Source organism: Haliotis asinina, chromosome 14 (assembly GCF_037392515.1).
Source record: "Haliotis asinina isolate JCU_RB_2024 chromosome 14, JCU_Hal_asi_v2, whole genome shotgun sequence".
Lineage (NCBI taxonomy): Eukaryota > Metazoa > Mollusca > Gastropoda > Lepetellida > Haliotidae > Haliotis > Haliotis asinina.
Genome location: NC_090293.1, coordinates 27882170 through 28026348, shown reverse-complemented (window position 1 = coordinate 28026348; position 144179 = coordinate 27882170). Strand labels below are relative to the sequence as shown.

The 144179-nt window shown below is 40.1% G+C and overlaps 2 protein-coding genes across 8 annotated transcripts; one reads left to right on the top strand and one right to left on the bottom strand.

The window, feature by feature from the left end:
- Window positions 1-57517: 57517 nt before the first annotated feature.
- LOC137261558 (uncharacterized) lies at window positions 57518-73807 on the bottom strand. 5 transcript variants are annotated; one of them, XM_067799324.1, is made up of 11 exons: window positions 73685-73807; window positions 71697-71877; window positions 67777-69392; window positions 67260-67390; window positions 65604-65817; window positions 64316-64371; window positions 63522-63564; window positions 62464-62513; window positions 61138-61221; window positions 59957-60181; window positions 57518-59230 (listed from the first exon to the last, which is right to left on the bottom strand). In XM_067799324.1, the coding sequence occupies exons 2-11, from the start codon at window positions 71873-71875 to the stop codon at window positions 59180-59182; spliced, it is 2649 nt and encodes an 882-aa protein (XP_067655425.1). In that variant the 5' UTR covers window positions 71876-71877; window positions 73685-73807; the 3' UTR covers window positions 57518-59179. The 5 variants fall into 5 exon arrangements, with proteins under 5 accessions (XP_067655425.1, XP_067655423.1, XP_067655422.1 ...); XM_067799322.1 differs by having other exon boundaries at window positions 63522-63579; window positions 73685-73759; XM_067799321.1 differs by having other exon boundaries at window positions 63522-63579; window positions 71697-71880; window positions 73685-73758.
- Window positions 73808-76472: 2665 nt separating this feature from the next.
- LOC137261136 (lamin-B2-like) lies at window positions 76473-143564 on the top strand. 3 transcript variants are annotated; one of them, XM_067798832.1, is made up of 17 exons: window positions 76473-76536; window positions 110899-111645; window positions 113744-113833; window positions 115486-115677; window positions 116270-116549; window positions 117012-117137; window positions 118387-118607; window positions 120282-120730; window positions 123169-123355; window positions 129257-129332; window positions 130660-130890; window positions 131365-131443; window positions 132605-132716; window positions 133919-134091; window positions 134565-134674; window positions 138382-138492; window positions 140246-143564. In XM_067798832.1, the coding sequence occupies exons 2-16, from the start codon at window positions 111410-111412 to the stop codon at window positions 138490-138492; spliced, it is 2673 nt and encodes an 890-aa protein (XP_067654933.1). In that variant the 5' UTR covers window positions 76473-76536; window positions 110899-111409; the 3' UTR covers window positions 140246-143564. The 3 variants fall into 3 exon arrangements, with proteins under 3 accessions (XP_067654933.1, XP_067654932.1, XP_067654931.1); XM_067798831.1 differs by lacking the exon at window positions 138382-138492; XM_067798830.1 differs by lacking the exons at window positions 76473-76536; window positions 138382-138492 and adding an exon at window positions 104549-105363 and having other exon boundaries at window positions 140246-140445.
- The last annotated feature ends 615 nt before the right edge of the window (window positions 143565-144179 follow it).

Here is a 144179-nt window from a genome sequence, read left to right as displayed (position 1 = left end):
AATATGAAGGTGAGTAAGGAGAACGTTTTGCAATAATCCAGTAATATGAAGGTGAGTAAGGAGAACGTTTTGCAATAATCCAGTAATATGAAGGTGTGCAAGGAGAACGTTTAGCAATAATCCAGTAATATGAAGGTGAGTAAGGAGAACGTTTAGCAATAATCCAGTAATATGACGGTGAGTAAGGAGAACGTTTTGCAATAATCCAGTTATATGAAGGTGAGTAAGGAGAACGTTTAGCAACAATCCAGTAATATGACGGTGAGTAAGGAGAACGTTTAACAATAATCCAGTAATATGAAGGTGAGTAAGGAGAAAGTTTAGCAGTACTCCAGTAATACCATGGTGAGCTAGTAGAACTTTCAGCAATAATCTAATAATAGCATGGTGTATATAGGTTTTAGAAGTAACCGGGTAATTCCCTCATACGACAACGTTCTCAAAGCACCTAATGCTGCCTCTGAGCCGGCGGTCACTAGTTTGATTAATGCCCCGTGCTCACAAACCATTCATCTTTAGGTGCACCAAATTTTTCGATCGGCAATGTAACTTGTCACTATAAACCTGTCAACGCCAACTACCTGCGTTTTCTGTCCTTAAAATAGAAACAGTAGACGAGGTAAAACTGAACTCTTTGCTATTTGAGGAATAAAGAGGCTGAGAATTAATAATTAATAAGTCATCGCTATGTGACCAACGTCCACATACAAGCACTGTCCCAAATGACCTTTATGCAATGCAATAGATTAGGTGTTCATACCCTCTGAAATAGATCAATCAGTGTCATCGAAGCACAAGGGCGTCGACTAATTTGCCTCAGACACGATTTTTACCGACATCTGCTGCCTAAAACAAAAATCATTTAAACATTTTCATCATACAACAGCCAAGAAAGAAAGTATTCTATGAACTAACGAACACAGTTGTTAAAGCGTCCGGTCGTCATGCCGAATGCCCAGGTTCGATCGACCCGTGAAGGTCCGGGGTAGAAAAGCCTTCCGTAAACCCATGCTTGCCGTAAATGGTGACTATGTTTGTCGTAAGAGGCGGCTAACGGGATCGGGCGGGCATGCTCGCTGACTTGGTTGATACATTACATCGGTTCTCAATTGCGCAGATCGATGCTCATGTTGTTGATCATTGGACTGTCTGCTCCAGACTCGATTATTAACAGACCGCCAACATATAGCTGGAATATGGTTGAGTCATCAGTTTGGATTCTCCACATGGGCACAATGAGAACATTAATAAAAGCTGCGTAAAGCCACAATCACTCACTCGCCTTAAAGTATAACTACATGTACCACCTTAACGACCTTACGAACGATTCGGGCTGATGGGAAACTGAAAGTTCGACACCAGCCGCCTCTCATGCACGCACGTGTTATATAGTTTTATCTTATAGACAGTATTCCCACAAACCAGGGCGAGGAACGAATAAATGCAATCAGTAAACAGTTGTATAGGGCTTTCCAGTATCGCTCTATCTCGTGGAAAACGTTCGTTTGCATTAAAACAAACGCTCAGGCGGCGTTCATCGACATAATTCATTTAACAGTATTCTTCTGACCTCCTATCGCGTTTATAATCCCAACCTGCCATAAACCTGCAGTATTTTATTGCCGAGCAAATAGCCTTCTCGCGAAGCATTCACGGACAGACAAACTGCAGATTGAACAGTTCTCAGACATGTTTTACCGTTATGTGTTTTTAATCGGAAGATTATCCCAACATTTGCAAATGATCATTGTGAGATTTATTTCAAGTATAGCGAGCTCGTTTCCCCTAGAGTTTTAACTGACGCCGGGATAACGATAGAAAAGCGCATTCCACCTGTGAGATTTACTGAGTCGAAGAGATGAGCGAAAGATTGCCAGGGATTGCGAGCCGGGTGTTCGTTATGGCTGGGGGGATTTGAAGTTTTTAACTCTGAAGTTTGGCAAAAGTAACAATTAAAATGGATTTACGTCCGGTTACGCACTTGTGCGCAGATGCCGGACTGGTATACCGTCCCAAAGGAACAACACACGACAGCAATTGCCATATTCTGTGAGAGTGAGTGAGTGAGTGAGTATGCTTTAACGCTGTGTTTAGCAATATTCCAGCAACATAATGGTGGGCGACAACAGAAATGGGCTTCACTTATTCAGTATCAATGTGGGGAATCGAACCAGCGTGACGAACGAACGCATTAACCATTAGGCTACCCTACCCACCACCGCCCGTTTCTGTGGAGATGAAGCAAGGAACAATAAACTATTTATATAGACCGTTGCCATATTTGTTCCCCCTCCTAATGGATCGCCTAAGTGTTTATTATAATATATAGAAACCACTACAGTATTCCTGCTTCAACAGCCGTTCTCACGAGACAATTTGTTCATAATTCATTATGACAGAAACTAGAAACACAACATAGAAGTCACCCCCAGTTTGCTTTCCAAATACCTTGCTGAATCTGGTCCCCATATCACCAGGCAATTATTTATAACTAGAAACTTACATCGACCATATCTCCCCTTTCACTAGGTCCCACACCGCCCCAGCCTCACCTTCACTTCACTTCAACCCTCACCATCCCCTCCCAAACTCTACCCTTTCACTTCAACCCTCACCATCCCACCCCAACCTCTACCCTTTCACTTCAACCCTCACCATCCCACCCCAACCTCTACCCTTTCACTTCAACCCTCACCATCCCCTCCCAAACTCTACCCTTTCACTTCAACCCTCACCATCCCCTCCCAAACTCTACCCTTTCACTTCAACCCTCACCATCCCACCCCAACCTCTACCCTTTCACTTCAACCCTCACCATCCCCTCCCAAACTCTATCCTTTCACTTCAACCCTCACCATCTCACCCCAACCTCTACCCTTTCACTTCAACCCTCACTATCCCATCCCCGCTTCTACCCTTTCACTTCAACCTCACATCGTCAGATCTTCACCTCTGCCCCTCATTTCAACCCTCACCATCCCACCCCAACCTCTACGCTTTCACTTCACCCCACATCATCCCACCCCAAACTCTACCCTTTCACTTCAACCCCACCCATCAAACCCCTACCTCTGCGCTTTCACTTCACCCCACACCATTCCATCCCAAACTCTACCTTTTCACTTCAACCCCGCACCATCCTACCCCCACCTCTACCTTTTCACTTCAACCCCACACCATCCCATCCGAACCTCTAACCCCTCACTTCAACCCCACACCGTCCCACAGACACCTCTACCTCCTCATTTCATCCCACACGTCAACCCTGACTTGAACCCCACACCATCTCACCCTCATTTCAACCCCTCACCGTCTCATCCTCACTTCAATCCCACACAATCTCACCTTCACTTCATCCCACAAGTCATACTCTCACTTCTTCCCACACGTCATACCCTCACTTCATCAAACACGTCATACCCCCACTTCTTCCCACACGTCATACCCTTACTTCATCCCACACGTCATACCCTCACTACTTCCCACACGTCATACCCTCACTTCTTCTCACACGTCATACCCATACTTCATCCCACACGTCATACCCTCCCTTCATCCCACCCCGTCTCACATCCACAACGCCCCCCACCTACCCCATCCCTCACATCACCCCACCCATGCACACCCATCAACCCCACAAATTCCCATCTCCCCTGAATTAGGGAGATGAAGGCGATAATACAAGTACATATGTACCTGCACTAAGACAGTTTAAATCTCTTTAGTGATAGTCATCAAAAAGGCTTTAGAACTTCAATGTCATTATATAGTGGAAATCGCGTCGTTATTGGTATCGTCACGGTCTATAAACCGATTGAATCGCGCACATTAATCAGTGATAACGAGGTATACATATCCCATCGGTGATGATATATATACTCCCTCTAAGGCGTTAAATTACAATCGTGAACTTTGAATCTCTCTTTTACTAACACATGAGGCAATCGGATATGGTTCCGATACTCAGATAAAACTATACACATAAATCACGTAGAGTTCTCCTTGAAGACAATGTATTAGTGATATAACAGTTCCATGTAAGACTTGGCCGATTTGAGTGCCAAGTGCCAAGCAACGTGTAAGAGGCGACTAAAGGGATCGTGTGGTCAGGCTTGCTGACTTGGTTTACACATGACACGTGTCATTTTAGTTTGAGATTCGAACCATAAACCAGCGGAACGTGCAACTCTCCTGTGCTATTTAGGCAATTATTATTACATAGGATAAAGAAGACCCACTCTCTCGCGCACGTACGCACGCACGCACGCACGCACCCACCCACTCCCTTACAGAAAGCCACGTATAATGATACAGTTTCCGACTTGTTTTAGTCTATGCATACATAACCTGTTCTGCAGACTAACCGTTTGTCTCTGAACGTATATGACTTTGATAGTAACAAACAAACAGTAACAAATTTAAATACATTTTTATTGAAAAGGAATCCCAGAGAATCGGAATCCAAGTCAGACGTGACATCCCGAAACTGGAGAGCTCTAGACTTGCGTTAGCATTGCAGAGGGGGATAGACAGGAGTGAAATTTATAACAAAATGGTTCAGGGTCTGTACGTGAGACAGACTATTTCATCTGCTGGCCAAAACATCTTTTGTCATACTGACTAGATAGCTGATAAAGGTGATCTGTGGTTCGAATAACATGAAAACACAAGTCTGGCATTGTGTACATCACTGTAGTTTTTGAAATCTACAAAATGCCTTGTATCGTTATAAGCGAACAAAATTGGAATTGAATCCCTGTCCTTTGCGTAAAATAATCCAACAAATTCCACGCAACAATATTTATTTTGTGTAACTTGCATAGAAATTAAATGAACAAAATACAGACAATAAAAACGCCCCAAAAGACGTTTCCTACCCTCCTAAAAACACAAAAAACCTAACCGACATTTAGTGATGAAAGGGGGTGATTTATGAGGGTGTCGATCTCCAAGAGAAACATGCCCCTGTTGATCATCCCCCCTCCCCCCAACTCCATCCTCCACCCTTAAATATCTAGGACTCCTCCCCTGGATTTCTTTCCCACGATCACATTATCTCGTAAAAAAACAACTGGTTTATCGTTAAGGATGCGCAGTCGTCTGGGTGCATTAAGCATAGATTATGTCTGTAGACAGAAGGCCAGTCTAATGTGGAAAGACACTGCTGTCAGTAACAATCATGGTTCGTTCAAAAGAAAGTAGTGCTATCCCATCACTCTCCTCCCCGTTTCTGTGAAAACATTTAATCCCGTAGCCCACTATCTTCCTGAACGGCCAACATCCTCCCTCTCTCGACGAGAACAAAGCTCACAGGAGCCAGTTATGGATATGACGGAGTCAGGTGCTTGCCATGCTCCACTGACACCAAGTTCCACCCGATCCAGGCGACAAGGTGTTATCATAATCTCCATAAAGAAGTACGCCCTACCGACCTTGACCCCAGTGTGCTAACGAAACGTATCATGAAACTATGGAAGAAAGGGTATTACCAAAAGAATCATGCTCGCGTCTTGTCTTATTGAGAGAGACTTATTATGAGTAAAAGCTGGCATCCTTTGATTTTCTGACCGTAGAACTAGTGTCAATACGAATTATCCTAATTAAACGATCAAAAGATACACAGTGCTCGTGAATTTTGCCGTAATATCTTTTGACATTTTCTTCTCGTAAATGTAACGTAAACATAACACCATAATGGTTGGATATTTTCAAACAACAGAGTAGAACTCGAAGCACACTGACCCACTTGAAAAAACTGAATTTTCCCTCTTTTCCACGTGTCATATATCAATTTAATCAGCGTCTTTATATTTTATATATTAGCATCTTTAGGTCAAGCACTACGGTATCTGCGCAGTTGTAAATCAAGGAGGGTTGATAAAGTATGTTCCATGAACCTTGAGAAAATGCCATTTGACCTAATGTACTGAACGAAAACTATAACATAACATTTCGAGTTCAATACATTAAGTCTATTTACGATTATGTATGGCGTTCTATGTTTATTACCTTTTTTATAACAGACTGTTTTCACCTAACTTTAAATGTCAAAAATGAAACTTCCGTACTTGCAGTTAATTGGTCTAAGTATTACTCCGCACAAGGGACATATCACAATTGTGAGATGCAGTCTTCCGCTTTCCGTCATCAATCGCATGCCAGGTTCTGAGCATGAAACAAGCGAAACAGAATAATATTTTATGCAGAACAGACCGTTATGATAACAACGACCTGGTGACTGTCTAAATTTAGTTGTTCACAGAACACTGGAAAAAGTGTATCAGACAGCAATCGTGGAATACGGCAATCAGACTGCAGAGGGATGGAACTGCTTCCTTTTGTCCTGAAAGTTTCAAAATGACCATTGCAAATCTCGTGAAAACGGGTGAAGATGAACTGTGCAACAGTTACTTTCTCAGAAGAGGATGCGTCCGTCCCTGCTCGCTCCACTCATTGTACACACTCATATATATATACACACTCATATATATACACACTCATATATATACACACTCATATATATACACACTCATATACACACTCACGCACACATACGCAGAGATTGATGGTTATTATTTAAACGAATAACTTGCTGCAACTGACAATATTCAGAAACATTTAATACAGACCCTGTTCAGCAAAGTAAAATTAGCCCCGTGTGAAATTATATTTGTCCCGTGATTGCCGTACGTTTATGAAAGGCATAGGAGGTACCATCGTTTAAGCGCTGTTATTGAGTGAGTGAGTGAGTTTAGTTTTACGACGCGCTCAGCAATATTCCAGCTATGTAGCGGCGGTCTGTAAATGATTGAGTCTGTACAAGACAATCCAGTGATCAACAGCAAGAGCGTCGGTCTGCGTAATTGGGAACCGATGACATGTGTCAACCAAGTCAGCGAGTCTGACCACCCGAAACCCGTTTGTCGCCTCTTACATGCATAGTCGCCTTTTATGGCAAGCATGGGTTGCTGAAGGCCTATTCTACCCCGGGACCTTCACGGGTCTGCACAGTTGTTGTTTTATGGGAGGAGGTGAGTTGGTGAGTTTGGTTTTATGTTACTCTTTCAAGCACCATTACTAAGGGAACACCAGATATGGACTCCATACATTGTACCCGTGTGGGGAATCGAACACGTGTCTTCGGCGTGATGAGCAAACGCTTTAATCACTGGGCTACCCCACCACATTTATGGAAGTGGACTCGGGATTTGAACTCACGCAACACTGCTGACATATTTCGGCAAATATTAGCCACGGACTTTCGATCATGGCATTTCCTGTCTCCACAAACACTAATCTAGAGTGTAACATCTAGTCTTTGTACAGAAAAGCGGTTTTCGAATTTACCTAATAAACTATAACAGCAAAAAGGAGACAAGAAATGTTGTTCATTTTCGCAGTAGCCATATATTACATACTTGGATGAACTTTCTTTTTTAGATCGGGGCGGTGGTCCACTGGTGGTGAAAGTGTTCGCTGGCCACTCCGGAGACCGGTGTCTGGTGTCCCCAGCGGTGATACCGCTTGAATATTGTTAAAAGCGGAGTCACACTAATTTCATTCATTCACTCACTCACTTTTCTCACTAACATAAGCTATTACCGGGGTCTGTAAGACAGCCATGCTGACCAAACTCACTTTGAGCAAGACAATGATGTTCTGAGATGGGGAATGGAGTAATCTAGTGGCCATTGTTCGTTCGTCGATCCGACGACCCACGGTCGACTCTCGACAACACATGAAGTCCATTTTGTCTGGAATATTGGTAAAAGCGGCATAAAACCATACTCAGTCACTTTTCTGAGAAGTCCCTTTCTGACTGTTCCACTACAGTGACCCAGTTAGTAAACAGTATTCATTTACAGTTAGTATTGGATAAGAAGTCATAGACACCACAGTCGCATCAGAAGAATGGCGATGCCGTAGAGAAGCATCACCGGTGTAGCTTCAGCATTGTAGTCACATTGTACCTCTCTCGCAACAACGGTATCTTAACACAAGTGGTGAGACAGAGGAAAGGGTTTGTATTCTCCAGATGTATGTCCACTTTAGTCCAGACAGTCCATTGAATGAGATTAGAGCACTCACGACGTCGTGTCAAGTTGACGCATAATCTACAACGTCGACATGTCTGACCATTGGTAAGCGAAGTCTCCTAACTGACCAGTATGATGTTATAAACCAATCGTCTATCCCAACCGCGGGGCGGTGGATAGCCTAGTAGTCAAAGAGTCCGCTCGTCACCTGAAGACTCCGGTTCGATTCCCCACATTGGTACAATGTGAGAAGTCCATTTCTGGCGTCCCCCGCCTTGATACGGCAGGAATATTGCTAAAAGCGGCGTAAAACCATACTCACTCACTCACTCATAACCACAGAGGCGTAGCTATATACGAGCATCAGAAATGCATGCAGGCTAGAGCTGGTTGGATAACAGTTTAATATCGCCAGCCATAGCTAGCCTGACGCACGACCGCGTTATTCCCCACATATTACAAGCATTGGTTGCTGTTGACCAGTTCTCATCAGGAGATTCAATAATGGGTAATAGTAATGACCTTGAGTACATATTGTACATAGTCCCAATGAATACTGCACGCCTTCCTTTGTAAAACAAACTGTAAAAGTAACAGCAACAGCGACTTTGCTGTTTGCACTGCCTCTCACGTAGGTAAGCTTCCGTAATAGAGACTCCTTCTAATATGTCGGCAACTATCGCATATCTTTGGGAGAAGAATATGAAATGACCGTAGACTTTCATACAATTACGACATTGTAGTTTTACTGACGTTAATGGCGGTGACAGAGGAGTGATTCCCACAAAAACTTGGACTTTTGAGTAGTCGTAAAAGTACGCAGAGGTTATAGAATACTATTTCGTTTCTCAGAATATTAGCTTTATTAGTGAACTCACCTCTTTAACGAGGAAGTCTGTAAGTGTTATATACTTTCAATGTTATAACACCCAGTGTTATGTTTTAGATATTAGATCCTAATATCATTAGATTTGTATCATTCAAGCTTAGATCGGCATGGTCTATGATTTACTCTGACTCAAGACCGTGGGGGACGGTGGGGTAGCCTGGTGGTTAAAGCGTCCGCTTGTCACGCTGAAGACCCGGGTTCGATTCTCCACAAGGGTACGATGTGTGAGGCCCGTTTCCGGTGTCTCCTACCGTGATATTGCTGATATATTGCTGAAAGCTGTGTAAAACTATACTCACTCAAACCCTTGCAGGACAGATCGGTTACTATTGGGATGAATCCATATTGAAGCTTAATTGTGATGATCACTTTACGAAACACAATCTTTTATCAGTGGTGACCTTGTGTTATTGCACGTGAACATCCGGGATAGAATGGATTTTCTTCAACCCATGCTTGCCACAAAAGGCGATTCTGCTTGTAAGAGGCGACAAACGGGATCGGGTGGTCAGGTTCGCTGATTTGGTTGACACATGTCGTCGGTTCCCAATTGCGCAGATAAATGCTCATGCTGTTGATCACTGGATTGTCTGGTCCAGACTCGATTATTTACAGACTACCTCCATATACTTGGAATATTGCTGAGTGGGGCGTAAAACTAAGCTCACTATATTTCACATTATTCCTCATTAAAGTACAAATTCTAGTACAAATGGAACCATTTTTGCGGAGGCCGCAGTGGCCGAGTGGGTTAGATCTCACTTAAAGTGTGGGTTCGAATCCTGGATGGACTCAACCCACACAAAGTATTAAAATCTGTACTTTGCTGAGAAAGTGTAATCCCAAATATAACGTGTTACATTTGACCAATTTCTGAATGTCATCGGGATGGAAAGGTAGCCCAGTGGTTAAAGCCTTCGCTCGTCACGCTGAAGACCCACATGGGTACGATGTGTGAAGCCCATTTCCGGTGTCCCCCGCCGTGGTACTACTGGAATATTGCTTAAATATACTCAGTCACTCAATCTAAACGCCATGGCGCATTCACATATATAAGCTGTTCCTTATTGCCCTCAAAGGTCATTGGGGAGGGATCGATCGGTGCGCAGTTTACAGCGGAATCATACAACACCATATTACCGTCCGAGGCATAATGAACGCAGCGGAATAAGCCGAGTGGTGCAGAATGTTAAGAAACTGTCTGGGTGCGTGTTTCCGACGAATCAGTCGCGAAAGACTGATTTCCTTGTTCCATTCTTACACGAAGGAAGTTGTATACTTAGAGCATAAAACACACCAAATCATTGTTCGTATATACAACATATTACTGATATTTATATCAATACCGCTTCTAATCGCGGTTAAGTCAGTATATTTTGGTATGGCTGAGACTGGAAATCCAAATTTAGATAAAACTAATGCATATTCATGCTGCAGTACTTACTGTTGGAATTCTGGGTAAAATAATGGATCCGCTGTTGGCATATCCTGTTGGAGGGAAACGCTGCTCATGACGCCAATCTTGTCGTTTTCTTGCCATGGTTCGGTTATATGCACTCCTGGGACGGCGGGGAGGCCCGGTGGTTAAAGCGTTCGCTCGTCACACCGACGACCCGGGTTCGATTCATCACACGGGTACAAGTTGCGAAGCCCATTACTTGTGTCCCCAGCCTTGATATTGCTGGAATATTGCTAAAAGAGAAGTAAAACCATACTCACTAAGGACGTCTGTATCTCGAAAGTGTTTCTGTGACTTTATCCAACAAGGTTGGACAAATCTTCCCTGACTTTAGGGTAGTTTGGGGACCTTTGCATATTATTACAAAATTAACACTTCAAATGCTTTTACCCGCTTCAAAACCATCTTTGCGAATGGAAACAACAGCAGACTCGCCATAACCTTTCTATGGAATGCGGAACCCCCAGGAAACTTTGGAAACGGCTAAAGTGTGATTCTGGTTAAGAACAACAAAATATCGTAAATCCCGTGGGTTTCAACTCCAGCCATGTTTTACACCAGTATGCGCTAAATTCGTTAAACGAATTGTGTTCAGCTATGTGGGTTGTTTCTAAAGAAGAAAAAAGAATGAAACAAAAAACATCCAGGTAACACAATTAAATGAACTTCCTCTGTGCAGTTCCTGTCAAAATGACAGCACGGTCAAATGAACTGCACGGTCATATTCCTTCTGCTCCTAGGAAGGACAAGGGATCAACTAAAATCGATTACGTAGAGGGGTGTGATTGAAAAAACCCACTTCGTCAGTATTACAAACATTGTTTGTTGAAACCCTCGATCACAAATATGGCGTTAAGGTTCAGAACTGGTGCTGAATCAGGGCTGGGGCTGTAACCAATGCTCAACAGATCCTGACACGACTACGAACCGTAACTCTGCACAGTGACTGTGGCTTATTGATAAGAAGGTATCCGACATATGACAGCATCGACACTGTAGATGAAATTCTTTAAAAACATTTAGAAGTTGGTGTAGTAACGCAGCGTTTTTCACAACGTTTCTGGACTAGTTCGTCATCCTTTATCCAGCTGGTGACGGCGCGAGAACTAGCCTAGATACCTTTGTGAAAAACAAACCAAGACCCTGTTATCCTTTAGAATTGTCTTGTATGATATTGCAGATATGTCTACTTAAGTGAACGACCTGTCTGCAAAACCACGACAACGACGCTTTATTCTTAACCGTCCATGATTTCAAAATTTGCCGCTCGGGAACAAAGTTATATAACATAGTTCGCCGCTGGACTCAACTTTGGCACAAACGACAAGAAACAACAAACCCGATTTGTAGTCAATATAGTATTACGCGGGGTGATGTAGCAATATTTCACAGTTGGTCAATATCTTGGCGACCTAGTGTTTGTAGTTTGACCTGTAACTGCGATGGAAAGGTCACACTGAAATATGTCATGACTAATATCAGCATGAGTGATATGTTTAAAGGACATCTTGCACAATTTAATACGTCACCTAAAGCTTCAAACACAACAACGACCTTCAAACTGTAACAAATTACAATATACATGCAGCCAGTGTTGGCAACTGATTACTGTTAATTTCGAACAGAACTCAAAATAGTTGTGTTTTGTTACTAGGCATTGTGTATCAGATTTCTGCCTGGTGATATTAACGTCGTAATTGATAAATACATTCCCCCTTTCTTCCCCTCGTCTTGTTCTCTAAATGTCAGTAAAGGCCACTCAACGGATCCTGACCGGTCGGTCGATCAAACGAGCAAGTTGTTGGCAAACGGTCCAGCTTCGCCATTGTCCCGTCCCGACTTTTGCGGTTACATATTGCAGCCTGAAACATTAATGTACCGGCGCGGGAACAGCCAATAATTCCGCGCTCAGCTGGGTCACGTGGGCGCGGGGGTGGCGTGACGTCATGTCACGTGACAGATCCGACCTTGTTGAATGGCAACTGCGGAATACAAACGCCCCCGCATTTTGCGCCAATCAAACGGGAGCAAAGCCCCGTGAGAGTGTTTTGGCCGATGGGAAAGTTGACAGAGCGGCGTATCGAACTGTGAACGTGATCGATCAGGCGATGCGATTGACAACACACCTGGGGAGATGAAAGGCACGCTGTTGATAGTCTCCAACCTGTCTGGGTTAACACAAGCCCTACCTCCGTCCCGACCGACGTGCTAAAACACACACCTCATTACACCATCACAACGTCAAGTGACTCTCCCTGTATGCTGCCATTGTGGAAGGTATGGTCATCACGCAATATTGAACAGCCCGCTAAACGGATTATTCTGTATGAGAGTTCCATATACGCAGCAACGCTAGTGCCGACTGATCAGATGACTGGTGCTATCTTCCAAATAACTAACCGTCATTTGGTCCTCTTTTTGCCACATTTGGCAGCTCCAAATTATTAACATCCATTCAAATGATATTGGATTTTTCGCCAAGGACTGAATATTGATTGTGACATAAATTCATTTTAAACAATCTATGTTAGCAAGTCTCACACACTGGTTATCGGAGATAAAAGCGGTTACCATTCTTTTCTTGGTGACTGGTTCATAGACTCCAATGCTGTATCACCAATCTCCCTCACAGAGAAAATTAAGCACTGCAAGGGAAACCCGCATACACCTTAGATCTAAAACATTTACCTTTCATTACAGGCATAACATTTCTTTGTTTATAATATATATACTACCCATCAAAGGTTTAGACTCACTTAAATCACTCACTACATGTCATGTGTATATACATGGTTGAATTCCTCCACTAACTTGGGGGAACCTACTGCAAACCCTAAGCAGATGAATTGCACAAAGATCAGTCATCGAATTGCTGAAGAACATGTACAAATATCGTGCTTGTGAACAGCTGCGTTTTAATGTAAGGTTTTGTTAAGAATTCTCCAATTTTCTCTTATTGAACTCAAGACGTTTTCAACGTTAGGCATTTGCTTTACAATACATCAGTTCGTGTGTAAACAGTATTTTTAAAAATTTGAACTCTTTTGCAAAATCTAGTTTAGAACAGCTGACTGAAGTCAGTGGCTACATTTACACTAGTGAATCTAAACTTTTGATAGGTGGTATACGTTGAGAGTATATATCACTCTGACGCAGTTTGTTAAAGACGTCAGCCCCTACGTCAGTGGAATGCAATGAAGGTGTCCGCCGGTGCTATGAACCAGCTGAGTTGAGTCTTCATCTCACCGACATTGTTCCAGTTCGAGATCAAGTCTGAATGTATGCTCATTTTAAATCGTCTAATTCCGAACTCTGGAAGTTACATCTTTGGGACGGCTACATTTAGACAGAGCTGACAAAGGTCATGGCCATATGGTCAAGCAGCATCGATCCAGCTTTGTGGTCATCTGGTTCGGACGCTTGTTACAGCGTATGAGCTTAATGGAGATGAAAAGCCCAAGCGATGCTATTTACTTATAAGCCTTTGCGAGTGTTTCAACCAATCAGGGCCTTTGATGTATTGCATGATGATATTTGGATCATCGAACAAGCAACTCAGCCGGTCTCCGGACCTGTCGAAGTTCACTGTGCAGAGTTGCGTCCCTTACATACGCCAATGTGACAATATCCGCTGACGTTCAAATGAGGAACCGTTCATAATTCATGGCATGGCTTGGGGTAAAGGGGGTGGGGGTGAGGGGTGGGGGTGATGATGATGATGACGATGATGATGATGATGATGATGATGATGATGATGATTATGATTTTAAGGGGGTCACCCATCTATTTCTAGGGAATTTTGTACACGTGTACTAGGTGTGGTGGTGTCTTTGATTTTGATGTGGAGGTAGGTGTTGCGGGTGTCACTTAGTTCATACATACAATTTAGGGGATAATCATCATCATCATCATCATCATCATCATCTCCAAAACTCGCATACATTTAGGGTTCGACTGAAATAATATTCAAGGCGGTGTTAAACCAAACTACTTTTAGTTAATTGTGTTTTTTCTTATTTTCCTTTTTAGAGGGGAGTATTTCTCAAGTGTGGACCCTCATTCAGATATTTGTATCTGTGAAACGTCTTTTGCATGAAACTCGAAGTACACTCCCATCGAATTTAGACCGACCAGTCAAAAGTAATGTTTCGGAGCCCGGCATATCATAATTCGAACTCCATAATAGCATTTGGCTAACACGAGTAGGAAGTTTTAATTTGTATTAACGAAATCCTACACAGAACACAGTAAATCTTTGATGGCACTCCCTTTTGTACGTAGATGTTTTGATAAACAACGACTGTCTGTGTAATATACCTAGTGCCATCTAACGGCGAGGTCGTGTTACCTTACATTCAGAGAAAATCGTATAACTTCCTTGTCGAGATAAAGAAACCAGATATCATGACCTGAAGGATTGGTTCATCCTTACCGGGAGTTTCAAAGCCCAGAAGACTGATGTTCTCATTAAGAGATTCACATGAGGCGACGTTCCACGCCAACAGGTATCGCATCTAAGTAAAGGTATTATTTTAAGGGGATTAAATGAAAGTTTCATATTTCTAGAACTAGACCTACGCAGTTCACAAACATATTTTGTATAAGCAAATGAGATAGCCAGTGTCTTAAATTACAAATGTTTCATTAACGGTTTAAGTAGAAAGTCTAATGGAAATGAAATACTTAATTGTTTATCAGAAAATATTAAGTGTCCTTCATAAACAATCCCAGCTCTGTGTGTAACGGAATCCCGTTAGTCGCCTTTAGCGACAAACATGAGTTGCCAAAGACCAATTCTAACCCGGATCTTCCTGGGTATATACATGTTTATCTTACCTTACACATTAATGTCCTTTCTGATAGGATGAACCAGTGGAGTCTGCTTACAAGCGAGGAACATTTCCTATGTTACATGCTGGAAATACCGAACTGTGGGAAATCGTTTGGTACTTCGTGTTAGTAGTGTTTGGGCTGTTGCCTAACTCCGTCAATCCGCTTACAATCCAAACAGTTCCAAATTAACACTAGGGTGTTCGATAATATAAATACGTTGTTCACCGGTCCCTCGGAGTCCATGGGTTGATGTACCCTCTAAACTAACGAAGAAAAGAAAGTAGACAGGTTGTGTTTCTTATAAGACTTTATAAGATGAAAATAACAAAACGTTTTGCTGAAATGAAAAATGTATACACAATGCACATACTTGATCAGCAAAATTACATTGTAACAATAAACAGCGATGGAGTTGCTCATTTGTGACGTCATTCTAACTTTACGTCACAATATGATTTGAATGACGTCACCACTGTTGATGACACAACTAAACAATTGTTTACGTGTCAATACGCCGTGAATAGTCTTTCAGTTTCCGGTAATCTAATACCATTTAATCATGTTTTTCAACCAATCAGATTACAGAATACAGTAACTTTTGGTTTACATTGTAACAATAAACAGCGATGTAGTTACGACCACTTAAAGTCAAGGCCACAAGGTTACAAATTCAAGGCCATTCAACACAATTCTGGGTCGATCACATGTCAGGCCTGTCATACTGAAACGGTTAAACAGCCGTATTATGGTTTGTCTTATACAACTCAATGCCCTTGCCAAATTATGGTTTGTCTTGTGCAAGTCAATGCCTTTCCAATATGGTTGTTAGACGCATCCATTTGTGACATTCCTGTGGCCCAGTCTCGTTGCGTCGACGTCAATCATGGCACATTCTAGTGCGATTTACTTTCTCTTCAGATTTGTCAGGTGAACGGTCAGTCTTCACGACAAACAGGTCTGATACCCACGAAAATGGTTCCTTTATAGGACAATAGTCACAATTTTGCGCAAAAACAGTACACGTGTATTTTGGTTGCATTTTGGCAAATGAAACATGGTGACTGCGTTCTATACAATTAGTGTTCCTCAATAATTTTACAAGTAAGAACGCAAATTTGTGATTGCAGCAACACGTGCATTTGTCTACTTTCTTTGCTGGTCAGTTTATCTTTGTTTCTGAACATCAACCCATGTTTCCCCGGTGACCAATTAAGAACAACTTCAAATGAGACATTTCATGGAGAAAACTATTGCAATGTCTCTGTCGAAACTTGATGAGTGCAACTTTGTATGACTCATTCCAGCACGGCGTGATTAACAACTTAACAATTTTGCAGGTGCACGTTCGTTGGGTCGCGCAGTGTGACATTCACACGTGTTCGGGGTTTATCTGATTGACTGTTTAGCAGTCACTTACACACAAGACTCGTGTGCTTAACAAAAAGGCACCTACACAAGAATACGGATGACCGTCAACTCATGCAAGCGCCGTGGATATGCTGGATGACTATAAGGACAATAGGGCCTGGCACTTCGTGAGACGTTAGTACTTCCGGTGACAAACTACATTTCATCCCTTTTCGAATGGTCTCATGGTTGTAAGCTGGTAGTGAAGAACCGATACACCGTGCAGGAATAACACATTTCTGATGTAACATCTCCAAATTAGCCAGCTATTACGACTGCTATGATCTGTGACAGCCAAACTTGGTTGTAAACTTGGTCCGGTTTAGTCAAGTCATATTTGGCGGTCGCGCAATTTTGAAATCTGCTACTGGAAGTAAACTGGGCCCAGTCTCGCATATCGCAACTTTTTGGCTCGCAAAAGGAGTCGGGAACCAGGTTAGAACCGGTAATAGGGCCTCGGGAGATTTACTGGTCCTGTACTCATGACTTGCATGGTTGTGCTCCATTATACAGCAGGGTAATGGTCATGTGGTTGAAGTCTTTTCAAGTCTGCATAACATTGCTCTTCTACCATGGATGGCTTTTTCTCCAGGCTTCTTTAACATAGAACATGCCCGGGATGAGATGGTCAAACACCAACAACGGAACCGGAACCTGCATGTTACACCATGGTGCGTTTATCTTAGGTTGACACTATGCACCTTATCATCATCTTATGTCTACATCGCCTGTATATACGTAAATGGGGATCACAACGTTTACTGAAAAAATCAATTGACTTGTTACAACATTCCTCATAGTACTAGGAATCAGACTCGTCAATATATTCCGTGTTGTTATTATTGTTATTTATTATGACAACAAAATGATCTGACAAATGTCCAAATAGTATGTTGTTATTCTAAATAACAAAACATTTACATCGTTTGGTGTGAAGTTACATTATCCGGAAAATACCTGCACAGTTAGCATTTCAGTACAATCACTTGCAGTTTTTTGGGCTTGCGCTACATTAAGCATACACGCCAAGATAGCACTACCCATACAAAATGTATGCCATTCTAATAGGGGCTATTACATTTTGCGAGCGTACCACTAGTCGATGCCAATGCAAATGAGAAAAAATAATATATATTCATACAGACGAAACATTTGCAAAGAAATAGAATAATTTCTCACATTGTCCCTTATTTTCTCTTCATCATCTGTTTCCTTCTTGGCTTCATCATTTGCATTTTATCAATCTTGTAAATCCAATTTCCCTCCTTTTTCGAATGGAAAATATTATTTCTTTGAAAAATGTCATCTTTGTGTGAAGTGGTCAACAACTTCAGCTCCAAAACGCGGAAACTTTTTACATCAGTGTTTTAGAAACGTCTGAAAAAATATTTACAAAACCGTCACCAAGAAAACATGCAACGCAAAATGTATGTGGAAAAAAGCGGAGAAGCATGTGTTATCTATTATTATAAAAAGCAAACGCTGTGTTTTATTCTGTCATTTGTTTTTGTCCGGAATAGAAATCATCATGCTACAACTGAGTTCTACCAATCGAAACATCGTCATAGGCCGCCAAGAAGCTGGGGAGTCGCAGTCTGCAGTTAACAAACATTTCAACGTTCCTCACAGCACCATATCTCGACTTCGGGATCATTTCCTGCAGATCAACGCCACCCAAGATCGCTACATCCGGGTTGATCACTTGCGCCATCGTCTTGCCACATCTGTGGAGATCGCACAACGCATTCCTGGTTTGAGAAGGGTTCCTGCCAATACTCTCAGGAATCGATGGGGATTCCACAAAGAAGGCCAATTGTCGCCCATGTTTTGAGAGACTTTCACTAGCGCAATCGCTTGAAGTGGCGTCATAGAATGTACTAACCTGGACGCGAGTCTGGTTCAGTATTGCTTCTTCAATGACGAGATTTCTTCTTCAATGGCGAGATGGAAGACAGCTTGTGTGTCATGAAAGAAATGAACGATTTGCCCCAAATTGCATTCGACAGGTCCGAAGATTCGGTGAAGGAGTGTCATAGGAAGGAGGTGTGTGGGGTGAGATATCCAGCACACAAAGAACTGATTTAGTGGTGGTCCAGAGCGAAGTCCATGCACGTCACATGCTTCCGATTATGGTCCGAGAGAGGGAGTTATTCCAGCATGACTTCACATGCTGTAAGGGACACAGTCCGCTACCTTGCCGATTTTAACGTTAATGTCTTGCCTTTCCGATCAGCAGATCTAAACCCGATTGACCATCCATGGGATGAACTCGACGTGTACTTCAACGTCAAAACACGCCTTAGACACTTCCACAACTGGCCATCGCATTGCAGGAAGAATGGAGAAGGCGTCATCGTTAAAAGAATTCTGCGTCAGCGACTTCGTCGACTTAACCAGTCTTTGTTGAGACGGTGCCCGACAGGGATTGCTGCCAATGATGGCAATACAAAGTACCGCCATTGTCGCCATCTTGTGGACTCAATTTAATTCAACCGAAACACAAGAAGAAAGGCTGCAGTTGTGTTGGTGAACTCTTTGTCTATAGACATGGAAAATTTTCACCTTTCACCACTGAAACTGCATGAAATAATTGCTCTCAAACTAACACAATGAAGGGTGTATTAAACGAGAATTTACATAAGCTGTTTTAAATAAAATGGACGTTATTTTGTACTTCATGGTATTCACGACGTTCTTACCGTTAAAAGTCTTGTTTGTAGTTAGTATAGACAAGGAGGAATTAGCCTACGTGTAACGAATTCACCCTGTAAAACTATCTTAAAATCATCGCCAAAAACATTAATGTACAGGTTAGTGTATGTCTGAACATCGATACGTAAAATAGTGGTTAGAATTATCAAGATTTTTTGTCAGTCCATTTTTTTCCACGCATCCAGAACCACGGAGGCTTTTTCTTGCAAAAGCTGAAAACAAACATTAGATATCTGAATCGAAATTCGACAACAGTTTTTTGCTTATTCCATATACTTCGTCAGCATGCAAGAACGCTTATATATCATTTTCGGAAATGAAGGATGAAAAGTTCCCAGTCTTTAATGTGGGCGGTGGGGTTGCCTAGTGATTGAAGCGTTCGCTCGCCATGCCGAACATCTGGGTTCGATTCCCCTCTTGGGCACAATGTGTGAAGCCCATTGCTGGTGTCCATGCTGGGCTATTGCTGGAATATTGTTAACAGCGACGTGAAAGTAAACTCACTCACTCACTCTTTTACAGGAGGAAAGTCAGTGATGCTTGAATATAATGCAGGACACATTTGTGTTTGTCAGATAAATACTATTTGGTGTGTCACGTGATCCTGTTCTACATTTTTTTAATGCGTTAGGGTGATTTATGTACATGAAAAAGGGTATGTTTTCACTCCCTGCAATCTTACTCACCGAACCCATGTTCTTGGACCCGAGTACGAGGCGACCAAGAGGATCGTGTGATCAGACTCGCAGACTTGGTTGACACATGTCCTCGGTTCCCAAATGCGAAGGTCGATGCTCATGCTGTTGATGATCACTCGACTGTCTGGTTGAGACTTGATTAATTACATACCGCGTCCGTATAGCTGAAATGAGTGCGGCGTACAAATAAATTCACTCACTATTTGGAAGCGACGATGCCATACAAATAATCCAAATTATACATTGAATTGGGTTTCAAAGAAGAGCAATAACTAGTTACAGTCTTCACTACAACGCTATTGCCGTATAGCAGAAGATCAAATGGGTACACTATGTGAAGCCCATTTCTGGTGTCCCTCTCCGTATTATTGCTGGAAGCGACGTAAAACCCTTCTCACTCGCACATCAGTGGGGAAAGTGTTCAATCAGTACGGCGAAGACCCGTGTCCAATTTCCAACTCTCAATCATCCCCCAAATAACCATCTAAAAACAAACAAGCAAATAAATAATAAAAGCTGCACAAACACAACACCCAAAAACGTGTAAGTACTTTGTTTATTCTTAAATAGCGCAGTCAGCAATATTTAAGTGTTTTTAAAGCTGTTTGTAAATATCTGCCAACAGCATGAAACATTATGATTAGTCTGGAACATCTTCTACAGAGGGCAGAAATAGCAACACGGTATTGAAAATCATACACATGGATCATTGACAGAGAGGGATAAAGTCTCTGCAAGAACGGATTGAGGTGACTAGAAGTCTCTAATGACATCAAGGCTCTACTGACAAGTGTGTTGAAACCTCTGTCTTGTTAATCCACTCATCTATTACTGCGATCCCGGTAAACTGCGCTAACTAAATATGCTCGATCGTTTCGTGTGTGGATTACAAACATCTGTCCGAGGCAGACATGATCCTACCATATTGCGCTAATTCCACCACGGAACCAACCTCCTTGGCAGCCATTGTGCGGCCGTGTTAACAGTAATAAGGAATTATCTGGCTGTAATGACGGATACAAATCATATTGAGGCACTGATGAAAGTTATTAATATCTTAATTTGCTCGATTTGGCAACCCACGGGTTTGAAATGTGAAGGGTTCAGTGGAATATCATACATGTGTACGTGTAGTCCAGAAGCTAATGCGAGGTTTGTGTCCGAAATACATCAACAATGCTTATGCCAGGCTTTTCCTGCCTGTACAATTCCTATCCCACGAGCTGCACGGCTCAAAGGTACAGTATTTACGAAGATGATGCATGCTAGAAAATGAACATATTCGAGTTAGTGAGCAAGTGTAGTTTTACGCCACTTTTAGCAATTTTCTAGCAATATCAAGGCGGGGGACACCAGAAATGAACTTCACACATTTTACCCCTAGGCCCTGCAGGGAATCGAACCCGGGTCTTCTCCGTGGCGAGCGGACACTTTAGCCACTAGGCTACCTCACCGCCATTGAAAAAGATTGAACATAGGTTCATATGACAAAAGTTTGAAAAGCAATGAATGCATCAACTGGATTGGGTGAGTTTCGTTTTGCGTCGCACACAGCAAAATTACAGCTACATCTGCAAATAATCCAGTCTGGACATGACAATCCAGTGATCAAAAGCATGGAGATACGATGATATATGTCAACCAAGTCAGAGAGTCTGACCACCCGATCCCGTTAGTCGCCTTTCACAAGCATCTGTTACGGAAGATTAATTTTAATCCGGATCAACCCGAGTTGTATCGTTTGGAGGCCAAATTTGAACTCATTACACAATTCATTAATTAAAAGTGAATACAAATGACTATGAAAATATATGAAAATATATGAAAACTATGTGTTAATATGGTCTCTGTTTCCGTGGATTTCCTAAGCTGTGCAACAATCGTAAATGCGCTTGCCTGAAATTTAATTCAGTACCAGCTGTAAATCGGCGAAAGGTAAAGGATTACTGTGTTTACAAAAAGTAGGCTTCTAGGCTAAAATGAACCTTAACTGCAAAGGCATGTCAAGAGAGTATTTTATGAAAATACAGCAATGTCAATAGTTGTGATCAGTACTGGTAATATTAATTTAACAAAAGAACGTGTACATTAATTCCCTTGAAGTCTTGAATTACACTTAACTAATAATTCATGGAAACGTGAACAGTTGTTATTTACCATTGTTTCCCTGCCAATGGAAATGTTCACATTTATTCTCAAATACTTAGAAAGAAAAATTCCAGCACAAAATACATTCATAGATATATATTTTGCTTTAAATACATGCGTTTTATATAATTTTATGCTTTATCAACATTAGATATTTATGTTTGTTGATACATTATGTTGGCAAACCTATTTATTTATTTATCTATTTGTTTGTTTGTTTATTTATTTATTTATTTATCTGTCTGTCTATTTTATTCTTTAGCGAAAAGGACAGAATCTTGAATCATAAAGGATAGTTTTATATCAGCCGATCTCAGAACTAAGCCTAAAATTCGACATCTAAATTTTGTCGAACAGTTTCTTAAATATGGGGCAATATCTAAACTGAGATAAATTTCAACATTTAGAAGAGACCTGAAAAGTATATAATTAGAACACTTGGTTGCATTATCTAGGGATGAGCACAAGCGTTGTGAAAGATTATCCGCCAATCTTTGCTGAAAAACGGAAATGAAACCATCAATGTCTCCAGTATCTTAGAAAATCCAAACAAAGCCGAACCAAATTCTAAATAAAGCATTCTTGAGATGTGTATATCTTGCGGTTGGACTCATCCAGAGACTTTAACATTAAATTCCAGAATTTAGTAACTGCTGGGTATAAACCTTTCCTTGCTTGGAAATGTCTGTCAATCCGGTCATAGCATTTTGGAATATGTTGCCTGTACATATGTGAGTGCATGGTGATCGTTTGTTTCAAAGGTGGACCTTCCAAGGAACGGCGGTTATTACCGGGAAACATACGCAAATCCGATCATTCGAGCTGTGTTTGCTTTTTCCGGTTGTCTGAAATACTACGTTTGGTGCGGTGGCAGCACACAAACCCGGTCATTGGAAGTTGCGACACCTGAGCGGGTTATATTAAGGGTAATCCCACACTTCAAGAAACATATACACCATGGTGGGCACACGATCCATGATTATAACTTAGTTTTTCGTTCTTTTGTTCTTTAACTATTGCCTGGGGACCCAATTACCCAGATATAAAATTAAATTGACATTTGGATGATTGCCTTTGCAGAAGATGCCTTTGAAGATGGGGTTACTTTTTCCCATGTGTATGTATTATAGTAACTTGTAAGGCTGATAACGGATCATTTGATCAAGGTTGCACTCTAATCAGGGGCGATGGGGTAGTCTCGTGGTTAAAGCGTTCGCTCGTCATGCTGAAGACCCAGGTTCGATTCTCCACATTGGTGTAATATCTGAAGCCCATTTCTGGTGTGCCCTGCTGTGATTTTGCTGGAATATTGATAGGAGCAGAGAGAAACCAAACTCACGCACTGCACTGTAATGGCACACGGGTGCTAAAAGCTCTCTTCTAGGCCATATTCCCATCCTTGATTTACTTTTACCATTTATGTCATTTGTGTAAGAGAAAATGTCACACTGGGTTTTGAACAAGTTCGGTAATCGCTGAACAGGTTTGGGACCGTCCTATTTCTATAGCCGGTTACTGAAAGCAAATGTCAGCAAGACATGCTGTTAATACTTTGGCCTGATGACTCTGGCACATATTTATACCGCACTGATTATAATCAAAGAAGCACTTGAAAAACAAATCTTCGAGTAGATGGGACAAAAGGTGGGATCTCCAATATTGAGAAGACAAAGATATACCTGGCGCTAGAAAATGCGAAGGAAGGAGTTATTTGTGATTAACTTTGAAAGTTTGTCGGTCATTTTAAAGTGTATCAAATCGATGTGGGGATGGGTATAGTAAAGATGGTCTTCAGTGCTTACCCCTTTCTTAGTGAGTATGAGTTTACGCCTCGGTGAACTCCAGAAATGTGGGGAATCGAACCCGGGTCCTCGTCGTGACGAGCGAACACTTTAAATATAGGGCTACCCATCCTCCTCTTACCATTTTGAAAAAAGTGACAAAATTCATTCCATAATCGTAAGAATCTCGACCAAAATCTGCTGATTCCGACCATGTCGTGACTTTGTGTTTATGGATCACTCTAGAAAATTCATGAGACCGGGTGTTCGCGAAAACACGACGTTATCCTGATCCAGGTGTGCATACATCACAAATACATGCAATGGCAAGTCAACTGTTAACCTGAACAACACCACGGGAATATAGGGACACGTCAAAACGGGAAATTTTTATGGGACATGATTGTCAAATTTGGGAACGTCATCCACAAGGATACCGAGGACATACTCACACGTCAACATTGCACCCTGAAGATAACATGACTATTCAGCTTTGCTCGCATATTCACTACATCAAAAACACATACTATGGCATATCAATTGCTAACCTGAAAAACCAACAACATAAAACATTGGGAACAAGTCAAAAAGTGAAATTTCCACCGACATCATCGATGCAGGAGCTTATATTTGGGGTGGTGATCCAAGTGCTCAGTTCATTAAACACTCGAAGAGCTGAGGCTTCATCAAGAAATTTTCGATCAAGATGACGTGGTTCTGGCGTACCAAGAAGCACCATTTGGACACACCAACGTCACGCCTATCTCGCCTGATAACAATCCGGGGATACCTATCTCGCCTGATAACAAACCGTGGATACCTATCTCGCTTGATAACAAACCGTGGATATCTATCTCGCTTGATAACAAACCGTGGATACCTATCTCGCTTAATAACAAACCGGGGATACCTATCTCGCTTGATAACAAACCGGAGATACCTATCTCGCTTGATAACAAGCCGTGGATACCTATCTCGCTTGATAACAAACCGTGGATATCTATCTCACTTGATAAGAAACCGTGGATATCTATCTCGGATGATAACAAACCGGGCATACCTATCTCGCCTGATAACAAACCGGGGATAACTATCTCGCTTGATAACAAACCGTGGATACCTATCTCGCCTGATAACAAACCGTGGATACCTGTCTCGCTTGATAACAAACCGGGGATAGCTGTCTCGCCTGATAGCAAACCGGGGATACCGAGGACACACCCAGAACTGAACAGGGTTACATTGCATCCTGAACATAACATAACGGGAAAAAACATACTTTGTAAGTTTTGTTCTCATATTCACAAAGTGTGGTTCTTGAAATTACTGCTAACACACCGAGGGACGTAATAATAGCATCAAAACATGTTCCACTTCATTTTACAGCTTAAGCAATCCTTCCGTATAATTCAAACATATTGACATTGTTGGGGTGTTTCAGACGGATGAAGATGACTCACTCACTAAATTGAAAATGTCGGTCACGTTGAATTCAAGATGGCCGCCAAAACGCCCGATTAAAACTGTGTGACGAGTGGACTTCATAGTGTGTTAAATGAGAACAAAAGTCAAGCAATAACCATAGAAGTATTCGCAAAACGGCGTTTGTGCCGCCCACGTTGAAAGAGTTTGAAAGACAGATAAACTTACTGAAAATAGAATTCAACCGGCAAACAGACTTTCGTCTACGCAGATTAATAATAACGGAGGCCTTGAGGGAAATAGCAGCATCTACTCGTTTGTTTCATATTGTTAACAATCATATCAGCATATATAATGACATGGTATAATCCTATTGAATTTCCGTCATTTTATTTTGAACGATCATTTCAACTATAGGTCATGTCACAACCATTCAGTACAGACGGACTAAATCATGTTGGGCACTGCTTAAATTTTCAACATTTATTATTCCAGGGGTTCAATTAAGATAAATTAGTGAAAATTATATGTATAAAAATGCTAACTGGAAGTTCATTAAATCGTTACATCTTCTAAGATCAACGGATACTCAAATGGTTAAAGCTTCCGCTCGTCTAGCCGAAGACCCGGGTTTGATTAGTCACATGGGTGTAATGTTTGAAACCGATTTCTGGTGTCTCACGCCGTCATACATTTTAACGGTATCAGATTTTAGTTCTGGTTCTTGCACTTCTTCCGCGATAACCACCGAATCGTTGTTGTCAGACAAACACACACGCACACGCACACGCACACGCACACGCACACGCACACGCACACGCACGAGCGCCCCTGCAACAGGATGCAGGCTTGGCGTTGCGCCAGATAAATGTCAAAAGTATTGAGTTTGTTGTATCGGATATAAACGTTTGTGTATAGCACTGACGTTATTGTCCCAGATTATACCTAACAGCAAAAAGCAGACTCGCTCAGTGTTCACATTATCGATCTGATTACACTGAGAATGTCTTGCACAATCAGTGCTCCCAGCAAACGCAGACGCAAAAAAAAAGAAAGAAAAAACTCTACAAATGCTCTTATTCCCAGAGATAAACGCATGAAAAGTTTATAGTTATAGTTGATATTCATGGAAGAAATTAAACTGCTATAAATACGAAAGACAACATATTTCTAAGACATCCCCGTCTGACAGAAGCTGTTTAACATCACGATAGCATCTGCTTACAGGAGTAAGAGTTTGAAGTCACATAGACATATTATGGGTTTTAAATGTGGAATGATATCGGCTTACATTAGAACTTTATGAGTGAGTGAGGGTTTTTTGACACCTTATTTAGCTATATCCCAACAATATCACGACGGCGGACACCTGAAATGGGGTTCACACATTGTGCCCATGTTGAGAATCGAACCCTGGGTCTTCGGTGTGACGAGCCAACGCTTTAACCACTGGGCTACCCCACCGTCCCCTGTACTTTATGAGGAGTCTGGGGGTTATAAGTTGTTCGGGAAGGTGATGTTTTCTGAGGTAAGGAGCTCGAGGCTGATGGTTACATAAACTCACGAGCAAAAGAAAGTACACAGGTGTAATTGGTGCGGCAATCGCAAATATGCATTCTAACTAGTAAAATTATTGAAGAACATTGATTGTATAGAACGCAACCGTCATGTTTCCTTTGTCTAAATACAACCAGAAACATTTGAACGTGTATTGCACGAAGTTTTGCAAAATTGTGATTATTGTTCCATGCACGAGCAATTTTTGTACAGAGGGTAGAAAAACTGATTGTGATGAAGACAAAACCTCACAAGAAAATTCCAATATCGACGTCGGCGCCACGAGAATGGAGCACAGGAATGTCACAAATGGGTACTTCCAACAGCCATATTGCAAGGACACTGGGTTGCACAAGACAAACCATAATTCAGCTGTTTAACCGTGTCAGTATGACAGGTCAGACATGTGATCGACCCAGAAGTGGACGTCAGTAAGTCACAACACCCCATGAGGGTCGCTATCCGAGGATTATTCACCTACACAATCGGGTACCACGGTGACGTCATCAGCATCCACATCATTGGGTCGTCGCGCGAGCCGATTCACAGTGACCAGACGACGTCGTGCTCTTGGTGTATGAGCCAAGCGACCGCTATGTGGAATGGCCTTGACCTTCCTGCATCGTACGTACCGTCTGTATGTACGTCACCACTACGTCACTTCAACACTTCTTCTACATTTTCCATTTCATCAAAATGTTTTGTTATTTGCATCTTACTGGAAGAAACACAGCCTGTGTACTTTCTCTTGCTCGTCAGTTAAGGTGTATAATGAAGGTGACTGTCGTACAGGTGGATGTTCTCCTTATACCGGTATATACGGTTTGGCTGGCTGGTTTGTTGTTTAACGTTTTAGGTGGTGGTCTGTAAATAATGATCTGGACCAAACAATCCAGTGCTTAACATCAGAAGCATTGTCCTGTGCATTTGAGATTGTGTCTACCACGCCAGTGAGTCTGTCAATCCGATCCCGTTATTCGCCTCTTACGACAAATATGGGTTGCTGAAGACCACTTAAAACCCGAATCCGGTCAGTGTGTACAGAGTAGTGGCTGTATTGTGAGTGAGTGAGTTTAGTTTTTCGGCGCGTTTAGTAATATTCCGGCAGTATCACAGCGGGGGACACCAGAAATGACCTTCACACATTGTACCCATGTGGGAAATCGAACCCGGGCCTTCAGTGTGACAAGCGAACGCATTAACCACAAGGCTAAACCACCGAACCAGTGGTTGGATAGACTACACAATAATGTACAGGGGTAATAGCGCTGTAAATCAACATGACGGGATCCTCAGCTGTAGATTCAAACTACCAAATTATCGATATTGTGGACTGACGATATTGTGAAATGACGATGCAGACAGCAGCAGAGGGATCAGATATGAAATGAACAAGGTGATCAACAAAAGGTAATCATGGGACTTCAAATCGATGACAATGAGACCTGGGCCCAGTTTAAGACAAATCCAATCCCAAAAGGTCACTGCATTTCTTCAGCAAATCACCGTTCATAAAAGCTAGAACAACCCTAGTTTGCAGGAGAGCGAGCCGGGACCGATTTAAATAAATGACACTATCATTTGTCTGATGCACCCTTAGTAAATGCCTAATGTTGATCACATCAGATGGGCGAAATCTCAAATTACAGCACCAGTGTGATCCAAGTTTGCCCACCGGGGCCATAGCTGTAACAGTATTGCCACATTTGAATTGAGAAAACTACATAGGTGGCGCTGATGGGGGAGGTAACTCCTCCCAAAGAGACTTGTCTGATGGACTGAAGACATATGGTCATTTCGACAAATCCATTGCTCTTCGCGGGTGATCATCCTTGTTGGAAGGTCAGGGTAACTTCGAGAGACGTCTCGCTACCGTTTAGCATGAGCTCATAAAGAATAATAATTTTTGTCGGGACAAAAATGGTTTGTCTTCTGAATTTGAAACCAACTAAATTCGTTTAAACCAATACATATTCAGGAAACAAATTTTAAATATTTCCTCAGATTCCAGACATTTGTGACCTCAGAGAAATCATACCATATACCAAGGATAATTATTTAACCCCCTAAATTAATTATCTTCCTGGCAGTATTTTTTATGTTATAATTTACGAGCAAGATTTTAAACTTTAAGCGTTCTGTTTTCATGTAAATGTACTCTAGATTTAAACTGAATTGTTTTGTGGCATAAGCGTATTTAGAATTCGAGTGCTAATGACGACATAAAATTTTGAGCCAAGGGCCAATTAAATAAACTGAATTTACGGAATAGCGGTGTGGAAATTACGCTTTCAATTAAAGTGTCCTATTTCTTGTATCCAAGAATTCCTATCAATTAACTTCAAGTGTTTTTTAATGCCTCACATAGAATAAACATATTTCAGTGCCAAAGTATAACCCATGAATTTAAAATATTTCATATTCAAAATGTGAAACGGAAATATTTAAAATGTTGATCGATTTACAACAGTCCACTTCGAAATAATAAATGATCTCCTTCGTAAAGATAAATGTCAAGAGTAAAATTGTAAACCACTTTGGCATTAACTGTATGTACAGCTTTGTTATATACAGTACATACAGAAGGTGTCACAGGCGGGTGTGGACTGCATGTGCAAGGGTGCGCTAACCCCCATTTTCTGAAATTATGTTTCATGACCAACGAAAATGAAGTGTGCACCCCTATTTTCTCAATAGTGGCCACACACGCACACGCACGCACGCAAGCACGCACGCACACACACACACACACACACACACACACACACACACCTTTTTGAAAAAGCTGTATCCGCCCCTGTATATTATAATAAACACGCTGATAAATTCCTGAGGGATATAAGGAACGGTTTTACGGTCCAAGTCACTTGCTCTGTCTTTCAGTCGAAGTGCATATGACGAACGACGGTTAACTATTTAAATTTTGCGGTCCCGTTGAGTTCTTTATAAACGTAGTTTACTAGTTTTATGTGGGCCCCAAAAGTCAGTAGTCTTTCACCTACAAGCTGGAGCGGTGGGGTGGCCTAGTGGTCAAAACGTTCGCTCGTCGTGCCGTGGACCCGGGTTCAATTCCCAACATCAGTACAATGTGTGAAGTACATTTCTGGTCTTCCCGCCGTGATGTTGCGGGAAATCATTGCTGGACGTGGCGTAAAACGTAACTCAAACTCGTGTACAAGGTGAGTCATCAAGGACCCATTAAAACCATAATTCTTTGAAAAAATATATGAAATACATGTTGGATAAAATCTGTCCATAATAAGAACTCTGAAAGCACAGTCTAAGCAAACATAGGCTCAGTTTTATTCGTCACCCTCCTACGACTTACAAAATTCCCAAGTCACTGATACTGATCGCTCAAGAAACAAAAATCCGCGTAGAACACAGATATTTGACCTGCAGTATATACGCGATAGGCTTTCTGATGACATGGTCATCATTAGCTAATATTTCTGCTAGATGACATCCTTGAATATTGACGAGAACGCCATTTTCAACGACCGTTTACTGACTGTTGTCGGTAGCTCCATGTGCAGCACCTGGAAGCGATCGTTCGGAAAACAGCATTCGGAATCGTTCGGGTACAAACCAGTTCGACGTAAAATTCAAGAGGTATGTGCGAATGTCTGCTTTCCGGATCTTTCGTAACTACTGTCTCTTTCCGTGACCTACAAGAAGCACGTACCCCTCTCGAGCGCCATTATTGCCAAGAATCGTGGCAAATCAATCAAATCGTGCAAGCATGAAAATGGCGGAACCGTTGAAAATTTGAAATTGGGTTCGCTAAGCCATGACAAGCATAATTCAAGCATAACTTTGAGTTAAAGGATGAACAACTTTCAACACTGAAACATATTTGCTAAGGGAATGATCGTATCGCTGTTTTGGCCACGAGATGTACAATATGTTTAGACTCATATTTGGAAATTTAGAATTATCTTTCCATGATAACAGTACTGTTTTCATCTCCGTTGCCGTTTGCACTTAGACAGGGCCCAGTCGTAAACATGGCCACGAGAAGGGTACGAGACGCCATACACGAGTAGTTACGAATGTTTCGCGATTTGGTAAGTTGTGTTCTGATTGGTCAGTCTCAAAGGTTACCTCTACTAAGGTTTGTTAGACTCAGCCGAGGAGTGCGACGAATAATACTAATCTAGGTTTACTTAGACTTGCTGAAAGGAGAAACCCTGTTACGATTCTGGCTATACCAGTGTTGTTTGAACGTTCGCAGTCCCTTATGTCGTTACTGACATCCTCCCTTTTCAGCACGCTAATATCCCACTGGTTCCATATCCACTACTGCTCAGATATAAGAGGGTATCACGTGACGTTTGGCAATTATCAGCATGCAGTGCTTCAAGGGAATGGCTTCCGTATGAGATGGTGGAAAATCGGGCCTTGTACCTACAAAGCCTATTCTATGTGCATTAGTACAGCTACATGTTATAGATGTGTGAGTGAGTGGGTGTAGTTTTACGCCGTACTCAGCAATATTCCAGTGATATGGCGGCGGTTATAGTTGAGTATAGACACACATACTCGCTCTGTTGATAGCAAAAAAAAATACTACTGCAGATGATGATCCGTGTGCGCATGATTCACGTTCTCAACTCCCTATGCAGAATAGAGTCCAAGCTGTTTGTGGTGCGGTGGAGACGTGATACCCATCTTAAAGCAATATTGTAGAAATTCCGTATCGGGGGACACCAGAAATGGACACTGTACCCATGTGGAGAATCGAACCCATGTATCCAGCTTGACGAGCCAAATAGTTAATCAGTGAGCTACCCAACCGCCCCTCAAAGCCCCCAGCCGGAAAAGGAAATAACAAACTGTCGTTTAACGTCTTTTGGCATGAGGTCCTCCGAAATGAAGGAACCGGCATTTTCCCTTCGGTAGGCACTTTATCCACAAGACCCAGTGCAGTGGATTCGAGTCTGAAGCGAGTGAGTGAGTGAGTGAGTGAGTGAGTGAGTGAGTATGGTTTTACGTCGCTTTCAGCATTATTCCAGCAATAGGGCCAGTAAGTAGATCACGTCACTTTCCGAAACCTTACCACCTCCGGTGACAAACAACGTTGCATATCTTTTCGAAAGGTCTTATGTTTGGCAGTTGACAGTAGAGAACCGATAATCCTTGCAAGTATAACACACTTCCTATTTAACCATCCCCAAATCGGCCAACTATTTCGACTATCAATATGTACAGGTGTGAAAAGCCAAGCATGGTTACACACTTGATCCGGTCTAGTAAAGCCATACTTGGCGACCGTGAACTTTGGAATCCAAACTGGTTCTTTTCACCGGAAATCTGGTGCCGGAAGTAACCCTTGCCCCGTCCGGGCGCAAAGGGAGCTTAGTACCGGAAGTACCACCTCACGAGACTTAAAGGCCCCATATCATCTAGGGGCGAGACCAGAAATGGGCTTCACACTTTGTGGGGAATCGAAAGGCGAAGTAAAAGCATACTCACTCCTACTTTTAGAGGTAGATGTTAAGGGCGAGTGTGTGAGTTAAATGTTTCCAACAACATCACGACGAGTGATTGAGAATAAGAGGAACGTAGACTGATATAGTTGAGAAGGGGGTGGAATAGGGTTGTTGTTGTATGCAATATATCCTAAGTGGTCTGTAGGACAGTCATACCTACGTAGGTTCGGGCTCAGCAATGGCGAGGAACCAACGCTAGTAAGCGAGTGCTTCAGCCACTTGGGTACTCCACCACACAGAAGACCCTATACTATGTACATCAGTGCTGTTCATCTAGAAACATCAATAACAACAATAGATCCTTAGGAGGAAAACAAATCAAATCCTGTTTAAAATATCATGAGATGTTGATGTTAAAAATATCAGATGAAGCTTTGTATATGAGAGACAATGCCATGAATGAACAGAAAAAATGAGTTATTTTCGTCAATACAAGGTGGATCTTCTCGGGAATAAAATATGATTTTCTTTCTAGGAAAAACGGTTGGGTCAAAACAGAAATAATAAAGTGTTGGGAATGAAAGTTGCTATTTGCATATTAAGAGAAGTCATTTAGGATAAGGAAGAATTCAGTCAGATGTATTTGAGACAAAAACAGTTTAAACAAGTCAACTTCAAAGAAATACATGTGTTTCTTTTGTAAGCAAGAGGTTTATTATCGAGGGGATGTGAACTTGTCAGAATATAAGGTTAGCGTCAGGAATAGGGACGGATATAAATAAGGTCAAAAGATCTTGTCATAAGTTTAGTGGGTCAAACGTGTTTGATGAAAAGGATGAAGAAGAAGAAGAGAGTTAAGGATGATATTCTGCTTCCAGTCTCTCTTTATTCACAACCTGGTACTTGTAACGCGCGTGTAATGTGATACTTTTATGGTTACTACAGGAAACTAGCCACCAGGTCAGGAGCCCATCAAAGCAATCAAAAATAATATGTCGACGTCTCTGTGTCATTACTTTAACATCAATGTGTTTACAGGCATAAACCTCTGACACCTTTGCAATTAAACAAGGTATAGTAGTGATTCAAACAGAGGCGGCGGCGGTGGTGGTGGTGGTGGTGGCGATGATGATCAGAAAGATTTTAAGTGTTGGCGTATCTAGCATTAGCGCTGCTCAAAGAAGACTGTTCTTATATCAACCTCTGATGGGGTTTTCTTTTGGCAGTAAAACAAGGTCTAGTAGTTCTTTATTTTGAAAATGAAAACCTTGGTTCAGTTCCCCACATGCATATAATAAGCGAAGCGCAGTACTGATGTCCCACACCATGATATTGCTGAAATGTTGCTGAAAGCAGTGTGCGGCCATATTTACTCTCTCTCTCTCTCTCTCTCTCTCTCTCTCTCTCTCTCTCTCTCTCTCTCTCTCTCTCTCTCTCTCTCTCTCTCTCTCTCTCTCTCTCTCTCTCTCTCTCTCTCTCTCTCTCTCTCTCTCTCTCTCTCTCTCTCTCTCTCTCTCTCTCTCTCTCTCTCGAGTCTGACGGGCGGTGTGGTAGCCTAATGGTTAAGACGTTCACGCATCACGCCGAAAAGCCGGGTTGGATTCCCCACATCGGTACAATGTGTGAAGTCCATTTCTGGTGTCCACCGCCATGATATTGCTGGAATATTGCTAAGAGCGGCGTAAAGACCATACTCACTCAATCAGAATTTTCAACGTCAAATGCACACCGGTGGAAAACGTTCACGACAACGATTAATGAATATTGATTAAATGAGTGTATTGATTAGTTGAGGTACTAAAATGTATACATATCAGAAATGTCACTTTATGCAAAATGGAGCAATGGCAGAACGATGTCTGAAATGATACACTCATTCATAATGACAGACTTCCTGTGACAGCATAAATATTTCATGTAGACCCATTTGATGATAACTGTCATGACACGTGTCTGTGACTAAAGGGCGTTTTTGATTGGACTTCTCGAATTCTGTTCCGTTGTGGATAGGAAAAGCCGCATCCCTTTCCTTTTAACATCCGTCGATACCCTCAAGTCAATAAATAATATCCCCCTTGAGAGAAAGAACGCCGGAGATGACATGTCCCCCTTCAACTGTGACGGCGACACGACACGAACTACGTTGTTCCTCATTTGGATGATAGCCAGCTATTGACAAACGATATCCAGAGCATGACTATGAAGTAATGTATCTCAATCAAACGCACCCGAGCATATTTCACTTGTAGTTTAATTTCAAAGCTCTGGTTGTGTTCATGGGGCGAACATCAAGCGTACCCCGGCTGTGTGAACACATTTCAGCAACTCCATTCTGCTATACTGGTCGGGTGTGAGTCCATTGAAGTGAACAGGTCGAGAATATGATTTATTGAAATTTATCTCAATGTAATTGAGAGCTGTGTAATTCTTGTTTGAATTTAAATGTAACGGTTATGCATAATTAACGCTTGTTAAATGTCAAGAGGTTGAATTTCCGATATGTTTTCAATGAATGATGTGAATACCGTAAAGTTAGTTGAAATATTGATAACGTACTTCCGAGGGTTGGATAAATAGCCTTCAGACAGGCTAGAGATATTTGACAAGCAGACAGACTGAGTGAGTGACTGGCTGATAGAGTCGGACACAGAACAGACGGAAAGACGCAAATCCAACTGATGTAGGGTGGTAGGGGGGTAGTCTAGTGGTTAAAGCATGCCGAAGACTCGGGTTCGATTCCCAACATGGGTGCAATGTGTGAAGCCCATCTCTGGTGTCTCCCGCCATTATGTTACTGGGATATTGCTAAAACCAGCGTAAACCTACACTCACTTACTCACTCCAACATAAAATCATCACTGATCCCGATCATTATGTCGTTTTTGGTCAAATGGCCATATGGGCCAGAAAAAAAATCCCATCATGGTCACCAAGAGAGGTTTTGTGTAAGTGTTGAAAACCTATCATTGAAAAAATACTGGCGATGCTTAATAAATTCTTTTGTGCACACACCAAGTCCACCTCGGTGCTTGTGACTGGACATCCCTTAACTATACAACATGGGGGTAGTATCAGTCTAAGTAAGTTTATCCTCAGTACTTTTCGTTAGACTCCACTACTGAGACACAGCGGTGGAGTGTAACGAAATACACTGAGACTTTACTTAGACTGGAGGTGGTATATAAATGACATTGTTCTCGTTACGTCCCAAAGAGCCACACAGCATAGTATGATCACGCTGCCGTAGTACATGTTGTATGGAACATAATGTCGTAACTGATGCCTGCCCCCCTGGCAGATCTGTTTTCTATCACAGTCCTGTGCCTTCATTGCCAAGAGCCTAGTTCGTCTACAAAATGGATTAATTAATGGCATACATGACTTATGAACGAAAGTGATCACTTTATTTAGATATTTATCGAACTGGTAGGGCATTGAACAATTCTACCCATCGGGCAGCACTTTGTAATACGGTTTGCTAACTAACTCATTTCATTTAAATACACCTCACCATAGGCCGTGAGTACTGGGCAACAGTCTGCATGCACTGAAACGTAATGACCAAAAGCCAGTTTTAGCTGCGCAAAGGTGAATCTGCTCTCGAATATAGATCTCGTTAAAGACGAGTGGTCATCGTTAGGGATAGAAGCATGTCTCGGGCACTTGAGAACGCTCCTAGTCCACCCACACGTACTTCGCCCTAATAGGGCAGATCCCTTCATATCAGATTAATGTAAGTGTTGCCAATCTCAGCCGTCAAGTAGACTCTTAATAACAGCAAAAGAACTAAACGGTCAGGTGTGCGTTTCTGTCTTGAAAACATTTAGCAGGGCGATATCCTTTCTGTCCTCTTTGGTGGAAATATATTTATACGCAGCAGTCTTGACAAGGTAAACCCCTTTGTAAAACTGATGATATGAGGTTAATGTTCGACCATCTTCAAATAGCTTGTAAAAAATAGAAGGAACATGTCCGATGGAATGTTTCAGTTGGTGCAAGGTGAAATGCCTCCGAATTATTCAGGGGAAGGGGGCATGGGGATGCTTTGAAGTACGTTTACCTGGAAGTTGTAAGGGAAAAGGGAAACATAGGCTTATAGGTGGGTACGAGTGAAGAAGGGAATAAATGAGACTGGTGATGGGTGTGGGACTGGTGAAAGGGATGGTGTGAGAGAGGTCAAAGGAATGGGATGGGAGCGGTGAAGATGATGGGATGGGTGTGATGAAGGTGATGGGATGGGTGTGGTGAAGGTGATGGGGTGGGAATGATGAAATGGATGCCGTGGGAATGATGAAAGGGGTGGGGTGGGAGTGGTGAGAGTGATGGGATGGGAGTGGGGAAGGTGACGGGATTGGTGTGGTAAAGGTAATGGGATGGGAATGATGAAAGGGATGGGGTGGGTGTGGTGAAGGTGATTGGGTGGGAGTGATAAAAATGATGGGGTGGGAGTGGTGAAGGTGATGGGGTGGGAATGGTCAAAGGTATGAGGTGGGAGTGGTCAAGGGGGTGAGGCGGAACTGATGAAGGCGATGGGCTGGATGTGGTGAAGGTGATGGGGTGGGAGTGGTCAAAGGTATGAGGTGGGAGTGGTCAATGGGATGAGGCGGAACTGATGAAGGCGATGGGCTGGATGTGGTGAAGGTGATGGGGTGGGAGTGGTCAAGGGAATGAGGTGGGAGTGGTCAAGGGGATGAGGCGAAACTGATGAATGGGCTAGGGTGGGTGTAGTGAAGGTGATGGGGTGGGAGTGGTCAGCGGGATGAGGTGGAACTGATGAATGGGCTGGTCTGGGTGTAGTGAAGGTGATGGGGTGGGAGTGATCAACGGGATGAGGACTTGGACTGTCAGGAAGACGGGGTGGGAGGAAGGGATCTAGTGGTGTGGGAATGTTGAGTGATTGGTGGAAAGGCGTTGTTCCAAGCGGTGCAGAGTTGAAGTGGTGACATGGGAGAGGGGAGGGTTTGCAAGGGAGAGGTAAGGGCCTTGGAGGAGGAGGGGGGAATAGAAATGGAAAAGTTGGTAAGGTGACCTTAACCCTGACATCACGACCCCTTTGTCACCTCAGTGACCCCGGGGTAAGTGGGAGAGATGTTGTTGATGATGTTGATGACAAAGCAACTTGCGTCTCGGGCAGCCCACGTCTTTAGTCGTTCCAGTTAATGATAGCCGTACATACGTGCAGTTTGGCGACCTCGTGCACGTCTTCCCCTCCACCGCGCTCGACTGTCCACCGTCTTCTTATTACCTCTAATATAAAATCCTACCTTGAGACAGACATGGGGAAATTACAAGGGGCGACGATGGGCTCAGCATTAGCAACACGGAGGGCCTTATCAGCGCTCATGGTCAACAGGTCGTCAGTGACTCTCGTTATCAACATGTGAGATATAAGGCAGTTTTTCAACCAGTCAGCTACAAGACGCTATTTTACCATTTACCTCCTATTTTTCATTTCAGTAATTCAATTTCAAAATCACAAATTCTATTTCGAAAAACGTGTATTTATAAATCGTATAAGCTTATTTACAAATGAATAAGGCTGGTTATGAGTCAGTGTTTTCCTTCATATCACGCCAAAGTACTGAGCTATAGGCTATCTCACAATACATTTGTCACATACATTTTAAAGTTTGAAAGTTGATTAAAACATCTTCTCAAGATTTAGTGTCATTTCAAGAAATAAACATGATTTTGTTTTCTTTTATTTAGTTCGTAGTGTAATGCCATTAAGCAGTATTCCAACTATATAGCGGAGGTCTGTAAACAATGAGCCTGAACCAGACAATCCAGTGATCAACAGCATGAGCATCGATCTACTAGTTCGTACTTGGGACATGATGAAATGTATCAACCAAGTCAGCGAGCTTACTTGACAATACGATAAGCACCAGTCGCTGAAGATCAATTCCAACCCGGATCTTCTCGGTTCTATCTAAACAAGACGCTTATAATATAAGCTCCCCACGACCTTAATCCACTTGGTTGAAATGGCAGTTTTGTGAAAAGTGAAGTAAACGATGTCACAATTTCGATGAACTGACATTTGAAATACGCAATTATTTCAAGAAATCACAAAATATACAGTGGATATTACAAATTCTGATACAAGATCATGAGATCGAATTTGTAGCCCCCGACTCTTTTTCAGTTAAATCAAATGTGGAATTTCTGAAACTGATATATATCTATCATAGTGTCAGTTTTGTGATAACTGATACAGCACCTAGCTTCACGCCGCACGGACGTGTTCTAACTGTTTACGGCGTGTAGTGGGCATTATTATCCCAAATAACCCAAACTGCCTTTGAGATGCTAAAACTGAGTTGAGCAGAGTGGAGTTTTGCGTCGCACAGGCGTATTTAAGCCAGATGGCAACGAATACAAGTTTGCGTTCATACACATTTTAAGTTTAAAGTTTTTTTTCTAAAAGAACACATTTAGTCTTTATATTATTATTTACAAAAAGAAATTGTCAGAGCACCAATTCAAAAACAAGCGATCCGCCATTCACATAACATTAAAAATCAGATCAGTCTTTCTTAATGCGATGAGATGCCCGCTCAAACACATGTTTCAGTCTATTGCTTCATCACGTGAGTCCCCTTACTGTTGAAAAGTCCGTCAAGTAGAACAGGTGCTGGTTACCCGGTTATAGTCTTATGACTTATCCCACCAGGTACCCATCTTACTGTTGGGTGAATAGCGGCAAAGTCACTTACTTAAGGTGAGACCACGTGTGATGAGTGAGTGAGTGAGTGTATCGCAGCTTTGGCCATTTGTTCCAATATTTGTTTCAGATGAATATAGTATAAAGTCCAAAGAGACTCAGGTCATAGTTCCTTGCCACTTTAATGGACGCCACCTGCAAAATAACGTTGTCATAAGGATTCGCTTTACAATCAGCGGATCAAGGCACGACAAAGGACACAACTCGACTGGGGCATCCAGTTTCCCGCTGGCAGGGATGTCTGAACTTACGTGTTAAACGTAGGGTAGAGCAGGGATGTCTGAACTTACGTGTTAAACGTAGGGTAGATTTACATGAGCAAATGTTACGTGGATGTATATGTTTGCTTTGGTGTCCCTCCTGCCCCCTCCCTACTTACGCCCCCACACAGGTTCACACCCCATGGGATATGCCTGTGATTGCAATTAATTTCATTTTCGACCTATGAACAGAGGCGTCGAGAATGAGACACCATTGTGTCAGAGTTAGTGGATAATCACAAACCGTACAGACAACACATTGAGATATTCATTTGCCGCTATCTTCGACCCCGCCATTGTCCTATCTCGACTGGTAGTGTTATCAAAATGCGCGGCCGCTTGATACAATTATAGGTCCCAGGCTCAATCTGATTTCGGACACTTCGCTGACCGCTTGAGATGGACACTGGCTCCAGACAATGTCCAGCTTCCTTGACCATATGACTCTGTCACAAATACTGATCGCGACAGCATGATTAGATATGAGTGATAACATTAATCTGTAATAACATACAATCCCCGTGTGTCCAGTGTGTGAAATAGTTTCCAAATTTTGTTACCCTGTCGGGCTGGCTATGCCTGAAAGTTACTAGCCCGCAGAATAGTTCGCAAGCCCGAAATTTGAATCCCGAAATTTGAAAGCAGACATGGTTTTCATCATTAAGCTGCTCCTATGGTGAACATTTTATCAGGCCATGACCTTTGCATGATTTAATAGTGTTTCCTAACTTATCAAGACGGAGAGAGAGATATGCTCACAGAATGACTCCATGAAAACCCACTGGCCAGTGACTGTGTAGATTTGCTAACCCGAATGAATTTTTACTGGCCACGGGCTAGCGGACTAGTAACTATTTCGCACATTACGTGTGCTATCTGTACATTTTGTTGGATAACTCTATGTGCTATTCTTCTATCAGTCAGCAGCAGTAAGCAGTAAGAGTCATTTATATTATCGAACTACCCTGTCGCGTAGTCATGTGTTAAACTAACACTGTACAAAACAGCGTACGTCCTGTTTCAGAAAAAGCATACTCACTATGTTTTGATTAATGTATTGCAAGAATAGTCCAAACGGGAATTAACTTTGCCTATTGTTTTGTCTCATTCTTCTTGGGACGGCGGGGTAGCCTAGTGGGTAAAGCGTCCGCTCGTCACCTGAAGACTCGGGTTCGATTCCACACATGAGTGCAATGTGTGAATCCCTTTCTGGTGTACCTGCCGTGATATTGCTAAAAGCGGCGTAAAACCATACTCACTCTCTGACTCTTAATTCCTTTACTCTGTGAGCCGTGTTACTTCTCAACATACGTACGTTAGCTGTACATTTCGTATATCGCAACACGGTGAGAACAATTTAAAAACGCATGTTGGCTTCTTAGAAGTCAGGGGGCTTTTTGCGATTACTTTTCAATTTTCTTTCGCCTGTCTACTCCGGAGATGAGCATGGGGGTGAAAAAGAATCCATTCTGAAAAATGATAAGGATCGCCCTACCGGGATAGGGGCAGCTTTATATCATTTATTTGTTTGTCACAACCATGATTGTCTCAATCAGTTAGAAACAATACATGTAATTGAATTCCGTACCTGACAAACCTCACAATCTCTAGTCGTGATATTGGATATATGAGACTCACGTTTTTATTATCCACGTCACGATCTCAGGACAAAACTGATAAATCCACGACAAACTGTGTTCACAGGAAAACATGGAGATTTTGGCAGCTTAAACTCACATTAATAGTTCTGGAATACGTCGTTTTCAGTGACTTTTCAGAAAAGGCAATTTGCAATCACGCGTTCCACCCTGGACCCCGACGGCTCTTAGATACTGGCATCTCAAACTTTTATCTCTCTTAGAGTTGGAAGCTCTGGCATTCTCTTTACTCAAGCGAACCACATGATTTTAAATTTTCCTTTCATTGGACTCACGGCCAGTTGTAACTCATCAAGCTGAAAAACGCGGTTTGCATGTACAGTACCGTATTTCATTTAATAAGCGCCGGTAACCAATAAGCACCCGGTTTCTAATAAGCACCGAGTGTGCCACATGTTTACAATGGAGTTTTCATATAAAATACCATTGGAGAATCTATATTTTTCCATTGGAACTTATTGCGTCGTGTATCCATTTTGCGCTGGTCCCTGTGAGTTTGCTGAATTAAGAAGCGCCCGCATACTCATTAGAGGTGATACGGTATAATATTTGTGAGTGAGTGAGTGAGTGAGTGAGTGAGTGAGTTTGGCTTGTCTCTCCTTTCAGTACGGCGTGGAAACATGACGTGAGATAAAAAAAACTTGATGTCAGTCGTAGGAATGTGTCCCACTCAAGGGCACTGCTGTGTGGTGCCTACAGACCAATAACCGTAATCAGTTAGAAAGCTAGGGTTCGAACTAAGACCAAAACATGCGGGCGGTCTAAAGCGACACGACTCTGCACAAGCAACTGCACCACCTTATCGACTGGGCCACACGGGTACCTTACACACATTATGAAATCAAAGAAACAAGTAAGAGAGCACATGAAACTACAAGTGTTCCTTTTTTCCAGAATTTCACCCACAGTGCAATACCTACCTTGTGAAGAAACCTGGAAAAGCATAAAGGAACACTTATACTTTCACGTGTTCCCTTATTTGTTTCTATGAGTATATTTCGTCCACACGGAACAGAATAATCCTTTTGTATTCTTTCAGGACGAATTTCAATTGACACCCTCAAAGTTATATTTGTTTTAAATCTCACATTGTAGGAGACTTCAGGCAAAAGTAATAACATGCAGGTCGTATTTAGAAGAGAAGCAATAAGATGCCTAAACTGTATTCATTACACAATGTCTATCTGTATTAAGTGAATGAGTTTAGGTTTTCGCCGCTGTCAGCAATAATCCAGGATCATCACGGAATATCTTAGCCAGTTATTGATTCTCAGGGGTAATATTTTACTAAAAGCGAGAAAAAGGCAAATCTTCTCCCCGAATCTAAGTTTCTGGTTCTATAAAACAACGCAAGAGAGTGCCAAATCTAAAATGACTCAGCTGGTTAGTGAGTTTAGTTTTACGCCGCTTTTAGCAACATTCCAGCAATGTCGCGGCAGGGAACACCAGAAATTGACCCTACACATTGTACCCATGTGGGGTATCGAACCCTGAACTCCGCCTCTTGACAAAACCAGACATTCACATCAACAAATATATCCAGAGTTTATTTGTTTCATAACGTCGCCATGCTCGAATACTACACTAGGTATGGGACCACACCTAACACTGTACTAGAATCTGTACTTCACTGAGAAAGAGTATTCCCCCAATACAACCGCATGTTACACATTGACCACCCCAGTGATTTACCTTTTATTGTAATGACAGGAACGATGACACCCAATCCTCAATGTCGCCGAATCTGACCAGCCGATACGCAAAGTCGCCACGGTATGTTATTTACACTAACGCTTAGTCTCTGGATATATAATTTTGACTGTAACCCAAAAAAAATCTTTAAATTGAAAAGGAGCCCCAGGGAGACAAAGATTCAGGTCCTGAACAAAGGTAAATCTATACTCGCTTCACTTAGAGCTTGAGCATTGCAGGGAGGGCTAGGCAGTAGAGAAAATAATGTGGTTCAGGGACAGTGTGATAGACCACCCGGTATACATTGCTGGGATGATTTCTACGCCTGATATCATGTGCGAAATACACATTATGTTAAAGCGCATGTTAAATCTCCAAATCATTATCTTTACTAAGCCTGACACTGGATCAGCGTTCGAAATAATCGTCGGCCCGTAGGCACAGCGCCCTTTGTTATTGTATCGGGCCTGCAGTCTCAAATATTTGCTGGCCCCTGCGGCCTTCAGTATATTACCGGTCATGTTTCACAACTGGAATATTTCCCTCGTTTTCCCCTTTACTAACGTTCGGGAATCACTCAGGATCTGTCATGTTTCACAACTGGAATCTTTCCCTCGTTCATCCTTTACTAACGTTTGGGAATCACTCAGGATCTGTCATGTTTCACAACTGGAATCTTTCCCTCGTTTTCCCTTTACTAACGTTCGGGAATTACTCAGGATCTGTCATGTTTCACAACTGGAATCTTTCCCTCGTTCATCCTTTACTAACGTTCGGGAATCACTCAGGATCTGTCATGTTTCACAACTGGAATCTTTCCCTCGTTTTCCCTTTACTAACGTTCGGGAATTACTCAGGATCTGTCATGTTTCACAACTGGAATCTTTCCCTCGTTTTCCCCTTTATTAACGTTCGGAAATTACTCAGGATCTGTCATGTTTCACAACTGGAATCTTTCCCTCGTTTTCCCTTTACTAACGTTCGGGAATTACTCAGGATCTGTCATGTTTCACAACTGGAATCTTTCCCTCGTTTTTCCCTTTATTAACGCTCGGGAATCATCCACGATCTGTCATGTTACCATATCTTTCAGTTTCACATTCTGGTCTTTCAGCGCTTAACACGTATGCATGTCAACACCACTCCCTAACAAATAAAAAAAGTCTCTGCGTCATAGGGTTCGCTAAATGATTTTGTAGAAACTGAGTGAAACTGTGTATAGTGTAGTCTATTTTGTTTTTATTGGGTTGACTTCAACAAAATGCGCCTACAGATTTCTTTCAGGGTCTGCAGATTTCAAAGCCTGCAGGCGGCAGAAGGTACTGATGGCCAACTGGTAAATTAAAGTATTGCAAACAATGCACTGGATCTTGGATCTTGTGACAATGATAGACTTTGGTTTGGTAAGCTGAGTGAGGACATTTTCACACCATGGTTGACAATCTATCACTGTGCTGCAACCATCTCAGATGCCGCGTCCCACCCACCCGTTTCTCCCCACACGTGTAACCCTTCCCTTGTAACATGTAACGCAGCCCTGCACGCAAAGATACATACAAACTTCAGTATTGGAACAAAGTAATGGCTAAACAGCACAAAAATACATGTACAAGCACCTGGTAATGACAAAACAAACAGACACACTTTCTTCATGACAAAAGTCCTATGTCAATAAACAGGCAAGCTGTAAGTAGTGCGTGTACATCCTTTTCAAGCACGAGCGACAAAAACGAAGTGGTTGGTCCACTCTTGACCTCATGATGATGTACATTCAGGAAAGCAGTATGTATGAAATACAGGTCAGATACTATCTTCAACACGATATACAATACATGGCATATACATTAAACATTTATCAACTCAAACAGACAAATTAATCATCTCGTGGGTCTGTCACGTCATAATATTCTTTGAAGACTGACTAAACATAGACAATATTATTTGAATTAAAATACAAATTCGTAAGCTATTGATGGTCCATGTAACATCGAATGCAACCATCTATTTCTGGTGGAAGAAATGTAGCGAGAGATTTAAAGGTATGTTCATGAGTGGGAGGAGGCGATCGATTCAGAGTGTTCCCAGACATACATCAAAACTCGGGATCGATTTCACACATTTTTCCATTAACTGTACACAACTGATTATGGTAAAAAATATTGAATCAAATGTCTTATATCTGTCAATTATCTGTCAACACCAAACGTGTGACGACAACTTTAAAGGAGTGGTTTTTCTGAATAAAACAGTGTCATAAAAAAGGCGTCGTGTCGTGTTCACCCAGAGGAGATAACACTAAATTATTAGGCCGACGTGATTCAAAGTGTATTTTTTAAAGTTTTTTTTACACTTTACATGGGAAAAGTAATAAAGTAAAAACATTTGACACTCAAATTGCATGCATACAATGTCGTGACAATTAATTGCATAGAAAAAGGTAGACAAAACTTGAGTGTTGGTATGATTTCAACTAATTATTTTCCGTGATTCTTTTCTCACTTATCAAATCACTCACCATATTTGGTCAATAAACTTTAGAAAAGTTACCGTAGGCGTGGTCTCATTATTACAATTGACATATAGCCGTAAGCTAATATTGCAAGGTACACTTAAGCTTCAAGTGTAAATTCTTCAAATAAAGGAAGGGGTTATAAATTTAAATGTTACAAGTAATAGAGTGAGTGAATTCAATTTTATACCGTTTTTTGCAATATTCCAGCAATATCACAGTGGGAAACATTAGAAATGTTTACGCGTTTTACCCATGTGGGGAATCGAACCGGACTCATGGGCGTGACGACCGAACACTTTACCCACAAGGATGCCCCACCTCTCCAATTTAAGTCTTAGAGCACAGATTTGGAGTTTAGAAGACAAATACACCATATATACGAAAGTTGTCTGTTCGAATTACCAGCAAAACACATGTTATAGCTTGCATGTGTCGTATCTATTAGTGCCATACATCAGCCTTTGGTGACATTAATGATTTCGATACTTTCTTGGAAGGTGGACCATTAATTCTCACAATCTTTGATGTTGGTGTGTCCACTAAGTTGGGGCATACATGCACGGTACTTTGATGGCCCACTGTTCATTAACTTGCGTATGGATGTCCTTGTTATCGGCCACCATTCTGTCTGACACCGCTTCAGGTACTGTACTGTTTGATCTCCGGTGTACTCCCGCCTCTATAGACGCTCTACTGAGGGTTGGTATGTTTGTTGTGTAACACTGGTCAGTATGCATGGCGGCGATCCGTAAATAATCAAGCCTGGACTATACAGCCCCGTGATGAAATGCATTTGCCTTGTCGTTTGAGTGAGTGAGTGAGTTTAGTTTTACACAGCTTATAGCAATATTCCAGCAATATTACGGGGGGCACCTGCAGAGGGCGTCACACATTGTACCCATGTGGAGAATCGAACCCGGGTCTTCAGTATGACAATCGAACAAATCAACCACTAGGCTGACCCATCGCCCTTGTCGTTGGGGGTGATCGGTGCCAACATGGCACGATGTAGTCTGCCGATCAAAATTTCAGCCGGTAGTAGTAGCGAATGGAGCAGCGACGGGAGACAAAATTCCAACGTGTTGCTAGCAGGTTAAATATCCGTTCATAATGGTCAAATCAGAACGTCGTCTGTGATAAAGCCACTCATCATGGACATCCGTCCTTAAATGGACAGGAATATGCCCGGGCCTACCGCACCCCTAGTTCGTGCCCATGACGTTTACTGACAATACAGAAAGCAGCCTATTCTGGTGTTGCCTGGCCTCCCCAACATTTGCCTCATATAAGTACGCCAGATTGTCGAAATTATGTTCGGTGACAGGATTTGACCAGTGACAGTGACATCTAGATTGTGATGAGTGACAATGACGTCTAGATTGTGACAAGTGACAATAAGGTCTCAATGCTGATCAGTGACAGTGACGTCTATATGTTGATCAGTGACAGTGACGTCTATATGTTAATCAGTGACAGTGACGTCTTTATTGTAATCAGTGACAGTGACGTCCTTATTGTGATCAGTGACAGTGACGTCTATGTGGTGATCAGTGACAGTGACATCTGTATTGTGATCACTGACGATGACGTCTATGTGGTGATCAGTGACGTGTGTAATGTGATCGGTGACAGTGACGTCCAGGTGGTGATCAGTGACAGTGACGTCTTTATTATGATCAGTGACAGTGATGTCCTTATTATGATCAGTGACAGTGACGTGTGTAATGTGATCAGTGACAGTGACGTCTAGGTGGTGATCAGTGACGTGTATATTGTGATCAGTTCGAGTGAGGTGCCCATTGCAAGCGGCCGTTTTATCGTATTAAGGCAATATGTTATGTGTCTGGCTAAATTAGTGTTATCATTTTCAGAAAACATTAACTGTTTATGCGATAGGCTTATTTGTTATATTTACCTGTCTGTGACGTAGCAGCACCTAGCTTCATGCATTACAGACGGTGTGCTTGTTAAACGCAACGTGACAGTCAGCAGTATTCAAACGGTACAACAGTCATCTACAAATACTCCTCTCTGCACCAGACAATCAACTGATTCACATCGATTTACGCAATTGGGACATCATCACAGTCTGTTGCGCCATACAGCCTGGCCACCCGGGCCATTTAGACGCCTGTTTCGACAAGTAGAGCGTTTTACAAAGTAGAATTGTCTGATGACTTTCATTGAGATTCTGGGACAGATTTTCAGGTCGCTTCTATCAGTAGTTTTATACTACAGCCGAAAGGGAACTGTGTTGCACAGCCTGCAAATACGCTAAATTTGATGACTGACATCAGCATTCACGATCAAAGTAACAGAGTCTTTAAAGGGCATTTAGAAGTGATACACATAAATACATCAGTTTTATGGAATGACAACTTCTTTAAAACTTGTTACATGCCGCCACTGTTACCACATCAGCCACGCCTGGATTAACGCTCCCTGGCTTCCCTTGTCCATTATACCCCACCCCATCTGGCTTCCCTTGTCCATTATATCCCACCCCATCTGGCTTCCCATTGTTTGTCTTACCAATAATGCCTGGGTTAACAACCTCCTGGCTTCCACTCCTGTCCATCCACCAATTAACTACTGGATTCCTTCCTGATACTGTTGTTGTTTCTACATGTACATAAATAGCACGTTGTACTCCATTGTTTCATTCACCTGATGAAAAAGTAAGAATATACTTCGAAACGTCTTCACTCTTCACAATAAAGAAGTTGTCATCCATAAAAACTGGTGTCTTTAATGTAACAGAGCCTTACAACCAGGCGCATCTTCGACAACTTGGAGGGAATCTTCCCAACGGATACATGGATAGAATTTCGTGTTCATTAAATAGAGCAAAAAGCATGCTGGGTATGTGAGGAGTTGGGTTTTACGCATTAATAACCAAGTCCCTTTCGTGATTGTGACTGCAGATCTACGACGGATGGTACAACTTCACAGAATCAAACTCAGATATTCGACATGGATAACCATCGCTTTAACAGCTCAGCCATCTCACCGGCCTGGGTAGTGTGAAAGGTTCCGGGGTAGAATAGGCCTTCAGCAACCCATGCTTGCCATAAAGGCGACTATGCTTGTCGTAAGAGGCGACTAACGGGATCGGGTGGTCAGCCTCGCCGACTTGGTTGACACATGTCATCGGTTCCCAATTGCGCAGATCGATGCTCATGTTGTTGATCACTGGGTTGTCTGGTCCAGACTCGATTATTTACAGACCGCCGCCATATAGCTGGAATATTGCTAAGTGCGGCGTACAACTAAACTCATTCACTCACTCACTGGAATGTACATAAATATTGCTTAACTTTAAATAGTATGCGGAAAGGCGTTTTTCGCTGCATCGTCCGACAGCCTCTCCATCTTTCGCCATAAACACACGTCTAAAATGTTAAACATGAAAAAATCTTTCATTACAAACTACAGTTCTAAAATAATCCATATTACCTTTATTTCTATTTGCACTGCATATGTGCACCTGTATGGTTCACGTGATACGTGTTCATCACTATGGATGCACGTGCACCAGGGGCTGTCGTATGTTGGTCCTCAAAATAACTTTGAATATGTTGAGCCCTGAACAAGGATGCGTACGCCTGGTTATTTGTGTTTGTCGCCAGGTTTTCCTATTACTTCAAAGTGGTTATTGTTACAAACTGTCAACAGATAGCGTGAATAGTTCCTTTCTAAGCCTGCACTGATCACACAGCTGTCTGATCAGAGAGAAAGAATTGAATTGCGCTACAGTCGCATTGAGCAAACAGAATCAGCATCGATGCATGGGTATATTAAAATTAGTTCCAGGAAGGTGCTCTGATCTGCATATTTATTGGATCTTAATACCAAGTTTATTGAACATGTTTGGCCTCTCTATGACAGTATCCACTAAATAACAAATAAAGATTATTAGTCAAGTGTGTTTTCATACCGTAAATAGCCTTCATCATGCACAATACCCATCATTTAGTTCCTGATATATTAATAAGATATTCCCTGTACGGAAACACACGAGGGTAAATATACTCGTTATTGAAGGAACCCATTCGCAAATTATTGGATGTTTAAGACATGGTTTGGCTCATTGACGTAACGTTGTTTGTGAACACACCCGACTGAGTGATGAACCCAGTTTGTCATATTGTAACTTTTTTTTGAGAGGCGTTTGGAAGTTGGGTCAGTAAGGAAGGATGACAATTTAAAGATGAACAACTTCTTTATCGTAGTGAGAGGGACGTTTCGTTGTAGGTTCTAACACCTTTTTCAGTGACTGGTTGACTTTCGCTTTAGGCCACACCCAGCAATATTCCAGCTATATTGCGGTGGTCTGTAAATAATCGAGTCTAGACCAGCCAATACAGTGATCAGCAACATGAACATCTATCTACGCAGTTGGGACACGAAGACATGTGTCAACCAAGTCGGCGAACCTGACCACTCCATACCGTTAGGCGCTTCTTACGACATGCATGGTTTACTGAAGATCAGTTCCAACAGGGATCTTCACGGCTCTCACTGCAATAAAGAAGTTGTTCCTTCACATACTGTCACCCTTCTCAATACATTAGTGCCATGAGATGTCATTTAATCAAGTGAGTCCTAATAAAAGTTTTGTGTGAACATCCTGCCGTAACTGAACAAGTTCTCTTGAGCGTGGTTCACCTGAGGAAACTACTACAGACAGTATATATATATATAGCTTGAGGACATGTGGGTCAATTATACAGGACAAGGCTACTATCAGCTTGAGAACATGTGGGTCACTTACACAGGACAAGGCTACTATCAGCTTGAGGACATGTGGGTCAGTTACACAGGACAAGGCTACTATCAGCTTGAGGACATGTGGGTCAGTTACACAGGACAAGGCTACTATCACCTTGGGGAACATGTGGGTCAGTTACACATGACAAGGCTACAATCAAATTACCACTCCTTTGTATTCAGGAGTGAGGGAGTGAGTGAGTTTAGTTTACGCGGCACTCAGCAATATTCCAGCTATATGGCAGCTTTGTATGCAGGTCAAAACCCACCCACTTCATTTGTATGCAAGTTACAACTGCAAACTAAAACTATTGGGAAATAATGAAGAAAGATTAATAAAAACAAACAAACAATTTTTATTCCATGAGAACAAATTCAAATATAAACACTGCACTTCTGAGGTTTAAAAGTACAAATAAGAGGCTCAATGATTAAATATAAATATGCAAATCGGTACTACATTAAATCTGATCTCTATATTACATTAGTAAAACAGAAGTTGTGGCAAGCAAGTACAAACATAAGCTGGCTGGCTGTCATTAAATCCTTTCACTTACAGTTGACATACATTCTACAGTAGCTTGCCCTGTTCACAACATACTGCACCCATTAGCACTATATACCTACACTATTGATTTCAATAAAGTGTAAGTTCAAATTAATTTGAGAAGACTAGCTTAAGTGTACTTGGGAAAAAATTATCCAATGATCAGTTAAAGTTGGGGGTTGGAGAATGAATATGGATTTACATTGCTTTTAGCAATATTCCGGCAATATCATGGCAGGGAACACAAGAAATGGGCTTCACAAATTTATCTTATGTGCTGAAGTGAACCTGGGTGTTTGGGATAAGGAGGGAATTCTGTAACCCCTGGTCTACCTCAGTCCCAGTGATTCTGAGAAATAATGGATGCTACACTCCACAGTGAGGTACAATGCTTCACAATCTGCTACAAGTAGCTTCTTATTTTGGGATGACAATGACTATGTTACATCAACAGAAATCAAACAAGATGGTAGACTGAAGAAATGAGTTTCAAAATATGACAAATAAAAATATATTTTTATAACAATGAACACATCTTGTTTTGATCCTGAGCTGCAAGAATGGTATATCGTTTGTGTTGTTGCTAAAATATAATAATAATCACAACTGTGATCAATGGGTCAGAGGAAAACCATGATGGCTGCCCAGACAATTAGAGCTCAAGTGTCAGTGAACAAACAAATATTAATCAGGGTCGCTGTTCCACAGAACAATTACAGCTGGGTTACAAATACCTTTCAATTTGGGAGTTAAGATCCCCATGATGCCAATATTGCGTTGTTGAATTTGACTGAAAATCTAAAGAATGGTATATGTATGCTGCTAAGCTTGGTTCCACAATGAGCAAGTGAGTGAGTTACTTTTAGCAATATCACAATCTGGACACCAGAAATAGGCTCCATCCTACATTGTACCCATGTGTGGAAATGAAGTCGGGTCTTTGGCGTGACTAGCGATGACACCAATTGACTGATTGATTGAGTTTAGAATGTACCTATACAATAAACTAGCACATGATGATACAATACCTATATACAATGTAACATTTCGTCCCCGTGGAGTCAGAGGGAGTGATTTGATGCCATGAGTTGAGTGAGTTAGTTTATTTCTATGCCACTTTTAGTAATATTCCAGCAATATCACACAAAGGGTACCAGAAAAGGGCTTCAAACATTGTACCCATGTGGGGAATAGAACCCGGGTCTTTGGCATGACAAGCAAACGCTTCAACCACAGGGCTACCTCATCACTCCAGCTCTACATTACATCTACCACAAGTGTGGTAATTTCATTAGTTTAACTCAGATTGAAGCATTAGCATTAAAATCGTCTTCTGGTATCATTCTCAAAACGTACAGGAATTTTCAGTGTAGCATAACTGAATATCCCAGCATTGAAAAAGGCACAGGTATACCCACTGCAAAAGACTATGATTGAAGACTATTTCCTCTAGGCCATCAGATCAATGTGGGAAAAGCCAAAGTGATGCAAGTTGTAGACAGATATATCTTCAGCAAATATGAGTGTGGAACTGACAAACCAAAGAGCATCATGAGGATCAATCTAGGATTTGACTTATAATGAACATAACAGCTAAGGGACACAACTCTTCAAATTGAATTGCATAGCCTTTGACATCTGTGCCCCTGTTGAAGGGAGCATACTTTTAGCAATATCCAGGAAAATCATGGCAGGGGATACCAAAAATAGACTTCACAGATTCCACTGATTTGGGGATTGAAACCCAGTCTTTCGAATAACACACTATAACCACTGGGCAACCCAACAACCTGTGACCCTGACAGGAATATCCTGGTTGGCTCAGACTTCAGAAGGCATTGGGTCAAAGAAGAGGGCTTCATTCAATAGTCTCACATGTATTATGACTGGTGTAATCACGTCTAACAAGGCAAACCTGTGGTAGGAGATGTTGTACTACTCCCATCAATATACACTGAGTGAGTGTGATTTTACGCCACTTTTATCAGTGTTCCTGCTATATGAATGAGGACACAAGAAATCAGCTTCACACATTGTACCCATGTAGGTCATTTCACAAATGTCAACAGACAGATACTTAGCAGCTGATGTGCGAGTCTCTATTCTATACTGAACAGCAAAAGAAACGCAACTTTTAAAAAAATGAAACCTCATAAAGTAAGCATTCTTGTTTATGTCTTTCAATTAAAAACCTGACAAAAAGCCAGAGTTGTGTTTCTTTTGCTGGTCAGTATATCATCAGTTATGTCATACTATGCCTCAGTCTTCCCATCAATATGTATCTACTTTAAACATCAAGTTAGTTTCACTTCTCACTTCCTTAGATGAAAACTCATCTCAGCTGAATATTTCAATGGTTCATGCAGCCCTGGTAAACAGAGGTCTCTAATGACTGAATATACCAACTACTGTAACATTTTGGAAAAAGCAATTCTAAAAATAGCTATTTTCATGTAATCCTAAAATGTACACATGACAATACTGACTACCAACTACATCTATAATATCAATATGTTATATACAACGGTCACTGTACAGTTATACATGGCATTCTGACTATGCTTTAGCACTAAATTACATGTTCTGATTGTTGTTTTTCAATGTCAACTACTGTTTCAAGAATAACAACCACCTCCATAATCCTGGTTTGGTTCTCATTGATTGCTGCAATATTCCAGCTATATGGTGGCAGTCTGTAAATAATAGTCTGGTCCAGACAATCCAGTGATCAACGGTATGAACATCCGTCAATATGATGACTTGTGTCAACAACTTCTTGTGATAAGTATGGGTAGCTGAAGACGAAAGCAAAGTATTCTTGATGAGCCTGGGGACAAAAACCCTGATAGTTTCTATGATTTAACTAACTGCATAAGACTTTTATGCTACTCCAAGCAATATTGCAGTGAGAAGGGAAGGACAAAAAGTGTTTTATTCCATACTTTATTTCAAGACAAGCTAGCATCATCAGGCAAGTCATACTTTCATTATATAATAAAGTGACACAGCTTGCAACAACTAAACACTAAAGTACTTGAAGGATGACTTTCCTTTCCTATTTTGAAATGTTTCCACAAAACAGATCTTGAAATGTTGAAAATAAAAGATGTTTTTGATGTAAATGTTCACTTAATTTCAGAAAGGCTACTGAGAGTATGCACTGTCCATATACTTAAAACTATCGGCCCTTTGATAAATATTCTGCAACTTCCAAGAAAAATCTACCTTTCGGGAACAAAAACTTAATAGAAATGGTGTTTATTCAATGTATCAGATTGTGATTTTGACAGTAACTAATCAACTATGTAACACGCCTGCTGCCCAAAATTATAGTTACATCTACAGATTTTTACCAGTATTATATCTATCCATAGCTGTATGATCTGTTTGAACTCTGGCACTCTGACAGTCATGAAACAAGGAAACATTTTGGAAAGAAATGAAAGAAAGGATTTGGGAAGTTATTGATGAGTGAGTTTAGTTTTATGCCAGACTCAGCAATATTCCAGCTATAAGGCGGCGGTCTGTAAACAATTGAGTCTGGACCAGACAACATGAGCATCGATCTGCACAATTGGGAAAAGATGACAAGTGTCAACCAAGCCAGTGAGTCTGACCACCCAATCCTGTTAATCACCTCTTACAGCAAGCAGAGTCACCTTTTATGATTTTGGAAGTGACAGGAATAGAATTATAATGAGCATTTTTCACTCTTAGAAGAAAGGCTAGCTCTGCATTGTGCTACAGTTCTAACTGAAAAAAAATTCCTGAGGTTATGACAAGGGAATAGAATGCTGAAAAAGCAAATCCACCAGTGACCACATTGCACTGTTAAAACTTCAGCTTCATCAGAAAGTCAGTTTAGTTTTATGCTGCCCTCAGCAATATTTCAGCTATATAGCAGCAGTCTGTAGACAATCCACTGATCAACAGCATGGACATAGATCTACCCAACTGGGATACTATGACATGTCAACCAAGTCAGTGAAGCTTGATCATCCGATCCCATTAGTTGCTTACGACAAGCTTGGGTTACTGAATATCAATTCTAGCCTGATCTTCATAGGTCGAGAATCAGGTACACGTCTTGTATAGTCACTCAAAACAATCTGTCCACATTTCCATAAAACATATATAACTGATTGTAGCTCACCCATATCTATACAATATTTACATATAAAATGTCTCGACTTCAGGAAATGCATTTAGGATTGCTGATTGAAACAGAGGACTTCTGATAAAATAATTTAAGCAAGGTTTAGGCTTAAAATGTCAAAAGACAACTACATCTATCATCTAGGTTTGGTTGTTGTTCAATGCTGCACACAGCTGTTATGGCAGTAAATAATAGAGTCTGGCCTAACTAATCCAGTGATCAATAACATGAGCATCAATCTACACAACTTGGATACAATGACGAATCAACAATGTCAGCAAGCCTGACCACCCGATCCCGTTAAACACCTCTTGCAACAAGCATGGCTTGCTGAAGACCAACTCCAACTGGATCTTCACTGGTACACTAGTTTTTGTAGACATTAAAAGAACCCTTCCTCACTAAACTACTGGTACCTCTATCAGTGCTATGATCCCTGCATTACAAAAGTCAAACTGGAGACAGTGAACTTGTGTCCATGTTTTGGGTTGTAAAGTGGTGGAGTTAGACTAACCATTAGTTTCTGAAATGAACATATTTTACTGAAAAAAGTTCATAGTACAAAAATATAATATAATGAAATGGGGCCCTGAGACTTCCTTCATTTTCAGAAGCTAGGGGAATCTAGACTTGCCACACTTTCTAGACTTGCATGGGCTTTCTTTGATATATTTCCTGAAGGGTTTGTACGAGAGGTTATGGTGGTGTATGTGAAGTTTCTTTCCTAGTTTTCAAAACTCAACTCATAAATGTAATCAAATCAAAAATGTTTCTTTGATAATTAATAAGACCTGCTTTGATATTTTTTTAAAAATAAGTCTGGCAAATGCTGAGTGATCTTGTTCCCACACTGAAGTGGAACAAAAATCAATAAAACTTGTTGACTCTAACCAGTGCAAAGTATTGATTTCGATTTATGCATATCTAAAAAATTACATTTTTAAAAACATTTTTGTGAGTACATGTCCATTGTTGCATCTGACTTAACATAACATTACATGATGTTATTTTTACATACACATAGAGGATACTGAACAACCTACTGAGTAATACCAATTTTATCAAAAGAAACAATGATTTGGTATCAAACAAGCAAAAGCTTTCATGAGTTTAATAAAAATGGTATTTCATGCAATTGAGTTTACTATTCTGTTTATTACTCTAGAAACATAAATTGAAGCTGCAGTGTGATGAATCTCATGTAAATTTTCCATGAGTCAAGCAATGTGCTATACCTTTAGACAGAGGCATCAGCATTGTGATGTCATTACGGTAACCATGATGACATCACGCCTGGCGGTATTACACTGGTGTAATATTGCTGTAAAAATATTACACTGCAGTATCTTCCATGGGCGAGTAAATACCAATATTCATTTCACTGACATTCTGATTTTCCCATCCAGATGTAACATAATATACTGAGGAAAATACTAATACTAAAACTTCATTGCAGTATTCCTTTACGTATTTTCCAATTTCAGCTACACTGCAGTTTACTGGGCACTGCAATAGCCAGTGGCACGGAGCAATTATTTCACAACAGCACCCCTGCTCTCTCGCTTATTAACTCACACTCTGCTGATCTCTTCTGTAGAGGCAAACAACCCTTTAAGTTCCTTTATGTTAGGGTTTGGGGATATGGACTGGCATCCTTCACAATCCTTATTGTTGGGGTTTGGAACCCTTTACAATCTTTAGGGATTGAGTTAGGATTGGAGTCTGGCAACCCTTTCTGATCCTTTGGGAGCTGCCATGTGTTCAAAGGCAAACAACCCATAGGTTTGGGGTTAGAGATTACATGATGGCACTGAAATCTGATTCAATCTAATATGAACATATTTCGTGCCATCCAGAACTCATCAATACAGTAACAGAAACAACATGCGAAAGAATATGAGGCATAGTGAGGCGGAAGCATGAGTAACAAACAATTTCTTGTGCTTCCGCCTCACTGCTGTTCTAAAGACCCAATAAATGAGCACTCATTAAGTGTGATGGCGCTTGCGGTCCAGAGGTAGAGCGTCCACTAATTACGTCACTAATTAACAAAGTCAGTAATCCAGTGAAGTGTCTTTGAGCTCCAGCAGAGCTAAATCTGAAAAAGTCCGTCTGGAAAAGTGCATACTCCCCAGATTTTCACCCATGGGGTAGTATGAAGTTTGACAAGAAACTTGGACAAGAATAAAGCAACACTTGGGGTTTCCTGTTCCCTTATTTATTTCCTTCAGTATATGATGCTGATAATCAACATCCTTCGGCATTCTTCAGTAAGTGAATGTTAAACGATGTAACCAGCAATATTCCAGCTATCTACGACAACCATCCCCATTATCAGCCACGTGTCTCACAACATAATCCCCATCTTCATCAGGTACTTTTAGCCATATTCCAGCAATATGACGGCAGGAGACACCAGAAATGGCCTTCACACATTGTACCATTTGGGGAATTGAACCCACGTTTTCGGTGTGACCAGCAAACGCTTTAACCACCAGGCTAGATAAAGGTCAAGATAAAGGAGGCGCTGGGACATGTTATATGATCAGGAGATTGTCTTCAACAATTCAATATCTTGCTTGAATAAAAAACTGACTTGATAGTTTTGGCTTCTATGGAGGTTAGGTGATGTCATCAGTAACTCGTCAAGTTGAACTATGGTGTAGAATTACTCTTGTGCATTCTCTGAACAAGGTTTAAGCTATCACTGAAATTGTTATCCTTGATATCAGGCTTGGTACTGTCATATCGTCTCCACTTATCAGGACATATCTCTACGTGTCTTTGCTATTTTCCGATTTTGCAATGAAACAAATTTCTGTTGCAGTCAAATCATCTTTAATCAAACAATTATAACAATATCATAAAAAGTATAAAATTAAACAGTGAACGCAGACAGTAAATGACCACGCTGTAGATAAACCTCCAAGGATAATACACTGCAGAAAAGAGGAGTAAAAGTTAAAGTCTTGTGTTGCATGTATATGTGACATGGTTAGGAGACAGAAGTAGGGGGTCACAACACACTAGAGGGTTGGTACTCACAGGCTCAAGAGAGTGAGTGAATATGGCTTTACATCTCTTTCAGCAACATTCCAGCAACATCATCTGGAGAGGATTGGAGAGAGAGGGGACATCAGCAGTAATGCGCTTTACTCATTATACCCATGTTGGGAACTGAACCCAAAGCCTTCGAAGAGTGAATGCTTTAACCACTAGGCTACCCTACTTCTCCTTGACAAACACAAGCTTAGGTCTGCTGCCAGAACACATGTAAACAGGCCATATCCTTCAAGTGAGTTGGCATGCTCTCTCACAACATTTGATGAAATGGCTGAAAGCTGTATAAAGATGCGACCTCAGTTATGGCATTTACACACTGAACCCATGTTTGAAATCAAACCTGGTTCCTAGGCTTGATTAGTGGACACACTGCCCAACAGGCTACATCACTCATCAGAACTCAGCAGTGATGTCATATCGGTCTTAAAATGCTGCATAAGAAGTGCTGTTTGAACTAGTCTTGACTACCAGTCTCATGTATCTAGGATACTGAGATACCATGCCACAGTTTACCATGGTTATCCCACAGAGTACAGTGCAAGACTCAACCGTTCCTTGACAATGCCTCACTTGTGTGTCAGAGAAATGTCAGCATTGTTAAAGTCAATTGTCAAAGTTAGGCCATGAGAAAATAAAACAGAAAGTATTCCTCATCATGTGGGTCATACACATTTTTTATTCAAGTCTTTTCTAGTTTGAGGACTATTTTACTCTAAAGTCTCTTTTTTCAGTTAATTCAGAATCTCAAGAATGGTTGTAGTTTAACAAAAGAGTTACCTCCCCTTATTTAGACCTGCGCCATCATGGCTGTTTTTGAGTTTGTCAAAAGAACTGACAAAAACTACACACAAAACATGGGTCCTCTTGAATAAAACTGTGTTAGCACTTAAATTATCGTGTGATCTGTGTTAAACATTATTTGAGTTATCATGATCTAGCACTGAAGTTTCTTTGTGCAACTGGACCAAAGGTTCATTGCACAGAGTACTCTTAGCAGGATAATAATGACTCTCACACTTCCATATACGCTACTGACTGTCTTAGATCTACGACTACTTTGCACCACAGGCCCAGGTCGTCTCACTAGGTTCTTAGTGAGAAACATTTTTTCTTGGCCTACATCGAAACAGTTTCATGTGTGTTGTATGTGCAAAAGACTTGAATACAGACTTGAGTGACAGAGAGACAGGTTATTTGTTCGAGTGAGGTTAGATTCAATAAATATTCTTTATGGTTATTCTCACATTTAAATAAAACAGAAATGCATACTAAAGCACATCCAACACCAACTGATTCATTCCATCCTACAGACAGTACCATCTACTACCACTTGTACCAACAAGCATAAAGGGTTCCTCGTCACATCAGGACAACAGCTAATAGTCATCTAGAACATGTACAACACTAAATACTGTCTTCCTCAGCTGCTGTTCTTCACATCCACACGGCAAATCGGACAGGTGGCAGTGTTCTGGAAAAAAAGAAATGACATCCTTATTTCACTGCAGTTTCTGTTTGATGTTTGGACTTTTCCAATGTATCACTAAGCTATAAGATTGGTTGGTTGGTTTGTTGCTTTATGCCACACTCAGCAAATATTCCTGCTACATGGCGTAGGTCTGTAAATAATCATATCTGGACCAGACAATCAGGTGGTCAATAGCATGAGCAATAATTTACGCAACTGGGATACGAAGACATGTGTAAACAAAGTCAGAGATCCTGTTAGTTGCCTCTCGTAACAAGCCTTTGTTAATGAAGATGAATTCTAACTTGGATCTTCAAGGATTCTAGCTATGAGCAGGATGCTGTAAACTATCTGGACCACAGGCATCAGTGACCGATAAAATGTCGGTGAATATAAAGAAAAGGTACTATGCTATATTCCAACAATAACACAGCTTGTTATGCCAGAAATAGGTTTCGCTCATCCCTAGACTACTCTGAACTACCGTTGTTTGGAGTATGAACTCTTATAGAGTGCATCAGACTGAGTCCAGGTTGGAGAAATTTATGGCAACCCACAGTCTCATTTTAAGACAACCTTAACCTCAAAATCACTTTAAGCCACTAATCTATACAACATTGGTGAAACTTACAGAAACACACAGCCTCATTCTGGAACTCAACTTACGCCATTTATCTATACAAGGTTGGTGAAACTTACAGAAGCACACAGCCTCATTCTAGAACTCACCTTAAGCCATTTATCTATACAAGGTTGATGAAACTCATGGCAACATGGTAGTATGCGTAGACTGTCCCCCTCCTGGTAGTCACACATGCAGATGAGGCAGTCTGTGGTGTCGTTACCGCTGCTGTCACTACTCTTAAACTTGCGCATAGGGAGACGGTTCAACTCGGACTTCGTCATGCCTTTCTGCTTCACTTCACCCAGGGACTCGGCCAACTCCAGGAGTTCCTGCAGATAAAGGAAGATGAAGGAATTGAGAATTAGAGAATACCCAAAGAAGTACAAGCAAAATACAGACGCTGCATTGAGTTAATTGAGGTAATTACACTTGACAATACATTCACAGGATTAAAATCCATAATTTGAACAGAGTATTCCATATTTATACGAGTACTCAGTAGTGTCATTCAAAACAGAAAACAAAGAAAATTGTATGAAACAGACAAAAAACTTGACTGAAGTACGCCTGATGATGAGACACAAAACACATATCATACTGGTATGAACAATATAACATAACAGTCAAGTGAAACTGATTACCCTATCTCATTCATAGCCCTCTTATAAGAAGCACTGGTTGCTGCACACTAATTAATTCTAACCCTGATCATAACTGTGAGTGTAGTTTTACACCGCACTCAGCAATATTCCAGTTATATGGCGGCAGTCTGTAAATAATCGAGTCTGGAACGGACAATTTATTTATCAACAGCATGAGCATCGATCTGCGCATCTGGGAACTGATGACATGTGTCAACCAAGACAGCGAGTCTGAACACCTGATTTCAGTAGTCGCCTCTTATAACAAGAATAGTCGCCTTTTATGGCAAGCATGGGTTGCTGAAGGCGTATTCTACCCCGGACCTTCAAGGATCCTGACCATAACAGACAGTAAATGTACTCACTAAAATATGTTGAAAACTATTATCACTAGTGTTTTGTAATCTCTTGTTTATACAGAAATATAATTAAATACAAATTTAAAAGCATGTGTATTTTACTTCAATACACAGCCAAAAAATAATGCAAGCAACCTATCATCTCTCCAATCCCAGTACTCAGAGATGCCAACACGAAGTCACTGAACTGAAATGAGGCAATTACAAACTTCATATTTCAACCAAATCATTGTTTTCATTCTGCCCATATACTGGTTTGTATCTCTGTTGGTTCTGACAACACACCTCATAGTCATTCCCATCACCAACAGGACTATGTAGATTCCGTAGGAAGCGGCCACCATTGTTTCCCCGCCTTCGTCCACGGCGCTGTTAACAAAGCATTTCACTTGTAAGATATAATTTCAAATGAAGATCAGTATGCAATCAGCTGGAAAAATGCAGCTCCTGGATTCAGACACTATCATTGAAGGGTAGCAATAAGCCCGTTACTTTTCTTCAGCAGCCTTTTTATCCCCTGTCCTTCTTTCACGTATTTGTTCTCTTTGAGACTTGGCAGTGTGTCTGTTGTTTTCAAAAAGATCCTTGAAATGCCTCTGAGCGTTCTTTGTGAGTTACTTCTGTATTTCAGATAGAGACACTCACAAGTTAAAACTCTCTCAAAAGGGTATAGCTATGATTCAGGGTTACCTCATTGGTTCTGAAAGCTCCAGTTGTTTTGTATGCATACTACACATATGTTTTTACTTCTCATGTCAATCAAAAGGAGGTGAGTGAGTTCAGTTTTATGGCTCTCTTAGAAACATGCCAGCTATATGGCAGCAGCTTGTATATGATCAAGTCTGCACCAGACAAACCAGTGATAAACAGCATGAGCATTGATCTACAGAACTGAGATATAAAGACATGTGTCAATTAAGTCAGCAACATTGACTACATGAACCTGTTTCAAATATACACTGACATACATATGTGTCCTGCTACTTGAACTACTCAGGACTGATGTTGGATTTCAGGTGCTTGCCGGCAAACTACAGTTTAACTTGGATATACCACTCATACACAGTATACTGGGCCGATGAGTCTTGTGTTTTTCCCTTAGAATTAGAACAAAAAGTACTGGGATTAACCATATCACTCCTCAGGCAGACACTCTGTGTCCCAGACCATCAAAGTACAGTGAAGTCATTAATAAGAATACAACATGTTATATTTGGGTTACACTTCCTCAGAATAGTATCACATTTGTCATGTACTTAATCGCCAGCACACAAGGTCAGCCATCTAACCCAATAAGCCATGATGGCTTCCACAGAAATGGAATTCTGACTACTGGCAGTCCAGATCACATACTTTGTGTGCCACTCCTACAAGTGTAAACTGGAACAGTCCCTATGACTGTAAGTCATGAATATGTGCTGTTTATTGAGGAAGTGTAACCGTAAATATAACATAAGTTACACGTGACCACTTCTTAAATGTTGTTGTGTTGTTCATAATAAATATACATGGACATTTTGGTCATGTTACAAGCCACGATGGGTTAGTTTGCCCCTGACAACTACATGGTCTTTTAACTGCATAGTGATCTCTGGTCCTGCTTATACTCACAGTGACAGGGGAGTTGTCTAGAAGAGCAAGGATGTGTGCTTCCATTAAAGCTGCAACAGAGCAGAAGTCATTTCTCTTACAGATGTCATGGGTAGAACATTAGTTTCTGTTAACACTGCACTCAGCACTATTCCAGATACAAGACAGTGGTCTGGACCCGATTATCTCATGATGGACACTGTGTGCTGCACCTGATCAACACAGTCACCAAACCTGATCAAATGATCAGGGAATCAAAATTAACCCAGAATTTCCATGGAAAAAGAGAACATTCTCAGGCCCTTGTGTACCAAAACAGTTTTGGATACAAGGTATGTTTCCTTATCTTGGCACATTACATTTATTAAATGTTATCAGTACAGGTCCTTCCCTTTTTCCTGACAATAAGTTGATTCATCTTTTCTTACAAAACATCTACCGATTTGTTTCTGAGGGTTCACTTGCCATGACTTGCAGTGATGGATTATCCGATCTTGATGGAAGATTGAGTTATGGTTTTACTCTGCTTCTAGCAATACTCCAACAATGTCATGGCGGGTTACCAGAAATAGGCTTAACACATTGTACTCATAGTAGGGAATCAAACCCAGGCCATCTTCATGCCAAGCAAATGCTTTAACCACTAGGCTACTACACCACTCCTGGAACGAACCAGCTACCCAACTGGACCAGAGTTACAAGATCTTAAGCTTACAAGAGCTTTGTGAAATGGATGTAAGGTTGATGAAACTTCCGGCAGACATTTCGAACTCACTTTAAGATATTTATCTATACGAATGTCCTGTCCACACAAGCAGCCTTCATGTGAAGCATTCATGTACGGATGAGTGAGTGAGTTTAGTTTTACAATAATCGAGTCTGGACCAGACAATCCAGTGATCAACTGCATGAGCATTGATCAGCAAAAGTTGGAACTGACGACATGTTAACCAAGTAAGCAAGCCAGACCAATCCCGTTAGTCACCTCTTACAACATGAATAAGTTACTGAAGATTAATCCCAACCTGGATCTTAACGGGTGATATTCACGTAAGACTTAAAATTGAAAGAGTATTCACCTAGAGGATGGTCCGACCCTGGAGGAAAGCGTCGAGCACCATGCTGCAACATAGGATGCTTACATACAAGACAGGAGTCATTATTGGATGGTGGATATTTCAAATCATAGGAAATATGGAACATGAAAGGTCTGAATGTGGAGCATGGTTGGTCTGAGAATAAATGAGCACGAAAACAGGAACAAGATATCTAGTGATATATTGATAGACATGTAACATATCAGGGTGTCAAAGAATTGTAAAGATCACAATGTAATATGTAAGTACTATATCAGCAGTAATTTCCATATTCAAAAGAATACCATATTCAGCAGCAAAATCACAGCTTTGGACAAAATACATAGGACGTGAAGTAGTGGTCCTTTTTCTGAAAGGATTTTTCATATTTAATTCCCAACAGAAATCTTGTGGGTATGAGGTGAGAAAAGGTGAAATGAGCTGGAACTGAGTTTAACACAACATTCACAATTATTGCCTTACAGAGACGCTTACATGCACATATTTCTGGCTGCAGTTACTAGTCTGGGTACAGATCTACAGCACTAGCCCATGAGTGAAAACTTTGTTGCAAGTCTTCAGCATTTGCAGCTTGTCCAGCTCACACAAGACAAATACACATACCATGATTACATTTACTGTCAGTTTTGTTTCAGTTCAAATTTGTAGCAATATCAGTAGCAATATCGATTAGAATTGCTTAAAATCATAACCTTTAAATGGTGCATTTATATCAGAGGTAGAAGCACTTAATTTTTACTTCATTTATAATATACACCAGAAACATAAGGATTCACCTCAAATCCTGGCCCATCAACAACCAGTTCTTCATATGAGACTTCCTCTGGCTCTGCTGTAACCAAGCAACAGTCAAAATATAGGATGTGCTTCAAATACAGAATGTGACAAATACAGGCAAGGAATTGCTGTTAAAATCTGAATAGTTATCAATGGCCCATGTCAAAGATCTTAAAATTACTCAAAATGTATTTGAACATGGATGGCCCAGTGATGATTTTTAGAATCAGATTTGAATTCTGTGAATAATTCTTTTAAGACACAACTACTGTCGTGCATATGCAGTTTCACTGAATTAAAGTTTTCAGGAGATATTGCTTGTTGTTGATCACTGCTCTCTGCAATATTCCAGCCATGACAGCGCTCTGTAAACAATCGAGTCTGGACCAGACAATCCAGTGATCAACAGCAAGAGCACTGATCTAAGTCATCAGGATATCATGACATGTCCAACAAGTCAGTGACACTGACCACTCGTCCCATTTGTTGCCTCTTATGACAAGCATGGGTTGCTGAAGTCTAATGCTAACCCCTATATTCATGGGTCATTACTGCATGAATTTGATTTCACAAGCACCCAAGCATTCATCTCCTTAAAAGGCAAATCATGAACAGTACTCCATCCATTACTGAGTTGTTTCTCACACTAGGACATTGATCACCACAATTGATCATCGATCTATGCAATTGGGATATGATGACATTTGTCAACCCAGTCAGCGAGTCTGACCACCCGATTCCATTACACCTTGTACAACAAACATGTGTTGCTGGTGACTACCTTTAACCCAGATCTTCATGGGGCTTCAGTAAATGGCCGCAAAGATGAATGGATAACAAGCCAAGCATTAAATTCAAAAGAATTACAGTCAGGTGAAGTAAAATAAGCTGAATCTCTTTCACAAGTAACTAAAACTACTCTCTTAAGAAATTCCTGTATATCCAAAAAGAGATGATGTAGCTCAACTAATATTTCAGGAAATCAAGCAGTATTAGAAGTCAATCAGAATACGTTTTACAAACATGCCTGTATTTTCAGTGCATGTAATTGAAATTACCCTATCTTTGACATACATAAGCTAGTAGAAACAGAATGTGTGCAATGGCAAATGGTTGGATTTGGATGTTGTTTAACGCCGCATTCAGCAATATTCCAGCGTTGACGGTGGTCTGTAAATAATCGAGTCTCAACCAGACAATCCAGTGATCTACAGCATGAGCATCATTCTTTGCAATTGAAACAATGACATTTGAGGTAAAATGTAATGGCCTATTTATGTAGTGTACCTGCTGCAGCTCCTCTGCGTCTTCTGATGACTGGTTGTCGGTTGCTGTTGTAACCACGGCGGCGAACAGGACTACGACAATACTGTAGGAATGTTGGGGAGAGAGCTGGTGGGCAGGCTGCTTCCTCTGCTCCGAATGCTCCTGCATGATCCGACTGTGCAAAACCTGCATCTGCTTGATGGAGGGACATTGCAAACTCCTTGTCCATTTCCTCCTGAAAGGTCAAGGCCACAAAGTCCTCAGATGACACACCAATACAATGGACAACAACCTAGCTCCACATTCCAACACAGAACAGTATTAGTCATTTCTTAACATACCATACACCACTCTATGACCATGGAAAAGACTGTTGATATATACAAATACATGTCCCAGTGATCAACAACATGAGCATCAAGCTGTGCAAATGGGAACATGTGTCAACCAAGTGAGTGAGCCTGACCACCCAATCCCATTACTCAAATCTTCTGACAAGCATAGGCACCTCTTATTTGTTGCTGAAGGCCTATTCTACCTTGAACCTGCACAGGTCTTAGTGCTAAGACAGTCGTAAGTGTTGTGCATTAACATTAACTTACCACTATCTTAGTACGAAGACAGCCTTGAAAATCTAGGTCTTGGTCACAATGGTAGCCGTCCTTACCATACTGAACCATGAACATTTGGGTTAGAATTGAATTCAGTAACCCATGTTTGTTGTAAGAGGCCACAAATGTGATTGGGTGGTCAGGTTGACCGTCTTGGTTCACATGTCATCAAATCCCAGTTGCAAAATAGATTCTCATGCTGTTGATCACAGGATTGTTTGGTCCAGACTCGCTTATTTATAAACCGGTGCCATACAGCTGAAATAGTGTTCAGTGCTGCAATAAACAATGGCCAAACTAAACGTAATCCTAGTTAGTTCCTATGGTTGTTTGTGTAATCCCTCACTTAGCATTGTTCCAAGCAGTCTGTAAATAACCAAGTCTGGAACAAACAATCCAGTGATTGACCTCATGAGTGGTAATCTACTTACTTGGGATACAATGATCCATGTTGATAACCCAGTCCCACTTGTCAGCTCTAATGACAAGCAATGGTTAATCCAGAGACCCAAAAATGTTGCAAATAGTAGCTTCAATGTTCAAAATTTGTAGTTTGACCATAAAATTAGTAGTCAACTAAATAAACAAAATCATGATGGATTCTGAGAAAAAAATGTATGACATTACGGTCACGTGGTTCAATTATTTTCGCGAGAACTAAATGTGTCAAATCGCTAAGGTATTGAAATCAGCTTTGCTAAAATTACGTTTGTTACTTGCAATCATTCCAGTTCAAATATGTCATTAATATGATGAATGGAAGGTATGTGAAGTCTGAAAATGTATTTCATCGTTGAAAATATATGTTTTTGTCTACATATGCATTTTATTCAAACTTCATAGGATTTCTCGTGGAATCGTAATGGCGTAGTTTGAAGTTAAAATTCATAGCCACTATGATGAAATTGTAGAGGTTGGCATCTCTGTTAATCATGTCTGGATTACTGATAAACATATTCTTGAATAGATGTATTCCTAACACTAGTCTTATCAAAATAACTACACAGACGAAAACAAATAATGCACTAGCAATCACATACGAAAAGATTTCATGATGACATCTTACTTGCAACCTGCGTGCATACTGTTCATCATCCTCCATCTGTCTGACTAAACTAACAGCCTCATCCGCATCATTGCTGACTGACACCTCGGACATCAGCCGTGTTGTTGTTGGCGAGATACCATCATCTAGAGCTGCCAAAACAGGGCAGACACCGTTACTTTTGACAGCTGTATTGAGCCTTTATTTGAGTGAGTGAGTGAGTGAGTGAGTGAGAGAGAGAGAGAGAGACAGAGAGAGACAGAGAGAGAGAGAGAGAGAGAGAGAGAGAGAGAGATTGATTTTATGCCTCTTTTAGAATATTCCAGCAATGTCAGGGTTGGGGAAACCAGAAAGACCGAAACATAAAGGATCATATTAAGAAAAATATATGAAATGTCAATTTTCTGTCAAACTTGCACGTTTTCCAGATTGCCTACAAAGTGCACATGGTATAGAATTCTCAAGACTTGCTTTCCCAATTTTGAACACAGACATCCCCTTAACATTTCTAACATCACTGAATATTCATCAAGCTCACCGCTATTGTTAATATTCCCCATTCGGTTTCGTCTCAGCCCAGATGCCCGTGCATGTCTTCGACTGCCAGTCCGATTCCTCATTGGCTGTGGCGTAATTGACAGATCAAACTCTGGCCGCCGATTAGCTGCTAGGTTGAACACACCAAGTGGAATAATATCAGGAGACGGTGACCTCTCTGGTCTTCCAACATCAACAGAAATTGGATGCGTCGGTTCAATGTGAACAGTCTCTCCTCTTGCAACATCGTGAGTAGGAGTCTGAAATCGACAGTTATTATGCATCCCATTCACACGGTTCTGGGGAGAACAGAAAGTAGGACTGTCAGACCGTGTGAGGTCAATACTGTGAATAATGTTGTTGGGTTTTGTATTGTTAACATGTACGGTTTGAGACGGCGTGGAAAATTCTGCACTGGTCCGATACACATTGTGCTCAGGTCTGTTGAAAGTCAGATTGGTACTATAACAACAGTTTTTTCTAGCATTCCCAGAGTTGTCAACCCTGTCAACATTGGATGGCTTTGGTCCTCCAGGTGGCAGCTGATTGAGAAAGGAAGACTCAGATATGCTAAAAGTCCTGGGAGCAGGGTTATCTCCCCTGTGTACTGGTGGTGTACACATTATCACACTTTCATTGTTTGATGAAATCAGAGAATCATTTAACAGGGAAGTAGGTGAACGGAATGAATTGTTCCTAGCAAAGCGGCAAGACGGACGAGAATCTTGTTCTCCTAATACCTGATGCTCTGACTGAGATCTCTGAAAATTAATACTACTGGCTGGTTCGGTACAACTATCAAACAAAGATGGCGGAATTTTCTTACTGTCCTTTTTTGGAAACAAATTCCTGCGCCTATTCAAAGCCAGCTGCTTGATTGTTGCATCTTCTCCGACTTCACAATCCCTGTTTTCCTTTTTTTGCCTTGTATCTCCAGACACATGAGTTTCGTATTTTTCAGCAGCATTGCTGTCAATTGTCTGGCGACTGTCTGGCTTCGGGCTCACAAACTCGGCTACACTGAGTTTACCAGAGTCACCCTCCTCCTCACAGTGTACTTCATTCTTGACCTTGACCTCTGAGACATAACTGGCCTCGCTACCTACAACTGCAGACACAGAATGGCTAGGAACAGCTTCCTTCATCTGTCTGCTCACAGATGGGTTTTTCATAATGTTATTTCTCATTTCATGTCTATCACTGCCCAAGTCTATAGATACTTTAGATGAAGATTTTTTAACTTTTGAGTCATGTAGAACTGCACGTAGAGGAATACTGTCACCATCATCATCACTATCAGATTCAGACTCTGATGGCCAACCAAGATACCCAGTTCCAAAGTGAGCATATTTGTAACCATTTGTAGGTGACTGTGTTGGGTTTTTATCTTCACGATCAGAATCGGATTCAATTTTCGCCAAACGCTTTTCTCTTGCCACACGCAGTTTCTCAAAAGCTTCTTTCCGCTCTCTGTTCTTAATATCAGCAGGTTTAAATGGGGAGATGAATCGATCAAGATTCTTCTGCATGGCCCGGGATCTCTTAGAGTCTGAGTCATCTTCTAAGCTGGGGTGGACCTCTCGTTCTCGCTTGTTCTTGCAACGCTTAAACACTGGGCTGAAGCAAACAAAATGAATTCATAAGCCTTTTTTCAACATATAACCTCAATAAAATAACATTGGGCTAGTCACTGTATTCAAGCACTGGTGAAATAGGCAATCAGTCCTTTATAATGAGTGACTGTGGAAGCAACTAAAGGATTGACTTGAGAATGATATTTCTAATCGAATTAATCTTGTACAGGGATATATGGGATGTGAAATACTGTGTCCAATACACTTAAAAATTAACAGTGGATGCCTAAAAGTAAAAATATTTCAGCATGTCTATGCAAACAAAGAAACAAATTCAAACAGTTTTGTAAAATTTTGATTAAATAACTATAACCTATCACTGTGTCTAGTACTAGCCAGGTTTTGGAATCATTTGCAATTTATTTAATGTAATAATGTAATGATAATGATACGCACTACAGTAGTAGTAAGTAAATTGCAACAAAAGTTTGTAGTCCATGACCCCTGAAATTAAGAGCACGAGTCCTTGGGATCATCAAATGAAGGACTCAAGGTAAATCTCTGCTTGTATCTTGTATCATGTAAAACACAGGATAGGATTTCCAAAAATTGTTTACCATGATCCCAGAAATCAAATGTGTAAGTCTTTGTTTGGATATAACTGGCCCATTACTGTATGTTGATTAGCTGTGTATAAACCAGTACTCCATGATATTCCAACTGTGTGATGGTGGTCTGAACATTATCAATTCTAGACCAGACAATCTAGTGATCAAAAGCAAGAGCACTGATCTAAGTCATCAGGATATCATGACATGTCCAACAAGTCAGTGACATTGACCACCCGTCCCATTTGTTGCCTCTTACGACAACCATGGGTTGCTGAAGTCTAATGCTAACCCCTCTATTCATTACTGCATGAATTTGATTTCACAAGCACCCAAGCATTCATCTCCTTAAAAAGCAAATCATGAACAGTACTCCATCCATCACTGAGTTGTTTCTCACACTAGGACAAACAAAAAGATGTATTATGGTTCCAATTGCACGTCTCTAAAATTTAGGGTAGGTAGGTAGGATCTGTATTTTATTTCTACATTTTTGTTTAAGAAGTAAATTGTACATTGAAGCAAGGCTGCAGCTATCATGTTGACATTCTCAATCAGAATGCCAAGTAGTAATAATGGTTATAGTAATAATGGTTATAGTAAGTGCAATAGTGTTAGTGTGTGTGTGTTAGTGTTAGTGTGTGTGTTATAGTGTGTTAGTGTGTGTGTGTGTTAGTGTGTGTGTGTGTGTGTTAGTGTGTGTGTGTGTGTGTTAGTGTGTGTGTGTGTTAGTGTGTGTGTGTGTGTTAGTGTGTGTGTTATAGTGTGTTAGTGTTAGTGTGTGTGTGTTATAGTGTGTGTTAGTGTGTGTGTGTGTTAGTGTGTGTGTTAGTGTGTGTGAGAGTGAGAGTGAGAGTGAGAGTGAGAGTGAAAAAAATGCATATTAACTCGTGTCGTATTGTCGTGTAAACCTTTTGGCTTTTGGGCTTTGTTAAGGAATGACAAAGGTTATGAAAAGAACCAAAGGTGGGACCAACAGCTCATATCATTGTAAGTGGGGCATTTAATTATGCTTATAGGTTGAATATGCTACCTCTATCATATAAGGTATGAGATGAACCCGAAGACTTTGTTCCAGCCAGATGTCATTTTTAACAATGTTTTACCTCCACTTCAAACCACAATGCTGCTTAAGCATGTTTCATACATGCGGGTACTTCTCAGAAGAGGTATTCTGTACCAACACAGCCACAGCATGTACCCTATATTGTGAACAGTAGTACCAAACAGAAGATGTGTACCATGAGCCACGGAGAATGTATATGTTCTGGTACCATTCAGAAGAAGTGTACCATAAGCCACAGAGCATTATTATCCACTGCAGTGGTATCATTCGGATTAGATGTACCACAAACCACAGAGCATGTATCATATGTTCTGGTACCATTCAGAAGGGGTGTACCATAAGCCACAGCACAATATCAAACGTTGTGATATGATATGATATGTATCCTATGCTCTGGTACCATTCAGAAAATACGAACCATAAGCCACAAAGAATGTATCATATGTTCTGGTACCATTCAAAAGAAGTGTAGCCACTGAGCATGTGCATGAAGAATAATCTCAAGGATTGTCTTATATTATTTGTGCAAAAACATAAGATTTTTGGAATCCCCAAACCATTTCTACAATCTGTTTTATGTTCTTTGCAATGCTTTCATTTGCTCATTTTCAGGGATCAGCAAGGAATCTAATAGTGTGTATGTTCACAATGTACATCTGTTATACAGATTTACCTTGGTGTTTCTGGGATAAGTAAAGAGTCATATGATGCACCATGTGGTGTCCCTGACTCTGAGGATTCACCATCTGCATCTCTAGCCTCTTCTGGACCGCTGTCTGATAAGCTGCGACTCAATACTGGCCTAGATGGCTTCTTGGTCAAACGACTAAACAGGGACTCATTCAAATCCATTACTACTGAAACAAATTTCAAGGAATCATTTTAAAAAAAACGAAAAAAAGACAAGAATATAAATTCAACATAATAAAACCGTATCATAAAATGTATCTGAAACTGCAACATAAAAATTTAAAAAACATTATAGACCATGATAAAACATTTCTTGATGGGTAGACAAACAGTGAGAAGAGATAAAGCTAACTATTTGTACCTTAAAAATGGGACAAGGCCGAGCTAAGGATTAAATTAAAACAGTTGTTCTGAACACTATGTCAATGAAACTCGACATGTATGTTAAACATTTAAAACATACTTCTGTGATCAGTTGAGAAACTAACACAAATTATTCTTACCACAAACTACACAAATTAATAAAGAATATACTGTAAGACATGTAACGTAGAAGATGTTTCTTTCGACAGCTGTATGGGTGTTACTCTTTTATGTGGAAACTGATGAGTACATTTCTTAAATGGGGCGGTGGGGCAGCCTAGTGGTGAAAGTGTCCGTTCATCACACAGAAAGACTTGGGTTTGATTCCCCACATGTGTACAGTGTGTGAAGCCTATTTCTGATGTTTCCTTACTGACATAGCTGAAATATTGCTAAAAGAGACATAATACCATATCAACTCACTCACGTTTTTAAAGCAAGATAATTGCCAAATGTTACGATTTTTCAGTTTAAATAACAGCATGTGCATGTTGTTTTCATTAATTTGCTGTAATATGTCAAATTCTTTCTGTTATCTTTGGGAAGTTCTTCTTTACCAGACAGACAGCTATAACTTATAAGTACTTAATTGTCTCCAGACACCTCATCTTGTAGGTGTGTGAACGTTAAAGCCTGGGTGGGAAGGTGATTCACTTCATTAAATGTCTAAACATTTCAGCAGTTTCATACACTGACTGAAAAATCTCATCCTGAAAAATTGTGCCCGGTAAGTTCTAATTTTCAGGCACTATTTTCATCATGCTCAAATAAACTTGATCTAAAGGTTCATGGGTCAGTAGATAATTTGTTTTTGTCTAAAGTATATTGAAGAAACATGTAAAACACCTAAAGTATGGATATTCTTTTCATGTTGCATTTCACGTCCCATTTGTCTCAAATGAAAATTACTGGAAAAAACATCAGCTGATCATTTAGTCATGGAACATTTTTTCAAGCATTTGGTCATATTCAAACTCTCCAAAGCTTTCTGTGTTATACTGAGGTTCAGTATTAATAAGTTAAACATATATTTACAAATTTTGTTGTTCAAGTGTTCATGTTATCGAAGATCTACGGGTAGGAACATTAAACAAACATGGCCGACCAGTATCAAATACATACACAGAATATAAATGAGAGTAGGTTACTTCTTTCTGTCAATAATGACAGAATCACTTGAATAGATGCACTTGTCTGGACGCTTACTTATTCATACAGTATCCATATCAACACGACATGGCCGATATGGTCACTAAGGCCTGAACCTGGCTATGTGAATAAACAATGTAATGAATGTATGCAGCTGCATCATCGTGCACGCTTCAGTGATGATCGGGTCATGTATAAACAAGGCTATGGAAATTACAATACAGACAGTAAACGTGACAAAAAACAGGCGCAGTGCAGCTCTAAGTGTCTGTTATGACTATTAAGTAACTGCATTTGCAAATTTACTGTTTAGAGATCCGAAAGAACGGGTCATTTGATCAGCATTATCAGGCTATAGTATACACAAAACAAATACATTTCTCTAAATCCTGCGAGATGGAGTTCGTGACGACGCGATCCCCACCTCTGTGAAATAACCTTCGTGTCAAAAAATCTTACTTTTCGTGAAATATGTAATTATGTTGGAACACTGCAAAGTTCTAAAATGACGTCCGCCATTACTGAAATACAGAACCAATGAGATCAGCTGTTACAGGTTTCATCGCTCGTTTCATCGAAATGCTTAGCTAGGCAGGAAACGAAACAGGATCAAGAACCGTTTGCAGTCGTCTGTTTTCAAAGTCAACAGAAAATTACCAGTAAGCATTTCGGACAAGCAGGACAATTGAAAATTTAACTAAGTCTCATTTTTCAGTCTCAAGGTTATACTGTGTCATGAAAAGAACCAATAAGACTTTACAATACATACGTGCTTAATTATACAATCTTTTAAGTTAAGTCAGATATTATTAAGTTAACAGAAATTATATGGTCAGGAGCAAGAAACAAAAACGAATTTTATTGAAACAATTATACTATTAATGGCAGTCAGGAAATATGTAGAACATTTAACCTGTCCACGGGACTGGTTGGTCAAAGTTTTTACCAGTCCTGCTATCCAAATATAAATAAAACACTATTTCAAGACTTAAAACTTGCTTGTTTTATTTTAAGCCATCATTTACACACTGATCTTGGACTGTTAAATACTTCTTAGTGGAGTCATCTGGTTACAACATTACAGAACTAGTCTTCAGACAAGTCATCGACATGTCAATCAAGGTCTGATAACTGACCCGACATGAGGACGGACTACATTTTTTTACCCGTCGTCCACAAAGTTCCCCCGTCACGGACGTAGGGAAGGGCTATCTTTCCTACACTGTTGATGGATGTGAAAAGCTGAGCTTAAATTAATTGTGTGCTGATATATTTATAATTTTTATTGTACATTCTTATAATATGCATTATCTATTTTAATGTACATGTGATGAGACGTAAATAAGCAGTATGTGTGTCTGTCTGTGCGTTAAAAAGTCATGTAAAAGTTGTAAGTGAGTGGGTCTGGTTCTTCGACGCGCTCTTCACAGTAGCCTCGTGAGGAATCCATCGAAAACTTTAGCCACTGAAAGCTATCACTAAATCTTACAACTGGTGATGACCAGAGACCATATAATAGATAATCTATTATATGGTCTCTGTGATGACTAAGTACCATTCCATGGCTGTGTCATTTTCATAAATACATCCATGCAATAACTATAGACCTTACCTTAAAATGAGGCGGGACCAGTGTTGACACAAAATGAACGAGAGTGGGTTTTTTAAAACTGAAACAATAGAAAATGGGTCGAATATAACTTTCAAACCTGACATGTCTGGTGGGTCTTAGACTATTTACGTGGCGATACTATGGGTACCTTTCCATCATGGGTACGATGTGTGAGGCCCAGTTCTTATGCCACCCACCGTGGTCTATCGTGAATATTGCTAAAACCACACCCACTTACTCAGTAAGTCGTATGTTATAAATGCACAAAAACAATATATTTAAAAGTACTTCTACAAATTCCAAAATGTTCCTGATCGCTTGAAGATTTTCAAAACAAAAAGACGTGGTGTCTCGCTAGTTTATAGAAAAGGTTATCATGTGTGTTTATATTGTGTCAACTTTCTTTACACGAGAATGTATCACTTGTTATTATATTCACTATTAATCATAGAGCTAAATATTACAGTAACAATGTTATACAGATATTGACTCTTATAGGCTGCACATACCAACTAATCTGCAATTGCAGCAGTAGTTACATTGGAGAAACGCCATGGCCATTGGATATACGTCGCAAAGAACACAAAACATCAGTTGAAAAGGCCGACAACAAATCTGCCCATCATCATTTCAGAGCACATCAAAAACAACCCTACCCATTCCTTTGACTGGCAACAGACTAGCACCCTGGCTACCACGATTGGCTCAAACGAAAACTTATAGAAGCCATCAACATCGGGAGATCAACCCCAGATATTAATAGAGATCAGGGTGTATATCTTCCCAATGCCTGGAACATCACAAACGCTACCCCTGATGTCATTTAATCAGCTGATTATCACTCGGCTGTGTTTATATCTCGCCATCATCATTGTTTATATAACGTCTATTTGATCTACATCACTGATTGTATACACGTGCACACCTCAGGCTTCCTGTGAATCTGTTAACTGGCTTCGCCTTATCCCTGTCATCACAGTTTTTATAACTGCATTTGATCTGTCCTCTGAGATTTGTTTGTATATACATGTACTTATCTTCCTCCTGTAAATACTGGTATATATAATATGTCTTGTACTCCTGTATCTATTACCTGAAGAAGGGGCAAGAAGCAGCCCAGTCAATAAAAAGAAGTTGTCACCCATATACTCGTCTTATTATATTCACCAACTTCTAAAAGCCTCTCAAGAATCTCTGCAATTGACAGGGTGAGCTTCAGTTCAGAGCCTGTATTATTTGTTTAAACACACCAAGCCTAAGCCTGTCATTTGTTATCATATGCTGAAAGTTTATTTATTTATTTATAACTGACAAAGCTGCCTTTATATTAATAACAAACTATTTGTGGATGAGAACTATAAACCTTCTTATTTTGAATTTCCCGCGTATATATGCACATTAGTACAACTACCGATGCAATTAAATGAACCAATGTAGTAGTTATCTTCTTTTCTATTGCACTGTTTTCTATGAAAAGAGATTATAAAAAAACATGGGTGTTATTTAAAACCTTTTGTCACTTAACCCTGCGTCACTCAAACAGTACTAATCGAACGATCGAATATTTATTGATAATCAGTAGTTGTACGTAAGTAGTATTTAACTCACTTCCGGTAAGGAGCACCTGCATTTCCTGGAGACGCATAAACAATGTCGGACTAGCGGGCTTCCACCGTTGTTGATGACCAATAACGCATAGGTAAGTAAACTATGGTGATAATCTAAATATTTAATCACCAAATCTTCGGCTGTCGACATTTCCGCCCTGGAAAACAGATGTAATCAGCGTTTAACATTGTAAGTACAGGGCATCCAGCTTTCGATTATTCCGGCGTCACTTGCAGTTGGTCGTGACAGTGATCATCAATATTACCCTCCTCGTAAAAGATACTTGAGATCCCAATTCATCAGCACCCGAAGGTGATTTTAGTTTGTTTTCACGTTGCCATAATGTCTATACTAATGATGATTAACGTGTGTTCGTAATAAATAGCCATTAAATGGCATCTGATCCCAATGAAACATATGTAAATATTTATTGTGGAGTTCGTGGGTTAGCTCGACTCACATGACAATTTCTATGCACAGCACACAACGTAATGTTTGTTGTTATAGTGTTATGGCTTTACTGCAACAGGAAGACATGTTGGATTAAACGTAGCGATATATTAATCAACCTCCTGCCTGAGTAGGGGATGAGGAATTAATGCTTTTCTCCACTCAAAAGAAGTTACAGAACACATGATTCTTTCACATGTATAACCAGAGATTATATGGTCTCTGTTATAACTGTGGTAATATTAAAGAAATATATCTAGTCTTTTAAATCATTTATATTATCATCCTATTTCTGTAGAGATGTTAGGTTATGATATGAAATAAATGGACGTTGCTTTAATAAATCATGAAATAAATGCTTTTTCTAAGCACCAAAGGTTGAGGTCTTTAAAACCATAGACCATATACCGATATACAGGTATATTGTCTCTGATTAAACTAGAAACACATCTCTCATTTTCATAAAAGTTTTTAAACCAAACATTATGATGAATAATTTATCACAACGATGTGGAAGATTTGTACTTGCCACTTAAAATCTTTATTCTCCTAAAGGACATTTGGGGTTATATCATAAAATGATTAGAGAAACAAGTAACAGATTCATGATTATAGATCGTTACACTTACACACATAAACACAGGGTCGAAAGGACATATTAGCACTAACCTAATAAACAGTAAATAAGAAAAGGTGTTTTAAAGGGAAGCATCTGAGACATAAATGAAAGGGTATTAATGCACAGACAAAATATCACATGTATGTAGTTTGAGTTTTCAACTGAAAAAGATTGAGTTCTGATTTTTAAATGAAAACCAATCATACTGGTAGCAATATTTTGTGTATTGTTTATTTTTCTTATGTTTGAAATGCTGAGCTGTGATCCTTTGATATTTAAATACTTTGCAACAATACTAAATGTGTGCATGCTTCAGGTAGGGTGTTTGTTGAGAGGATTTTTTAGTGGCAAAAGATTTAACTCAAACCTTTCAGAATTCATCCCCTTGAAGCATGAGGCCAAACGTTTGCAATATCTGTGTACTAACCATGATTTGCTGCATAAAGTAACAAAGCCTTCCAGAAGCCAAAGTTGTTGTTTAATCCTTCTTCTCAGAATGAATAACAGAATGGTATAGATGTTTGGAACCATCCTTTACTGCAATGCCAGCGTTACTGTTTGTCTTTTTTTTTTGCATGTACTTAAATATACCCTTCTACCAAGCTTAGTATTTCATATTCCTAAGTAAAGTCTCTTAAATTTTAGAATGTTCATTGTGGCTTGTAGACTGAGGTCATTGAACAAAGTTGAAGTAGTTATAATAAACTACAGAAAATACTGTTGTGTTTAAATGTACATTGCATGGTTTCTTAGCTATCTACAGCATTTCTTGTCAAAAGCACATTTTCAAACTGAACAGCCTTTGAAGATCATTTTTCTCTCCATGATCAAAGAGAGAAAGTTAACTGATATATGTTACCCTGTAAACCTTCAATCTTACTAAAACATGTAATGATGTGATGATGATAATTATTGATGTGTCTGTTCTTTTACTGTAAGAGTATAAATGCATTAACTGCCTTTATCAACTGTCATTTAGAGTAAAGGAAACATCTGTGCCTCCAAGAGATCTCTGAAGATATTAGTTGGAATTGATGTTCAGCAACTCATGCTTGTCATAATAGATGACTAATGGGATCAGTTGGTCTGACAAATGGCATTGTATACAAATTATGCATGATTATGCTCATGATGTCAATTATTGAACTGTTTGCTCCCGACTTGATTATATACAGTTTTATGATAGTGGGGGACACCAGGAATAGGCTTCACACATTGTACCCGTGTTGGGAATCAAACATTGGTCTTTGTCATGATGAGCAAACGCTTTAACCACCAGGCTACTGCCCCTTTGGGCAATGCATAATGGTTTGAGGTGTGGTAGTAAGGGAAGTGGGGATGTGAAGAAAATTAGTTTAATTTGGCATGAGCTGTCATTATGAAAGACAAATTTCTTTACATGAACTTTGGTAATCTGAAGTTAGTCCTAATCTTAAGATGCCAGTACATATCAAGCATAGCCACTTGTCAAACCTGTTTGAAACTTGTCCTGGCTCATGTGTATTTTATATTGTATATGCTTTTATCACCATAATAAATTATGATGGGTGTCAGTTTGACCCTAGCAACACACTACAACTGTGTAGTTTATAGTTGTTTGGCTGAATATGATGATATATGGTTTGAACAAGACAACAGCCCTTGAAATGGTTCATTTCAATATTCGACTATTGGTGATATTGTAATAATGGACATTTACAACGTGCCTCGATCCAAGCACATATGCAATTGCTTAAAGCATTACAATATTATTATCCCTACGGCATGTAATGCAGGAGATATAGTCAAGGCCTCGTCTGTCTGTCTGCCCGTCTGACAGTAATGATTTTGTTTCTGGAGCATAACTCAGAAACCGTTCTATATTTTTAGACCAAACTTGATAATATACTAACCTGAACCTATGGTTGTGCCTTTTGCTATTTACAGATTTTTAGCATTTTAATTTTTTTTTGCTTTTCCATAGAACATTTTGGTGTTAGTCTAATGATGGGGTGGGCTTCGTTTCCGGAGCAGAACTAAAAAAATGTTCAATATTTTTCTGTTAAACTTGGTAGATACGTCAATCAGAAGCTAAGGTGGTGCCATTTGTAACAGGTTTTTGTGATTTATCATTTTCTCAGTTTCCATGGAAATGTTTTTGACTTTAAGTCTCAAAAGTGAGAGGTGTGTCTCATTTCCGGAGCACATCTCAAAAAGTTCCTAATATCTGCCAGCAAAACTTGGTACATGCATGTGGCAGATCCCAAAGTGGTGCCTTTTGGTATTTGCAGGTTTTTGTGAGTTATCACTTTGTGCTTTTCCATGGAAATGTTTTGGACTTAGTCTCAAAATTTAGGGATGGGCTTCATTTCCGGAGCAGAACTCTCAAACCGTTCAATATTTTTCTGCAAAACTTGGTAGATATGTGTGGCAGACCCCAAAGTCTTTTTCTATTTACGAATTTTTGTGATTTATTATTTTCTCGGTTTCCATGGAAACGTTTTAGACTTTGTCTCAAAATTTAGGGATGGGCTTTGTTTCCGGAGCATAACTCAAAAACCGTTCAATATGTATCTTCAAAACTTGGTAGATATATGTGGCAGACCCCAAAGTGGTGCTTTTTGCTATGTACAGGTTTTTGTGATTAATTGTTTTCTTGGTTTCCATGGAAATGTTGTGGACTTCGTCCCCAAATGGAGGGATGGGCTTCGTTTCCAGAGCAGAACTTAAAAACCGTTTGATATTTTTCTGCAAACTTTTTAGATTCATTAGTCAAAACCTGAAATGGTGCCTTTTGCTATGTACAGGTTTTTGTGGTTTATCATTTTCTCGGTTTCCATGGAAATGATTTGTCTCAAAAGTGAGAGGTGTGTTTCGTTTCCAGAGCATATCTCAAAAAGTTCCTAATATCTGTCCGTAAAACTTGGCAGATATATGTGGCAGACCCCAACGTGGTGGTGCCTTTTGGTATTTACAGCTTTTTTTGAGTTATCATTTTGTGGTTTTCCATGGAAACGTTTCAGACTTAGTCTCAAAGTGGAGGGATGGGCTTCATTTCCGGAGCACAACTCAAAAACTTCTAGATATCTTTCTGCAAAACTTGGCAGATATGTAGGGGAAACCCTAAAGTGGTGCCTTTTGCTATTTACAGATTTTTGTGACTGATCATTTTCCCTGTTTCCATGGAAACGATTCTGACTTAGTCTCAAAATTTAGGGATAGGCTTAATGTTTCCGGAACACAACTTGAAAACTGTTTAATATTTGACAGCATAACTTGGCAGATATTTGAGGCAGACCACAAAGTGGTGCCTTTTGCTATTTACAGTGTTTTGGCATTTTTATTTTTCCTGGTTTCCATTGAAACAATTCTGACTTAGTCTCAAAATGGAGGGATAGACTTCGTTTCCAGAGCACAACTGTTTCAACAGATCTCTTCCAGATATATGAGACAGATCTTGAAGCAGTGTCTTTTGCTGTTTACAGATATATGGCATTTATATTTTTTATGACTTCCATGGAAATGATTCAATCTTAATCTAAGAAAACATCGAGTAACTATCAGATGATGTGTCCTTACAAATATGCAGGGACAGGGGTGATATGTCATCTACCCCTGTTATCCCAAGCTGCCTGTGAGACACCAGATGGTCAACAGTCCTATGACTTATCCTCCCGGGTACCCAATCATTGCTGAATGAACAGTGACATTACTCATGTGCTTCATTGTGGGGTGGGACTGAAATCCTAGAAACTCTCAGGAGTCCATCTGACAAACATGGTCACCCATTCAAGGACTGACCGTGACCAACCCTGCTTAACTTCAACTGATTTGTGACCAGAGCATCCATCTGCACCTCATTGAGGACACATTTTCTCAAAATCTATTTTTGGAGGTGGAGATTTTGAATGCTGATATATCTGGTCAATTTGAATCTATTGACCAGAAAAGATGGACATTTCAGAAAAGTTTTTAATGGAATCAATTGTAGCTGCTGTTGTAATGTCTAGTATTAACTATTAGAGGATGCATGGTAGATAAACACATTTCCGATTTGTTTGGTGACAGGTCGTTTCAAATCGACTGCCGTTGTACAAAGTAATCTAAGTGCTAAAGTGACCTTAACTCCCATGCCTTGACATAGACTTAAGGTAGCCCTAGCACTAAGATTGTTTTGTACAATCACACCCAGGTCTGTAGTTAATATGTCATCTGAATGCTTTTTGGATCAGGGTGCCATTGTACAAAACGACCTTAGTGCTGAGTTGACCATAACTCCTTAACATAGACTTAAGGTAGTCTTAGCGCTAAGGGACCCGTGAAGTTCACGGGGTAGAATAGGCCTTCAGCAACCCATGCTTGCCATAAAAGGTGACTATGCTTGTCGTAAGAGGCGACTAACATGATGAGGTGGTCAGGCTTGCTTGACACATGTCATCGGTTCCCAATTGCGCAGACTGATGGTTGTGTTGTTGATCCCTGGATTGTTATTTACAGACCGCCGCCATGTAACTGGGATATTGCTGAGTGTGGCGTAAAACTACACTCACTCACTCACTCACTCACTCACTCACTCACTCACTCACTCACTCACTCACTCACTCACTCACTCACTCACTCACTCACTCACTCACTCACTCACTCACTCACTCACTCACTCACTCACTCACTCACTCACTCACTCACTCACTCACTCACTCACTCACTCACTCACTCACTCACTCACTCACTCACTCACTCACTCACTCACTCACTCACTCACTCACTCACTCACTCACTCACTCACTCACTCACTCACTCACTCACTCACTCACTCACTCACTCACTCACTCACTCACCGCTAAGGTTGTTTGTTCAACAGCACCCTGACCTGTAAAGGGATGTCCTTGGATTTGTGACTCATAACTAGTGGCTATATAATGTCACTTAGAATGAGATTTTGTTTCACACAGATCAACTTATCCAAAAGCAATGCATGATACAGATAAACTGTATGTGACATACATCAACTCATTCAAAAGTAGCATGTGACGTAGATCAACACTTCAAAAACAATTAAAAGTTTTTTGATGGTTTTCTAGTCAACATGTAATAGGCAATAAGTAGGTAATAGTTTTTCTGACATTTTATCGCCATAGGTGGTACAAATACAAAAGTATTGTGACAATCACTTTTGTGAAGATCATTTGTATTCTTGAAACAAGATAGACCATACTGAAATAACAATCTTCCACAGACAACACCGTGAACAGTTTCCTCAGAGCGTCACAGGGTGATGTACAGGACAATCATTTCACAGTGTAGCATGCAGCATGTAATTTTGATTGGCTCTCTCAACAACACTCAGAGAAGACAGGTACTCAAAGAGTGTGTGGTATTGACCATCTAACTCAAAAAGGTTGGGACTCCATTGATTAGACTAAGTACAAATAACTCATCCAGAGGCTTTGTGATGATCGTTCAATAGATAAAGCTGTGGAAATCTGTTTATGATGGAATGAGTTAAAAGGAATTTAGTACAGAATTTAGCAACCTGTATTGTTGATTGAAAACAGATATTTATCAGAGACCGATAGCACACTGTTAACAGAACATTGTCTACAACTGTTGTCTGGCAATACTGATAGTTGGTGATCCTTGAAGCCACCAATCCAGCCCCACTGAAATCGCTCATAAGCTATCATGTCTCACCAAGGTCAGTCAACAACTGTGACAACCACCTGTCTGTTCTCTCCGTGGTTTTCCTGTCTCACCAGGGTCAGTCAACAGTTGTAACAACCACCTGTCTGTTCTCTCCGTGGTTTTCCTGTCTCACCATGGTCAGTCAACAGCTGTAACAACCATGGTTCTGTTCTCTCCGTGGTTTTCCTGTTTCACCAGGGTCAGTCAACAGTTGTAACAACCACCTGTCTGTTCTCTCCATGGTTTTCCTGTTTCACCTGGGTCAGTCAACAGCTGTATCATTGTAACAACCACCTGTCTGTTCTATCCCTTGTCATTCTGGCTCACCAAGGTTAATCAGCAGATGTATCACTGTAACAACCACCTGTCTGTTCTATCCCTTGTCATTCTGGCTCACCAAGGTTAATCAGCAGATGTATCACTGTAACAACTACCTGTCTCTTCTATCCCTTGTCATCCTGCCTCACCAGCATCAGTCAACAGCTGTATCACTGTAAGAACCACCTGTCTGTTCTATCCCTTGTCATTCTGGCTCACCAAGGTTAATCAGCAGATGTATCACTGTAACAACTACCTGTCTCTTCTATCCCTTGTCATCCTGCCTCACCAGCATCAGTCAACAGCTGTATCACTGTAAGAACCACCTGTCTGTTCTATCCCTTGTCATTCTGGCTCACCAAGGTTAATCAGCAGATGTATCACTGTAACAACTACCTGTCTGTTCTATCCCTTGTCATCCTGTCTCACCAAGGTTAATCAGCAGCTGTATCACTGTAACAACTACCTGTCTGTTCTATCCCTTGTCATTCTGGCTCACCAAGGTTGATCAGCAGCTGTATCACTGTAACAACTACCTGTCTGTTCTATCCCTTGTCATCCTGTCTCACCAAGGTTAATCAGCAGATGTATCACTGTAACAACTACCTGTCTGTTCTATCCCTTGTCATCCTGTCTCACCAAGGTTAATCAGCAGATGTATCACTGTAACAACCACCTGTCTGTTCTATCCCTTGTCATCCTGGCTCACCAAGGTTAATCAGCAGCTGTATCACTGTAACAACCACCTGTCTGTTCTATCCCTTGTCATTCTGGCTCACCAAGGTTAATCAGCAGATGTATCACTGTAACAACTACCTGTCTCTTCTATCCCTTGTCATCCTGCCTCACCAGCATCAGTCAACAGCTGTATCACTGTAAGAACCACCTGTCTGTTCTATCCCTTGTCATTCTGGCTCACCAAGGTTAATCAGCAGATGTATCACTGTAACAACCACCTGTCTGTTCTATCCCTTGTCATTCTGGCTCACCAAGGTTAATCAGCAGATGTATCACTGTAACAACTACCTGTCTCTTCTATCCCTTGTCATCCTGCCTCACCAGCATCAGTCAACAGCTGTATCACTGTAAGAACCACCTGTCTGTTCTATCCCTTGTCATTCTGGCTCACCAAGGTTAATCAGCAGATGTATCACTGTAACAACCACCTGTCTGTTCTATCCCTTGTCATTCTGGCTCACCAAGGTTAATCAGCAGATGTATCACTGTAACAACTACCTGTCTCTTCTATCCCTTGTCATCCTGCCTCACCAGCATCAGTCAACAGCTGTATCACTGTAAGAACCACCTGTCTGTTCTATCCCTTGTCATTCTGGCTCACCAAGGTTAATCAGCAGATGTATCACTGTAACAACTACCTGTCTGTTCTATCCCTTGTCATCCTGTCTCACCAAGGTTAATCAGCAGCTGTATCACTGTAACAACTACCTGTCTGTTCTATCCCTTGTCATTCTGGCTCACCAAGGTTAATCAGCAGATGTATCACTGTAACAACTACCTGTCTGTTCTATCCCTTGTCATCCTGTCTCACCAAGGTTAATCAGCAGATGTATCACTGTAACAACTACCTGTCTGTTCTATCCCTTGTCATCCTGTCTCACCAAGGTTAATCAGCAGATGTATCACTGTAACAACCACCTGTCTGTTCTATCCCTTGTCATCCTGGCTCACCAAGGTTAATCAGCAGCTGTATCACTGTAACAACTACCTGTCTGTTCTATCCCTTGTCATCCTGTCTCACCAAGGTTAATCAGCAGATGTATCACTGTAACAACCACCTGTCTGTTCTATCCCTTGTCATTCTGGCTCACCAAGGTTAATCAGCAGATGTATCACTGTAACAACTACCTGTCTCTTCTATCCCTTGTCATTCTGCCTCACCAGCATCAGTCAACAGCTGTATCACTGTAAGAACCACCTGTCTGTTCTATCCCTTGTCATCCTGTCTCACCAAGGTTAATCAGCAGATGTATCACTGTAACAACCACCTGTCTGTTCTATCCCTTGTCATCCTGGCTCACCAAGGTTAATCAGCAGCTGTATCACTGTAACAACCACCTGTCTGTTCTATCCCTTGTCATTCTGGCTCACCAAGGTTAATCAGCAGATGTATCACTGTAACAACCACCTGTCTGTTCTATCCCTTGTCATTCTGGCTCACCAAGGTTAATCAGCAGATGTATCACTGTAACAACTACCTGTCTCTTCTATCCCTTGTCATCCTGCCTCACCAGCATCAGTCAACAGCTGTATCACTGTAACAACCACCTGTCTGTTCTATCCCTTGTCATTCTGGCTCACCAAGGTTAATCAGCAGATGTATCACTGTAACAACCACCTGTCTGTTCTATCCCTTGTCATTCTGGCTCACCAAGGTTAATCAGCAGATGTATCACTGTAACAACTACCTGTCTCTTCTATCCCTTGTCATCCTGCCTCACCAGCATCAGTCAACAGCTGTATCACTGTAAGAACCACCTGTCTGTTCTATCCCTTGTCATTCTGGCTCACCAAGGTTAATCAGCAGATGTATCACTGTAACAACCACCTGTCTGTTCTATCCCTTGTCATTCTGGCTCACCAAGGTTAATCAGCAGATGTATCACTGTAACAACTACCTGTCTCTTCTATCCCTTGTCATCCTGCCTCACCAGCATCAGTCAACAGCTGTATCACTGTAAGAACCACCTGTCTGTTCTATCCCTTGTCATTCTGGCTCACCAAGGTTAATCAGCAGATGTATCACTGTAACAACTACCTGTCTGTTCTATCCCTTGTCATCCTGTCTCACCAAGGTTAATCAGCAGCTGTATCACTGTAACAACTACCTGTCTGTTCTATCCCTTGTCATTCTGGCTCACCAAGGTTGATCAGCAGCTGTATCACTGTAACAACTACCTGTCTGTTCTATCCCTTGTCATCCTGTCTCACCAAGGTTAATCAGCAGATGTATCACTGTAACAACTACCTGTCTGTTCTATCCCTTGTCATCCTGTCTCACCAAGGTTAATCAGCAGATGTATCACTGTAACAACCACCTGTCTGTTCTATCCCTTGTCATCCTGGCTCACCAAGGTTAATCAGCAGCTGTATCACTGTAACAACCACCTGTCTGTTCTATCCCTTGTCATTCTGGCTCACCAAGGTTAATCAGCAGATGTATCACTGTAACAACCACCTGTCTGTTCTATCCCTTGTCATTCTGGCTCACCAAGGTTAATCAGCAGATGTGTCACTGTAACAACTACCTGTCTCTTCTATCCCTTCTCATCCTGTCTCACCAAGGTTAATCAGCAGATGTATCACTGTAACAACCACCTGTCTGTTCTATCCCTTGTCATCCTGGCTCACCAAGGTTAATCAGCAGCTGTATCACTGTAACAACTACCTGTCTGTTCTATCCCTTGTCATCCTGTCTCACCAAGGTTAATCAGCAGATGTATCACTGTAACAACCACCTGTCTGTTCTATCCCTTGTCATTCTGGCTCACCAAGGTTAATCAGCAGATGTATCACTGTAACAACCACCTGTCTGTTCTATCCCTTGTCATTCTGGCTCACCAAGGTTAATCAGCAGATGTATCACTGTAACAACTACCTGTCTCTTCTATCCCTTGTCATCCTGCCTCACCAGCATCAGTCAACAGCTGTATCACTGTAAGAACCACCTGTCTGTTCTATCCCTTGTCATTCTGGCTCACCAAGGTTAATCAGCAGATGTATCACTGTAACAACTACCTGTCTGTTCTATCCCTTGTCATCCTGTCTCACCAAGGTTAATCAGCAGCTGTATCACTGTAACAACTACCTGTCTGTTCTATCCCTTGTCATTCTGGCTCACCAAGGTTAATCAGCAGCTGTATCACTGTAACAACTACCTGTCTGTTCTATCCCTTGTCATCCTGTCTCACCAAGGTTAATCAGCAGATGTATCACTGTAACAACTACCTGTCTGTTCTATCCCTTGTCATCCTGTCTCACCAAGGTTAATCAGCAGATGTATCACTGTAAGAACCACCTGTCTGTTCTATCCCTTGTCATTCTGGCTCACCAAGGTTAATCAGCAGATGTATCACTGTAACAACCACCTGTCTGTTCTATCCCTTGTCATTCTGGCTCACCAAGGTTAATCAGCAGATGTATCACTGTAACAACTACCTGTCTCTTCTATCCCTTGCCATCCTGCCTCACCAGCATCAGTCAACAGCTGTATCACTGTAAGAACCACCTGTCTGTTCTATCCCTTGTCATTCTGGCTCACCAAGGTTAATCAGCAGATGTATCACTGTAACAACTACCTGTCTGTTCTATCCCTTGTCATCCTGTCTCACCAAGGTTAATCAGCAGCTGTATCACTGTAACAACTACCTGTCTGTTCTATCCCTTGTCATTCTGGCTCACCAAGGTTGATCAGCAGCTGTATCACTGTAACAACTACCTGTCTGTTCTATCCCTTGTCATCCTGTCTCACCAAGGTTAATCAGCAGATGTATCACTGTAACAACTACCTGTCTGTTCTATCCCTTGTCATCCTGTCTCACCAAGGTTAATCAGCAGATGTATCACTGTAACAACCACCTGTCTGTTCTATCCCTTGTCATCCTGGCTCACCAAGGTTAATCAGCAGCTGTATCACTGTAACAACCACCTGTCTGTTCTATCCCTTGTCATTCTGGCTCACCAAGGTTAATCAGCAGATGTATCACTGTAACAACCACCTGTCTGTTCTATCCCTTGTCATTCTGGCTCACCAAGGTTAATCAGCAGATGTATCACTGTAACAACTACCTGTCTCTTCTATCCCTTGTCATCCTGTCTCACCAAGGTTAATCAGCAGATGTATCACTGTAACAACCACCTGTCTGTTCTATCCCTTGTCATCCTGGCTCACCAAGGTTAATCAGCAGCTTTATCACTGTAACAACTACCTGTCTGTTCTATCCCTTGTCATCCTGTCTCACCAAGGTTAATCAGCAGATGTATCACTGTAACAACCACCTGTCTGTTCTATCCCTTGTCATTCTGGCTCACCAAGGTTAATCAGCAGATGTATCACTGTAACAACCACCTGTCTGTTCTATCCCTTGTCATTCTGGCTCACCAAGGTTAATCAGCAGATGTATCACTGTAACAACTACCTGTCTCTTCTATCCCTTGTCATCCTGCCTCACCAGCATCAGTCAACAGCTGTATCACTGTAAGAACCACCTGTCTGTTCTATCCCTTGTCATTCTGGCTCACCAAGGTTAATCAGCAGATGTATCACTGTAACAACTACCTGTCTGTTCTATCCCTTGTCATCCTGTCTCACCAAGGTTAATCAGCAGATGTATCACTGTAACAACCACCTGTCTGTTCTATCCCTTGTCATTCTGGCTCACCAAGGTTAATCAGCAGATGTATCACTGTAACAACTACCTGTCTCTTCTATCCCTTGTCATCCTGCCTCACCAGCATCAGTCAACAGCTGTATCACTGTAAGAACCACATGTCTGTTCTATCCCTTGTCATTCTGGCTCACCAAGGTTAATCAGCAGATGTATCACTGTAACAACTACCTGTCTGTTCTATCCCTTGTCATCCTGTCTCACCAAGGTTAATCAGCAGCTGTATCACTGTAACAACTACCTGTCTGTTCTATCCCTTGTCATTCTGGCTCACCAAGGTTAATCAGCAGCTGTATCACTGTAACAACTACCTGTCTGTTCTATCCCTTGTCATCCTGTCTCACCAAGGTTAATCAGCAGATGTATCACTGTAACAACCACCTGTCTGTTCTATCCCTTGTCATCCTGGCTCACCAAGGTTAATCAGCAGCTGTATCACTGTAACAACCACCTGTCTGTTCTATCCCTTGTCATTCTGGCTCACCAAGGTTAATCAGCAGATGTATCACTGTAACAACTACCTGTCTCTTCTATCCCTTGTCATCCTGCCTCACCAGCATCAGTCAACAGCTGTATCACTGTAAGAACCACCTGTCTGTTCTATCCCTTGTCATTCTGGCTCACCAAGGTTAATCAGCAGATGTATCACTGTAACAACCACCTGTCTGTTCTATCCCTTGTCATTCTGGCTCACCAAGGTTAATCAGCAGATGTATCACTGTAACAACTACCTGTCTCTTCTATCCCTTGTCATCCTGCCTCACCAGCATCAGTCAACAGCTGTATCACTGTAAGAACCACCTGTCTGTTCTATCCCTTGTCATTCTGGCTCACCAAGGTTAATCCGCAGATGTATCACTGTAACAACCACCTGTCTGTTCTATCCCTTGTCATTCTGGCTCACCAAGGTTAATCAGCAGATGTATCACTGTAACAACTACCTGTCTCTTCTATCCCTTGTCATCCTGCCTCACCAGCATCAGTCAACAGCTGTATCACTGTAAGAACCACCTGTCTGTTCTATCCCTTGTCATTCTGGCTCACCAAGGTTAATCAGCAGATGTATCACTGTAACAACTACCTGTCTGTTCTATCCCTTGTCATCCTGTCTCACCAAGGTTAATCAGCAGCTGTATCACTGTAACAACTACCTGTCTGTTCTATCCCTTGTCATTCTGGCTCACCAAGGTTAATCAGCAGCTGTATCACTGTAACAACTACCTGTCTGTTCTATCCCTTGTCATCCTGTCTCACCAAGGTTAATCAGCAGATGTATCACTGTAACAACTACCTGTCTGTTCTATCCCTTGTCATCCTGTCTCACCAAGGTTAATCAGCAGCTGTATCACTGTAAGAACCACCTGTCTGTTCTATCCCTTGTCATCCTGGCTCACCAAGGTTAATCAGCAGCTGTATCACTGTAACAACTACCTGTCTGTTCTATCCCTTGTCATCCTGTCTCACCAAGGTTAATCAGCAGATGTATCACTGTAACAACCACCTGTCTGTTCTATCCCTTGTCATCCTGTCTCACCAAGGTTAATCAGCAGCTGTATCACTGTAACAACCACCTGTCTGTTCTATCCCTTGTCATCCTGTCTCACCAAGGTTAATCAGCAGATGTATCACTGTAACAACCACCTGTCTGTTCTATCCCTAGTCATTCTGGCTCACCAAGGTTAATCAGCAGCTGTATCACTGTAAGAACCACCTGTCTGTTCTATCCCTTGTCATTCTGTCTCACCAAGGTTAATCAGCAGCTGTATCATTGTAACAACCACCTGTCTGTTCTATCCCTTGTCATTCTGGCTCACCAAGGTTAATCAGCAGATGTATCACTGTAACAACCACCTGTCTCTTCTATCCCTTGTCATCCTGCCTCACCAGCATCAGTCAACAGCTGTATCACTGTAACAACTACCTTTCTCTTCTATCCATGGTCACCTTGTCTCACCAAGGTTAATCAGCAGCTGTATCACTGTAACAACTACCTGTCTGTTCTATCCCTTGTCATCCTGTCTCACCAAGGTTGATCAGCAGCTGTATCACTGTAACAACTACCTGTCTGTTCTATCCCTTGTCATCCTGTCTCACCAAGGTTGATCAGCAGCTGTATCACTGTAACAACTACCTGTCTGTTCTATCCCTTGTCATCCTGTCTCACCAAGGTTGATCAGCAGCTGTATCACTGTAACAACCACCTGTCTCTTCTATCCCTTGTCATCCTGTCTCACCAAGGTTGATCAGCAGCTGTATCACTGTAACATCCACCTGTCTCTTCTATCCCTTGTCATCTTGTCTCACCAAGGTTAATCAGCAGCTGTATCACTGTAACAACTACCTGTCTGTTCTATCCCTTGTCATCCTGTCTCACCAAGGTTAATCAGCAGCTATATCACTGTAGCAACTACCTGTCTGTTCTATCCCTTGTCTTCCTGTCTCCCCAAGGTTAATCAGCAGTTTTATCACTGTAACAGCTACCTGTCTGTTCTATCCCTTGTCATTCTGGCTCACCAAGGTTAATCAGCAGCTTTATCACTGTAACAGCTACCTGTCTGTTCTATCCCTTGTCATCCTGTCTCACCAAGGTTAATCAGCAGATGTATCACTGTAACAACCACCTGTCTGTTCTATCCCTTGTCATCCTGGCTCACCAAGGTTAATCAGCAGCTGTATCACTGTAACAACTACCTGTCTGTTCTATCCCTTGTCATCCTGTCTCACCAAGGTTAATCAGCAGATGTATCACTGTAACAACCACCTGTCTGTTCTATCCCTTGTCATCCTGTCTCACCAAGGTTAATCAGCAGCTGTATCACTGTAACAACTACCTGTCTGTTCTATCCCTTGTCATCCTGTCTCACCAAGGTTAATCAGCAGATGTATCACTGTAACAACCACCTGTCTGTTCTATCCCTTGTCATTCTGGCTCACCAAGGTTAATCAGCAGATGTATCACTGTAACAACTACCTGTCTCTTCTATCCCTTGTCATCCTGCCTTACCAGCATCAGTCAACAGCTGTATCACTGTAAGAACCACCTGTCTGTTCTATCCCTTGTCATTCTGGCTCACCAAGGTTAATCAGCAGATGTATCACTGTAACAACTACCTGTCTGTTCTATCCCTTGTCATCCTGTCTCACCAAGGTTAATCAGCAGCTGTATCACTGTAACAACTACCTGTCTGTTCTATCCCTTGTCATTCTGGCTCACCAAGGTTAATCAGCAGCTGTATCACTGTAACAACTACCTGTCTGTTCTATCCCTTGTCATCCTGTCTCACCAAGGTTAATCAGCAGATGTATCACTGTAACAACCACCTGTCTGTTCTATCCCTTGTCATCCTGGCTCACCAAGGTTAATCAGCAGCTGTATCACTGTAACAACCACCTGTCTGTTCTATCCCTTGTCATTCTGGCTCACCAAGGTTAATCAGCAGATGTATCACTGTAACAACTACCTGTCTCTTCTATCCCTTGTCATCCTGCCTCACCAGCATCAGTCAACAGCTGTATCACTGTAAGAACCACCTGTCTGTTCTATCCCTTGTCATTCTGGCTCACCAAGGTTAATCAGCAGATGTATCACTGTAACAACCACCTGTCTGTTCTATCCCTTGTCATTCTGGCTCACCAAGGTTAATCAGCAGATGTATCACTGTAACAACTACCTGTCTCTTCTATCCCTTGTCATCCTGCCTCACCAGCATCAGTCAACAGCTGTATCACTGTAAGAACCACCTGTCTGTTCTATCCCTTGTCATTCTGGCTCACCAAGGTTAATCCGCAGATGTATCACTGTAACAACCACCTGTCTGTTCTATCCCTTGTCATTCTGGCTCACCAAGGTTAATCAGCAGATGTATCACTGTAACAACTACCTGTCTCTTCTATCCCTTGTCATCCTGCCTCACCAGCATCAGTCAACAGCTGTATCACTGTAAGAACCACCTGTCTGTTCTATCCCTTGTCATTCTGGCTCACCAAGGTTAATCAGCAGATGTATCACTGTAACAACTACCTGTCTGTTCTATCCCTTGTCATCCTGTCTCACCAAGGTTAATCAGCAGCTGTATCACTGTAACAACTACCTGTCTGTTCTATCCCTTGTCATTCTGGCTCACCAAGGTTAATCAGCAGCTGTATCACTGTAACAACTACCTGTCTGTTCTATCCCTTGTCATCCTGTCTCACCAAGGTTAATCAGCAGATGTATCACTGTAACAACTACCTGTCTGTTCTATCCCTTGTCATCCTGTCTCACCAAGGTTAATCAGCAGCTGTATCACTGTAACAACCACCTGTCTGTTCTATCCCTTGTCATCCTGGCTCACCAAGGTTAATCAGCAGCTGTATCACTGTAACAACTACCTGTCTGTTCTATCCCTTGTCATCCTGTCTCACCAAGGTTAATCAGCAGATGTATCACTGTAACAACCACCTGTCTGTTCTATCCCTTGTCATCCTGTCTCACCAAGGTTAGTCAGCAGCTGTATCACTGTAACAACCACCTGTCTGTTCTATCCCTTGTCATCCTGTCTCACCAAGGTTAATCAGCAGATGTATCACTGTAACAACCACCTGTCTGTTCTATCCCTAGTCATTCTGGCTCACCAAGGTTAATCAGCAGCTGTATCACTGTAAGAACCACCTGTCTGTTCTATCCCTTGTCATTCTGTCTCACCAAGGTTAATCAGCAGCTGTATCATTGTAACAACCACCTGTCTGTTCTATCCCTTGTCATTCTGGCTCACCAAGGTTAATCAGCAGATGTATCACTGTAACAACCACCTGTCTCTTCTATCCCTTGTCATCCTGCCTCACCAGCATCAGTCAACAGCTGTATCACTGTAAGAACCACCTTTCTCTTCTATCCATGGTCACCTTGTCTCACCAAGGTTAATCAGCAGCTGTATCACTGTAACAACTACCTGTCTGTTCTATCCCTTGTCATCCTGTCTCACCAAGGTTAATCAGCAGCTGTATCACTGTAACAACTACCTGTCTGGTTTACCATTTGTCATCCTGTCTCACCAAGGTTGATCAGCAGCTGTATCACTGTAACAACTACCTGTCTGTTCTATCCCTTGTCATCCTGTCTCACCAAGGTTGATCAGCAGCTGTATCACTGTAACATCCACCTGTCTGTTCTATCCCTTGTCATCCTGTCTCACCAAGGTTAATCAGCAGCTGTATCACTGTAACAACTACCTGTCTGTTCTATCCCTTGTCATCCTGTCTCACCAAGGTTAATCAGCAGCTATTTCACTGTAGCAACTACCTGTCTGTTCTATCCCTTGTCTTCCTGTCTCACCAAGGTTAATCAGCAGTTTTTTCACTGTAACAGCTACCTGTCTGTTCTATCCCTTGTCATTCTGGCTCACCAAGGTTAATCAGCAGCTTTATCACTGTAACAGCTACCTGTCTGTTCTATCCCTTGTCATTCTGTCTCACCAAGGTTAATCAGCAGCTTTATCACTGTAACAGCTACCTGTCTGTTCTATCCCTTGTCATTCTGTTTCACCAAGGTTAATCAGCAGCTGTATCACTGTAACATCCACCTGTCTCAACCATCCCAGATCATCTTCTCTCACCAGGGTCAGTCAACAGCTGCATCACTGTAAGAGCCACCTGTCTGTTCCGTCCAAGGTCATCTTGTCTCACCAGGGTCAATCAACAGCTGTATCACTGTAAGAACCACCCGTTTGACTTATCCCAGGTCACCCTGTATCACCAGGGTCAGTCAACAGCTGTATGACTGTAGCATCCACCTGTCTGTTCTATCCCAGGTCATCTTGTCTCACCAGGGTCTGAGTCAGTCAACAGCTGTATCACTGTAACAACGACCTGTCTCTTCTATCCCAGGTCATCTTGTCTCACCAGGGTCTGAGTCAGTCAACAGCTGTATCACTGTAACAACCACCTGTCTGTTCTATCCCAGGTCATCTTGTCTCACCAGGGTCTGAGTCAGTCAACAGCTGTATCACTGTAACAACGACCTGTCTCTTCTATCCCAGGTCATCTTGTCTCACCAGGGTCTGAGTCAGTCAACAGCTGTATCACTGTAACAACTACCTGTCTGTTCTATCCCAAATCATTCTGACTCACCCAGGTTTGTTTACATTGGTATCACCAAATACATCTGGTAGCCACTTTTGTTTATGTCATGTTCTTGTAACATGTTGTCTGTAGGTTGGCCAAGTGGTTAAAGTTTCAGCGCATAATACTGAAGACCATGTTCAATTCCCTTCATGAGTACATTTATGTAGGATATTTCTGGTGGTGATGCTAATTGCTGTTGTGGAAATATTGTGATTGGCACTCACTCACTCTTTGACTCACTCTTTCACTCACTCTTGAAGAGTCCTGCAGCAAATAGTGATGTTCTGTTTGTAGTCCTATGCAGAAAAACGCAGTGATGTACACTTTCCATTTGAGAATGTAATTTTGTAAGCAAACAATAAATTAATTTCTTTTTGACTCATAAACAAGACCAATTCACCAATACTTTATGCATGAGCATTTTGTAAGACATGAGTGAGTGAACTGGGTTTTATGCCACTGTTAGCAATATTTCACCAATATCACGGCGGGACACCAGGAATGGGCTTCACACATTGTTCCGATGTGGAGATTAAAACCCGCACCTTTGGCATGACAAGCAAACATTTTAACTACTGAGCTACCCCACTGCCCCTTTTGGTAGGATATTTCTGTAGAATGTGTCTTGACTGTGTTTTAAGTAGGATATGATCCTCAAAGTTGAGTTTTGTTCTGCAGTAGGAGCTCATTCTCTACGTGACAGACAGCCTGAAACCAGCCCCACATGCAAAAATTATCATGGCTTTTGGACCATATCCACAGAAGCAACTTGAATGATCATACTGTTTCAATATTAACAATAATACATGCTAACAGGAGGGAGACATCAATATGTCCTCCAAATCTCCCTCACTGATGACAAGACATACTCAGATGCCTACATGTATGAGACTAATCTCTTGCCATGGTATCACAATTTGACTCATTCACCCATAGTGACCTAATACTGTTAGCTTTTCTGCTCAATACAGAACACATTTGACTGTATCTATTTGATACTACAGTTCAGATGTCATGTGCACACACAACCTGTATGCTTAGCTCCTCATTTTAACACAACAAATAAGCCCTTATTATGAGTAGTGGACTATTTCTATAGACAGGCAGACGAGTATCCTGAATGTTGCCATTCATTGGTATTGAAATTATCCATGCGCCTAGCAAGCCCTTCTAGTAACGGTAACCCTCCACATTTGTTTACCGATCCCCACCAGTTGCTAAGTCCATGACTTTGATCAAGAGATTTACTCACTCAGTTAGAATTGGTACTGTTCCACGACGATGTGTGATATTACTGTCTAATTTATTGTCCTAGGAAACATGGAGAATGGATGTATTATGATATGAATACAGCATTGATTTAAGATTAAATGGCTCCTCAAGGAAAAGGGTGAGTGTTACCTGGTAATCCTATGTACATTGGAGATTGATCATGCCTGGCCTAATTGCCTCTTACAGGGTTATATGGAGTGGGGTGTGTTGTCAGGAAGATATCATGTTTAGTTATTGTAATGAACTTTGTGCTTGAAGGTGTGGATTGTACATTGCTTTACAGGAAAAAGAACATAAGTTTTTGTTTAAAGTATAAAAGTTATATTGTTCCCTAACATATTTTCTTTTATCACTTTTCTCACTTTTTGTTTTTAATGTGTTTGCATTAACGTGGAAACCTGCATTTTTCACACAAAAAAAACTACAAACATGCAAAAAATATTTTGGATGCATAGATTCTGATCTATTTAATTTTAAAATGTACCTCAAACATATAAAACAAGCAATAAATTTTGAAGTGACTGGAGATAGTAATGAAAATTTCATGCACAAAAGATTTGGATGACATATTTATTATTTTATTTCTGTATGCACTTGCACAAAGCCTACCACATTTTTTAAACATGCATGTCTGTTGCTTTGAGAAAAAGGGTATTCATTTGTTATACTGCTTTTCATCATTTGAATGAAACAAACCAGTGCTACAAAAATGGCAAAATGGTCAGTCAAGATTTGTTTGTTTTGTTTAAGATAAAGTCATGATTTTTATAACCAGGAAGTCATTTGGAATGTCATAATAAATTGGTACTTAATGAAAATAAAATAACAGTCTTGAAAGACAGACCCCAAACTTCACATGTAGACAGTTTGCAAAATATTTACCAACTTTTACCATTTAGGCTAGCTATGCCCGAAAGTTACTAGCCAACAAAAGAATTCACTAGCCTGAAATTTGAATGTAGACATTACGCTGCTAATATAATGAACACTCTTTTTTCATGATCTAAAAGTGTGTTATAACTTAACAAGTTGGAGAGAGTCATATATTTATAAAATGGCCCCATGAAAAATCACTATCCAGTCTGGCCAGTGACTGTGGAGATTTACTGGCCTGACTGGACTTTTTACTAGCCACGGGCTAATGGACCAGTGCCTATTTTGCACACTGCATGTAGGGTATAAGTGTAAGATACAAGAGCAGGATCAAGTCTTAAAAGGGAAGAAAAACATGAACTTGTTATCCCCCCTGCATGTAATGCGGGGGATATAGTTGATGTTTCGTCTGTCCGTCCATCCGTCCGTAATTCTTTTGTTTCCTGAGCATAACTCAGAAACTGTGCAATATTTTCAGACCAAACTTGATAAATATATCTCAAACTATAGTTGTGCCTTTTGCTATTTCCAGAGTTTGGGCATTTTTATTGTTTTTGTTTTTCCATGGAACATTTTGGTGTTAGTCTAATGGTGGGGTGGGCTTCGTTTCTGGAGCAGAACTCAAAAACCGTTCAATACTTTTGCTGCAAAACTTGGTAGATATATCAATCATAACCAGAAGTGGTGCCTTTTGCTACTTGCAGGTTTTTGTGACTCATTATTTTCTCGGTTTCCATGGAAATGTTTCGGACTTCGTCTCAAAATGGAGGTATAGGCTGTGTTTCCGGAGCACAACTAAAAAAACATTCAATATTTTTCTGCAAAACTTGATAGATATATCAGTTGGAACCTAAAGTGGTGCCTTTGCTATTTCAAGGTTTTAGTGATTTATTATTTTCTCAGTTTCCATGGAAATGTTTTTGACTTTAAGTCTCAAAAGTGAGAGGTGTGTTTCAGTTCCAGAGCACATCTCAAAAAGTTCCTAATATCTGTTCGTAAAACTTGGCAGATACGTGTTGCAGATCCCAAAGTGGTGCCTTTTGCTATGTACGGGTTTTTGTGAATTATCATTTTCTCAGTTTCCATGGAAACGTTTCAGACCTAGTCTCAAAATGAAGGTCTGGGCTTCATTTCCAGAGCAGAACTCAGAAACCATGGAAACGTTTTGGACTTAGTATGAAAAGTGAGAGGTTTGCTTCGTTTCCAGAGCAGAACTGAAAAGCTTCGTAAAATCTGTCAGTAAAACTTGGCAAATATGTGTGGCAGACCCCAAAGTGGTGCCTCTTGGTTTTTAAAGGTTTTTTTGTGATGTTTTATTTTCTTGATTCCCATGGAAATGTTTCGGACTTAGTCTCAAAATGGAGGGATGGGCATCGTTCCCAGAGCACAACTCAAAAACCATTTCATATCTTTCAACAGATCTTGGCAGATATATGAGACAGATCTTGAAAGTGTGGCTTTGCTGATTATAGATATATGGCATTTATAATTTTCATGAATTCCATGGAAACAATTCAAACTTAGAAAACAATGAGTAACTCTCAGATGATTTGTCCTTTCAAACGTATGGGGGCCGGAGGGATATGTCCTCATCTGATGACTCTTGTTTCATATTTAAGATCACTTTACAAAGTTTGTTCATTTTCACATCTGGCAAAGGCTCGAGTTATAGTTCTGTTCATAATTTATTAATACAGATGGTGACAGTACATCAGCTGTTGCTTTATATTTGTCACTTTACTCATTTCTAGTTGGTATCATAAACTAAGGCCTGGCCAATGTTATTTTCATTTTTTTTTGATCCGCTTGTCATATTTTCTTTCAAGAATAAGACAAAATAAACATTAATTTTCCACACTCAAAAAATACAATCTTGATGTTTTCATTGGCCAAAAATGTAAACTTGCAAGAATTTTCTGATATATACTTCATAAATTGCCAAAAGTAAAATACTTTGAGTATTTAAAAGTAATATTACTTTGATTGATGATTGTATTTTTCTTATTTGTTCCTCCTGCCTTTAGGTTTTCTGAGGACAAAAGTCTATAAAACAAGAAATAATATTGGTGATAAAAAGTAATAAACTCATTATGTTCAGGAAATGTTGTATGCATAAGCAGCTGTATATATGTTAATGCTGTTGATTAGGAATGTTAAATTACTGAACAAGGCTTTGGACAAATGACTTTTATGCATGATGCACAAAAGATTTTATAGTAAACATACGCATGCACAAAAGTTAAGCGCCACCCACTGTTTTTGTGATCTCCTACTTTGGATGCTCAATGGTAACTATCATAATGAGATCTATGACTGCCATTGACATCATTGGTTTTATTATGTTTGACGACTAAACGCTATGATGACGCTGTGATGACGACCCATTTGCCTTGCAGTGGCCCTACGTGACATCACAAGAGACCAGTGAAACCAAGTGTGTGAAACTTGATTTTCAAGATTCAGCTGGTAGGGAAATAGAGTTGCACATGCAGAACGTTTTCCTTGTCATATCTTGACAATCTTAGGTTCAAGAATCTGTGGAAGGCTAATTCAGCCATAAACATTTATAGTTTGTATTTCTGATCTTCAGTGGTGAAATCAAGACACTGAAAATAGTGGTGCTTAACTTTTGTGCATGTGTATAGTAGTCATATATGGTGACATCGAATTTTTTCGCACACAAGATTTACCATAATCATTCCCCTACACTACCTAATCCAAGATAATCATCTGACAAAGTGGAATAGCTATGTTATATAGCACAAACTTATCATGAACTTTGAGATTGTTATATTGAAATAAAAACACATAAAAACTGGACAAATATCCCATTTGAGCGTATGAGCCAGAGGCCTAAAATTCAATATATGTGTGCGTCTTTTTCATGTGTGAAAATTGTTGATTAATTGGTTCAGAAGTGTTGCATTTGCTTGCATTTATATTGATAATTTGTATTGGTTTGGTCCTAAATAAGGTAGGGTATCTTTGTGATGTCTCAGTATTTAAATGTATGTGCAAAAAGATGATATGGCTGTGTGTTTGGTTATGTTGTCCTCACTTCTATTTTACTGTTCCTTGGTGATCAATGCTGTGTGCATCAGGGGAGGCAACTCATGTAACATTCTTTACACAGGAGTATTTTGCCCTCCATTTTGAAAGGGGTATCACAGCTGTTATTGATTACTGTAGTATTATTAGACATCTGAATAGTCAAATAAGGGCAGCTTTTTACAAGACAAATCAGAATAGCTCATGCATCAAACTGGATTAAATAATTATTTGTGGTTATCAAATTTTGGAGCAAGAACTTTTCAAAATGCAATTGAATAGAGATGGGTTACTTGGAAAATAGTGCAGCTTTTTTCTGTGTGAAAGGATAACACCTTGTAAGGGATGGAGAGCTGCAATAATTCGGTGTTGGTTGTGATGACAGGCGTATGAGTTGAGACTGATAATATGATATGCTGTTGAGACTGGCATCCAGTGATCAACGGAAAATACCAGAGCCTTGAGCCCACACTATTGCATGGATATGTGCACTATATAGATCTTCAATGATTAAATAATTAATTGAACCACAGAAATGTGAACTAAATGTGATAACCCCCGAAAATGTGGAAAAATAAAGAGAAAAAATATTTTGGGTTGGGGGGATCCTCACTAAAGTGAAGAAATGGAAATATAATGGTCCTGTAGGGAAATAAAATAGTATGATAACCATTAAAATATAGTTGGTTTATTTTTAGGAAGTTTATATTCCTTGGCAAGAACTTGGTACAATTAATGTCATTGTGCATCCCTTGGGATGTAATACCAGAGTTGTGTTTTTTTGCATCTATTCCATATATCCGTTTGTACTGGACACTCATGTAGAACATATTAAATATATACATGTAAATGTATGTGGATAATCATTAATGTTACTTTATCAGTGTTCATGTTTAGAGGGGCAGTGGGGTAGCCTAGTGGTTTAAGCGTTCGCTCGTCACGCCAAAGCCCCGGGTTCGATTCCCCACTTGGGTACAATGTGTGAAACCCATTTTCTGGTGTCCCCCACCGTGATATTGCTGGAATATTGCTAAAAGCCGCGTAAAACTAAACTCACTCACTCACTCATGTTTAGAATGTTTAGGTATGACATGCTTGTACACAGCTCTATCATCTGTGATTTGTATGCTGTCCATAAGACAGACGGTATGTGTATGCAGTACTCTATATGTGTCAGTAAGGCAGATGGAATGCGTATGCTGTACTCTGTTTGTGTCTATAAGACTGACGGTATGTGTAGGATATAGCATGACTCCGAGGTTAATGGGTTTAGAAAGTAAGACCTGAGACAGGAGGATGGGGAGAAGTAAGTCTTCTTCTTTTACTTCTCTCCACCTAATGGTGGAGGGCTTACTTTGCCAACCATAACCTTGGAGTCATGCTTTACTATACATACAAACCAACAACAAAGGATAATGAGATGATCATGTAATGAAGGTACATAACAGTAACTGAAGCGCTAGTAAAATCTATGTAAAGACAGTAGCCTAACTATGAATAGATAATTCAACATGGACTCTCTGTTGGCTTGGTGGTTGTGGGATACAGCATCTTCTAACTAATCTGACAGGTGTGGTTCCATTCCTGCTAAGGAAATCATTTGCAATTTAAACTTGATCTGTGACGATATTTTTCAATTGATTTCAAACTCTCACAGATCACCTAAATTTGAATGTTGCAATTGATGTTGATACAGGGTTAGGAAAAAGTAAAACCTGAGAAGAGGTCTTACTTACAAAGCATAAAATCAGGAAATAGGTCTTACTTACAAAAGCAATAAAACCTGGAAGCAGTTCCAATCTTGCTAGGGTAAACATTTGCACTTTGAGCTTAATTGTAAACAATATTTTTCAATTGATTTCAAATACTCATGTATCATTTGAATGTTGATGTTGATATAGAGTTAGGAAAAGATGACTGCAGAAAGTAAAACCTGGGAAGGTCTTACTAACGAAAAGTAAAACCTGGGAAGAGGTCTTACTAACGAAAAGTAGAACCTGGAAAGAGGTCTTACTAACAAAATGTAAAACCTGGGAAGAGGTCAAACAAAAAGTAAAACCTGTCCCTGCAAAGCGAAAATCTCAAATACAGTTATTCTGTGAAAAGAAGCCATGTCTACTATATAGTGAGAAGCACCCTGGAGGTTTACATTGTGATATACGAACTCAAAATATGATCTACATGTATGGAGTTATAACTTTTAAAACGTACAATGTCTGAATGTATGATAGGAAGGATTAGTTGAAACCAGTGCTTCTGACATTTGCATTTTAGTCAAGTCACTCTCTCAAGAGGGTTCAGAGCTTGTAGATAATGTGTTTGTTTTTGAAGGATGCCTGAAACATTTCACTGATCCTACTTAATGTTGAAGGCTTATGAAATAATCATAACGCCACTCCAAGATGATTATCTTGCTCAAAGCGCTATTATTATTACCCAGGATAACCCACACTGCCTGTGAGGCACTAGAAGGTTGATAGTCATGACTAATCCCACAGGGTACCCATTTTCTGAACAAATTTGATTGCCTATGGTGAGACCACATGTATCACATGTGCTTTTTGTGTGGCAGGACTGATGCACTAGAAATGCTCATGAGTCAAGCAGCAAAACATGGTCACCCATTCAAGGACTCCAGTGTTCACGAATAGCGTCTGACCCTCTGACAAATCTGGCAGATTCACCAGTGGTCAGACAGAAATCACCAACCCGCCAGCCCCAGTGTCTGACTGAATATATCACAATGTCTTTGTGTGAAGTTGTTATTTGTGGCATGTGACACTTGTGTGCTGTTTAGAAATCTTATGTTTGTTAACATATAATGTTAATAATTTCAATGCCAATCCTAAGAAATGTTAAATCTGAAATGTTTGGGTAACTTTATTCTGTGGGTCCTGTGAATTTTCAGTGAGTCAGACAGGGATCTGAAACTTACAGGACCCAGTGTCCTGTTGCCTTGAAACCCCTTCGAGAACACTGGGACTCTCCCTGCCCAGCGTTGCTTAATATCAGCTGAGTTTTTACCTGAGTTCTGTTCAGTGCTACATGCTGAAATGACTTTCTATATGTGATGAAGGATATGTATGTTACACCAGCGTTGTATTAGATATGGATGATTTGAACCTTTACTGAACATTTTCACAGGTTCAGATGTAAACATGAATTATGAATTCATGCTCTTCTAAATGACAAAATTCACATGTTAATAAACTTGCATTCTGAGTCAGTAAACCTGAACTAGTGTATTATGAAGTAATGGGAGACCCAATTCATCAAAAATTACATAAAATGTGTTTAAAACCATTATGAATGTATGTTGAATCGATTGGAATTATGGGTTTGGGAGAGCAGAGGCCTTTGGGTTTTCTCTAATGGAATTGGAATTCTAGCGCCACCTACATTTTCAACTTTAAGCATTAGGAATATGACAGTGATAGTGTCCACTATGTCAGATGTTTGTCCATATTTGTTTGTGTGTGTTTGAAAGTTTTCTCACAAGGGAATATCCACTACTTTGAAACTCATTGAACCACTCACTCGAACATTCAACCACTAAGAACTTCATTCAACTATCCAAGTACTTATTCACTGTCTCATCCAACCATTCAACCACTCACACAACCATCCGTTACTCTCTCAATACCTCACTCAACATCTCACTCAACCATCCAGTTACTCACTCAACCATCCCACTGATCACACAACCATATGTTCTCATTGCCCAAATCAAATAACATTAAAATGGGACATGTTTTCACAGTCAAACATATCAAATAACATTAAAATGGGACATGTTTTAACAATCAAACATATCAAATAACATTACACACTGGAGCCCAACATTATCGGTTACTGTAATTGTATGTATTTGAAATAATACCAATGTCGACTCCAACAGTCAGGGGTAATTTCAATAGCCTTCATTCAAGCATTGGAAATTCAGCCATGATTATATGCCTAGAGATCCAGCAAGCTCGGTCTGAATCAAATTAAACTGTTTATGTTAGTGAACAAAGCAACAAGCGTTCAGTTGTTGTGTTTATTGTGTACATATACAACACTAGCTGGAATGTCTGCCTCTGGCCATACATGCATGATATTTGATAAGATTGGCCATGTTCGGGTGGGAGGTTTGCTGTCAGTCAGGTCGAGGGGTTGCCAAGGTCATTTGTTGACTCTTTTGCCAACACATCTGTCAATGTGTCAACTGACAGACCAAACACATCATGGTTCTGGCTTTCTGTGTCCTGACATACTCAAACAGCAGAACAAGTACTGGGCTCAACTTGAAGTGAGTTCGCCCAATCAGGATCAGATCTGAAGTCCTGTGAAAGCTGAATAATGTGTGGTTAGATATAGGCTGGGCATTGTGTTGTGTGGTAATGTTTAACAGAATGAGTATCAACGATGGAGATTTGTCAAAGCTTTCTATTACTGGAATGACATGTGGATCTTATTTGGCGGATTCTTTCATGGAAATTTATGTTTTCAAGCAGAAAACATTAACTCATAAAAAGCATGTGATATGAGTGATCTATCTGGTTTGTGGGGAAATGTTTAATATAGATTTCAATGGCCAACATGCATGAACTCATCAATATATTTGAGTGACAGAACATTCCATGCATGTTTTTAAAGCTACAAGTCACAGATTGGTGATGTGAACTCATTATTTATGCTTTTTTAATAATGTCTACCTGTAATCATGGTAATATATGCCACAAAAGTCTAACATCTCCTTGTCCTTTGATTTCATCCAAATGCCTGATGCTGTTATTTGTTTAAAATGTCAACTTGCCTTGTAACCGTGGACACATGAAATCAGATACAGTGTTGAAATCCACAACCATGAAATGTGACACAACTTGTAATGATTAGGTCATAAAACGAACTTGTACATCAATAAACTCCATTGATGTCTCCATCATCATGTACCATGTTGACAACTTCATCAGATAACAGGACTTCAACATCACTGCTAGATGGTGCTGCTAGTGGATCGTAACAAAAAACAGGAGGAAGGCAATTATCCATCACACAATAATTCTGGATGGAGAATGTGTGGTTCAGCTGTGTGATAGTTCCGTAGTGGATATTGATGTTGATTGTTGATGCCATAGTGCTTGGTTACCATGACGATTCCTCAGACAAAACAGAAGAAAGTAGTCAGGTAATGGTACTTAAGCTTATCTGCAGGTTCATCTTCTGGAGATGTGCTTTGTTATTCAACATTTCTTACTTGGATTTTTTATTTTCCACATGTTGGATATGTAGTTTGAAGTTTTACAACTTCATTTGATTTTGATCTGTTGGTGTTTTGTTAATCAATCTTTGTTGACTGTTGGTGCCAATTTAATGTATTGGCAGTTTGAGAATAAACACTTTTATCAAAAATACCATAAACATTATCACGTTTAATAGAATTAAATGTTAGAGGTAAATAGAATCATTTATCACATACAATGATATTGGTTTCAACTTTCAAAATATAAACAATTCAGTAAGTTTTGGACAAATAGGTAAACCAAAAAATCATTTTGAGAAATCTACTGCAGGAAATGACTGAAGATCCATTATTTTTTGTTACAACATGCACATTGAGATCCACTCTTTAATCATGGTAATCACATTGTCAGGCAGTTCTTCATTTACTTGTGTTCATTTTTCTTCAGAAATCAAGTTTCGTTTAAATTTTTCTGTTCTAATTTCTCATGATTTCCAGTTCCCATGGTGTGGGATTGTTGCCAAGTGCTTCACCTTACACTCCACCGAGGCCTGCAGCGGCTGACCCAACTTAGTTGGATTTCTGTCATGGCAACTTTGAGCATGGGGGGGCCTTATAATATTCACTTTGGGAGAGTTATGTCCCTTTGGTTTACCATAATTGTAGGTTTGAATCTTGGGTGGTTCATCTTGATTATAGTTCTAGGGTTATCAGCAGAACATCTGAGCATTTATCTTTCTAGTTTCCTCTCACATTTAGTTTCTGCAATTAACAAATTGACAAAAAATACTGTTGTTAAGCGAATCTAATAATGTATACTCTTAAAAAAAATAGAAGAGGCAGCCTTTCAGGGTTAATTTTGACAAACACTTGCTTGATACTTGCTGGACAATGACATTAGAATCTAGGTCGGAAAATCGCCTATACAGAATAAAGAAGTTGTATACAGTCGAACCCTGTTTACTCGGACCATGCATTCCCGGAAATCCCGCCTTCCAGATGATATTTCTGTGAAACGAAACTCACATTCAGAAATTGTACTCACTTAACTGGACACCACATTTCTGGACCTGGACAGAGAACCTTACCATTCGCATAGATTTCCATTGAAAAATGATCCCATTATCCGGACAGAAGGATCTGTGGACATGAGCATATGTCATGTCAAATGTTTACCACATGAATAAATTTATTCATTCTTAATCTCTCAGAAGGCAGTTGCCAAAATAGTGTGTTATTGTCATGGATTTACATTTTTTATCTAACTTTCTACCAGAAGCTTCACACATCACATAATTTCGGGACAACCTGACAACATGCATTCTGCCATTCGTGTATTATCAGCACACTTATATGTTATGATGATTCGCTGTTATTACCATTGACTACTGATTTATTGATATACATACATGAATAAATTTTCACTATTTGCTTTCACTTAATTACATGTTTTGCTTGTGTGATCCAGTTAACCGGATATCTCGCTATCCGGATGATTTTCAAGTGAAACCATAATGTCTGGATAAACGAGGTTCGACTGTATCCATAAAAATAGTCCTCATTCTTCATCTGTCCAACTTCTAGACAACCAGTCAAAGAAGTGTATCTAAATATACAGTTTCAGTCCAAAACTCCGTAGGACAAATAACTATGGTCACCACACCTAAATATAAAGTTACAGACATCTTTATGCTTTTGTTTGAAATCAGGTATTTTCTTAATATATGTGAAATGGCAGAGAGAAATTATGTTTTTTTAAATCAAATATTTATTGGAAGTCCTGAGGCATTTTTCAAAAGGCTGGCATACATTTCTACTTCAATCTGATATAGTATTTTCTTCAGCAACAGTTTTTGACTTACCACATTTAGGTCTTCAGTAGCCCATATTTAGAATAAAAAAATAAACCTGGAAAACTGCGGGAAGGGAGTGGGGTGGTGTGGTGTGGTGGGGGGCTTATTGATGTCATAGTGCAAGAATATTTTGGATTGTTGGTCATTTTACAGTCACAGGTTTGTCTGGACCAAACACAGATATTTATATGGGAATATTGTGACATAACACACCAACCGCTTAGTCCCTACCTGTCCCAGGAAACTGATTTTTAAAAACATATGGAACATATCAGTACAAGAAACAAAATTGAAGTTGTTTCCCATCAGTCAAATATGACTTATGTATTCTAGGATTTATTTAACGCTTGTGATTGTGGCTCAACATGTCATTTCCAAACGACTACACAAACATACAAACACAGACTACGAAAGCAAATCTAAAATCAAATTTAATCTATAGCCTTTATTAAATTCCTCTGTCAAGATATAGCTTGCATGTTTAATAAATCTTGAAGCCACGTGCTTATGCTGCAATGAAAGGTAGAAAATCTCTTGAGCTGTAAAGTTAGCCATATTTCATCTTGACAGCCGATTTATACTGGTGTACATGCCCCATGCTTGACATTTAGATTCATGTGACGTCCTCTCTGGAGAGTTATACAGAGCCTTCAAGTGTTCCTGCTCAGAATGAGGTTTATGACCTTTTAGTGTCAGACTACGCCAAATATCACTGTAGGGTGCCATGTTCAATTCCCCAAATGGGTACATTCATGCAGTATATTTCTGGTGTTGATGCTGTTGCTAGAATATTGTGATTGGCACTCACTTACTCACTAACTCACCTAGACAAAACTGATAGACATGATTTTTTAAAAATTATACAGATAGACATGTTTACTGTCAAAACTGATGAATATGATGTTTCCCTACAAAAATGCGAGACATGATGTTTCCCTTCAAAACCTACAGACATGATGTTTTCCTTCAAAACTGAGAACCCGTGAAGGTCCCAGAGTAGAATAGGCCTTCAGCAACCCATGCTTGCCATAAAAGGCAACTAGCTTCTTCCAAGAGACGACTAACGGGATCAGGTGGTCAGACTCACTGACTTGGTTGACACATGTCATTGGTTCCCAATGGCGCAGATTGATGCTCATGTTGTTGATCACTGGATTGTCTGGTCCAGACTCGATTATTTACAGACTGCCGCCATATAGCTGGAATATTGCTGTGTGCGGCTTAAAACTAAACTCACTCACTCAAAACTGCGAGACATGATGTTTCCCTTCAAAACTGCGAGACATGATGTTTCCCTTCAAAACTGAAAGACATGCATTGTTTCCCTTCAAAACAGATCCTGCAGAAATGAGGAAAGGTTCCCATCTCAAGTAGTTATCTCCCCTGTATCCATGACAATGGAGTGATCTGTACTGACTGTGCTCAGCATTATTTACATCTGTATGCTGAAAATAGGATCTGAATGTACAATAAGTCATTGTCAAACATTTTTCAGCTCCGCAATATTGGTTCTCAGTCTATAATGTAATGCAGATCCCTGCATCACAATCCAATTTTATGTTGTCATTTATTTTAGTTTTCAATACACAACCCTAAAAGTTACAGGCCTGTTCAACTAAGCTGTCACAGGGGTTAGGTGATTGTAACACGCAAGTTTAACATAATGCTCCCAAGTCCCATTGCGCTACAAACAATGAAATTGTAGAATATAGCCAAGGACAATTGTTGTCAAGATTTAAAGTTCAGTGTATTAACAAGGTTAATGCTTACTTCAAACCGAGATTGTCAATGTTCAATAGCTTTTATCACTTTGTAGTTTCATGTTTTTTAAACTGTTCAAAGAAAGTTCTGTTCAGTGACAACATTATGAGAAACAGTTAGGTATTTGTAAGTCTATCAGACCTCTAATGAGACCAGTAATTATGGCCTTAATAATGAATATTGAATTCACAAAGAGACAAAGAACAAAGGCAACTATTGCCTTCATTACCTACACTGACTTCCCTTGAAATCTACAGAACTCCAGAGAAACTTGTATGTATTGCGTAAAACATGCACTGGAAAAGTCGAAATACGCAAGATAAATGACCTCCATGATGAGTGTTTAGAAATGGCTGCCAAATGTTTGGCAATAAGACAATTGCTAAAAACTTTTAGCCTACTGAGATGCATTTATATTACATATTTAGATGAGTTAAGTACCCAATAAGGATGAGAAAGTTTGTGTAAAAGTACTCAATTCTTTTAACTAGTAGGAGTATATAAATTGCTAGTTACTCCGCAAAAAATGCAATTACAAACTTGTTCACAAACAGACATGGGAGTAAATACCCAGTTGCTTGAAAAATTACCTGGAGCTCTGTGGGTATCCTAATTTTCCTTTGAGTCACCTAGTAAAATGTACCCATGTCACTCAAACTCGTATGGGTATTTTGCCATGTTCTATTACTTGTAAAAATATATGTTTAAATGTTGGCTTACATGTTTGTTGTTTATGTTTGATCTATGATATGAGAAATTATAAGAAAGACTGCAAGTGGTGACATTCATGTACCAAAATAAAACCTCTCAAGACACCTCAGTTATTTTATCTGTTTTGTGTGCAGGACAAATGTATTGAGTATTTACAAAAATTCAAGCATAATGCAGCTTATCTGTACCTCTGGTTATACAATTCTGCTGAAGAATAGAAACCAACAAGGTTTTATCATTTCTATCTATACAACATTATAAATAAGACATGAAAATCTTTGTTGTAATAAAGAAAACCTCAATTCTCTTATTGTAAATTCATCATCTTGCTATTATAAAACTTGTGTGAAGTTCATTCACGAGTATCATGATGAATTTACAAAATGTGTTTCTTGGTTATCACTGAACTCAACTTAGGGGTACTATTTTTTGCTGATCAGGAAGTGTGAGAGAATCTTCATAAGCTGGTTCTGTAACAGTTTCTTGTTATTCACAATTTTTACATCAATACAGTTTGTGATGTATTGTGTTTAATACAATTCAGGAGTTTGAATCAATGTATTGTGTTATAATACTCTGGGTATGAAAATCCATAAACTTTCAGTGAGACCACAGGGCTGGTTAGATGTAAGATTTGCCAGCTCTGACAAAAACATAACTGCCCACAAAAAATACTAATCTACTTAATGTAATTAGATTAAAGCTCGTAATACAAATGTGAGAAAAGAATTTACTGTTTATTTCATAATTGTGTTTAATGCTTGAATTCATTTTATCACTTCATTATGTTTTATCAACCGGTGATGAATATCTTCGTATACATGTCTAAACTTGAACCCGACCATCGGGCAAGTGAATTTGAGAATCTGTTGTAGGTTAAAATATCCTGTCCCGTGTAGTCAGGTATGCATGTATTTTTAATGCTGCAATACTGTATTCAGCTATTGTTACACCATGGATGTGAATACACATTTCTATTTGTGTAAAACAATATTAAATATGATGATAAAACTGTTTTCATCTCAGCTAATCTTCAACTGACAAGATTAGTTCTGTTGGATTATGCATCACCTTACGTGGGTTTAGATCCATCAGTTGAGGAAGTTTACTGTGAAAGTTTATGAATATTGAAACAAAATGAAATTGGTATTTTCAGATTCACTGATGGAGTGAGAGAAGGGGAGAAGCAGGTTGATCAACAAACTGATCCAGGGGAGACTACTCACAAAATATCCTGCCAAGAGGAGACAACTCATGTAGAAACCAAAGAGCAAGAGTGTAGTCAGTCAGAAACTGAAAGTGAAAAACCAAGTTCACCATTTTTGGAACAACTGTTGGAGGTTGATCAAATTGAGAACGGTCATTCAGCACCAGCTGGAAAGAAGGAAAAATACCCCCCTGAAAGAGGAAAGACGTTTATCTGTTGTAGGAACTATCTTAGTGAACAGGGTATACAACAAACACTTCGTAGCCCTCACGAGCAGAAAATATTTACAATCCGTGGACCGATTCCACAAAATCAACCTTGTGTGACTCCAAAAAGAACGTATCAGCCACTCCATGTTGCTAGCAATGAACACAACAGGACTATAGTTCCATTCAGACAACCGGTTTTGTTAGGAGAAAATAGAGGGTGCTCAGCTTCATCTTTGTCACAAGTTCCCAAAATGTACTACGTAGGCGGAGATATAGGCATTTCGCAGGGCAGCATGTCTCGACTGTCGGAGAAGGAGGAGCTCCAAAGACTCAATGACCGACTCACATCCTATGTGAATCGTGTAAGAATGGTTAGCGATCAAGGCAACCAAATAGACTCTTCTGCATTCCTCAAATCTGCCAAAATATTAGAAGAGGAAATAAACAATTTGAAGAACATGTATGAACAAGAGCTTGATAAACTTAGGTAAGCATTTTACATGTCACTTGCTAACTTTGTTTATTGTTTAATCGTGCACACAACAATATTGCAGCTTTTTTGATAGCAGGGTGTGACTAACCAAGCCTTCATAATTTAAGTCACCCCTTGTGACCAGCATCGGTGAGTAAGTGAGTATGAATTTACACTGCTATTAGCAATATTCCAGCAATGTCATGGTGGTGGACACCAGAAATGGCTTTCACACACTGTCTCCATGTGGGGAATCAAACCTGGGCCTTTGGCGTGAACACTGAAACCACACAGCTGTTTACTGTCAAATTGTAGTCCGTTTGCTGTCAAGTTTTAGTTAGTTATGTCAGTAGATATTTTCAGTGATATATATTTACAGCATAACAGTAAATGGCAGAGCCCAGAAATCCGAGTTCATCATGTCCATCAGTTTGTGTTTATAAATGCTGATTACTGTAGATGATTATACTCTCATAAATATCTGCTCAGTGAAGGTTATACACTTATGTAGTTTACACAAGCCAAGTTTATGATGTACTTGGTACTTGACCTGACTGAGACATGAAGGAAATAAAAGACTGAAGGACAATATACTGATACCTTGGCTCTCGACAGTGCTTTAGATCTAGCAAGTCAACAGAAGAGAGTACGTTACTCAGGTTGCAGTGGCTTCATTAAACAATGGACGATGTACCACTCATGATACTGTGGACTTGTCATTCCCTTATTACCAGAGACAAGTAGCATAAAGACCAGGATCCTGTTTCTGAGAGCAATCATAGTGCTAAAATGATCGTAGCTCTCTTACTTTAACGTAGACTTACAGCTGTCGTAGCACTACAACTGCTTTGAGGAATGGGGCCGAGAACCCCATCCACTACATCGTTTGTAAGCCAATGATACAATATATGAAAATTTTGTGGATCAGGACCCATAATGGCTCTTACGGTCTTTTTATTTTGATTACGAAAAAATTTCTTGGGATCCCGAAGCCAAGTTCAAACAAATATGTCTCTCTGTGAGTGAGACTGGCATTTATGACACATTTATTCATTCTCTGATAAGCAAGGTTAAGTTCAAAGTGTTAATAGTGGAAATTTGATCATGGTTGCGGTAAACATTGGTCAGTTATTGTGACGTGTCACACAATGTGCTGTAACTGACTACAATAATGTGACTAGTTATGAAAGATAAAAGAACTGTGCACCATAAAGGATTTGTCAGGTCTTCATGTTGAATCGTAGCCTAATTAGTGATCATCAGAACATTGTTTTATGCCATACTGACCTTGAGTGAGTTAGTGAGTTAGTTGGTTTGGGGTTTACACCGTTTTAAGCAGTGTTCCAGCACTATCATGGCATGAGAAGCCAGATATGGGTTCCACACTTTGTATCTATTTGGGGAATAAAACCTGGTCCTTCGGCATGACGAGAACAGTTTAACCACAAGGCTGCCCAAGGCAACAGTATTACATTTGTATATTTGTAGGGGCAAGTATTTTTCATATTCCTCATGGAGCTGAGAATATAACTTAATGGCACACTGACCCATTGAATGTCACCTTGAAGCAGCAGGAGGGGTCTTTACCACCATACAGCATGATCAGTGTGTCAGGTTTCAGATCCTCAGGTGCTATGGGATGATCACAATATCAGTCTCTCTTTTGTCTGGTCCAGACTGAAATAAGGAGGTGGGGTAGTCTAGTGGTTAAAGTGCTTGTTCGTCACACAGAAGATCCCATTTTCAGTGTCCCTGTCGTGATATGGTTGGAATATTGCTAAAAATTGTGTAAAGTCATACTTAGATTACAAGTTACACTTTCAGACTGGAATATTTGCAGGCTCACTTTATTGTAGCAGAATGTTTGTGTACTATCAAACAGCTAATTTTCGAGTGAGTGAGTGAGTGAGTGAGTTGATTTGGGTTTTACGTTGCTTTAAGCAGTATTCTAGCAATATCATGTCAGGAGAAACCAGACATGGGCTTTACACAAATACCCATCATGTCCATCCGTGTTTCTTGTTTATTCTATGGTTTTGTAATGTGCAGTACCCCAAATCCCTCAAATTCATCATCAGTCTCTGATAGTCTCATATTGTCTAATTTAATTCAGGAAGGATATTGAAGTGACGAGTCGAGAGAAGAACACGTTGCAGATACAGAGCAACAAGCATCAGCAGGCTGCAGCAGAAATACAGGACAGGTGGGTACACTGTGGTGGCCTGACAGCCTGCGACTTGCCACATAGAGAGAGGGATAATGCAATGTAGGTCGATGCTTGCCAAGTCAAGTTCCAGAGTAAATAGTTTTGCTTCCTGAATAAATTTATACCTGGGCTTTACCTTCTTGGATAGATGTGTATATTTAGGATTGACCCCACAGTGTTTGTTGTGAATCATGTCATGACTATAAGTTGAAGCACAAAATACTTCAGTTTGCTTCTCTACACATGACTTTTTCTGGGCATTTTTAACAGAAACAACTTAGGTCATAATAAAAGGGTATCCATAACATACGGTTATAGGTGATTTTGCCTTGGTGTACAGATTTGTAACCCTTAAAACCTAGGATGAGATTTTCTCATCCCACGATAGTAAAGGTTGTTTTATCACAAGCAAATTGAGGCGAGTGTTCTTTTTGCTTCAGGCAGAAAGACGAGACAGATTAGTGTGTTATCATATTTACGTAGAGTATTCCAATAGACCAAGGGTATTATTAACTTAACACCATATTGGCGCCCCAGAACAGCCTTCATAATCTTCAGAATCTTATGTTTCATTAAGACCAAATACTATGATTATTGTCCCCCATAGCAACGCCGTCTGATCATCTGTTTGCATGTACGATCCAATTCTTGTGAATGCAATGTCTCATGAACTATTGCACCCAATGTCTTCAAATTTGGTGACAGCCTACATTGGGGGATTGTGCAGACACCAGTTGATTTGGGTGACCTTGACCTTATCTTTAAGGTCACCACAACACTTTGACCACTTTTAAAACTTATGTAAACTTGATATCTGATAAAAAAATTGCACCCAATGTCTTCAATATTTTGAGAGCCTACATTGGGTGATTATGCAGACACCAGTCGCAGTGTATGTGACCTAAAAATAGGAAGTAGTAAATATGTTACAAATATTCCTTTCTTCTTTAGCAGTAGAGACATACGAGTGGCAAACATTTGTTTACATAGTGATTGGCCCTGGGTGCTGTTGTACAATCTGAACATAACTCCCATATGTTAACACAGACTTTAGGTAGTCATAGCGCTAAGGTTGTTTTGTACAATGACACCCTGGTCAAACACAGAAATTTGCTATATTCAGTGTGAAATCTCCTTAAAATCCTATTGGAATTTTGTCCCTTGTAGACACTACAGTGGGATCCTCAACTGAAAACACCAGCATCATAGGCATTGCTGTCACTATCGGATACTAATGACTTGGTATTGCAAAAGAAATGTAAAATTCTGAGTACATGCAGAGATGTAGAAGATGATAATGTTTCCAATCACTAGCAACCACCTGCATCTCATTTACACGTGAATTACCCATGAACACACAGGTTAGAATTGATCTTCAGCAACCCATGCTTGTGGTAGGAGGCGACTAAGGGGATCAGGAGCTCTGCCTCTCTGATTTGGTCGACACATGTCATTGAATCCCAGTTGCATAGATCAGTGTTCTTGCTCTTGAACACTGGATTGTCTGGTCCAGACTCAATTATTTACAGACTGCCACCATATAGCTGGAATATTGCTGAGTGCAGCATTAAGGAACAAACCAATCTACAATCCAAATAGATGTTACCTGAATGAAAACTGAATGATGTTGATTTGAAATGTCCCTCCAGACTCAGCGTGGAAAGTGACAAGAGTCGGAAGCTCACAGATGAGGTGACCCAGCTTCAGAGACAAGTCACTGGACTTGAGGCTCAACTTCACTCAGCAAAGATGGCTGCCACCATGAAAGGTCCTGATAACTCAGATCTGCTCCAACGTAATGTCGAGGGCCTCACTCGAGAGAATGAGACTCTCAAACATCGGTGAGTTATGGTTTGACTAGTTTAAGAGTGAGTGAGTTAATATTTAACGTCACATCTGCAATATTTCAGCCATATCATGAGGAGGATTATTTTAAGAGGGTGCTTAACATCAAACCCAAATAGCAAACCTAATTTGTTTTGGACAGCATTATAGTATAAATTTATTCTCTAGTCCTGACCAACTAACTGTAATATGTTTTCTTACATTTTCCAATGTTTACCCTATAATGAGACGAGTTACATCACAATGCAATTTATGTCTGAATAGTAGGGAAACATGGCTTCTCATGGATGGTAATGAACTTGAGGCCAGTGACGAACCTGATTACCAAAGAAAAAGTTGAGTGACTATCGTTTTACACCGCTTTTATCAGTATTCCAAAATATCACGGTGAAGGACACCAGAAATGGGCTCTACACATTGTACCATTGTCAGGAATTGAACCCAGATCTTCGGTTTGATCAGCAAATGCTTTAACCACTGGGCTACCTCAAATTCCTATCAGAAGTAGATTTATACGTGGGTATACCTATCCAGGTATTTAGATTTGTAAGGTGTTCATTTATTCATTCACTCCTGATGAACATATAGGTATGAGGTGGAACAGGTGGCTCGCCAAGAGGCAGAGGACCGGGTGCAACAACTGATGAAGAAACTAGAGTTCAACGACCAGGTCAACGCCCAGCAGGTCATTGAACTCCGGAACAGAGTGGAATCATCAACAGGAACCATTCTCAGTCTGGAGGCCAAGGTCCGGGAACTGAGTAAGAGTGATTCATCCATGGGTGATCTGCTGAAGACGGTACGAGAAGCCTCTGAAGCGGAGTTCAAGAAATATCAGATGGAATCGGATGCAGAATATAGCAGAAATGTGAGTTTTCTTGCAATAACAACTGTCCTTCACATTTTTTAAGGTGACCTGAGGAAATGTCACATCTGTCCCTGTTTTGTGTTTTCATATGCCTAAATTATTATTTCAGTATTTAAATTCCAATTTGAGAAAGGTAGTTTTAATGAGGGGTCCTATGTTTCATTCAATGCATACATTAAACATTGAAATACCATGTTTGTGCGATTTTCACAGTATGGCTTCAAAAACATTTACTCATCTCTTTGATCATGAGACTGAACTTCCCTAATTACAGGAACTGAACCGTAGGGAAGTTCCACAGTGGAAAATAAAATTTTTAAGAAAGGTCAACCTATGGAAATGTTGCTTCATCATGTTGTTAATAAAGATTACACTAAATGAAACACCTTTCTGACGTCCAGAGGATCATTCCCTGATTGCAGCCATTATGAAACTAAACTAAACTTGTGTCTGTATGTGCAGATTGCAGCTCTAAGGGTTCAGTTGGACAACGATGCTGCTACGATTGAGCGTCTTCAGACAGAAAAGACACAGTTAGAGGGGTCAGCTGGGGAAATGAAGGCCAAGGTCAGATCTCTGGAGGGACAGGTCAGTCAACTTAATAAAGTCACTTGTTCATAGAGAAAAAGATGAGTTGGTCCTACATGGCACAATATCTCATTCTGTTATACTAATTGAACGACTGAGTTTTTAGCAATTTAGCAATATTTCAGCAATCTCACGGCAGGGAACATCAGAAATGGACCTCACACATTGTACCCATGTAGGGATTCAAACTTTGGTCTTTGGTGTGGTTAGCCAATGCTTTAACCCCTCGGCTACCCAGTTGCCCACATTGTGTTGTAAGACTAATGAGGAATGGGTGATCAGAAAACGCAAAACATTGCTGGTTCATACATTGTATTCATGTGGGAATTCGAACCCAGGCCTTTGTTGTGGTGAGCCAATGCTTTAACCACTAGGCTACCCCATCGCTATCGTTTTGTTGTAAGACTAATGACGAATGAGTGATCAGAGAAAGCAAAGCATTCATGAAATTCTATTTGTTCAAATAATGCTGTGCCCCCTTTTGTCTATTTTATCTATAACCAAAAGTATTGTCATAGAGTTACCTCCCTTCACTTTGAGCTCATGTAGTGAACTGGATTGAAAACTCTGCTTTAAATACTGGTAGGCTACATTAATAAACATGTTTACAAGAGAACTTGAAGGTAATACTGTAGTGAAACTTTCTTTTCTTATTTAAGATGTGATAAAAATTACACTGCACATTTTTGGAAGGCTGTGAGGAGAAGTTATGCTACAGTGTATAACCTTCAAGGTCTCTCACAAACAGTCATTGTTTAGTGATAAATGGATTATGTTAGTCTGGGTCAGACTAAATTATCTAAAGACCAGTGTGATTCAGCTGGAGTATTGCTAACAACATTCATTTACTAACTCACCCATTCCTGATGATCATCATGTAGATCAGCAGACGCTGTCAGGGCAGTAGAGCCGAGTAAGTGGGGACTAAACAAAGGAGGTAATCAATGACCATCATTAGGGGTCTTGCACAGTACAGAATATATATATTAGAGGACTTGACTAGACTTCCAACAAACTATAGCATATGTACATATTATAAGCTTTACTTTTCAATCCAAAACTAAATGTGTGCAATATTTAATGCTTGTTTTATGATCATAGCCTATTTCATATTTCATGTTTTATATTTTAACATATGCAATGTACTTATTATTCTTAAACATGCAGCCAAAGAATAATGTTTAATTCTCAGGTGGAAAACATAATCTTGTACATAGGTTGTCAGTATTGTGATATTGTTTACTTCCAGCTGTCGAACATTGATCACCAGAGGAAGTCCCTGGAGGACATGCTGGCAGTGGAGCGTAGCCGCTCATCAGACAACATCCGCACCCTGGAGAAGAAGCTTCGTGAGGTGCAGGAGGTACTCTTCACCAAGATAAAGGAGGCCTCATCCATACGGGAGGCAAATGTCCCGCTCAAGGCCGAGATAGAATCTCTCAAGCTGCTCCTGGAGGAAGAGGAGAAGAGGTGAGCTTGTTATTGAAGATAATAAGTTGGAGAATGACTTGGGGGTGTAGGTGGAGGAGAAGGCTGTACACATGGAAGATGGGATGAGCTCGGAAAACTCTAGGAGGTGTAAGTGAGGAGAATGCTGTACACTGGGAAGATGAGATGAGTTGAAGAAAGACTAGGAGATGTAGGTAAGGAGAAGGCTGTACACTGGGAAGATGAGATGAGTTGAAGAAAGACTAGGAGTTGTAGGTAAGGAGAAGGCTGTACACTGGGAAGATGAGATGAGTTGAAGAAAGACTAGGAGTTGTAGGTAAGGAGAAGGCTGTACACTGGGAAGATGAGATGAGTTGAAGAAAGACTAGGAGTTGTAGGTAAGGAGAAGGCTGTACACTGGGAAGATGAGATGAGTTGAAGAAAGACTAGGAGTTGTAGGTAAGGAGAAGGCTGTACACTGGGAAGATGAGATGAGTTGAAGAAAGACTAGGAGTTGTAGGTAAGGAGCGGGGTGTACATTAGGAAGATGAGATGAGTTGAAGAAAGACTAGGAGTTGTAGGTAAGGAGCGGGGTGTACACTGGGAAGATGAGATGAGTTGAAGAAAGACTAGGAGTTGTAGGTAAGGAGCGGGGTGTACACTGGGAAGATGAGATGAGTTGAAGAAAGACTAGGAGTTGTAGGTAAGGAGCGGGGTGTACATTAGGAAGATGAGATGAGTTGAAGAAAGACTAGGAGTTGTAGGTAAGGAGCGGGGTGTACACTGGGAAGATGAGATGAGTTGAAGAAAGACTAGGAGTTGTAGGTAAGGAGCGGGGTGTACACTGGGAAGATGAGATGAGTTGAAGAAAGACTAGGAGTTGTAGGTAAGGAGAAGGCTGTACATGAGGAAGATGGGATGAGTTGAAGAAAGACTAGGAGTTGTAGGTAAGGAGCGGGGTGTACACTGGGAAGATGAGATGAGTTGAAGAAAGACTAGGAGTTGTAGGTAAGGAGAAGGCTGTACATTAGGAAGATGGGATGAGTTGAAGAAAGACTAGGAGTTGTAGGTAAGGAAAAGGCTGTACACTGGGAAGATGAGATGAGTTGAAGAAAGACTAGGAGTTGTGGGTCTGGCGGGGGCTGTACACTGGGAAGATGGGATGAGTTGGAGAAAGACTGGGAGTTGTATGTAAGGAGTGGGGTGTACACTGGGAAGATGGGATGAGTTGGAGAAAGACTAGGAGTTGTAGGTAAGGAGCGGGGTGTACACTGGGAAGATGGGATGAGTTGGAGAAAGAAAGCTCACTGCTAGCTCACTGGCATACCTTAAAAATGAATACACTACTCAGACAGTATACTGACTGTGAGCCGACCAGTCCTTTGTACCCATTAATGCTGAGCTTCAGGCATGGACCAACAGATACCACATATTAATGTCTTTTGGTATGACATGGCCAGTGATCAAATCCAAAGTATGAGAGGATCAGGTGGATGAGTGAAAAAGCAGATGGTTGAGAATGGTGAGTGAGGAGATGATTTTGTGTGGCTAGATGATGGTATGAAGAGAAACTATGACTGGAAGGAGAGAATGAGATGCTTAGGTTGAATGAGGAGAGATGAATGAGAACCTTCTTCTTCTAAATTAAATATTACTCAGATATTGTTTTTTCTATGTCAGTTACTTGAAGGTAAATGTAATCTGCTTCACCTACAGATTGCAAGTCCAAAGGAATGTCAACCAAATGCAACCAGCCTCCACAGTGACGACCTTTGAGAGACCACCACCCCCTACTGCCTACCCCTACTCAACCCCACCACCAGGCATGGGGAACTTTAACATGTCCCTTCCTGCTTCGTCTTCCTACATCCCCACTGTGCCACCAATCTATACTGGAGACCCCATCACCGGCTCTGCCTTACAAGACTACACCGTGCCCCTGGGTACTACCTCGCCATATGAGCCTGACTTCACCACATCCTGTATTCCCAACTATCTGGACCCAAATGAGCCTATCAACACACTGGAGTTCCCTATGTCCACCTCCAAGTACATTTACGAGACGTCACCCAGTGTAAACAGGCTGCAGGTGGAGCCATCGCCTCCTGAGACGCCTCGTGGTCCCGTAATTTCACAAAAATTTCAGAGGGCAAAGTCTGCTCCAGGTAGGATCTTCAGTTATATATCTTTAAGATGGTTTTTGAAACCCAGCAAATATGAAATTCTGAAATTAGAAGAATATTTTGTACTTTTAGGTCTATTCTTGGGGTGAGGTTGGATGGGAATGTTTCATAGACTAGCACTTTTGTTACGGTTAATAATTTGCCGTGACAAAAGGTATAAGAAATCCCCTCAGGAGTAGGTAAAATATGAGACTGAGAAGTCTGAAATTTTCAGTAGTTTGTATTCAACAAACAAAACCAAGGTACAAAAATTCACAAGAGAGGTTTCATGTACAATACAACTGAGTCAAATCTAAAGTAATGAGTCACAAATATAATGTCAACTCACCGAAGTCTTCGTGTGAGAGTGAAGGTAACACAACGAGTGGTCAGGCAGCAGTTATGTAGGTCAAGTGTTGACAGAGGCAGGCAGAGTTATGTATGCTATGTGTTCCATTGTCAACATGACAACCAGCCTTTATTTACAAAGTCACTGATTCTTGAATATTCAAGCACATACTACCATTGTTTTGATTTTATCAGTGGCCCAAAATATAGTGGTACAGAAATCCCCTTTCTGCAATGTATTTCTTGTGAATGTCAATTCCCTTCATATTTGCAAAAGTCAAATGGACTGTTATCTATTCATACAGTTTCTTGGACAAAATATTTTCTTTGATACAATGTTCACATGGCCTGTCAAATACACCAAATGGCTCATGGTCTACATGCTTCAGCTACCTACCTGCCTCCCTTGCAAAATCAGGTACAGCTTGTTCAACTTGACCTGCATGCTCTACATATGTATGACCCTAGAGGTCAAATGACATGAATGACAGGTCACGTTAACTTAATTAAATAGTGGATCAGAGAATGTCATTAATGTTGCATTCGTGTAACACATGGACACATGGGTTCATTTCAGAACCTATCCGGGAAACAACACTTCTGGAAAAAACAGTTATTTCATATTTTAAGTGAATTATTTATACAGTCATATGATAACCATTTTGGTTTGTTAACTTTACAACGTACATCTGTCAGTTATTTTTACATTCTGATTCTCTCTTACTATCACTCTCTACACTGAGTTCAGTTTTTACTGGAAACACCAGTTGCTGCTGTTGCTGGTTGCCTAAGAGCTTGAAACGTACAAGTTCAACCATCTGTAGCTTCTTGTTTGAAGAAAGCTAGGCCATTGCTGATGAGAATGACACTGAGATGTCAAATAGCGACCTTGTCTCAGTTGTTAGGACATGTTGACAATTAACTGACAAAGGTGCACCTCTTCACAATCATAGACTCAACCAGTTGTGACATGGTAACACAATGCATTGGTATCCAACTGATCAGGTCAAACTGAACAAGCTGTAGCCTCTCACTCTCTCACTTTTCAGTTAGACCCTCTCACCCTAACGTACCCATCTCTCATCCTTAGCTACCCACCTCTTCAGGTAACCTAAATTAAATGTCCTCAGGTAACCTCTCACACCTTCTGTTAGCCTAGCATCCTCAGCTAACCTCTTCAGATCTTCAGTTAACCTCTCATCCTCAGCTAACCTCTTCACATCTTCAGCTAACCTCTCATCCTCTGCTAACCTCTTGACCACAGCTAACCTCTTCACGTCTTCAGCTAACCTCTTCACATCTTCAGCTAACCTCTCATCCTCTGCTAACCTCTTGACCACAGCTAACATCTTCACGTCTTCAGCTAACCTCTTCACATCTTCAGCTAACCTCTTCACATCTTCAGCTAACCTCTCATCCTCTGCTAACCTCTTGACCACAGCTAACCTCTTCACGTCTTCAGCTAACCTCTTCAGATCTTCAGTTAACCTCTCATCCTCTGCTAACCTCTTCACATCTTCAGCTAACCTCTCATCCTCTGCTAACCTCTTGACCACAGCTAACCTCTTCACGTCTTCAGCTAACCTCTTCACATCTTCAGCTAACCTCTTCACGTCTTCAGCTAAACTCTCATCCTCATCCCTTCAAATTAAATTATCTGCTTATAGTAACTGTCATTAAATTGATTTTACGTGCCCTTCAGTTATTGTTATGTAGCTTCAATAAAATGATCATCTACATTTTAATTGTCCATCATTGACAGTACAATGTATATATGTTAGAGAAAACACTTCTTGGTTTTGGTAGACAATGTAAAACAATCGGGGTTGGGAAATCCCTCCCCCTCCAGGTTTTACATTGTCTACCTAAACCCTTGGAGATGTGTTTTCTCCTGTACCTATAATAATAGAATTCACAACTAGCCCCTCACCCTCATCTCACCCTTGCACTTCCAAGGTAGACAATCTCATCCTCAACTACTCCCTCACCCACAGCAAACCCGCTGGCATCCTCAGAAAACCACTGTCACCCTGACATGATCCACTCACCATCAGATAATATACTTACCCTAACCTAACCCCTCTCACCTTCAGTTTCAGGGCCCCGGAGTCGCAACATACCCCTGGTTCCCACCTCCCTGGGGCAGGGCAAGGACTACTTTGATGAGATGTTCCAGGACCTACAGAGAGACACCCTCTACAACTCCCTCCGGCCAAAGAGCAGTCCCCTGGAGCGTCCTCCCAGCTCTACCCACCATGACTACACCGTTGCAACATCCAGGTGAGTTGGTGACATCAAAGTAGTTTAGGTTTTTTCCTTTCCTTTTCTTAATGCCAAGTCAGTGTATTTTTTGGAAGAATTTGCCAGATTTAAAGTAGGTCAACACAGCAAGAAATGTTTGCCTTAAAGCAAAATGATAAGAAGTAGCAGAAGGTTTTATGTTATGTCTTTAATTTTCAACAAAGGACCTTAAATTACTTTGTTTCCACAAATTCCTTCATGTGATATTTATCAAATTAGGAATATATTCCAAGTTATTATGAGTATTGTGTTCGGTCTGATGAGTCTTACTCTAACTAATTTTAGCAAGGAAGAAAACTTCAAAAAGGAAGTAGATTTATGGCCGAAACATTATAATGAGCAGTTTTAACTGCCCTATTTTGTTCCTTTTGCTACAGTTTTCAACAGAAAGTAGGAAAATATTATTTCCTCTCTATGCTGGTATAAAAGATCGAAGTCACATAGCCTAATTTTTCATAGACAACTGTAAAGCGGAGGTAATTTTTTAGCCTTACACTGTCAGCTAATGTATTGCTTATTGACTGGGATAATGTTTATATAGTGCTGCATCTATTCAGTCAGGAGACTGTGATCATTATCTGAAGTTACTAAAGCTGAAATGGAAACCAAACTATACAATTATCAACAGAGTTATGGAAATACAAGGCTGTATTGACCTGTTAATGAATCCTATTGGTAATTATTTTGGGGAAAACTATCTGAAAGCAGAGTTATATACAAAGCCTAATATTAGTTGTCTGTAATGTGTAACGCATGTTTTTAATAGTAATTCTGTGTACATGAACTGCAATTTCCAGCCCTAGCTCGTACCACACTACTATTGTTGGTCAGCACACTTATGGGTAAGATGCAAGGGTTGTGTGTGCACATGTGTGATGGACCTGTCCCTTGGTGATTTGGCCCTGGATTGAAAAACGTGAAATAGTGATAGCATCTCTGTGTGCCTGTCCATCTGTCTGTCCTTTTCTGTACCTGGATCAGATCCACCTGTTGAATACTTGTTGTTGAGACTAAATGCTATCTTGTTGATCAGCCTAGTGGTCTGGACTTGAGGAATACATGTATGTGTTGTTGGTAGGATGGGTGGTAGCCTAGAGGTTAAAACGTTTGCTTGTCATGCCAAAGGTCCAGGTTCAATTCCCCACATGGGTACAAAAATGTGTGAAGCACATTCCGGTATCCCCACAATGATAATTTTTCTGGAATATCAGTAAAAACAGGATAAAGCCATGCTTATTCACTCCCTCACAATTTCTTGTAATGGTTTACTCATTTCTTCATCAGAACTCATCCATTTTTGTCTAGATATATAACGCTATGCCAACTATGTTGACTTTTGCCTTTTCATATTTTGTTGTTATGAGTGAATTAAACAAAAGTTTATTTTTTCTTACTAAAGTAGAGGTATGAAATGGTAATCAGCCAAAAGGGGTTTTAAGTAGACAAACATTTCAATATTGAGAGGAAATGTTCTGATAGATCTTGTGGTGTCATGTAGCGGAGCTGTAGTTGATGTCCCTGTCCCTGTTAAGAGGAAACACCAAGACACAGAAGTGAGACGTGCATGATTTACCATAGTGGTGGTGGTGCCCCCTGGTGAAACTGTACTTCGTAAATGTGTTCCAGAAATTTCCTGAATGCAAGTATCAACTAGTGCAAAGAGTGAGTGGACACAATTGCTTATGATTAAGATCTTCTCAACTAAGGAAACATGACTGATTGAGCGAGACTGATAATACAAACAGTTTGAATACAAATAGTTTGTGTATTTTCCATACATAATTTTACTCATGGAGTGGAGACTGGTAGGTGAGGTAACGCAGACCAGGGTCCAAGCACTGCAATGTATTGTGTGGTTTTATAGAACTGAAAACAAGAGATATATTGCATGTGAAATATACCACTGAGGTGTTTTGGAGTTATCTTCCTTTTGTGCACAAACACATCTGCAATTAAATCTTTGAAGGGCATTGGCAAAGGAGCAAGCATACGTCCTGAAACATTGTGGTATCCACAATAAAGAAATTGACATCTGTAAATCTGACTTTACTTACATCTGCAGTGCACCAATCCTGTATCTTCAATATGTCCCATTAACCATGAAAGTGCATTTCAGTACTGTTAACTGGGTTTGTCCTGGTGTCTGAATACAGAGTCAACCACAATGTTATTCATATTTTCTAAACATTTTGCATGAACTGCACACCCAAACTTATGATTATATGTAAAATTATAATATGTATATGTATGTATATGCAGTGTAAAATCCCTTGATGCAAGTTATTGTACTTTTATAATAAGCATAGCATCTGTTTAGGATTAAAGCAAAGCATAATTTAAATCGTAACAGTTTCTTTGCGCAAAAAGACATGGACTGGTCTTATGCCTTTGTTGTTTTGAAGTGATTTTCTGTTAATCCCAGTGAAAAGGTTGTCGGCACAGGTGCTACAGATTTGTACCCCAGGTGTCTGTCTGTTTACAGAAATTATACCCTAAACAAAGTCAAAATACAGAAGAGTACCCGGTACCCCACACAGGGTATGAGCCCATATCCTGCAACCCAAAACCAAAAAAGTATGTAGCTGTTCCTGTTTTAAACTGATTTTGATTGGTATTGTGCATTGTGAAATATTCATTCACAGTGTATGCTCGAATCTTATATAATGTAACAAAATGCATCTAATACAACAATGTGACAGTTCTGATCAAGAAAATGGCATGATGCAGAATGGACCCATCCTAGGATAACTTTCTATATTCAGACTTTGTCTCAGGCATGTTACTGTATACATCTGAAGTACCTATGCCGACACTTTTTTATGACCCATTCAGCATTAATCCCTCAGGTCCAGTTTGCTTGACAGAAATCCATGATTACTGGGATTGACTGGGATGAACATTGGGGTGGGGGTGGATTGGTTGGGGCAGGATGATGAGGATGTGGTACACCAGTGTGTCACCTCACTCGCACCACTTGAGCTTCATGCACAGACAGTGGTTTCTCCCACTTCAAATTCCACCTGCTTTTGTCACTTAGTTAGTTCTGCAATCTTTCTTCCAAGAAATCTCTGCTTTACTTGCCCCTTACTTGCATGAGTTTCTTATCAAGAGACAAGCAATTTGCTTTTCTAGAACCTAGTGTTGATTTGTTGTAGATTCTGTTCCCAGCAACCAATACATGTCCTACAAGACGACTTAGTGAATCTAGAGGGCTTTCCAACTTTGTAAGAGGGAGTGCAAATGCTTCTTGGGTAATTTTAGTGAACTTTTCTTTAGACTATGATGTTGTGGTGTTGAGTGAAACATGGCACACGTCATCCATAGTATGGGACCCAGATTGGGAAAGGTTTCAAGCGCCCAATATCTAAGGCCAAGGCCATAGAGAAGGTATTTCACAAGGAATGTTTGCCATTTTCTGCTTTGTACGAACATTGTATATAATAATTCCAGTGGACTAGGGGTAAAGGGCCTGCTTCAGTTTTAACAAACCATTTTGTATTGTTTTTTATCGATTTTCGACTGTTATATCACTGAAGTGCAACTGAAAGAATGAACATTCTCGGAATCAGTCTGAAAGATCATGAGTGAGTTTAGCAGTCGGCAGAATTATGCATTTCTGAGTGCTGTAGATTCTACTTGATACAAGACCGTGTTGCCATTGATCTTGTGTTAGATTACCACTAGCCAGACCCATGAGGTTACTGTCAGTATTTCTGTGTCATTTCGTGCAGACGGTATACAATGTTATCTTGTGTCATTTCAAGTGTCAGATATATTGATTAACAGTGTGACTTTGAAAAAAGCAAAGCTGCAAACTTTTGAGTACTCGCATACCTTTCATATTCCTGTTAAGTATTTCAACATGATTATTGCCTTCAGTTACTTAATTACAACATTTGTGAGTGTATGGCTTTCATTATTTGAAGAAGTTTTCTTTGCAAGATATTTAGTTTCAAGAAATAGAGCATTTTTACTTTCCTTTGCCATCCTCATAGAAATTAATGGTAATGATGGTTCCCTAGTAACCTATGAGGGTTATAGTAGACAGTCTGTTAAACTGGATGACCTGGCTTAGTGACAAGCTTACAATGAGGATCTGTGCTCATAATATCAGTCATCAGACTATTCCTTAGTGTCATTTACAGGCCAAGGTCATACAGCTGTAACATCGCTGTATGTGTTTTTAAAAAAAAATAAATAAACAGCAAAAAATAACAGGTAAAATGGGAATGCACTCAATAGTGGATGTGTACATGGCTAATTCTTTTAAGATAAGGTTCTCTGAAAGATGTCATGAAATACCAACAACGTAGTGAAAGTGATGATTGCTGTCTTTTACTGATGTTTTTCTTAAGTTGAAAGTTTCAGTATTTTTGGTGTATGTCCTTACCCAAATAATATACAGATGTATTATTTTCATATGTATTTTTCAATTTAGTTAGATTTGAAAAAGACATTTGTTAAATATTTTACAAAAGTCCTTTGTAACATGGTCCAGGGTTTTGCCTTGAAAGATTTCTACAGAGCACAATTTGTGACTCCCATGATATGGTGGATTAGACAGCTGACAATGGTCTGGTACGACTTTCTCTATCTATTTCTTATCAAATATATTTTTATCATACAGCTCACAGTAATGTACAGTGTTCAACAGATCTCACAAGTCTCTTATTAAAGCAAGCCTCATTGACTGACAGCCTGCCTCCAACAAAATGCAGCTTTAAAATGGTGGCAATCATCAGGCCATATACAGGTTGTCAAGTGTGGCCTAGCAGGAAAGGTTGTGTGTAGGGTGATCGCTCCCTTCATGTGGAACACAATGTGTAACACAATGTGTAACACAATGTGTAACACAATGTGTCAGAGATCTGTATTACAGAGAGAGGTTAAAAGTCACAAACCTCTGCCTTTCAAACAGTGACTGGTAGCGCTAATCCTCTTATCAGTATTTGTGTTGGTACACTGCACAATAGCAGATCATTTGAATATAAATTAGCAGTAACACCCGGCACAGCTCAAGAGGGTTTAGTGGAGTTGCCTGTACATAGAAACCAGCTCCTGTAGTTAGTGGCTACAAACTTTGAGGTGGCAGACTGATAATACAATTAACATCCAATACAGTATTTTTTCACAAGTGGTCTACATAACACTGGACGGAGGTTTAGGAATTTTATCACTCTGTGGTGTTTGATTCAAGCTGAAATTATGGAAGTGAAGCTTGCAGGAAGTTTAGAGGACAGTTTGGAGCATTATAGATGTGGATTTGTGAAACAGTCTGACATTTAGCAGTGCCGTTGAGTCCTCACGCTCTGCCCTGCAGATTTAGTCTCATCCAGTTCCTGGTGTATTCCTGAGACGATATTCTCCAAATATGATTGAGTGTTTGGGCTGATTTCATGGCTTTCTGAAATGGTTATTACCTGTATCACAGCTGAATTCCAAACTGATATTTGTAAAACATCTTGACATTTAATACATGGGACTATGTGACAGCTCATTAGACCCAAAACCACAAATTATCAGTGAACTGCCACGTAGCATTTTGCAGTGTTTTTTAATTACTGCTTCATATGTGCATGCGAAGTAATTTCTTATTGGGTGGAATAGGACAAGTTAGGTTTGTAATTATTAGAGTTACCTCCCCCTATGCTCCTTTAATGAACAGTTATTGTGATATTCATGCAAACACACTGGTACCCTTACCAGGAGGATTACATTGTGACTGAAGGTGGTGGACTTACATAGGATTACAGATCATTACTTACGCCTGTGCTGCTAATTGTTAGTGACCTGTGCTGCAACTATTTCTTCCCTGTGTGTTGTGGTGGGTTCTCTACACCAAAAATTAACTGTCTCTAAAACAATGGCTTGTGCCCGCAGTGCAATTGGAGATGTGAAGATCCTGGAGGTTCAACAAGATGGAAAGTACGTCCGACTCATCAATGATGGGCCTCAGGTAAGAAAATCAGCAATATCAGTGATCATGTTCATTTCAACAAACATTTACCATTACGATTCACTTATGTAGTCAGAGAATCAAACTGTATCCTTCATGACGGCAATTTCTTATTCGTGATTACTAGAATCAAATACTTATGACTTTTTAAAAATGGGGAAAAGGAGTGTTTTCACTTGAACTGTGGTGTCATTTATCAAAATTTCTCCAAAATGGAATGAATCCAAGCCAGGCAAGGTCATGACAAACACTTGTATATATTTAATTGGGTAGTAATGTGGTCACTGATTACTGTCATAAATTTACACTGTCATCACGGTCAAAACATTTCAAATGGTTTTTTTTGTTATTGTTTCACTGAATATGATGAGTAATATGTCAACTGCTGACTTCTTATTTGTTACCCAATATTCATGATTTGTTACCCAATATTCATTATTTGTTACCCAATATTCATGATTTGTTACCCAATATTCATGATTTGTTACCCAATATTCATGATTTGTTACCCAATATTCATGATTTGTTACCCAATATTCATTATTTGTTACCCAATATTCATGATTTGTATTATGTTCACCTCAGATACTGGGATTTTCACAGCCTAAGTATATCTCAGTTATCACAGCACACGATCATAGTGTTAATATCGCTGGCTTTCATGAAACACTTCTTTCAAATGTAGATACTATTTTATTCTTTTCAAATATCTGTATAAAGAAAACCAGGAGCATAAGAAAGTTTTACTTTGGTCATAAATCTTGCAATTTTGTTAAACTTTATGGATAACAACTTCTAATATATTGTGACTGCAACATTTTGATACCATTTGTACCATTGTCAAGCAGAGATGAATCAAAACTCAAAGAACATAAATCTTAGCTTGACTAAAATGTTGATTTGGCAGTCAGACTTTTGTGACTTGGGTCATGAATTGTTATCATGCCTTGTTACTTTGATCATGTGGACAAGTCATAAAAGACAACCTAGTGGAAAAAGCCATGCACCAAAGACCTGAGTTCAGTTCCCAACATCTAATCACAATCCTGAAACCCATATCCAATGTTCCATGATGTAACATAGAACACTGCTGTGGCTAACCTGGTATGACTGGTATATGGCAGTATAATATGTGAAATACTGTTCACACCCAAATTACCACTTTTAGGCCTAGATTTTCGAAGCTCTCTAGCGCTAAGATAGTTGTAAGTTGATGTTAACATGTGGCACTTTCGACTATCATAGCGCTTAGAGGGCTTTGAAAATCCCAGCCCTAGTGCTGTGATAAGCTGGAAGTAGCATGTTGACCATGTATGTCTTGGTACAGGAACTAGAGTTTGGAGGCTTCCTCCTCCAGCAGAACGTGGGGGGCCACCCAGTAGCAGTGTACCGCTTCCCCCCTCGTACCAAGTTCCCATCCAACTCCACCATCACAGTGTGGTCTGGCATGAATGACCCCATCCTCCACCAGCCCCCCTCGGACTTTGTGTGGAAGGAACAGCAGAAGTGGGGCACGGGACCAGAGTGTACGTCCATCTTGTGTCGACCTAATGGCCAGGTATGCAGTTGATAATATAGATCCATAGACAAACTGATAATGTATCCCCACAGCCAAATCGATGGTTTTGTTTCCAGAACAATTATGTTATGTTGGCTGATAAACTAAGCTGATAATAAGGCCTCATGTCCAAACTGGTTGTGACTAGTTCAGTGACGAAACTGATAATATATTTCATCAATCAACCTGATGATAGGCTGGTTGTGGCCAAACTGGTTATGTAGCTCCATGACCAAAGAGGTGATTACGCCCCTGCTTGTCTCCTGTTACTGTATATGAGGATATTAGTGATACTACAACACTGTCTATAAACCATTGTGGTTTGGATGATCCTAGCATCTTTAACTCTTGCTGACATTTAATCACAATATCTGTCAAAAGGGTATGGAATGATCAGGTTATATTCAAAATAAGTTAATTTCTCTCTTGCTTTGCTAACTTAAGTGCTATCTAATGATTCTCCTCATCTTGTAGGCCATAGCTTGGACAACTGCGGCTCATCGCTTCGCACGTAATGCTTTCGAAGATGGGAAGGATGAGGAACAAATTCAGCGTAAGATGACATGATGTCTTAATGTACCGAAATTCATGATTTCTGAAGGATATTTTCAGTATATGATGTTAAGAGCTTCAGTGTAGTTGTCATTTCACAGTTCTAGCAGAATGAGATTGGAATTGAAAGTTTCTCTGTGGATATATCATTTCAGATAACATACACAGATTTTTGCTCCAAACTCTGAAGAATTTGTAGTGCACCTGAAGTGAAAGTTCAGATGGACGTAGTTATGTTAAAGGCACAATGTCATGCTTTTTTGACAATATTTTGGTCTGCGTTTTATATATTGGGGGCATATGCCCTCACTTTAGATGCAGTAAAAGACTTATTGTCACTTAATACATGCCAGAAATAGATCTTTGAATCTTAGATGTGAACAGCCTCCAAACAGATAACACTTGTCATAATGGAATACAGTAAACAACTAGTCCACACATCGAAAAATTTCCCACGCCATGTTCTGTGTGTTTGCCGAACTGGTGCAATCACAAGTTGTGTGCAGCATATTTGTAAAATGCACTCTAAGGACATAACTCTATGGGTTTGCTTAAAACAGACAGTAGAGGGCATGAGAGTTGTATTAATGCACCATTGCATTAATTAATTCAAACTTCTTAACTGAACCTTGTAATCTAAATAGTATTGTTTTGTAGATATAAATTACAATGTAGCTTCCCTGAGGGCAGATAGCTACTGTTCTTTAGAAAAAAGCACTGCATACTTTTAGAAATAGTGGTGCGACATTATGCTTTTAATCACAGACTATCCTATTGCCTTTTGATACGATAATTCATATACTTTTCATAATCTGAACCAGTGATGTCATTGAAACAAAAGCTTTGCATTGATGATAAGACAATGATGTCTCTAGAAAGGTGCAAACAGTTCTGATCACATAAAAATACTGGAAAAGTAAACCTTGCCTAAATTGTGCCACCATGGCTGTGGACAAGATTCAATAAGTAGAAAATAAGGATTTTGAATTAGTTTAAATTAGATGACCTAATAGGCTGAAATAACTGTAGGCATCAAGGACTTGTACCGTCATTAAGCAGAAGTAGTAATAGTTAATATACATCCAATTTACTGCACTCTCTGTATGAAATCTGACTGCTGTCTGCTCAAGTGGTTAACTTATGTCTATGTATTGACTTCCAGCTCTGGACCTGGTGCAGGACAATGATGTGGATTCTACACCCAGGGACAACGAGTCCTTGACGGAAATCAACGTGGATGTTGGAAACAAGCAAGACCATGTGTATCTCCGCAGGTGAGATGCGGTTCTTAGATGTGTGTGTATCTCCACAGGTGAGATGCAATTAGATATGTGCATCTCTGCAGGGGACATGTGATTCTTGGAGATGTGTGCATCCCCAGGCCCTGGAGGTGAGATACAATTCTTAACATGTGTGTATCTCCGCAGGTGAGATGAAATTCTGAGACATGTGTAGCCTGCAGGTGAGATGCGGGTCTTAGACACGTGTGTATGTCCACAGGTGAGATTCAATTCAGAGACGTGTTTCTCTGCAGGTGAGACGCAATTCTTAGATATGTGCATCTCTGCAGGTGACATGTGATTCTTAGAGATGTATGTATCACGGGCTCCGGAGGTGAGATACAATTCTTAATATGTGTGTTACCCCTGCAGATGAGATGAAATTCTGAGACATGTGTATCTCTGCAGGTGAGATGTGATTCTTAGAGATGTATGTATCACGGGCTCCGGAGGTGAGATACAATTCTTAATATGTGTGTTACCCCTGCAGATGAGATGAAATTCTGAGACATGTGTAGCCTGCAGGTGAGATGCGGGTCTTAGACACGTGTGTATGTCCACAGGTGAGATTCAATTCAGAGACGTGTTTCTCTGCAGGTGAGACGCAATTCTTAGATATGTGCATCTCTGCAGGTGACATGTGATTCTTAGAGATGTATGTATCCCGGGCTCCGGAGGTGAGATACAATTCTTAATATGTGTGTTACCCCTGCAGATGAGATGAAATTCTGAGACATGTGTATCTCTGCAGGTGAGATTCGTTTCTTAGACATGCATGTCTGCACGAGAGATGCAATTTTTACAAAATGTGTGAACTCCACAGGTGAAATGCAGAGATGCAATTTTGAGAAATATATGTATATCTGCAGGTGATTATCAATTCTGAGACTCATCAGGTCCTTGACAGGCATCGTCTGAACAGGACTACAACATCTAGCTGTAACAAGTTCAGTTCAGACTGACTGCAATATATCTGATTTCAGATCTTACCCTTGTTTCATGCAGTACCTGTTTGACATTTTGTGAGATAAACATATTGCAGTTATGTTGCCAGCATTACTTTGTGGGAGGGACTGCATTTTAGCATATTTAATTCACACTGGATATATGCAGAGCAGATACACAATTTTTGTGCATCTGATTTTACAGATTTGACCGATGGTGAACATTACTAATTACTATACATCTCATTACAGAGAGAAGCAGCCTCCACCGTCACTTTCTGCTCAGCGCCACCCCCACGGAAGTCCCTCCTCCCAGGCCTGTCACCCCCACATTGGCCAGTCCCGCCCACTGATGTATGGCAATGACAACAGCACCTGGAGTCGTCAGTCTCGACAGCAGTCCACTCGGCCAGACCCTATACCTGGTGGGTGCTGATGGTTGGTTTCTTGCGTAGTGTCTGAAATACCAGATATGGAAAGGTCCTTGAAACCACTGACTGTTGTAAAGTTAGAAGGTCTCACTATGCATTTGTGTGTCCTAGAACCCAGATTGTTTGGTTTGTCTAGTCCAGAGATGATTGTTTACCTATACGTATAATGGGCTCTGGTAGGACAGTCGTATAAAATGCTACAATTTGTGGCAGAGTTGAGTCCCTTAGATAGTTGAAAGACTCTTTTTGTTGTTTTGCATAGTGAGACTTTTAAAACAATTCAGAGTTTCATGTTAACTTGTAGGAGTGACTTTTGTGATGTTTTGCACTACTTTAAACTGTTTTTCAGTCTGAAAACAGCCTGTCAATTTTAAAGACATTTCACCAAACACTGACTTTTTCCACACAAAGAATTAGTTAATACATAGGAACAAATGTCAGCTGACAAAACATCAATGGTATTCCAGGTCAACCTTATGCAGGGGCAGCCGCCCAGAGAATGGGAAGTGCTCCGCTCCGCAAGTACTTGGCCCAGAATGCAACAGTGAAAGGAAGTGGAGCTCTGGCCAATCGCTCGGTACGTTGCCAGTCTGGTGTGTGATGATTGTTGCTCTGTAAAAACGTAAAGGCACGCTGCCTCCAGCACTGTGAACCAAGTCTGTCCCTGTTAAAATGGTTGGGGTACTCTTCACTTCAATAGCTGCATGTAAATAACAAAACTAATCTCATATAACCCTTCATTATCTTCAAACATATTTTTGGTCATCATTTCTCATTTGTTATTATTTTTTGCATAGTAGACTTGCTCAAATTCAATGCTTCATTTGTCTTTATGGTTCATGGTCAGTGACTTATGATTTTGTTGACTTTGTTATTAGTTTGCTGAGAATACCTTGTGTTTTGTGATGATGATGTTTATTCTCTATATTTGTACTATATATTTTCTATGCTTTTAACATGGTCACTGGTGTTCATTACAGAATATAACTAGAGGAATTACCTGACCTTTTAACATGGTGACAAAAAATATTAACGGATAACTGAGTTACAGTGTATAGATGCATGAATTACTTAATTATAGTAATCGGTGGCAATAATAGTTTAGTTTCAGTAATTGGCTAAATTGATAGTTTATAGTAATTGGTTACAAGAATATATTAGTTACAGTGACTGGCCACAATAGTAATTTAGTTACAGAGTATGACTCGATGAATAACTTAATTATAGTGATTGGTTACAATAATACATGTAGTTTAGTTACAATAACTGACTAAATTGATAATTTACATTAATTGGCTATAATTATAGTCTAGTTACAGTAACTTGCCACAACAATGATTAGTTACAGTGTATGGCAAGATGAATAACCTAATTATAGTGATTGGCTACAACAACAGCTTACAGTATATTGCTAAATATATAATTTGTTAACAGAATATGGCACCTAAATAACTAAATCATTGTTTATGAATACATAATTTAATCAACAGATACCTATCTTAGCATAAAACTGAAAACCGGGATGTCTCTAATGAAGTGTAAATTTGGTTAAAATCTAACTAAATAAAAAAACACACATAGTTTTAAGCCATATTTTATTTTCATGAAGAGTAGATTACTAGTTATACCTTTCATATATTCACCAACCTCACCTAATATGTTTTTCCTGAATACATGAGAACAAATGCAAGGGAAACAGTTAAAATATCTTTGAATTTAGCAGAGAAATAATTATCTAATTATCTATGTAAGAAGACAATTAATTGATGTCAAACCTCATTCTTGCATAATTTTGGGAAATCCGATTAACACCAAAATATTTTTAAAATTCTCTGTATACCATTAAAAAAAAGTAGAAGATATTTTATTTTGTGAGCATACCACTAGCCAATGCCAGTGCATATGGGAAAAAGTAATATATATCCACATAGATGAAACAAAGTAATGGATTGAAAAAAAGTCACATTTTCCTTTAATTTCTTCTCTTCCTCATCTGCTTCCTCCTTGGCCTAATCATTTGCATTGTATCAATATCTCCTCTCAATATTTACCAGTAATTTTGTTATTCTATTCGTACTGATAATTAGTACCAGGCTTTCAGGGTTCTGTGGTAGTACAGATGTAACACAGTGTGATGAGGTGTCAGTTCTGTAAACTAGTCTCTGCTTGCTTCCTATGCTGCCTTCAGAGGACGAGCTCTAGCTGCGGGTCGGAGGATACATACTTTGAGTACCCGTGAGTCGAGTTACAACCTGATATTGTCACAGGACGATGTCATCCAGGCTATGTCAGGGTTGCACATTTCACACTCCCTGTATCACATTTGCATGAGCTGTTAGTGTTTTGCAGGATTGGTGTTTCTGTCAAATTCGAAATGCCAGCGCTGTGGCAGCATTACCTATTGCACGTTACCCCAAGTGAATTTGACGAAGCGTTCAGCATAACATATATGGACAGGCTGCCTGCAGCATAACACAGTCCACTCACTGATTTTTCATGTATCTCAGATCAGTCCAAACTTTCAAGAAATATAACTTTGACATTTGATATTCATAAAGATTCTGCTGAAACACTGATAAACACATCATGCCACTATCAGTTTCACAGAGATCACCATCAGTTTCACACATGTGACATTAGTTTCACACATTCCACCATCAGTTTCAAATGTGCCACCATCAGTTTCACACATGTCACCATCAGTGTCACACACGTCACATCAATTTCACACCTCACATCAGCTTCACATGCAACCATCAGTTTAACACATGTCGCCATCAGTTTCACACACTACCAATCAGTTTCACACATCACCATCAGTGTCACAAATGCAACCATCTGTTGCACACATGCCACCATGAGTGTCACACGTGTGACCATCACATGCACATATTTCACCAGCAGTGTCACATATGCCTCCATCAGTTTCACACATGCCACCATCAGTGTCACACATCTCACCATCGGTGTCACACAGGCCACCATCAGTGTCACATATGACACCATCAGTTTCACATATGACACCATCAGTGTCACACTTGCCACTGTCAGGGTCACATATGACACCATCAGTTTCACATATGACACCATCAGTTTCACACTTGACACCATCAGTGGTCATGATATGATGCAGCTGAACAGTTAAAACAGCATTGAACCTAACTCACTCACTAACATAAGTAGGAGTCAGTGGCTTAGTGCTTCTTTTGATTTCCTGCATGACAGTTAAGTAGCTGTGTTGACCTTTTGCTAGAAATGCTAGAGCCTAGTGAGCTAGACATCAAACTGGTATTTGCAGCAGAAGTCCAGCTTTCTCAGCTACATCTTGGACCAGGGCCCCATGGCGATGTGACGGCGGCAGCGGCAAGCACCTCAACGCGCGCATGATCTGCAGCGCATGTATATTGCTGCCTTACTGTGTGCATTGCAGTTTGCATTATTATGGAAGCTTCGTTTATTTTGCTGTGATCCCAGTTTGACAACATCAGCCTCATGTTATGTTACAGTTCATCATTAACTTCTCATTGCTTCAGCTGATGACAACATGGCTGTCTAATCTGCTAACATGCATTAACAGAGGTAACAGATGACTGACGGCCGATACAATGTGTGGTGTCGATAGCAGCGTTCAAAATTAGGATTGAAAGACTCAGGGTTTTCATAATCCTCAAAGTTTAGGGGATCTGATTCAAATACAGCAGCAGCATGACTCAGAGACCCCTAACACCACATTCCTTTCTAGCAGTAAACAGTAAATGCTGCTTTTGGTTAGTGAGACAGTTAAAGACTGAAATTCAAAATGGCAGCCAGAATATCTTTAGAATAGATTGGGATTGCAATCAGTGGAGAATAAGAAGACTAACCAAACATTTACATTAGATGAGTTTTTCAATATCCAAATTTGCCATTTTGCTGTCCTATAGCAAGTTATGGCAAATATTAAGTTATGACAAATATTGTTCTGCTGGAAAACGTAATTTAACCACAAATTTGTCTCCCAATCACCATTTGTGGTGTCACCTCATGATTTACCCCCCTTTATGTTTTTATTTTATTTATGGTTTTCTTCTCCTGGCATGACTGAAAAGTAGAAATGATAAAAAAATGAGAAACCTAAAATAACAACAAACATACACCTTCACTATTTCATTGATCCATTAACCTTGCTTATGAATTAATTTTGTCAAAATTAGAAGTTGCTGAAACTTTTTGAGGCATGGCAGGAGAGGAGAATCAAACCAGATCTGGCTTCCATACAAGACTTGATTCCTGTTTGTTTTTTAGGCTGGTACAATCCGGTTCGGACCACCAACTCCCTTCCTCTCTCCCTTGCAACAAGACATCTCTGCTAGCAAAGACAACCGACCTTCCTCGCTAGTGCGCTTCACTGCTTAGGTGTGTCACATGACTGTCACGTGATATCCTGCAGTTCTGTCCTTTTCACTTTTGTTTTATCCTTTAGTTTGCTTTGTTGATAAAACTGTAAACTTGAAGCTCTAAGAGCGTTTCCATGGAGAGTAAGGCCTGTACATGTAATATGAGCTCTTGAATTGTGACAGTGCTTAAAGCTAGTGTGCATGTCAGCACATGCATATTTTACATGGTTTGTATGGGTTGTTTCCCAGTGTTGACTGGACGTACACTGTACCGTGTTGCTGCTGTGATATCCTGAGTGCAATGAAACCAATCACCTGTATAGTTTGCTCTTGTGTGTCAATGTAACATTAATCAGTAATGATCATTAACACATAACCATCCTCATAGTGTTGTTTGGATTTATCTAATGAGAAAAGAAGCTGAAGTTAATAAACATATGGTGGAAAGAAGTAAGTGTGAGTAGATAAGATGAAATTTATCTATTAAGTCAATGGCAACAATGTTTTTCAGGTGTTAGTAACACCCAAGGGTGATAAGCAGTTGCCCATACAAGTCCACAAGGATGACCACTAGTTCGTCATACATGTCCTACAGTTGTTTAAACAGGCCCCAGTAATTGTTAATTGGGAAATAAATAGATAAGGATAAGTTAATCTTCGATCTCAAATGCATAAAGTAACGATTTCCTTCTATCTGTATATAACACAGGTCCCATTGGTGACTTGCAGTGGCTCATACAGGTCCACTTCAGTGACCTGCAGTTGCACATAGGTCATATCTGGGATGTCAGCCACAGCGGGCTAGGCGGCTGACTTTGTGTGCTTGCGATTATGTGCCTGACTCTGAGGGTGCAGGTTCGAATCCCGGATGGGACTCAACCTAGAAAGTACTTTAATTTGTAGTTTACTAAGAAAGTGAAATCCCAAATATGACATATGTTGCATTTGACCACTTTCTAAATGGCATTGTGTAATCATGATCTGCAGTTGCTCAAAAAGGTCTTGTAGGATGACCTGCATTTCCTCAAGCAGGTCTTCAAGGGTCACAGACCTGCAGTTGCTCACACAGGGCCTCAATGGCAGTCTGTAGTTTTTCATCCAGGTGTTCTCTCACTGGTTGTCTGTAGGTATTTAAGGATATCCCAGAGAGTGATACATACAGGTCTTCAGAGGTACATGTAGTTCCCAATACAAGGATTTTCATGTTGAAAAATATCCGCTATAAATTGTTTGATGAGAAAATGTTGAAATGGACTACTTGAATATTTCATAGGTGCAAGGATGATACCATTCAGAACTGTTTCAGTGTTCTCCAAATTTCCTTTTTTGTATTTTATATTATCTGCAAATTAAATATAAGATCAAATTTGTTTACCAAATTTTACACAATACAATGAGTTATTTCCATCTGATGGACAAACAATTTAGACAATACTGCACTATAAATCCAAAGTTAAGTTCACCTAGCACTGCAAGATATTGCATGTCTCAAAGACACAGCTGAAGTAACAATTCCATACAAAACCAAGTTCTTGGTAACTCAGCAGGTAATACATGTCAGTGTAATCTGGGGTAGTGGAGCAGCCTAGTAATTAAGGCATTTGCTTGTCACACCAATGTCCTGTGTTTGATTCCCTACATGAGTACAACATGTGAAGCCCATTTATGGTATCCCCAACTTGATACCATTAAACCATTCACTCACTCAATGCAATCCATGTTTTGGGCCCCTCAGCATGGAGAGTAACTCTTGTACATCATCCATGTTTCAGGAACCAGGAACAACATCTCCACCTCCCAGCCCCTTCATGAAGCCTCGTTCCCGGTTCCAGCAGGGTCTGACCCAGGTTCAATCCCAGCACCACCAGTACCTTCCGCCTATGCCACGGCCACCACTTTTCTCTGAGTGGTAGCTCAAAGTCACAACTCATCAACACTGAACCCCCATTAATCTGGACACTGTTAATCAAGAGTCTTGTTTACAGATAATGACAGTTAGAAATTGCTTTATTGTAAAATCATAATACTTGTTTTGTATTTTATCTGTTAAATTTTAAACAATTTGGCCTAAAATTCAATGTTTGTGGTCAAAAGTAATGTGTAGTCAAAGCTACTGGATTAGCAGGGTTCTTCAGTGGACAGTTTTATAATGACTAAATTATATTTTCAACACACATTGTCTCAGTTGATTAAAGTTCAATGACCGAAATGACTTCAAGGAGAATTAACAATGTTTGAAACCTGACATTAATTACCACCAAAGTTGTATGCACCAAATGCAGGGACGTATTTTTGTATCTGGGTCATCACCAAAGAACCTGTGAAATCATGATGATGCAGATAATTCATTCATTAATAAATATTTATTTTTGTTTATATATCAACTATGCACAGATATGCACAATTCTAAAAGAAAACTTTATCATCCTCAAATGTTTATGTATTTTTCTATTATTGAACACAATGCTTCAGCAGAGATAGAATTTACGATATTTGTATGATGTATATGTTGTTAGAAGACTGTACTATTGCTTTTTAAGTTTAGGCCATCGCAAGTTGATTACTTGTTCATTAGGGGGTAAGGAGTGAGTTGGGTTTAGTATAACTGTTTCACAGTTACCTCACATCATGTCTGCTTACTGGAGATTAAACATTAATATTAAAAACACTTTCAGATGATTAACTCTTTATGGAAAGCTACCAAGCATGGCTGCAGTGTTGACAGCAAAGACGCTTAATTGGGGAAAATAGAGATTTGAACATAAGTTTCTGGAATTCACTACCTGTGCACCCTTAAAGTTCAAATGACTTGTGATGTTGAAAAGAACTACTGTACCTACGAGTAAACATGCTGAGTCTTTAAAAAGAAATACCATTATTTCTCTTATTTGATTTACTCTAGAATGACAATGTATATTATACTAATTGCCCTAGAGTTAATTGAAAAGTGCATTATCAATGAAAATGAATGTTCTCAAGGTTCAGGTATTTAGTGGGTGGGGGAGTTTGCCTTGGAAGGGATGGTTTTAATATTTATTATTAAATAATGTTGAAAAATAAAATTGACTATCATTTTAGAAAACGCACTCAGTTTATGATGAACATATAATCAAATTTGTTTATGGATGAATGTAAATATAACTGTAGCCAGTTTTGTTTAGAAAATAACATAACTGTTTGTCATGATCGACTGCAAATGTTTCTGTGGTTTACTCTGAATCGTCAAAATATTCCAGAACAAATTAATACTTGTTTACAGATCTTTGGCCGAGTAAAAACCACATTATTTTCTTAAAGTCACAAATGTATCACTGCATTGAACACCTTTGTGTGCTTTGTCCAAAACATACATCCCCATTTACGGGAAGTTGTTTTCAGGGTAATGCTGTCTTTTCCTTTTTTGATCTTCACTGTAAAAAAAGGTTGACAAAAACTGACCGGATTTAGACAAAAACTCATGATTATGTTCTTGAAAAAATGAGTTCAAATGGACGGGTTTTTCTCTGTCAAACAAGCATTGAAATTGGTCTGACCTTAAAGTAGACTCCATGTTGCATCCACTGTTTATTTCTTTTTCAATTATTTCAATCCTAGTTTGATAGGAATAATCATCTGCCATTATTTGCTAATATACACTGGACATATCTGGAAAATCATTGACATATATTGTGGAAGGATTAAAAAAAATATCCTTATGAAACATGGAGCGGTATAGAGGGAATCTTTATTAAGGACTTCATAGATGATGATGATGATGATGATGATGATGATGATGATGATGATGAAGATGATGATGATGATGATGATGATGAAGATGATGATGATGATGATGATGAAGATGAAGATGAAGATGAAGATGAAGATGATGATGATGATGATGAAGATGATGATGATGATGATGAAGATGATGATGATGAAGATGATGATGATGATGATGATGAAGATGATGAACCAAATCTGGTCTAGAACCCAAATAAATTCAGACGTTTGACACGATATTCAGAATGACAATCTCTCATCATTAAGCATAGTTGATGTTGCTCTAGCTTACATCATCTCATACCATTGCTTTGTGATATTGTATATGTCCTTGTTAATGTTCTTGACTGTGATACTGTAATTCCAATTCATTGCTGTGATAGACAAAGTGTACATACCAGCTTAGAGTAGATAGACCAAATACACTTACAATATACACTGAATCATGCCTAATGCTCTGTAATGACCTTGCAACGATTTACCGTAAAGCTCAACTATGTTTGCCTGCTAGACAATTTTCAAACATTTTGTAGTTTAGTTAATTTACCCAGACACAAATAACCTAGGATGCAGATGAAGGGGTTTGAAACAGTGAGGATGCACATAATACCAAGCCTTAAGTGAACCAACGCAATGTGATTGGTTGATGTGTCTGAAAATGGGGTACTTCCCTCATCAGCTCAGGCAGATGAGGAATTTCGAAAGGGGGATGTACAGTATTCGAAAGCTTCAGCGTGAAGAACGCCACACAATTGTGCACCCCTGCCCCCTTTCATTCCTCCACCCCACTCTCTCAACACCCCTGCATATGCTAGTACAGCTTCCTGTAGGGTTACAAATGAATAAGAGAATGTGTTTGGGATATATATAGTACTGTATCACAACGAAAACATATTATCAGTTTTGACTCAAAGTTACAAGAAAACGATATTAGCCACCTACATTTACCCATGTGACAGTGAAAGATGACTGGATGACGAATGACAATGTTGTGTTTGATTATATAATGCCTTCATTACCAGAATGACCCTTTGAAAATTTGAATTATCATTTTCAAAGTGTTTCAGTATATAGTTTCCTTTTGGAACACCATTGCGAAAAAAACTGATTTTCTAACGAGTCATAAATATTTTCTAGGGACTGATTTCCGAATACAAAATGTGTAGTATTTTTATAATATGGTTGTGAAATAGAGGAGTATTCGAGTTACACAGAATGTATCGATAAATTGCCATTGCTTTTATGTTATGTGATATTTTGTATTTAAACATTAGATGTTAATATAGAAGCAATCTGACATTCCGTCCATTACTAGAAATAAATATTTCTTATACTACACCACATGTTTAATTATTGTTTGTTCGGGGTTTACAATAAGTCTACTGATGTCATTTTTTATGATTTACCTTCTCCCACTTTGACCAAAAGTATGTGATCCAAGGGTCGTAAATTTTAATGCTCATTTTGATTCTGATTTTGATTTTGACCTTTACTTTGCCCAAATCATAACCTAAAGTCTAGTATCATTCAAGATATTAATTCATGAATACTGAGTAGGTGACATGATGTTTCAAATATACCCACGCTAGCGAGGAATTGTGTAGTATGATGTAGAATGTCCTCAACCATCAATATTAATCATGCTATTTTCAAGAGAATATGCCCCTGTTGAAAATACTGGTATCCTTCAAGATAAACTATGACTATCTATCTGATGGTCCAGTTACTGTCGAAACTATTTGATGTCACTGCAGGTGACAGTGGACTAGGAGCTGTGGGCTAGCTTTGTGGTTAGTCTTTGCTTGTCACATTGAAGACTCAGGTTTGATTCCCCTCGTGTGTACAATGTGCACAGACCATTTCTGGTGTTTCCTGCTGTGAGACTGCTGGATTATTGCTGAAAAAGTTTCGTAAAACCAAACTCACTCACTCACTCACAGCACTATG

Excerpts from the sequence above, each read along its gene's own strand:
- LOC137261558 (XM_067799322.1), bottom strand. The coding sequence starts at position 71,875 with ATGGATTTGAATGAGTCCCTGTTTAGTCGTTTGACCAAGAAGCCATCT. Across the intron at positions 62,514-63,521 it reads AGGGTCGGACCATCCTCTAG|CTTTAATGGAAGCACACATC; the intron begins GTGAATACTCTT and ends GCTCTGTTGCAG. Across the intron at positions 60,182-61,137 it reads GTGATGGGAATGACTATGAG|GAACTCCTGGAGTTGGCCGA; the intron begins GTGTGTTGTCAG and ends CTTTATCTGCAG.
- LOC137261136 (XM_067798830.1), top strand. The coding sequence starts at position 105,326 with ATGACGATTCCTCAGACAAAACAGAAGAAAGTAGTCAG. Across the intron at positions 117,138-118,386 it reads TCAGATCTCTGGAGGGACAG|CTGTCGAACATTGATCACCA; the intron begins GTCAGTCAACTT and ends GTTTACTTCCAG. Across the intron at positions 123,356-129,256 it reads TACACCGTTGCAACATCCAG|TGCAATTGGAGATGTGAAGA; the intron begins GTGAGTTGGTGA and ends TTGTGCCCGCAG.